This window comes from Furipterus horrens, unplaced genomic scaffold (genome assembly GCF_987537825.1).
Source record: "Furipterus horrens unplaced genomic scaffold, mFurHor1.1.pri manual_scaffold_4, whole genome shotgun sequence".
Taxonomy (NCBI): domain Eukaryota; kingdom Metazoa; phylum Chordata; class Mammalia; order Chiroptera; family Furipteridae; genus Furipterus; species Furipterus horrens.
In genome coordinates this window covers 148,765,325-148,909,503 of record NW_028327174.1, presented here as the reverse complement: position 1 = coordinate 148,909,503, position 144,179 = coordinate 148,765,325, and the positions used below count along the sequence as shown (strand labels likewise).

General features: G+C 37.4%; 1 protein-coding gene and 1 pseudogene across 2 annotated transcripts; both read left to right on the top strand.

The window, feature by feature from the left end:
* Positions 1-26,887: 26,887 nt before the first annotated feature.
* LOC150013025 (SUMO-conjugating enzyme UBC9 pseudogene) lies at positions 26,888-27,424 on the top strand (annotated as a pseudogene).
* A 27,681-nt stretch (positions 27,425-55,105) lies between these two features.
* On the top strand, positions 55,106-136,239 carry UHRF2 (ubiquitin like with PHD and ring finger domains 2). Of its 2 annotated transcripts, XM_090274109.1 has the most exons (16): positions 55,106-55,584; positions 60,179-60,412; positions 74,573-74,832; positions 93,577-93,795; positions 108,389-108,498; positions 110,798-110,984; positions 115,342-115,465; positions 115,770-115,877; positions 118,430-118,534; positions 122,349-122,455; positions 125,942-126,104; positions 126,789-126,929; positions 129,153-129,252; positions 129,572-129,729; positions 133,608-133,706; positions 135,209-136,239. In XM_090274109.1, the coding sequence occupies exons 1-16, from the start codon at positions 55,432-55,434 to the stop codon at positions 135,353-135,355; spliced, it is 2,415 nt and encodes an 804-aa protein (XP_090130235.1). In that variant the 5' UTR covers positions 55,106-55,431; the 3' UTR covers positions 135,356-136,239. The 2 variants fall into 2 exon arrangements, with proteins under 2 accessions (XP_090130235.1, XP_090130236.1); XM_090274110.1 differs by lacking the exons at positions 108,389-108,498; positions 110,798-110,984.
* Positions 136,240-144,179: the final 7,940 nt, after the last annotated feature.

Sequence of the window (144,179 nt, the reverse complement as noted above, 5' to 3'; positions counted from 1 at the left end):
TTATCAACCAAAATGGTTTTCTATGCTAAAGAACTAGAGACAAATTTGTAGCATGCAGAAAGCCAAAATAATCTAACAGGCAAAGGCCTTGACCCCATATTGCAGAATACCTTGTGTTTGAGAAAAATCTCAGACTGACACCATGGGTCAAACCCAGAACAATTATTTTATTTAGTAATTCAAACAAAGTAACAGTTTCTCCCAATAAATCCTCAACTCATTGAGAGCAGTAAAGAACATACATATTTTTGTTCATCGTTGTATTCGCATACTTGGCTTAGGGTTGATGTTCAATAAATACTTGTTGAATTAATGAATCAATATCACATACTTCAGATATCAGATCTTTGATCCAAGAGATTATCAATAGCATGAACTGGTTGACAAGTTCCTCAAGCTTTTGAACAAAGCACTTGCTTCCCTATTCAAAGACAATTTGAGACCCTACTACATGTCAGACACTGTGCCAGGCTATGAAGGGACAGAAATTAATTAGACATGATGTATGCTCTCTAGAAACAGATTTTCAAATTGTTACAATTCACTTAAGTGGTTGCTAAAATAGAGGAAGTGTGTGAAAATAGTGTTCATCTCTGCCTTGATAGGTCCGGAAAAAGTTCATAGAGACACAGAAAGTCTTAGAGGACTAGTAGAAATTTGCCAGACAGATAAAAGTAGAATGTTCCAGACAATAGCCAGAGAAACTAAGTCATGAATGAATGTAATAAAATATCATGTTTTAAGTAATACCTAAATAAACCATTGTGGTTAGAAAGAAAAGCACAAGTGGTGAGAGATAAGGATGGAGAAATAAGCAAGATCACAAATAGCCTTATATGCTAAATTGAACATTAGTATTAATCCTGTAGGAAATTGGGAGGAATTGAAGGTACTTAAATAAAATTTGTGTTTTTGATAGATCACTCTGGTCACTATAAAAGTAGATTCAGACATATTTAAGAGGTAGAATTTCTAAGACTTAGTTAGAAAACAACTGCATGGGCAAGAGGTATGGATAGATTTGTGAACTGATAAGGCTGTAGAATTGAAAAAAACGATACTAACAATGCTGGAGCTGCAGATTCATTTTGTCTTGGCACTTTTACTGGATTCCGGCATACCTGCAACAATAGCCATGGACACCAAATAAATGCCTCCATGAGCAGGTGGACTCTGAATTAAAGGTTTCCTCCAGATCCCCTTTCTTTCACTTGCATCTGCCTTTACGATGCATTGCTTACTCTCATTCTGTAGCCTGTCTACTTTCATACTTAGATCACCTCTCTCATCTAGCCGTATTTACATTTTGTAGCCTAGCTTCAGTCTACTTAACTTGAACTTGGCCACATCAGGAAAAAATTTCCAATAGTTCTTGGAATATGTGAACCCCTCAAAGATGCTTCATACTCAGGTCTGGCTCAGCCCCTGAGAACCACTAGTTGGGAGGAATATTGGGACAAAATTCCCTGAAGCTCCAAATTTTCTTGGTCTTCCACTGCCCAAGGAGTAGGGATGGAAGGTAGAGATAAGAGTTGAAAGTTCTACTTCCCACAGATGACACACCGCAGGCAGCTGACAAGGAAAAGAGCAGAGTAGCAAGCCCTTGTTTATTAGCATCATAACATACCCTGGCATGTTGCTATCATCACACCCAGAGAAATTCACCAGCAACTTCTGGAGACTGCCTTACTTCTAAGCTCCAGATTTGAGAGAAACTATATCACATAACTGCTTGCATGGACTGAAGGGAGATAAGCAGTGATGGAGATCCAGAACTATATAAGTCTTCTTATAGTGCTAGACAATGTGCTTGATAGCCTTACCCACAAAGGGGACAATGATGTCATTTGTTGATACTGTTAGGAAATGAGGTCAGTTACACCTGTACCATGTAATTTTAGTTCTTGCCCATAAACTCCAATGTAAGAAAAATGGATAAGTGTCACTTTATCAAAACTATGGGGCCTCAATACAGACATCATCTGAGACCATGTCCCACTCATACTGACCAGATCTATTGATGCAGTACTCAGTGATGGCACAACTTCCAATGCCTAGAACCTCATTCACATAAGGCAAGTGACAAATGGAAGAATACCTTCCAGATGAAGCACCTTGGATAGCCAGTATGAACACATTATTATACCAATTAGTCATCTCTCAGAAATTTTACTAAGCAAGTTGCTAAGAAAGTAAAAAATGTCTCATAATTCCTGAGAGTTCACCAGGTAGTTTAAAAGTTCATTCCCTGTTTATCTTTACTACCACTCAAATAATTGACCACCTCAGGAGGGAAAGAGGGTTCTTCTGTAAGTTGAAGGTTTAGGTAACTTCAATGCAACTCATGGTACCTGCCTTCACACCCATGACATCAAAACTGATGCATCCAACATGGCGCCACATCTCCAAGGAGACCTTTCTCTTCTCTCTCTCCTACTCCCAATAACTTGCAGCTAATTGGGGAAGAAATGGTTATCTAACTTAGAGGAACAATTTGTACACTTGACTGAGGCAAGTTTTCTTTCTAGAACAAGAACTAAGAGATAAAAAGGATCAGATGGACACTGGCTTGTACAGTCATATAGATGTGGGGATTTTTGTTGTTGTTGTTGCTGTTTTTGGAACATAATCAAGCACAGAAGGCAATCTACTGAAAGGAGACCAAGCAGACATGCAGAGCTGCCATGTGACCACCTAGACTCACCCCCTAGCCAGGGCTGAGAGCAGGATACAATTTCAAAGAAGTGAAGGTGAGCTGGAGTGTTCATACCAAATCTTAACCACCATATAAATTCTCTCTGATACTCCTCAAGTCTCATATCCATGCCATAAAAAAGAAGAATCACCTTGGTTTTTAAGGTGACAGAAATCACTTATTCCTACTAGTAAAGTTATGGGTCAGAGGGGCAGTCTAGGGTAACACTAGGCAAACTAAGGAATCACTGGAACCCTAGCCAGGGAAGAAAAGGAAATTCTATTCCTAAAATATTGTTGCTCTTTCTTCTTATGAAAGAGTTCATTTGCTTATTCAACAAATATTGAGCACCTACTATATGCCAGGCACATTTTAGATGCTTAGGTTCAGCAGAGAACAAAATGGACAAAAAATCCTTGCCTTCATGGAGCTTAATTCAAAATTAAATTAAAATATAACAAACACTCATGCATTCACCACACAACTTAAGACCCAGCATAGCTATTTACCAGAGACTACTAACACTATAAAAATTCCTTGTGAAACTGATTTCTTCCTAATTATAATAGTTTGACTTCACATCATACTTAGCTTCTCCTTTTTGTCACATTTCACTTGGTGGTGTGGCTTCAAATATCCTCATACTGACTTAGAAAACTGTTGTAACCCAGGCTGCCATACTTCTGACCAACTGGCTACAAATATTTGAGGGTTCTTACCACCATTTCAGAATCCATACTTCACTGGAATGGCTCACAAAACTCAGGAGAGTACTATACTTACGATTGTAGTTTTATTATAAAGTATACAAATCAAGACTAGCCAAATGAAGAGACACATAGAATGAAACCTGGGAGAAAACCTGAAGTTCCCATGTCCTCAGGACACATTACTATCCCAGCACATCAATATATGATTATCAACCTAGGAAATTCACTCAAGCTTCAGGTGTGCAGAGTTTCTATTGGAGTTTCATTAAATAGGTATGACTGATCAAATTATTGGCCCATAATTGCCTCTCTAGAGGTTTGGAGGTGAGGTTGATATTATGTGACTCCTACCTCCAAACCTCTAATCATATAGTTGGATCTTTCTAGCATGGTGAGTTCTCACCCTGAAACTATCCAGGAACCCACCATGAATAACAAAGAAACTCCTATTAATCAGGATATTCCAAGGATTTAGAGGCTTCTTCCAAGGAACCAAGATGAAGACCAGCCAAATTCTTTATTATACAACAAAACCAGACAATAGAAAGCTGCTCTACAAAGTGGTCCCCCAAGCTGCACAAACAAGCAAAGGGTACTGTGCCTGTAAGCCGCCCATTAAATACTCCTCTTAACTTAGCTGGTCAACATACCTTACTGCCACAAAAATATCATGTAATAATTCACTGCATTGCTCTACCTCCCAAAGTATACTATTCTATGGCTCTTATAGCTTCCAGGCCATTATTAATCCCAAATTCCCAAAATATATAGTAATCATTAGTAACACCCTAGTTGCTGGCACTCAAAAAAAGTCATAGACTACAAATGGAGAGGTATAAAATAACTTCAGATGCACCAATGATCGTTGGGTTGAGACAGCATTGGAGATAGAACATCTGCTCCACTCAGCCCTGCACAAAACTGGAAAATCTCTTCCTTAGCATATTCAAAATATTATTTTTATTTTATTGTGTTAAATTACAGTTGTTCCAATTTTTCCCTCTTCACTCTCCCCAGCTCTGCCCCTTTCCTCCATTCCCATAGTCAATCCCCACCCTGTTGTCTGTATTAAAAATCTTTATCTACCCTATGGAAGCTCACATCTAATTATTTCAATCCTTGCACATTCATTCTGCCTTCCATTGATCCTTGCTAAGCCTGGTCCATCTAGGCTTAATCTACCTTCATGTATTATCTTCCAGCCTCAAAACCTGGGCTGGGAAGCCAGAGCACACAGAAGAATTAAACTCCTGCTGGTTGATACCTTAGCTGCTTGGAGAAGTTATGGAGTCAGAAAAATTATGGCAGATGGCCATAAAAAGGAAGAAAGTTTTACCCTTTGTGGAAGTATGAATGGACCTAGAGAACATTATGCTAAGCAAAATAAACGAGTCAGAAAAAGACAAGTACCATTATTTCACTCATATGTGGAATCTAATGAACAAACTGAACTAACAAGCAAAATAGTGAAAGACTCATAGATTGAGAGCAAGAAGGATGACAGCTCTGGAGGGGTGTTAGGAAGTAGAGGGATTGAGCAAAAAGGAAAAAGGACTCAAAGACATAGACAAGAGTGTGATGATTGGGGGTGGGGGAAAGTGAGTATAAGGGGACTAAATGGTAATGAGAAAAAACACAATAACAAAATAAAATAAAATAATAATAATAATTTAATTAAATTTAAAAAATAAAATAAAATAAAGAAAAAAATGGTGGTGGAAATCAACTTCCCATGGAGCTCTCCTGATGGGGTTGGGTGGGGACTTAAGGAAAGTGGGATGAACCTTTGCATCAGCCATCCTGGACACTCTCTAATTTATTCCTGGCCTATTGTTTCTCAGATCTCTCCTTCCTCTGAACTCCAAATCTTTAACTCTCTATACCCCAAATTCAGAGGCTTATCTCTGGTTCTGTGGATCTGGTATTTAAATTAAGTCTTCCCATAAAATGGCCCTTGTCTTTTCCTACTGGACTTCTTAAAATTTAGGTTTAGTCTTGACCTTGGACTCTATTGCTATCTATGAAAGCTTGATAAACTCATCTGAACCTTATAGGAGAGGAGATGGGCAACCCACACATTTGACGTCACCAAAGATTGACTAATTTCCAATGTGTATTGTTGCCAAAAAGGGAAACATTTATAGTAACAAGGGCTAACATTTAGATGTCACTTACTATCAACCAGAAACTATTCTAATGCATTTTGTACTTTAACTCATTTGATCTTCACTACAGCTCTTCAATGTAGGGTCTTTATTATTCCGGTTTTATAGATTAGGAAACAAAGATTCAAAGAGGTAAAGTAACTTTCCCCAAAATACACAGCTAGGAAGTGGCAGAGTCAACTACAAGCCAGGAAGAGAAATTTTACCAGAAACTAACTTTACCAGCACCTTGATCTTGGGCACCCAACCTCCAGAACCATGAGAAAATAAATGTCTGCTGTCTGAGCCACTCAATCTGTGGTAACTTTTTATTAAATTTACTTCAAATTTTTACTCAAAAGTCACCCCTTTTAATGACATTATGTACAATTTTAACCACCATATCCCCATTTTTGGCTTTAGCACTATATATCAGGGATTATATTTTTGCTATTTACCTTTCTCATTGTCTGCCTCTTCTACTAGAAATGTAAACTCCATGGAGGCAGAAATGTTTGGGTCACATTTGTTCACTATTTTATCCCCAGCTTCTAATGCAGTGCCTGGCAAATAGTAAGGGTTCAGTAAATACATGACATGAGGAAGGAAGTTCAGGAACTAACTGGGTCCTCCTCATATCTCGTCAAACTCGATAGGACAAGAAGGAGGCAGAGCAAAGCCAGTAAGTGAAACCTGTTTGTACTTAAAATGGGATCGGCATAATGACAAATATCAGCTTGAACCAAAAGATCAGAGTAGCCAGAGTCAGAAAGGCAAATTAAGTGCAAACCAAGGAGATATCAGAAGTCACTAAAAACTTAAGGGCATTTAGGCAGCCAATGACTAACTCTACCACATACCTGGTTGGTAAGCCTTGGGACTTTTATTTCTGCTTGATTTAGCAACTCAGATGTCTGTCGCGGGAAGGGCTTCTCACTCGTATTTTGGCACTCTTGTCCTTAGCCCAGGGAGGATGGATTGGTGACCTTAGGAATGATAAGCGAGTCTACTCAGTCGCTTCCAAAATTGCTTTCCCTCCCTAGAGCTTAAGAAACCTAGAAAAGGAAATAGTTAAAGCACTCCATCAGGTAGCACCTGATAGTTTCTCCAGGGTCCCCCTGGGAATCTCTTGCTTTAGCCTAGCTTCCCCCACTGTCTACTTGTAGCCTGCCGCTTGGATTTCACCTCTTTCCCTGGATCCTTTTAATGGCATAATAATGTGCTTTAATTCCTGGATGCAATCTCTCGGATTACCTTTAGCACTTCGAAGTCTCTGAGCAGCCAAACCCAGCATCTGAGGACCCTGCTCCTGTAGGAGTGGTTTAGAGCAAACGAATAGAGAGGAACTGTTCCACATCATTTCTCACAGCCATCTCCTTCCATTCACAGCTTCTCCTCAACACCAGGGGATACTACTCAGAGTCATTTTAGCCCCAACGTCTTGTTCTTCACCCCTAAACCTCTACTATCCATATGATTTGATAAAGTGTTTATCATTAAAACCTAAATCTATAATGGTTGTTCCTTAACCATTAATGAGGATTTTGACCTTAACTTGTAGAACCTACTTGCAATACTGATTTCTTTGTTTGTTTGTTTGTTAACTCCATAGAGTATCTGACAAGGTCCATGTATTTGATTCAGGACCAGACAAGTAGAGAAAACTCCTGTTCTGATCCAAAATAAGAAAAGACAGATCCTTATTTGAAGGAAGAAATTATTTCTGGCAGTGGAGGGAGAAGGAAGAAGATAAATTATTAGCGTCAATGGGTAAAAAGAAAGGAAATGTACCAGGAACTGCTCTAAAGCTAAGCAAGAAAGAATTTTCAGCTTCTCACAACACATCATTCCCTAGTTCTCACACTCTGAAAGCCTCCATCTCCACATCTTATTACCCTCCTCCAAATCACCTCATAGGGAGATTCCCTGCTCTAATTGACAGAGGCTTAGAAGTGGGGGGTAGGGAGGAAGGGAAAAGCACCCATTCCTGGCATCCTTAATTGGACCCCTTAATCCACACTTCCTTGTAAAAATATTGTTTATCTAGTGGCCAAGTCCAGTAGTTCTGTTAGAATTCTCTTTTATTACATAAACTGAAAGTAAAGGGATATAAAAAAATATTACAATCAAACGGACCTGAAAAAAAAAAAAGCTGGGGTAGCAGTCCTCATATCAGACAAAACGGATTTCAAAGCAAGGGCAATAAAAAGAGACAAAGAACGACATTTCATAATACTTAAAGGAACAATCCATCAAGAAGATATAACACTGGTAAACATATATTCACCGAACACAGGAGCACCCAAATACATAAAGCAAATACTAGAAGACCACAAGAAGGACATTAACAACAACACACTCATAGTAGGGGACTTCAACACTCCATTATCAACAATAGACAGATCATCAAAGCAAAGAAACACCAAGGATATACAGGCACTAAACAACACACTAAACCACATGGACTTAACTGATATATATAGAACTTTTCACCCCAAAGAAGCAAAATATACATTCTTTTCAAAGGCACCTGGGACATTTTCAAAGATAGACCACATGGTAGGACACAAAACAAGCCTCAACAAATTCAAGAAAATTGAAATCATATCAAGCATCTTTTCAGACCACAATGCCTTGAAACTAGAAATCAACCTCAGAGAAAAAAATCAAAGACTCCCAAACTCATGGAGAATGAATAGCATGCTATGAAATAATGACTGGGTTAACAATGACATCAAAGAAGAAATCAAGAAATTTCTAGAAACTAATGACAATGAACACACAACAGTCCAAAACCTATGGGACACAGCAAAAGCAGTCCTAAGAGGGAAGTTCATAGCAATACAGGCATATCTGAAAAGGATAGAAGAATCTCAAATAAAAAATCTAACCCTAAAGTTACAAGAACTAGAACAACAACAACAAACAAAGCCTAGGGCAAAAAGAAGGAAGGAAATCATCAAGATCAGAGCAGAATTAAATGACATAGAGACTAAACAAACAATCCAAAAAATCAACAAAACTAGGAGCTGATTTTTCGAAAAAATAAACAAAATCAACAAGTCTCTAGCCAGGCACATCAAGAAAAAAAGAGAGAAGACCCAAATAAACAAAAGCAGAAGTGAAAGAGGAGAAATCACGACTGATACCACAGAAATACAAACAATTGTAAGAAATTACTACAAACAACTGTATGGCAAGAAATTTGACAACCTAGAAGAAATGGACAAATTTCTAGAAACATATAACCTTCCAAAACTGAATCAAGAAGAAGTAGAAAGTCTCAACAGACCAATAACAAAGAAGGAAATTGAAACAGTAATCAAAAATTTCCCTGCACACAAAAGCCCTGAACTGGATGGCTTCACAGGAGAATTTTACAAAACATTTAGGGAAGAACTAACTCCTACCCTCCTCAAACTATTCCAAAAAATTCAAGAAGAGGGAAAAATCCCAAACTCTTTCTATGAAGCCAGTATTACCCTAATCCCAAAACCAGGTCAAGACACAACAAAGAAAGAAAACTACAGGCCAATATCACTGATGAACATAGATGCTAACATCCTCAGTAAAATATTGGCAAACAGGATCCAGCAATACATCAAAAAGATCATACACCACGATCAAGTGGGATTCATCCCAGGGATGCAAAGATGGTTTAATATTCACAAATCAATAAATATAATACGTCACCTAAACAAAATGAAAGACAAAAATCACATGATCATATCAATACATGAAGAAAAAGCATTTGATAAAGTACAACACCCACTTATGATAAAAACACTCAGCAAAATGGGAATAGAGGGAGCATACCTTAACATCATCAAGGCTATCTATGAGAAGCCTGAAGCGAACATCATACTCAACGGATAAAAACTGAAAGCATTCCCCCTGAAATGAGGAACTAGAAAAGGCTGTCCACTCTCTCCACTCCTATTCAACATAGTGTTGGAAGTCCTAGCCACAGCAATCAGACAAGAAAAGGCGTCCAAATTGGGAAAGAAGAAATAAAACTATCATTATATGCAGATGACATGATAGCATACCTAGAAAACCCTATAAATTCCACTAAAACACTACTCGATATAATAAGTGAATTTGGCAAAATAGCAGGGTACAAAATAAATATACAGAAACCTAAGGCATTTCTGTACACCAACAATAAAATATCGAAGACAGAGACAAAAAAGAAAATTCCATTTACTATAGCAACAAGAAAAAGAAAGTACCTAGGAATAAACTTAACCAAAGAGATAAAAGACCTGTACTCTGAAAATTATGCAACATTGAAGAAAGAAATTAAGGAAGATACAAATAAATGGAAGCAAATACCATGTTCTTGGATGGCAAGAATCAACATCATCAATATGGCCATACATCCCAAAGCAATTTACAGATTCAATGCAATCCCTATTAAAATACCAATGACATATTTCACAAACCTAGAACAAATACTCCAAAAAATCATATGGAACCAAAAAAGACCCCGAACAGCAAAAGCAATCTTGAGACAGAATCACACAGCAGGAGGAATCACGATACCAGACATCAAACAATACTACAAGCCACTGTGATCAAAACAGTCTGGTACTGGCATAAGAACAGACATATAGATCAGTAGAATAGAATAGAGAGCCCAGAAATAAACCCAGGTCTCTATGGTCAACTAATCTTTGATAAAGGAGGAAGGAACATAAAATGGAGTGAGAAGAGCCTCTTTAACCATATGGGAAAACATAGTTGCCAATGATATCACAGACAGGGGACTGATTTCCAAAATATATAAAGAGCTTATACGACTCAACATCAAGAAAACAAACAACCCAATTAAAAAATGGGCAAAGGACCTGAATAAACACTTCTCCGAAGAAGACATACAGGAGGCCCATAGGCACATGAAAAAATGTTCAACATCACTAGCCATCAGAGAGATGCAAGTAAAAACCACAATGAGATACCACTTTACACCTGTCAGAGTGGCCATCATCAACAGATCAACAAACAACAAATGCTGGCAAGGATGTGGAGAAACAGGAACCCTACTGCACTGTTGGTGGGAATGCAGACTGGTGCAGCCACTATGGAGAACAGTATGGAATTACCTCAAAAAACTAAAAATGGAACTGCCTTTTGAACCAGCGATTCCACTGCTAGGATTATACCTGAAAAATCCTAAAACCCTAATTCAAAAAAACCTATGCACCCCTATGTTCATAGCAGCCCTGTTTACAATAGGTAAGTACTGGAAGCAGTCTAAGTGCCCATCTGTAGATGAGTGGATGAAAAAATTGTGGTACATCTACACAATGGAATACTATGCAGCAGAGAGAAAGAAGGAACTCCTGCTATTTGCAACAACATGGACGGAACTAGAGAGAATTATGCTTAGTGAAATAAGCCAGGCAAAGAAGGCAAAACACCATATGATATCACCTAATACAGGAAACTAAAGAACAACACAAACAAACAAACTAAATAGGACAAAGAGCAGAGTAGCAGTCAATAGGGGGGAGGGGGGAGGGAGAGAAGGGGTATAAATAAGGGAAGGGTCTAGTCAAGGAACATGTATAAATGACTCATGGACATGGACAACAGGGAGGGATATGATTGGGGAGAAGGGGTGGGCTGGGTGGGGGGGAGCAATGGAGGAAAAATGGGACAACTGTAATTGAAAAAAGAAAAAAAAGAGAAAAAAAAGAATTCTCTTTTAGAGCATTATGGGTTAAACATAGCTAATCACTATGCATAATGTGATTTCTATGGAGAACGCATTCTAATTTCCACACAACTCACTTCTACAAATGAACCACTAGAATTCTGACATTCTGATGTGGGGACTGCCTATGCAACTCTCTTTTCTCTTTTCCTTTTTAAATTTAATTTGAGAGAGAGAGAAATATCAACTTGTTGTTCCACAATTTATGATTCATTGGTTGATTTCTTTTAAGTATATTTTATTGGTTGTTGTTACAGTACCAGAATTTTTTCCCCTTTGCTCCCCTCTGCCCAGTACCTCCCTTCCTTTCAGCAATCCCACCCCCCTTAGTTCATATCCATGGGTCATGCATATAAGTTCCTTAGCTTCACCCTTTCTTATATTACTCATAACTTCCCTATGTCTATTTTGAACCAACCAATTATGCTTCTTAATCCCTGAACCATTTCCCCATTTTTATCCCTTCCCTCTCCCAGCTGATAACCCTCCAAATGATCCCCATACCTATCATTCTGTTCCTATTCTGGTTTGCTTAGTTGGATTTTGTTTTTATTTTTTAGATTCAGTTGTTGATACTTGTGAGTTTATTATCATTTTAATGTTTATAGTTTTGATCTTTTTCTTACCTAAGTCCCTTTGATATTTCATATAATAATAGTTTGGTGATGATGAGTTCCTTAAGCTTTACCTTGTCTGGGAAGCACTTTATCTGCCCTTCCATTCTGAATGATAAGCTTTGCTGGATAGAGTAATCTTGGTTGTAAGATCTTGCTTTTCATCGTCTTGAATACTTCTTGTCAGTCCCTTCTGGCCTGCTAACTCTCTTTTGAGAAATCAGCTGATAGTCTTATAGGCACCCATTTGTAGGCAACTCTCTGCTTTTCTCTTGCTGCTTTCAAGATTCTCTCTTTATCTTTAACCTTTGGCATTTTATTTATGATGTGTCTTGCTGTGGTCCTTTTTGGGTCTAGCTTGTTTGGAACTCTCTGTGCTTTCTGAACTTGTATGTCTATTTCCTTCACCAAATTTGGGGAGTTTTCCTTCATTATTTTCTCACATAAGCTTTCAATTTCTTGCTCTTCTTCTTCTCCTTCTGGCACCCCTATGATTCAGATGTTGGCATATTTAAAATTGTCCCAGAGGTTCCTAAGCCGCTCCTCAGTTTTTTCAATTCTTGTTTCTTCATTCTGTACTGGTTGACTGTTTTTTTCTTCCTTACATTCCAGATCATTGATTTGAACCCTGGTTTCCTTCCCTTCACCACTGGTTTTGTGTGGATTTTCCTTTGTTTCATTTAGCATAGCTTTGTACGTCTTCCCTTATGTGTTTGCCATACTTAAGCATATCTGTCAAATCTATGAGCATCTTTATCACCAGTGTTTTGAACACTTCATCTGTTACGTTGGCTATCTCCTCGTTTGTTAGGATGGCTATCTCCTTGTAGCTTAGTTCTCCCACTGGAACCTTGATCTGTTCCCTCATTTGGGCCATACTTCTCTGTCTCCTCCTCTTGACAGGCTCCTGTGTTTGTTTTTCTCTGTGTCTTAGGTAGAGCTTTTGCACCTGTTACATTGTAAGTGGCAGAGCCTTAGGTATTCATCAGTACAGGGAGAACTTTTTCACCATGTTGTAGCGCTGTATGTGGGGGAGGGGTCTGAGAGGGAACGATGCCGCTTGCTAAGCACTTGTCCCTTTTCCAGGCACTTGTCCCACTTTTGTATGGGACTGGCGCCTCTCTAACTGTTGCCCTGGCCATCATTCCCAGAGTGGGTGGGTCTCCAGACGTTCTAGGGCTTTGGGGGCCCTTTAAACAAATGGACTCTGCTGAGAGACCAGCAGTTTCTTCCTCCACCCTTACCCCCACTGGTTTGAACATTCAGAAGCAATGATGCTTTATTTTCCCCAGCTCTGGGACCATGAACTGTGCAGTCTGGTCTGATGCTAGGAGGGCTCTCCAGGTGTCCCTCACGACTTTTCAAAATGTGTGACTGTGCTTTCAGCTGTCCTGCTGCTGCTGCTGCTGCTGCTGGCACCACACTGTGGCCTCTCCACCCCAGCTCTGCCTCTCCTGCCTGTCTGGATGAGTGTCTCTTCTTTATATCTTCATTTGTTGGACCCCCATGCAGCTCGATTTTCTGGAATTTCTGCTTGTGTCTAGTTTTGAGGTGCTTGTATTCCTTCTTAGTTGTGGAGGGAGATGCAGCGTGTCTATCTAAGCCACCATCTTGACCGGAATTCCCATTGATTGATTCTTGTATATGCCCTGACTAGGGATTGAACCCACAACCTTGGCATATTGGGATGATGCTCTATCCAACTGAGCTACCTGGCCAGAGTTGCCTGAGTGACTCTCAGATAAAAGGAAGATATATTGATGTCTTTCAGTACTGTTAGATTCATTGGAGAAGAAAAGATTATGTGTTCTTTTTGCTTGAGAGCTTTCATATATTGCCTTTTGATCATTACAAAGATAAAGAAACATGTTCCCTTCCTTCTGCCTAGGTCTCAAAGGATTCTGAGGTCACTGACCCAAAATTCCATTGATTCCTATAGAGTCAAAGCAAAAGTATTGTGTCTCACTTTCTTAGAAATGTAAGAGAAAAAGTAAAAGTAAGAAGGAAGTCTAATTTTAGCTTCTTTTTGGCATTTTGATCATGAAATATACTGAAGCATGTTGGATAAAAGTACACTTCTTTCCCAAAGCTCAGAGATTTTATCTAAATTCAGATTATTAAACTGTATTTTAGCCATGGGGTTGGGGTGGGGGGGATGCCTCCTGCATTCTCCCCAGTGAAGCTGAAAGTCTAGTTACTAAGTGAGCTATAGTTTATTGTTTATATGCAAGCTAGCCACCAAATCATATTTATCCCTTTTGGGACCCTTAGCAAAACAATGCACTTAACTTTTAATACATGGAAGTATTTCTGAGGGGAAAAATACACATGATTTGAAAATAGCAAGTGGTGAAAGAGGCTTTTTCATATGATGCTTGGGTAATCAACATTTTTACATATGATAAATATCCTGCAAGTATTTAAAGAGCATTAATAAGCATGAGGACAGTGACCAAGTCCGATAAACCTTGATAGCATGGATTTGAGGACATGCTATGTGCTAAGGACTTTACATCTATTAATTTCTATAATCCTCACTAAAGCTCTTTGGGGAAGAAATGAACGCTCCCGTTTCACAAATGAGGACATTACAGCAGAAAGATTAGGGAATTTGCCCAGGTCTTTGCAGTTTGCAAATGGCAGAGTAGACATCTGAATCCAGGTGCATCTGACTCAGAGCCAGGCTCTCAGCTAAGATGCTGCCTTTCAAATGGCAAAGGTGCTGCTGCCACTATTAAACATTAGCTACTATTGCCAAGGATTGCCCAGGGGCATCTTTACAGTTCAGGCATAATGTGCAATACACTCCGAAAGGTTTTCTCTGTAGGAAAAAGGGCACTTGCAAGAGAAAGGTGATCTTGAATATTATTGCCAATAACAAATCCTTAAAATTAATCTATTCTTTTGTGCAATAGATGGTCTTTAAGCAAGTATCTTTTAGATGTAGAATATGAATAATGCAGTATGCATAAAAACAGGCATATCACTGACTAGTGTGGCTCAGTGGATTGGGCATCATACTGCAAACTAAAATATTGCCAGTTCTTCCCCATCAGGGCACATGCCTGGGTTGTGAGCCAGGTCCATGGTTGGGGGCATGTGAAAGGCAACTGATTGATATTTCTCTCCCTCTCTCTCTCCTTCCCATCCCATCTCTCCAAAGATAAATAAATAAGATCTTTTTTAAGAAGAAAGTTGTAATGCATTATAGGAATATAAGTGCCCTGCTTGGGGGAGCTGGCAAACAAAGGGGCATAGACACGCACATAGCACATGTGCCCCTACACATTCATGCAACTTGGGGAGTGGCCTTGCTGCCACGCAATAGAGAGAGAGAGGCAATGAGTGTGTGTGCTTGTCCCATCTCTAGCTTTATTCAGAGGCTTGTTAATATTGGGAGGCTCAAGCCTGGTGACCTGAGCTTTCTCACTGAATAATCCTCTCTTGAGGCTATGGCTAAACTGTGGTGGAACTTTGGATCACTGGTCCTCATTTTCCCAGGATAGCCCATAAATCTGTAGAGGTATCAGTCCTTCCTCCTGGCAGATAAGCTGTGTCTATCAGTTCTTGTGGGTAGACCTTCGTTGCTCTCCACTTCAACATGGCTGTTGGGCTTCAGAAGCAGAGCTGTAACCCTCCATGGCTCCTAAAATTCAGTATGTTAGAAATGCAGTCAATTTGTACCAACCAGAACCTCACTCACTCCAATCTTCAACCAAAGCTCAGGATATTCATGAATCATTATAACTGCTTAATTTCAGAAGTTCTGTTGAATTGCCTCTACATTTCTCTGGATGGGTGAATAGCGGTGGGTTTAACTGCCCAGAGCAGCTGCTAGGCCAGGTATCTGTGAAAGCAGGGTTTGTATCTGCATCCCAACCTCCACTGACTGGATGGCCCCAGCAAGAACTTGTCCTAAGAGCTTTGAATTTTCTTTCTAGTGTCATATTCCCCAGGCCCAGGGACTATAGAAAAGCAGAGCCATTGCCTTGTTGCTAGAGTAATCAAGCAGGTGCTCTGAATCCAGTGGTTCATAATACAGGGGGACAATTTTTAACATAATTCCTGTTGAGTTCGATTTTTCAGCTGTTTTAGACTTAAACAGGCATGCTGATTTCAAAACTGCAGTTAGTTTTCTTCTATAACACCAAGTTTTTTTCTCTACAGCTTATCTTAATGTGACCACTCTAGGCTGGATCAAGCCTGGATCAAAGGAAGCACTAGTGCTCTCTTATTGGCTGAGAGCAAACCTCGCTCAAGTGAGGAGGGGTGGGAGATGACCTTGGAGACCAGTTACAGGTTCATACTTGTCTAGACTAATCAGTTACACATGAGACAGTGTGGTGAGAGGTTGGGTACCACTCTACATAGTGAATTGTATTCTGAAGTGTAGTCCGAGTTCTTGTCTGTATACAAGGAGTTGGCAGAATTTATTTTTTCATTTACATACGTACTTATTTCCTTTCCTTCAGATCATGTCTGCCTCTGCTATTTCTTGTCATGAGTACCTAAACAACCCTGATTAGTTTTGTTATATCTGTGGCAGTTTCACCATTTCCAGTCAAAGAGCAAACAGTGCATTTATCAGGCAAGCCTATTTTGCATATTTTAAAGTAAAACTTGGTGATCAAGATAAGTCTTGGGCCCCTCACAAGGTGTGCAAGCAGTGTGTCGAGAGCTTACAGGTGTGGATGAAGGGAACACATGATCAATTGCCATTTGGTATACCTATGGTTTGGCGAGAGCCCAGAGATCATTCAAGTGACTATTACTTTTGTATAATGAAAACATCAGGATAGAACAAGAAAAATAAATGTAAAATAGAGTATCCTAGTCTACCATCAGCTATATGCCCAGTGCCTCATTCAGCTGAAATCCCAGTGCCAGTTTTCATTGAACTACCCTCTTTCAAAAAACAGGAGTATGCTGAAGAACTAAGTGACAGCAATGATGAAGATTTTGAAGTTGAAGATGACTCAGTTCGCAAGGGATTTCATCAGCATGAGTTGAATGATTTGGCATGAAATTTGGGACTATCCAAAAAGGCTTTAGAACTCTGAGCATCAAGACTGCATGAGAAAAACTTGCTTGAAAAAGGAGCAAAGGTGTCCTATTTTTGATTAAGAGAAAGTGCTTCTCTGCAGTACTTTTGAAGTGACAGTGGCTTTGTGTATTGCCATAACATACATGGTTTAATGGAGGAGTTGGGAATTCCAATCTATAACACAATTGAATGGTGACTGTTCATCGATAGCTCAAAGCGGAGCTTGAAGTGTGTCCTCCTCCACAATGGCAATTTATTTGGTGCAGTCCCAATTGGCCATTCAGTTTGTTTTTATGAAGAATATGAAGACATAAAGAGAGTCATTGATCTGTTGCAATTATCACAAGTACAATTGGATCATCTGTGTTGACCTTAAAATGATCTGCTTCCTTTTTGGTCTGCAGCACAGATATACCAAGTATCCCTGTTTTCTGTGTATGTGGAACAGCAGAGCTCATGAGAAGCATTGTGTGGAGTCAAATTGGCCTCCAAGATCTGACCTCAAACTTGGTGATCCAAACATTCTACATGAGTCAGTTGTTGACAGAAAGAACATTATATTCCCACCTCTGCACATAAAAATGGTCTCATGAAGCAATTTGTTAAAGCTTTGCCAACTGAAGGAGACTATTTCAAGTAACTCATTTTGACATTTACTAGCCTGTCATTTGAAAAGATAAAGGCCGACGTGTTTGACGGTCCACAAATTTGGCAGCTCATTAAAGATAATCATTTCATCGGGACAGTGTCAGAACTCCAAAAGAATGCTCGGTTGTCATTCAAAAATTTTGTCAAGGACTTTCTTGGAAATACATGAGCACAGAATTACACTGAAATTGTCCAGAAACTCTTGGAGAGCTTCAAAATGCTATAAGCATAAATTTTTACCTTAATATGTATGTCTGGCAGCAGAACTTTAATACTTGTACACAATTTGACTTACAGTAACAATATATAGTCTTTATATGAATAAAATAACTCTAAATAAACAGTATATTCAGGTAATTTTTTTCTTTATTTTCCTTTGCATGTACACTTTGAATGATTTTGGGGACAAAGGGAGAGTATCTTGTACCTTAAAAAGTTGACATAATAGAGAAAAAGTGGGGTCATTTTTGGATTCAGATGCCAAAAGTTAGTAAAAAACAGTACCAGATCTAACTCAGCAAAAATTGTGTTCCCCAGTGTAATAAAACACTCAATTGCTCCTGACTGGGCATGGATAGGTTGTTCTAGCTAGGGTAGAAGTTAGATTCCAAGTGGTCAGAAGTGGAACAATGTTTGCCATGTGGCATCAGGAGGTCAGCTAAATCAGCTTACATTGGGGAGCTGGTAAGACAAAGAGTTAATATGTAACCCAAAGGCCGGAGGTTGGGATTATAGAATCAGAACTTGAGAATCAGGAAAACTGGAGTTCAGTTTACAAAAAGGTAAGGAGCAAAGAAAAGTGTCCAAGGGCACAGCTGTAAAGAACCTCAGAGTGCTCATAAGTGAAACAAAAACACCATGAAACATAAAACGATACACAGGTAGATTTGTTAGCTTCACAACAAAATATGCAGTCTTCTACTTCCTGCCCAGTTTGGAGGTTAGTTGTAACAGGTCCTGTCTCCATCCATTTCTAGGCCCAGGGGTGTAAATCAGTGAATCATAGTACAGAAAAGCTCCTTCCTCAGAGCTGTGATAGCACCTTGGCTGCAGTCTGGTGACTTTGGTCTGCCTTGATTCCTGCCTGACCACAGATTAGCTGAAATCTCAAGCCCCATCTTTCAGAAGGTCTCCTGTCCCAAAACTTTCAAATAAGCCTCAGACAAGTTCCTGCCAACTTAAGTACAGTCTGACAAGCAAATAAGCATACCAACAAAACAAAAATCTAAATGTCTTGTCATGGTCTTTAAGGCTTACCTCATCAATTTCATCTTATTGTTACAGCCTCTCATACTTACCTCATCCCAGCTTCACCAGTCTTTTTGGTCCTTGACCATGCCAAATGCCCACACCATCCCTAGACCCAGGACCTGCCCTAAATCCTGCACATTATGTCCCATCTAGTCTTCCTTCATCCATGCCCCTCCCTAAGGTGAGATCCACAGAAAAAAGACAAACACCCAGTACCTCTCACCCTTCTAGATCACATTTGGGATCCCTGGGACCACAAAAGGCTCTGTCCAAACAGCCTCAAACATGATCCGAGAGCCTGCAGGTCCATCTTCCTGACGGGACCATTCCCATTAGTATGTACATCTCTAGACTTTGTGATGCATATCATAGGATACAGAGACATAGAAAATAATTATTGAACAAATAAACAAAATTACTCATTACATTAGTTTAGGTCTGCCCAGAAAGAAAAAAGAGGGGGTTGAATTAAAAACAGTGCCTTCATGGCCGAGATGGAGGCCTAGACAGACACACTGCATCTCCCTCCACAACTAAGAAGGAATACAACTACCTCAAAACTAGAGACAACCAAAAGTTCTAGAAGATCAAGCTGCATGAAAGTCTAACAAACAAAGAAATTTTTTAAAAAAATACTCATCCACACAGGTAGGAGGGGCGGAATCAGGGCAGAGAGGACATGGTGTGGTGGTGGCAGCAGCAGCAGCAGCAGGCTGGCAGAAAGCACAGTCACACATTTTAAAAAGTAGGGAGGAAAAAAAAAAAAGTAGGGAGGGACACCTGAGGAGCGCTCCCAGCACTAGACCAGACCACACAGCTCATGGTTCCAGCACCAGGGAAAATAAAGCCTCATTGCTTTTGCTTGTGCAAACCTGTGGGGGTTGGGGTGGAGGAAAAAACTGGCAGTCTCTCAATAGAGCCTGCTTGTTTAAAGGATCCCCACAGTCTTAGAACATCTGCAGACGCACCCACTCTGGGATCGCTGGCCAGGGCAACAGCTAGAGAGGGGCCAGTCCCATACAAAAGTGGGAGAAGGGCCTGGAAAAGGGGAGAGTTCTAAGCAAGCGGCATTGTCCTCTCTCAGACCCCTCCCCAACATACAGCTCCACAACATGGTGAAATGGGTCGCCCATAGAAGTGAATACCTAAGGCTCCGCCCCTTACAATGAAAAAGATGCAACATGTCTACCTAAGACACAGAGTCAAACAAACACAGGAACCTGTCAAGATGAGGAGACAGCACCCTAACAGATGAGGAGATAGACAACCTAACAGACATAAGAGTTCTAAACACTGGTTATAAAATAGCTCACAGCCTTGACAGATATGCTTAAGTATGGCAAACGCATAAAGGAAGAAGTGAAGGCTATGCTAAATGAAACAAAAGAAAATCTACACAAAACCAATGGTAAAGGGAAGAAAACCTGGATTCAAATAAGTGATTTGGAACATAAGGAAGAAGAAAACAATCAACCAGTACAGAATGAGGAAATAAGAACTGAAAAAAAAATGAGAGGCTTAGGAATCTCTGGGACAACTTTAAATGTGCCAACATATGAATCATAGGGATGCCAAAAGAAGAAGAGGAAGAGCAAGAAATTGAAAGCTTATGTGAAAAAATCATGAAGAAAAACTTCCCAAGTTTGGTGAAGGAACTAGACATACAAGTCCAGGAAACACAGAGATCCCAAACAAGCTAGACCCAAAGAGGACCACACCAAGGCACATCATAATTAAAATGCCAAAGGTTAAAGATAAAGAGAGAATATTAAAAGTAGCAAGAGAAAAGCAGAGTTACCTACAAAGGAGTTTTCATAAGACTATTAGTGGATTTCTCAAAAGAAACCTTGCAGGCAAGAAGGGACTGGCAAGAAGTATTCAAAGTGATGAAAAGCAAGGACCTACAACCTAGATTACTCTATCCAGCAAAGCTATCATTTATAATGGTAGGGCAGATAAAGTTCTTCCCAGACAAGATAAAGCTAAAGGAGTTCATCATCACCAAGCCATTATTACATGAAATATCAAAGGGACTTAGGTAAGAAAAAATGATAAAAAATGACAAGAAGATCACAAGTATCAACAACTGAATCTAAAAAATAAAAACAAAATCCAACTAAGCACATCAGAAAAGAAACAGAATCATAGGTGTGGGGATCATTTGGAGGGTTATCAGCTAGGAGGTGGAATGGGGAGAAATGGGGAAATGGTGCAGGGACTAAGAAGCATAATTGGTTGGTACAAAATAAACAGGGGGAAGTTAAGAATAATATAGGAAAGGGTGAAGCCAAAGAACTTATATGCACAAACCCATGGACATGAACTAAGGGGGGTGGGGTTGCTAGAGGGAAACAGGGTACTAGGTGGAAGTGAGCAAAGGGAAAAAAAATGGGACTACTATAACAACATAATCAATAAAATATACTTTAAAAAAATAAGAGTGCCTTCCGATGTGCCCTGAAGATCAACTCGTTAAGGCTTTGTTAAACCTGAAAGCCAGGGAACCTCAGAGTTGAAGTTTCCCCCAAGACATGTTTAGTTCTTGCCTCTTTTGATGAAAATCCAGGAAATTACTCCTTGTCTTCCAATGTACTCAGTGCCTCAGAGGTTTGTTGACTAAATCCAGCACTTCACAAGTCCACTGATAAACTAGTGCTGCAATACAAACTTTATCACTGATGGGCAAGACTGTCTCCTTAAAATATTTTCCAAAACAGAATGTCAATTATATTTGGATTCTGGTACAGAGATTAGAATATATAGCAGTTGCAATCTTGAAAGAGTTGCTCATGGACATTGGCTTTCTGACACAAAGGAAATGATAAGTATAAATTAAAATGACCAGATGATATATGGCTATTCCAAAGATCTATAGCTCTAAGCAATATTTACTTTATTAAGGGATACTAAGTTAATTTACAGTTTAAGATAGCTGGCTGGTTATTACAGAGGTAAACAGAACTTAGATTTCTGTTGCACAAATATTTTTAAATGCAATCTGTAGTTATCTTTCAAAGGCAATTATTTAACTTTTACTTCATCTTCTCCATTAACGTTCATAGAAATAGTAAAGAGCAGCCATCTTCCAAAACTTACATCTGCTTACCTACATATTTGTTTCCCTTTCTAAATTCAACCACCTGTAATTGGGTATAACAGAATACAGAAGGCTATTTTCTCAGCTCAGATTTCTTAGAAAACAACATGAAGCAAAACTCTGTGCTAATTCTTTATTGGAGAATCAGTCCCAGGGAGGCAAAAGTCTGGAGGAGGGGGGAGCAAGTGAGGCAAAAAAGGAGAAAGATGTAATACAATCTTTTGCATATTTGCTGACCTGTCTATACCTTTAAAAGTTGTTTGGTAATGAGGGATATCTCCAGAAAGAAATTTTGGAATTATCACATCTTGGACTCTTTGAAGGGCAAGCAATTTATCTTTCAGGTTTTTTCCATCTCCTCTTTCCCATTGGTAAAAATTTGCTACATAGGACATAACTCCATGATGTTTCTGCCATGTAAAGGCAAACATATTTTGATTCTCCCTGGAATAAAAGCATTCATTAAGCTGATACCTGCATGGCAAATGCCACAGGATAAATTATGCACTTCTTTAAAGATAACCATATCCTACCCACCAGCCATGATTAAGACTGTCACCATCATCCATCTGGTTTTCAGATAATGGAGAGGTAAATTGAAAGCGAATACGATTGGGACCACCCTGCCCACAGACATAGCCTTCAAGTCCAATACTGGCACAAATTGCTGCAATCCCTTCTGGGGCGAGGGATTTTTTCTAATTTACATTCTTGATGGGAGTTAAGGGGTCAGTTTCTGCCACTTCTTTCTGAAAATAATGGCTTTTAATCCACATAGTGAAGGAAACCCATATAAAAGTTCTGATATCTACTCCAAGTAATACCTATTCCTCTCATATTCAAGGAGGAAGGAAATAACTATAGGGCAGGCCCACTGACTTGTTGATTCTGTGTGAATAGGACTTGGGCTAATATCCATTTATCATCTGGTACCATAATTCTCATTCTAACCAAAGCCCAAGATGGCATTTGGGGTGTCCTAATACCAGTGCCAGTGCCAGCTCAGATCTCACATCTAACTGATTTGAAAATCCTAAATATTGTCCTTTCCCCTGACACAGTTACTCTGGTAAATGACTAAAGGTTCCCTTAGGAAAGGATCAGGAAAATATTTATTAGATATACTATGGTAGCATGTCCAGGTTTTTCCTCAGGAGGACCTGATCTCCCCTTCAGTCAATGAACTCTGGGTCTATATACCAAATTAGTTCTAGAGACAGGGTGACTTTTTCATTGCAGCACTGATGTCAGCTAGCCAGCTTTCAATTTTTTATCACACAAATCAAACAACATCCTGGTCAGATGTTCATATACTTTGCCCCTAAAATCACCAAAGATCCATGTAGGCCGATGCACTTTAATTGCTACTCAAATTTTGATGCCCTTTACAATAATTATGTCCATTTTGCCTCTGAGAGTTAAGACCTGCCATTGGCCTTTCATTCTGCAATCCCATCATCCTCATTGATATTAGGTAGCCTATTTTCCATATCACATCTGCAGGCATGGCCTGCAGAGAACAGGCATCACTGAGCTTCCTAAAGAAACTTATATACCCAGCACTACCATATTTTCTATTGTCTCAGAGATGGGCATGAGCTCTGGGTCTTTCCAGGGAAGGTAATCAGTGATAGATTCTCAGGTTGTACATAGTAAATCCATTCCAACATTTCTGCTTCCCTGATCTATGTCTTCTATTTGCTCAATAAAATGCCAAGATGACTGCCAACTTTACCTCACATCTTCCAGGCCATTGTCATGAATAAGTTTCAAGGAGCCAAATTAACAGTGTGTTTAGACCAGCTCTAGGTCCTCAGACATTGAATCCTGAGTCATGGGAGAATACCCCAATACCAGTGAATTCTTCCAGCCTTATATTCCCCTGAGATCTATCTTCAAAATCCACTCTTACACATATTCCATTGCCTGATAGTATGTAATAGCCAGATCCTGCCATTTGTGTGATAGGTAGTCTATTTCTTCTCTAAGCAGAGACTGTTCCTTCCCTCTCAGGCTGTGCCAAAACATGATCCTGGTTACTGGCTTGGAGGCAATGAGGAATAGTGAAGGCAGCTTTTGAGGAGAATAAGCATCATCTTGTTAGACACCTGTTTCAGGTGAGGCCATTGCACAGCCTCTAGGAAAAAGGAGGCTGATTTCCTTTGGCAAAGGAAGCAGGTGGATTCCACTGGCCCAGGAGCATTCCAGGGAATTTTCTAGTTCAGGGTTCTTAGATTGGTCCACTCAAATAGCTGCATCACACATCTTTGTGCCATCTTCCCCATCTAGGTCTTGGTTTTAATATAGTATATTTATGGAAGCTACACATTTAATTTCCTTTACATCTCTACTGTCTTATAATTAGAATCTAGATCTGATTTTCAACCCATTCTATCTTAAGGTCAGGCTGCCATTGACAACTCTGGTTTTCAGAGGATCCCTTAAGTTAGCAATTAGCTACCCTGCATCTATCATTTTCCTTTTATGACTTCCACTGCCACCAAAAGCAGCAACATGCCTTATAATTATCACTTTCTACATAATGATCTTGTATTGCCTTGCATTCTGCCTTGCATTTCCTCCCACCTAACCACAGGCAAGACTTTGTTACTATGATCCCACTCTAAGAGGTTATTATTGCTCCACTTACCACCAACAATGTGGTCTCTATTGCCTATAGTCAAGTAGGCAATAAAACTCAAAAATTCCATCCTGAGAGTCTGCTTTTTAGGGATTATTCTGGAATCCACGTTTATAGCCTCGGTTCCCTAAAAAGGCAGAGCCTGAGGCAAAGCTTTTGTGCTTATATTTTATTGGGGAGTGTAATCCCAGGGAAATAACAGTGAGGATAAAAAGAAGTCAGTCAGGGAGTAAGAGAAAGCAAATACTAAGCTGGCCATAGCTTTGTAGGCACATAATGAATTAATTGCTCAGTGTCATGGGATTTCTCTGGAAAGACTGTGTTTTGAAATCATATGTTAGGGAGAAGAAGGGTGGGTAATTCATCTGCTGATTCCTTCTTGATTCTTATCTTTCTTTGTTCAAGTTTGTCTCATACAGCATTGATGCCCCTGTACTTCCACATTCCCTCTAACCATCCACTGGTTCCAGATAGAATAGACAAGGCACTAGAAGTACTATGATAAACAGCTAAGAACCATGGAACCTCTGGGGTTGAATGGATCTGAGAAAGCACAGAAGCTAGGTCTGGTATAGCCATAGCACAAATGGGGTGGGTTCGGGTAGGGGAGATCTCACAATTAGAACCATTCAAACTTAATATGAAAACTGTCAAAAAGAGCTGACACTGTTCAGATTTATGGCTGGACACTTGTTAAGGCAATAAAGACAGATTTACTCAGTAGCTTGTGCAGCAGAGAAGAGTCCAGTGTAAAACAAGCTCAACATTGATTCATATAGAAGTGACTGTGTGTCTTGAAAGGGGACTGAGGAAGTAGGAAGAGAGAATACATAGTTCAACAGAATTAAGGCAGTGAGAAACTACAAAAAGCAGGTAGGGAGGTTGGTCAATGTGATTAAGCCATTTGAGTTTTTCAACTGGTATTTATTGAAGTCAGGCTCCTGCCCTCAAGGGAGACTGAGAGACAAGTGTTAACTGAAACAAATAGTAAATTCTTTTGGCAGACATGAGATTTGCCAGGCAAGAATTTAGAGGGTGCTTGATCATCCCAGGTATATGGACTTGAGCTGTTAGAAACAGGAGGAGGAGGTGGGAGTGTAATGAAACTTTTTGTGCTGAGACCCTGCAGGCTTTTAGGCCAAGGTTGAGGCATAGGGGAAAAACAGGCTCAGAGGAGCTTGCATTTGGTCAAGAAAAGGGTCTTTGTGAGTACATCCATGAACTAAGGACTATGACACCTGATACATGTCACTATCTGACATCAACCAATTCTCTCATCTAGAACATCTCATACTATCGATGCAAAAGCAAGCTTTATAAAACTGTTGCATTTTACTGCAACCCTTTTAATTGTTTGGGGGATGATGATCATGTTAAATGGGAAGATGTATTGAAGTATATAGGAAAGCATTCAATAAATATTAGTTTTCTTACCTGTTAAACTTTACTAAAATACCATCTAATACCAGCTCTTTTTTCCCACTCTTTTGGTGATCCCTCAACAAATGTACTCTTCACTGGAGCCCTGGACTTTCAGAGAAATGCTCATTTCTCTGATAAGGCTGGGGCCTTTAACAGTTTCTGCCTTACTCGCAAATGGAAGCCTCAGGCACCTTCAAATGAGACCACTGCAATTTTACACTGACCTCTGGGCATTCTCTTCCTAACATCCATTAACTTTAGCAAGCCAGACCTTCCTCTCCACTCTAATTCAGTGTCCTAGTGTCCTACGTTGGCAAGGAAAGTTCAGAAACATTCACCCTAGTAAGAAAATCATCTTCCTCTGCAGCTGATTACCATTTCCTCAACACTGACAAAATAATAAAAAAACCTGATATATATCCCCTCAACCTCACTCTTCTCTGCAAGACCCTGGGTAGCTATACTACTGTTTAATCAAGATTAATTAAATTCTTAAACCTTTACAGGTATTAGTAAATTAACTCTGATTTTCTATTGTGCAAAAGAAATGAGTATTTTGCTACTACTGCTGTTGCTGTTATTATTGCTGTTGGTGTTCTTTGGGGGATAATGAGCATTATCTCCTCCTCACTAAAAATTCAGGTTTTAGAGCGTCGCACAGGGTGCAGCGGCCAGCGCCAATGGGAACACAAGGCTGTGGCAGCATCCCGAGGAACAGGCCTGTGGCTGACAGCCTCTGCAGGCCCCGCCCAGCACCTCACCGGGGTAATCGGAGCGCTGGGGCTGCGCACAAAGCAGGCTCGGGAGGGTAGTCCTGAGACAAAGGAGGTTCAACACCGCCTTAGTGGCCACAGCCTCGTCCACCTTGCTCGCTGGGCCTCGGACGCCCTAGGATTTTGAATATGTTGGGGATCGCCCTCAGCAGACTTGCCCAGGAGAGGAAAGCTTGGAGAAAAGACCACCCATTTGGTATTGTGGCTATCCCAACAAAAAAATCCCGATGGCACGATGAACCTCATGTACTGGGAGTGCGCCACTCCAGGAAAGAAAGGGACCCCTTGGGAAGGAGGCTTGTATAAACTACGGATGCTCTTCAAAGATGACTGTCCATGCTCACCTCTGAAATGCAAATTTGAACCACTGTAATTTCATTCCAACATGTACCCTTCAAGCACTGCGTGCCTATCTATCCTCGAGAAAGATAAGGACTGGAGGCCACCCATCACTATTAAGCAGATCTTATGAGGAGGAATACAGGAACTTCTAACTGAACCAAATAGCCAAGATCCAGCTCAAGCAGAGGCCTACACAATTTACTGCCAAAACAGAGTGGAATATGAGAGAAGGGTTCGAGCACAAGCCAAGAGGTTTGCACCCTCATAAGCAGCGACCTGCGGCAACATCAAAAAGAAGGAATTGGTTTGGCAAGAACTTGTTTACAACATTTGCAGATCTAGCATTGCTCTATACAATTACTAGTCACTTAGGGGAGGCAGGTGGGCGCCATTTTCCATTTCCACCACTGGTACACAGATCTCCACTTGCTGAATTGCCCGGTTTTTCATACAGGGTCTCTTCCTATAGCTTTTGTATTTTTTATTGTTATGTAAAACTTGCTTTTATTTTAATATTGATGTCGGTATTTCAACTGCTGTAAAATTATAAACTTTTATACTTCTAAGAGTCCCTGAGGAGCTAGTTCCCTTTGCTAATGGGTGCAGGCTTGCTTCCCTCTCTCAGAGCTACACTAGCCTCCAGCTGGCTGTATGAAAAAGACATCAGCCTGTCCCCTGCCCTCGCGCCTCTGTCCTTTCTGCAGAACCTGGGTTGTGTTGCTATGAGCCTCAGAGCCAAAGTCAGCCAGCCTCTTGTTTCCACATCACTTCCTTTGGATTTATATGGTGTTTTGTCTGTGTTGCTGTTTAGAATAAACTGTTTATATAAAGAAAAAAAAAATCAGGTTTTAGTATTGTTGACTTATTAGAGACATGATTTCTAGAGAACAAATTTCTTCACTTACCTGTCTGTGAGTTTATTTAAATTCAACTTAATAGCAAAGTGCTTGTGTAAAAACTAAGGAAAAGTTATCCCTCGGAAATGAATACAGTGCATAGTGAAGAATCTGACTTACCTATGAATCCTAATCCAACTCTGTGAAAAACCTATGTGGTGTGCTTCTTAGGATCAACCCCCTATTGCTAAGATATATTAGGACTTTTAAAAACAGTTAGCTTCATTTTTAAAAAGAAATTTATTAGGTTGTCAAAATCTCTATCATAGAAAAGCTGGACCAAGAGAGTTCTGAGAGAGAGAGAGAGAGAGAGAGAGAGAGAGAGAGAGAGAGAGAAAACTGTTTCCCTAGAGTCGTTTTTCTAAAAATAATACATTGGATCAAAGGGAAAAAATGACCTATATGGGTTATTGTTATCTTAACCAAATTTTGTTAGAAGACTGTGGACAAATGAGAATCATAGAACCTCATCCTTGAGTTAAATATTCTGAATGAACTCTGCTTAAGAAATGCTTGGTTAACAGTCTGTGGGTTCTTTGGACATGTTCCAGATGAGAATCTATTAGAACGGTGTGTCAAGAATCTGCATTTTGTAATTATGGGGGGAGGCGGATCCAAGGAGTAAGTGGAAGCTACACTAACCTCCTCCCAGGACCAATTTGAAATTACAACTTAATTGTGTAGAAATCATCCAGAACAACCAACTGAACACTAGCTAGTGAGAAGCCTTATAACCATGGACAGACAAAAGAAACTGTTTCATCGCAATGTGACTAGTACAGAGTGCAGAGAAGACACAAGAGGGCTGGGTGGGCCCCACGGGTAGCAGAGGAAGGTGTGGAGAAATAGTTCAGTGCCTCGAAGATTCCATCAGAGAAGTGAAGGGTCTAAACCCCAAGCTGGGCTCCCCAGCCTACAGCATCAGAGCCCGGAATAAACCAGATAGCATCCAGCTGTAAAAAGCGAAAAGCTACAGGGTTTTTGTTTCTTTTCTTTATTTTATTTATTTATTTATTTATTTATTTATTTATTTATTTATTTATTTTTGCTGGCCTGAGAGGGATGGCTAGAGGCACAGAGGGATTCTTAAAGGGGCAATGCACAGAATTTCATTGGCACCCACTTACCCTGGGCTCCACCAGAGGGAGGGCAGAATGGACTAGAGATGCTTGAGGAGAGTTTGAGGCAGTGGCTTTGGGGAGAGAACTGAGGGAACAGCTGAAGGGACTCCAGTGCTGACTCATCCCCTATATGCAGGAGCCATCTTGCTCTGGCAGAGCATTCTCCTCCAAGTAGCATCAGCCTGAGGGGAAGCAATAGCTCTGCTTGCAGGAATAACTCTGCCCCAACAAGCGGTGCTTAAGCCTGACTGGTGATTACAGAGTGACTAGATTAACAACTGAAGGAGACAGCCAAAGGTGGTAGATTGCTGATAGCCTGGAACAGGTTGCATAAGAACAGACATATAGAACAATGGAACAGATTAGAGACCCCACAAATAAACCCAGGTCTATATGGTCAACTAATATTTGACAACGGAGGAAGGAACATAAAATGGAGTGAAAATAGCCTCTTAACAAATGGTGCTGGAAGAGCTAGACAGACACATGCAAAAAAATAAAACTAGACCACCAACTTACACCATACACCAGAATAAACTCCAGATGGATCAAAGACTTAAATGTAAGCCATGACACCATACAAGTCCTAGACAAAAACATAAGCAGGAAAATCTGATTTCCCATGTAACAATAGTTTTGCCAATACATTTCTTAGAGCAAAGGGAATAAAGGAAAGAATAAACAAATGGGACTACATGAAACTAGAGAGTTTCTGCTCAGCAAAAGAAAACATCAGCAAGATGAAAAGGGAACCAACAGTATGGGAAAACATATTTGCCAGTGATATGTCAGATAAGGGGTAATCTCCAAAATATGTACAGAGTGCATAGAACTCATATGCATGTCATATAACTTATAACTTAACACCAAGAAGACAGACAATCCAATTAAAAAATGGGCAAAAGACCTGAACAAACACCTCTCCAAAGAGGACATACAGAGGGTCCAAAGGCATATGAAAGAATGCTCAACATCATTAGCCATCAGAGAGATGCAAATTAAAGCCACAATGAGATACCACCTCACGCTGGTAAGAATGGCCATTGTCAACAAATCGACCAACAACAAGTGCTGGCAAGGATGTGGAGAATAGAGAACCCTAGTGAACTGTTGGTGAGAATGCAGACTGGTGCAGCCACTATGAAAAACAGTATGGAATTTCTTCAAAAAACTAAAAATGGAGCTGCCTTTTGATCCAGCAATTCCATTGCTAGGATCATACCATAAATCCTGAAATACCAAGTCAAAAGAACCTATGTACCTCAATGTTCACAACAGCACTATTCACAATAGTCAAGTACTGGAAACAGCCTAAGTGCCCATCTGTAGATGAGTGGATGAAAAAACTGTGGTACATTTATATGATGGAATACTATGCAGCAGAAAAAAAGAAGGAACTCCTACCATTTGCGACAACATGGATGGAACTGGAAAGTATTATGCTTAGCAAAATGAGCCAGGCAGTGAAAGACAAATACCATATGATATCACCTAACACAGGGCACTACTGAACAACACAAACAAATGAACAAGATAGAACCCACTACTGAACAACACAAACAAATGAACAAGATAGAACCAGAGGCAAGTTAACAAGGAGCAGAATGAAAGTAACCAGGGGGTAGTAGGGAGGGGAGAAGGGGGTAAAGAAGGGAAAGGGTTTAGTCAAGGAATTAGTATAAATGACCCATGGACATGGACACCGGGGAGTGGGTTGACTATAGGAGAAGGGTTGGGCAGTGTGGGAGAGAGCAATGAAGGAAACAGGACAACTATAACAGAACAATAACAAAATATAAACTTAAGAAAAAGAATCTGCATCTTTGCCAAAGGTTAAAGATAAAGAGAGAATCATAAAAGCAGCAAGAGAAAAACAGAGAGTTACCTACAAAAGAGTTACTGTAAGACTATCAGCTGATTTCTCAAAAGAAACTTTGCAGGCAGGAAGGGACTGACAAGAAGTATTCAAGATGATGAAAAGCAAGGACCTACAACCTAGATTACTCTATCCAGCAAAGCTATCATTTAGAATGAAAGGACAGATAGTGTGCTTCCCATACAAGAAAAAGCTTAAAAAGTTTATCATCACTAAATCAGCATTACGAGAAATGTTAAAGGGTCTTATTTAAGAAGAAAAAGGGGGGAGGATAAAAATATGAATAATAAAATGGCAATAAATACATATCTATCAATAATTACTTTAAATGCAAATGGATTAAGTATTCCAGTAAAAAGACACAGGGTGGCTCAATGGGAGAGAAAATAATACCCATACATATGCTGTCTACAAAAGACTCACTTCAGATCAAAAGACATACACAGACTAAAAGCAAAGTAATAGAAAAGATATTTCATGAAAATAGAAATTTTTTTTAAAAAAGGACAATTTAGGGTAGCACTACTTATACCAGATAAAATAAACTTTAAAATAAAGGCTATAACAAGAGACAAAGAAGAACCCAGAAATTCCACTTCTGATATTATCCAAAGAAACCCAAAACACAACTTCATAAAGACATATGCATCCATATCTTATTGCAGCATTATTTACAATAGCCAAGGCATGGAAGCAACATAAGTGCCCACCAATAGATCAATAGATAAATGGATAAGAAGATGTGATTTATATATATATATTACCCTGGCTGGTTTGGCTCAGTGGATTGAGCGTCGGCCTGCGAGCTAAGTGTCGCTGGTTCGATCTTCCAGTCAGGGCACATCAGAGAAGGAAAACTCTGATTCCAAAAAACCTCCACTGCCTTGCGGCATACCTCTTCAGGGGAAAGGCTAAGGGAGTAAACCCCGACAGAAAATCCGGAGCCGGAGTCCCTAAGGCGGTTTGACGTTGTAGTCAACACCGGCAACTCCTGCGGCGCACCTGAAGCCAAGCTGTATTGACTCCGTCTTTCCCTTGGGTCCTTCAGCTGCGAAGAGAGGGGGGGTCTGCTGCATGGGCAACAGCAGACCCTCCATATCACCCTGCCCAGGCTCTGTAGCTTCATCACAAGATGTCGATTCAACACGGGAGGAGACAGATACCGTGTCACTCTCGAGTCGGACTGCACAGCCATTCTCGGCGGTGCAGATAGACTCTTAAGAAGCTACACCATCGTCTCTCGAGACGGACGGCTGCCGACGATATATATATATACATATATATATATGATAGAATATTACTCAGCCATAAAAAAGAATGAAATCTTGCCATCTGTGACAACATGGATGGACCTAGAGGGTAATGTGCTGAGTGAAATAAGTCACAAGAAGAGAAATACCATATGGTTTCACTCATATGCAGAATCTAAAGAATAAAATAAATGGACAAACAAAACAGAAGTAGACTCATAGACACAGAGAACATTTTGACAGTTGCCAAAGGGGATGGGATTTGGAGGTCTGGGTGAAAAAAGTAAAGGGAATAAGAAGCACTATTTGATAATCATAAAATAGCTACAGGAATGTAAGGTATAGCATAGAATATGTAGTCAATAATATTGTAATAATGATGTATGGTGTCAGATAGGTACTAGATTTACCAAGGTGATCCCTTAGTAAGTTATATAAATGTCTTTTCACTGGGTTGTAAACCTAAAATTAATATAATATTGTACAATATGTCAACAGTAATTAAAAACAAAATATATTTTAAAAACTTTTGTACCAATTGCACTTGTTTTGTAATTATGTTATTTAACCTATATTATGTAAAAGAAACGTTGTTTCAAGAAAAATTAATTTAAATGCTTTTGATAGATTCTAAAGGCATCTCACACACATAAAAAAATTGTCAAAGTGTTTTCAGTTATTGCTTTCCCTTAAAAAAAGGAAAACTAAAAACCTTAAACAATTCATTATGGATGTCATTTATTTAAGAAAGATTACATACAAATTTTATCAAGGGTTCCATTGTCAACAACAAAATCCTTAGTTCTAAAAAGAAATTTTAAAATGTTATCTAGGACTTCCAGCCAAGATGGAGGTGTAGACAGACATGCAGCATCTCCCTCCACAACTAAGAAGGAATACAACTACCTCAGAACTAGAAACAACCATAAGTTCCAGAAAATCAAAGTGCATGGAAGTCCAACAAACAAGGATATAAAAAAGAAATACTCATCCAGACAGGGAGGAGGGGCGGAGAGGACAAGGCGTGGTGGTGGCAGCAGTGGCAACAGCAGCAAGCCAGCAGAAAGTGCAGTTACACGTTTTAAAAAGTCAGGAGAGACACCTGGGGAGCACTCCCAGCTCCTCACCAGAGCAGCTCACTGTCACAGCTCCAGGGAAAATCAAGCCTCATTGCTTTTGAGTGTGCAAACCAGTTGGGGTTCAGACGGAGGCAGAAACTGCGGGTCTCAGCACAGTCCACTTGTTTAAAGGGCCCCCATGGCCCTAGAACGTCCGCAGACTGACCCGCTATGGGAACGATGTCCGGGACAGCAGCTGGAGGGGCACCAGTCTGGTTTAGAAGTGGGAGAGGTGCCTGGGAAAGGGGCGAGTGCTGGGCAGGCGGCATTATTCCTTCTCAGACCCCTCCCCTGCATACAGCGCCACAACGTGGTGAAACAGGTTGCCTGTTACTGACGAATACCTAAGGCTCCACCCCTTACAATGTAGTAGGAGTGACAGCTCTGCCTGGGACACCAAAGCAAACACAGGAGACTTCCAGCCAAGATGGAGACCTAGCCTGACACGCTCCATCTCCCTCCACAACTAAGAAGGACTACAACTACCACAAAACCAGCAATAACCAGAAGTTCCAGAAAATAAATGGAAGTCGAATGTATGAAGTTATAAAGAACTGGTGCTTATCCGGACAGATAGGAGGGGCAAAGCCAGGGAGGAGAGGTCAAGCTGTGTTGTCTGAGGCAGCAGCAGTAATGGAGGCAGGACAGTGGTAAGCACAGACACCCGTATTTAAGGGGAAACAAGAAGCGCCTGGGGAGCACCCCTGGCTGCAGACCAGACCCATCAGCTTGCGATTCCAGAGCCAGGGAAGGCAGAGCCTCATTGCCTTGGACTGTGAGGCCCGGTGGGGTTGGGGATGGAGGAGGAGGCTCCCAGACTCTCAGCAGAGATTCAACGGCAGGAATCCATCTTGGACGCCCACCCCCGCAGAAAATGCCTGGTTGTGATGAGTGCACAGGACTCCACCCCCTATAGCATAAGAGGTATGACAGCCCTGCCCAAGAAGCAAAGGTAAACACAAAACTGTTCAGGATGGCACAGATCATGTTAGAGATCCCAGTGACCCAGCTGACCAGACGGCAAACTTCTATTCTAAAGAAACAGCAGATAAGAAATCTTTCTGAGGCACAGTTCAGAGCTTTGCTTATAAAAGTGCTTACAGACCTAACAGCAGGTCTTAAACAAGACAGGGAAGGAATGAAGGCTAGTCCTGCTGAAATGAACAAAAACACGTATGAAACTAGTAGTGAAGGCAAGAAAAACAGGGACCAAATCAAGAAATCAGAACATAGGGAAGGAACAAACAGTCAATCAGTGCAGAAAGAGGAAACAAAAAGTGAGGAAAATGAGGAGAGGCTCAGAAATCTATGGGACAGCTATAAGAGGGCCAACATCCAAATTACAGGGTTGCCAGAAGGTGAAGAAGAAGAAATAAAAATGGAAAAATTATGTGAAACAATAATGAAGCAGAACTTCTCTAACTTGGGGAAGGAAATAGACTTACAGGTCCAGGAAACACAGAGAGTTCCAAAAAAACTGGACCCAGGGAGAACCATGCCAAGACACATTATAATCAAAATGTCAAAAATTAAGGATAAGGAGAGAATCTTAAAAGCAGCCAAAGAGAAGAAGATAATTACTTACAAAGGGGTCCCAATAAGACTATCAGCTGATTTCTCAAAAGGAACTCTGCAGGCAAGAAGGGACTGGCAAGAAATATTCAAAGTAATGAAAAGCAAAAAACTACAACCACGATTACTCTATACAGTGAAGCTGTCATTCAGAATAGAAGGGCAGAGAAAGTGCTTCCAGGACAAAGTAAAACTTAAGGAGTTCATCAGATCCAAACCACTGTTATATGAAGTGTTAAAGGGACTTGTTTAGGAGAAAGAGGATCAAAACTATGAACATTAAAATGAAAGCTGTATCACAACAACCAACAACAGAAGCTAGGGGACTGAAACAAAGGCAAACTAAGTAGGCAACGAGAGTGGGAAAAGAATTATAGGTATGGGGAACATTATGGGGGAAGGTTTGCGGGGAGGGGGAAGGGAGGAAAGGGAGGGAGATGGTACAGGAATTAAGAAGCATAGTAGGAGCGAGTGGAGTAGATAGGAAGATGTTTAGAGGAACTATATGCACAACCAATGGGCATGGACTAAGGTGGGGCGGACAACTGGAGGGAGGGATGTCACTGGGTGGAGAGGAACAAAGGGAAAAGAAATTGGGACAACTGTAATAGCATAATCAATAAAGCATATTAAAAATAAATAAAAATAAAAATTTTATCTAAATTAGTCCATAAATAAGCATTAAAAAATTTAAGTCAAAATAGAATGCTTAATATATGTGTATATGTGTGTTTATATATAATAAAATACTTTTGTGATTCCCCTCTTTAGCTATTTTGATTAATAAGCACTTTACCAGTTCTTGTCTATTTGGTTAAGAGGGTTCCTATATGTCAAAATATGCATGTTCTTTAATCCAGAAATTATTTTTATAGTTCTCTAAGTTTTATTTTTTAATTTTTTTCAAGAGCTTACTCTAAGGAAATAATCATGTTTGTGTGTAAAGACAGATATGTACAGATATACAGATATAGATGTATGTGTGTTCATTTTAGCATTGGTTATAGCAGCAAAACTAGAAGCTTCTCAAATGTCCATCAATGTGAGTTTATTAACTCTTATCCATTCAATTAAATATTATGCACAATCATCAAAAATATCAAAATAGACCTATACATAGTGACAAGGGAACATTTTCAGGTTATTATGTTCAGTGTTAAGTAAAAGTTACATCAATATAGAAAAATGTATATATGTATTTACACTAAAAAATTTACAGTGCTTTTCTCTAGAACAGCAGTTCCCAACCTTTATGGCACCAGGGACCAGTTTCATGAAAGTCTATTTTTCCTGGGACTGGGGGTAAGGGAATGGTTTTGGGATGATTCAAGTGTCTTACATTCAAGCTCACCTCCTGCTATGTGGCCCATTTCCTAACAGGCCCAGGTCTATACTGGTCTGAGGCCCGGAAGCTGAGGATCCCTGCTCCAGAAGATGGTAGAAATTCAAGTGATTTTTCCCATTCTGTTTATCTCTGTTTTCTATAATGAATATATATTGCCTAAGTACTAAAAATAAAAATAAAAATAAAATGAGAAAAGTTTTGGGTTCAGAAAGACATTTTTTGTGGTTTTAGAATTTACTAATTCTGATTTCTGGACTACCTAAAAACATATTTACCTTTGTGGAACTCAATGAAAATTACCACATTGTTCTCTAAATTTTATCCGAAAAGCAAAGTACTAAATTCTTTTGAAGGCAACTTCTCATTATAATGGGGCTTCTGTGGATATTGCAATAAATTTTTGTTATTGCTTTATACACTTTTGAAATGCACTTATTTACCAGAGTCGGGGGGCGTGGGGAGACGTTCTCTTCTGATTTGCATAAACCATTCTAGAACCTATTTAAGTGAGACATACAGATATATAAAAATTTGTTTTCTCTCAGAAAACATCATTAAGCAGCAACAAAAAGAAAAAATTAAGATATTTACAGCGGATAAAACCTGTGGTTATGGTTGCTGGAGAAGAAAAACAGATTATGGCCTTGGTCAGTGTGGCTCAGTTGGTTGGTGTATCATCCTGTAGACTGACAAGTTGTGAGTTTGATTCCTGGTTGGGCACATAACCAGACTGCAGTCCAGTCCTCAGTTGGGGCACAAATGAGAACAACCAATCAATGTTTCTCTCTTTCTCTCTCTCTAAAAGCAATGAAAAATGTCCTTGGGTGAGAATAAATAAATAAATAAATAACAGATTGCAAACTTTTCTAAAATTACTTTGGAAAGTAATTTCAAAATGTCTTTTATACCTGTACTATATGAACATAATATCATATTTTAAGCCCTAATGAAGATTTTGAACTTTCACAACACTGAGACTTTCTCTGAGATAAGCACACCACACTTTGCCTGCCCTCAAAGCCATTCCAGACTTGCAGAAAAGCCAACAAAGCAACCACAGACTTCTTCTCTTGCATCCTTGTCATGTTTATTTAAAAAGTAGGAAAGGGACTTATGGTCAAGATGATGACACAGGTAAACACAGCTCACCTCCTTGCACAACCACTTTAAAATTACAACTAAATTATAAAACAACCATCTCTCAGAACCATCAGAAATTGAATGGCAGTCTGACAACTACAGAATTAAAGAAACCACATCCAACCAGACTGGTGGGAGGGATGGAGATGGAGAACAGGCTGGTCCCACATCCATGTGTGGTGGATAAAAATTTGGGAGGGCTATCTTGGGACCAAGTAGTCCCAGGCCCACACTAGGCCCCCAGCCCAGTGTCCCAGTGCCAGGAAGATAAGTCCCCATAACTCTGGCTGCAAAAACCACTAGGGATTGAGTTGGTGGAAGAAACCTCTGGAGTCTCAAGTGGTTCTTAAAGAATCCATACATGGACTTACTCAGACTCACTCCGTTTGAGCTCCAGCACTGGGGTAGCAGCTTGAAAGGCACCAATGGCATACAGGGAGGAACTGAACTGTCTGAAATCAAAGCAAGAGTTGGGTGACAGCTATCACCCAGATAGAAAGATAAACAGATGTCATTGTTCCTTTTCTGAACCCTGCCCCCACAGAGCCACAGAGCCACAGAGCCACAGAGCCACAGAGCCACAGAGTTGGCAGGTGGGTCCCATATCTGAGACTTCATCAACCTAGCTAACACTGTTTACTCTTCCCTAGAGATCCCCTGAGACTCCATCCCACCCAACCTACCGGCCCACACCAGTGACCTTTCCACTTGAATAGCTGGTTTTGGCTCATGCTTTACAACTTCCTAAATCCTCTCAAACAAGCAATAGTTGGCCTCAGTTAACCCCCAGCCCCCATACCTCTTGCTAAGTGGTCCCAGGACTGGCACTAGCAGAAGCCAACCTAGATTCACAGCTTGGCTTTGCCTAGGAATATCCAAGCCCAGCACAGCCATCTCCCATTGCTTTATAGCTCATGCAGAGTGGCTCTGGGCAGAACACAGGTAGGGGCTGACCTCAACTTGTACCATCTGGGAAACCCCAAGGCCAGCACAACCAGTAGACAGCTACAGACCACATAAGAGTACCACTGCCCTGTCCCTTGCACAGTTGATCCTTCACAGAGTACAGAGGGTGGTGGTCAGGGGTCACAGCCAGTCCCTGAAGCTGACTGGCCTGGCTAAGTCCTTCCCATTCACCTGCTAACAGCAACCAAGGCTCAATTACAAGAGGAGGATGTACTCAGTTCACAGGAAGAGTGCACTTCAAGTACCTAGATAGGGTGATAGAGGAGGCTGTGGCACTGGACCCTATAGGACACCTACTATATTAGACCACACTAACAAGACAGGGAGTCATAGCAGCTCTATCTAATACATAGAAACAAACACAGGGAGGCTGCCAAAATGAGCAGACAAAGAAACATGGCCCAAATGAAAGAACAGATCGAAACTCAAGAAAAAGAGCTAAACAAAATGGAGATAAGCAATCTATCAGATGCAGAGTTCAAAACACTGGGTATAATGTTGCTCAAGGAATTTAGTAAGGACCTCAATAGCATAAAAATGTCCAGCCAGTAATGAAGGATACACTAACTGAAATAAAGAACAATTTACAGGGAAACAACAGTAGAGTGGATGAAGCCAAGAATCAAATCAATGATATGGAACATAAGGAAGCAAAAAACAACCAATCAGAACATTAAGAAGGAAAAAGACTCCAAAAGAATGAGGTAATGTAAGCAGCCTTTGGGACAACTTCAAGCATTTCAACATTTGCATCACAGGGGTGCCAGAAGGAAAAGAGAAAAAGCAAGAAATTGGAAATCTATTTGAAAAAATAACAACAGAAAACTTCCCTAATTTAGTGAAGGAAATAGACATGCAAGTCCAAGAAGCACAGTGAGTCCCAGACAAGATGGACCCAAAAAAGACCACACCAAAGCACATCGTAATGAAAATACCAAAGGTTAAAGATAAAGAGAGAATATTAAAAGCAACAAGAGACAAGAAGTTAGTTACCTAAAAGGGGGTTTCCATAAGACTGTCAGCTGATTTCTCAAAAGAAGCTTTGCAGGCTAGATGGCATTGACGAGAAATATTCACAGTCATGGAAAGCCGGGACCTATAGCCAAGACTGCTCTACCCAGCAAAGATATCACTTAGAATCAGAGGGCAGATAAATAGCTTCCCAGATAAGAAAATATTAAAGGAGTTCATCATCACCAAACCATTATTATATGAAATGTTAAAGATACTTATTTAAGAAAAAGAATGTCAAAACTATGAACAATAAAATATTAATAAATACATATTTATCAGCAATTGAATCTAAAAAGCAAACTAAGCAAACAAGAACAGAGACAGAATCATGGATACAGAGAACATATTGATGGTTCCCATATGGGGGGTGAGGGAATGGGTGAAGAGGTGAGGGGATTAAGAAGTACAAATAGTTACAAAATAGCTATGGTGCTGTAAAGTACAGTATAGGAAATGAAATAGCCCCAAAACTTATACATATGACACATGGTGTAGGGATTGTTTGAGGGAGTGGGAGGGTGCAGGGTGGAGGGGGGCAAAGTGGGAAAAATTGGGACAACAGTAATAGCATAATCAGTAAAATATAATTAAAGAAAAACTAGAAGAAAAATAAAATAAAATAAAATAAAAAATAGGAGAGCCAAATCAGAATCAGAATCATCTTTCAAAATGATTTATCTCAGTACACTCTTCCCTCTTTTTCTAAACTTAATAGTAATCTTTAAAATTTTTTCAATTATGGTTTACATTCAATATGATTTGTATTAGTTTCATGTGCAGCATGGTGGTTAGACAATCATATACTTTACAAAGTGGTCCTCCTGATTTTTCAAGTACTCACCTGGCACCATACAGAGTTATGAATAGCTATTCTTAAGAAAAATGTACACATAGTTTCTACCTTGTTGGGTTATATATATAAAGCTCCTTCTTTTCTCACTACACATTTGTAGACCTTACTAATTTGAATTATTGAGTTCTTTGTTTTTTTCAAGCAAAGCATTTCATCTTAATTATCTAAGTTTAGAAAGTAAAATTCTTTACTTTGGCTATTTTAAGATTAATATGTTCCATTAATGGTAAAAAGAGTTCTTAGATTTTTTTTTATTTGCAAACTAAAAAAGGTCAGTTCATTGTATTCTTTCTCACAGTGTCATTTTTTCTATGCAGTTGATTTGTTTTTGTTGTTGTTTACTTGCCAGTGACTAACATTTTAGATAATTGAATTTGTAAGACTAAATTTTGACATGTGGTTATAATTTATTCAGTTCTTAGCAATCTGAGGTTATACCTGGCTGAAGTAAATTTTAAATTTCTAAATTATTTACAGGGGATTTTCTTTTTTTTCTTTCTTTCTTTTTTTTTTTTTAAACATCTCTTCGTGGTTGCCTCTCACTCGTGTCCCCAGCTGGGGACCTGACGTGCAACCTAGTAATGTGTCCTAGCTGGGAATCGAACCAGCGACAATTGGCTCGCAGGCCGACACTCAATCCACTGAGCCACCGCAGTCAGGGCTTTACAGGGGATTTTCTGATAGTAATTTATCCTTTACTTAAGGTATTTTGCTGTTTATAATTAGTAATAAGTTGTAATCTTAAAGGGAAAGGGGGTAATGAGAGGATTTCAAGTTCATGAGTGTAGCAATATCCTGTGGACTGAATTGTGTTTCTCTCTTCCCAGAATTCATATGTTGAAGTCTGAGATAATAAGAGAACTCAACCAACATTGGAGTTGTGATGGTCAGAAGGCCTTATGGGCTGTCTCAAACAAAAAGAGAGGTTCCTTGCATCTCTGCAAAAGGAAAATATTTTCTACTCTACTACCCCAGCAGTAGGAAAAGTTTTCTTCTCCACTGGAACCACCACCAGCCAATGAAAAGTCACTGCATCCCAAACTCCCTGTTTCTGCTAACTCTTTGTTTTTAACAGCCCCTCCCAACTTCCCCTTTCTTCAATAAAAGAATGTACCTCTCATTTGTTCTCTAGACTGGTCTATGGTTTTGTCCCAAATGACAGTTCTCTGCTATTCCTGAACAAACTGTTTAATTTTTTAGGTCAAGAAGTCCTACCCCACAATGTCACTGTATTTGGACATAGGGCCTTTAAAGAGGGAATTAAGGTCAAGTAGGTCATAAGGGTGAAACTCTGATCCAACATGACTGATATTCTTGTAAGAAGAGGGAGAGACCCAGAGATGCACACATACAGGCAGGAAAGATCATGTGAGGACACAGCAAAAAAGCAGCCATCTGCAAGCCAAGGAGATGGGCATCAAGAGATTCCAAACCTACCAATACTTTGATCTTAGATCCCTAGCCTCCAAACTGTGAGAAAATAAATTTTTCTTCTTTAAGCTACCCAGTTTATATTTTGTTATGGCAACCCTAGCAAACTAATACACTGTCCAAAGCATTTAAATCACCAAGTATTTTTAAGCCACAGATAAATAAATGTCTACCAATGAGAATAGAAACTAACTTCACGAATCTTGCAAATAATTCACTAGAAAATGATCAACTGGTTCTAAACATAGTAGCAAATAAATAGGATGACCATGTAGTCTAGATGCTTTAATAACTACATCTTGGTTGATGTGAATGCTCCCAAACTGGCCTCCATTCAGAGTTGCCATCTTAATCACTAAATATGGATTAGGACAAAGCTCAGAAAAGATACAGGGAAATCATACTTTCTCTGTTTACTACACTAGCTCCAATATTGGTCTGATTGGACTGTTTACATCCAAAGAGACATTCAGGGGCATCTATTCTATTTCTACCTAAAATCCAAGAGTGCAGGACATATAAAAAATCTTCTAGCAATATTATGAGAGTTGCTTTGCTGAAGTTATTGAATATAAAATCTGACAACAGAATGCCCCTGACTCAATTACATTCACTCTACTTGAGTTTCTTTTGACCTTTTTGACAATTAAAGTTAATTTAGCATATTTTCTGACTTTAAATGAAGTTGTTGAAGATGTGCACCTATTTTAACCACATTAATTTCTAATCTATGATTTTTCCCCGTTAATTTATGAATAATTCAGAATAATTGAAATCCTCAAAGGAATATATTTTGAGTATAATGGCACTTTTTTATTTGTATCTTGCTTCAATTTGCCTCCATAATTTCATGATATCAAGAAACTAAATGCAAATGTATTTTAGCTCTTTATTTTGGCTTTTAAAAAATTATACACATGAAATATTTCAACAAATGAAAACAATCCCATAGGTCTCATTCCTTCCTATCTTCTCATTCACACTTCATTCCAGTCTCCTTATCAAAGATACTAAACCACACTATGAGCCAAGTGTCTGCTTACTCTCCCCCCACCCTTTTCCACCCTTGCCAGACTTCAGGGGTTGGTATGCCATACCTTCCTGCATTTGTCCATGTTACAGCAGCTTCTCCGTTGTCACTCAGCTCCTAACCACCCCACCAGAGTGGGGTTGGGTTCATCTCACTCCTGATGGCCTTGGGAATTCTAGGATCACCATCCTCCCCTTCTCTAGACACTGTGGTTCCAGTTACATTGGCTTCAGGGAAAAGTAAGGTGGTAAGGCTGCTCTTTTGTTTACTGCTTTTTCTCTTAATTCCCTGCCCATTGATCCCACAACACCACTAATATAAAGCTTCAAAATGGCTACTATGTTTTTCTAAAGAATTAGGGGAGACATCGCATGAATTACAATGTAGGAAAAAATATAGAACTGGATGTTAAAGGTCCAAAGGACCTTCCACCACCCTCCTTCAAAGTTCACTTTGCCCCAGAGAGCCCCTTCTTTTCCTTTCACAGTTAGATTCTAACCCTACTTTAGAAATATCCTACTCCCTAACACAGGAGTATTGTACTAGTCCTAGGCTCTGTGCTCCACCTAAAGCAATTCATCTGAAACTGAACATTTCCCCACATCTGCATTTGTATCTACAACAAAAGCACTCAGGATCATGAGCAAAATTTTGAGACTCAAAGCAATATACCCTTTCATAAAACTTTTGTTAATTTAGAGGAAAGCTGTACCTTCTTGCTCCTCCTATGGAAATCTTGTAGAAAATGCACATGCACACATATTATCAAAACATGTTCTCATAGAGCATATGCACTTACATAGCCACACACATGCATACATATTCACACACATGCATGTGCATGTACACACACTACCATACCTTTCAAAAAAAAAACCACCCACCAATACCTTATCAATATCTTTAACAGAAAAACCTGCAGAAGCTTTTAAGTTATACTTTAAATTCATAATGGGATTTTTTCCTAATTAATCTCTGGAAGAGGAGGAAGAGCAGAGAGCTTTTTATTTCTCTATGCAGATCAACTCTGAGGCCAGTAATAGGATTTATGTTTTTATTTATGTCATTAATACATAGATATTAAAAGTCTACTTTTGAGACTTCCAGTCAAGATGGAGGCATAGACAGACATGCTGCATCTCCCTGCACAACTAAGAAGGAATACAGCTACCTCAAAACTGGAGACAAGAAAACCCAGAAAATCGAGCTGCATGTAAGTCCAACAAACAAAGATATAAAGTAGAAATACTCATCCAGACAGGTAGGAGGGCCTGAGCCAGGGTGGAGAGGACATGGTGTAGAGGCAGCAGCGGTGGCTGCAACAATGGTTGTGGCTGGCTGATGGAAAGCGCAGTCGCACATTAAAAAAGTAGAGACAGACACCTGGGGAGTACACTCAGCACCAGACCGTGCAGCTCACAGTTCCAGCGCTGGAGAAAACAAAGCTGCATTGCTTCTGACTATGAAAACCAGTGGGTGTTGGGGTGGAGGAAGAAACTGCCAATCTCACAGAAGTCAGTTTTCTTAGAGGGCTCCCATGGTCATAAAACATACCCAGATGCACCCACTCTGGGAACCACAACCAGGGCAACAGCTAGAGGGGCACCAATCCCATACAGAAAGTGGGAGAAGTGCCTGGAAAAGTGACAAGTGCTGAGCAAGCAGCATTGCTTCCTCTCAGACCCCTACCCCACATATAGTACCACAACATAGTAAAACATGTCACCCTGTACTGACAAATACATAAGGCTCCACCCATTACAATGTAACAGGTGCGACAGCTCTACCTAAGACACAGAGGCAAACACAGGAAACTGTCAGTTGAGAAGACAGAGAAATATGGCCCAAATGAGGGAGCAGATCAAGGTTCCAGTGGGAGAACTACGTGATGAGGAGATAGCCAACCTAACAGACAAGGAAATAGCCAATCTAACAGATGCAGAGTTCAAAACACTGGTGATAAAGATGCTCACAGGCTTGACAGATATGCTTGAGTATGGCAAATGCATAAGGGAAGAAGTGAAGGCTATGCTAAGTGAAACAAAGGAAAACCCACATGAAAGCGATGGTGAAGGGAAAGAAAACAGGGTTCAAATAAATGATTTGTAACATAAGAAAGAAATGGTACAGAAAAAAAAAAAACAAGAATTGGAAAAAAAAAAAGAGAGCTTAGAAACTTCTGGGACAACAGTAAAAGTGCCAACTTCTGAATCATAGGGGTGTCAGCAGGAGAAGATGAAGAGCAAGAAATTGAAAGCTTATGTGAAAAAATAATGAAGGAAAAGTTCCCAAATTTGGTGAAGGAAATAGACATATAAGACCAGGAAGCACAGAGAGTCCCAAACAAGGTATACTCAAAGAGGACCACACCAAGACACATCATCATTAAAATGCCAAAAGTGAAAGATAAAGAGAGAATCTTAAAAGCAGCAAGAGAAAAGCAGAGAGTTACCTACAAAATGGCTCCAATAAGGCTATTAGATGCTTTCTCAAAAGAAACTGCAGGCAAAGAGGGACTGACAAGAAGTATTCAAAGTGATGAAAAGCAAAGACCTACAACCAAGATTACTCTATCCAGCAAATCTATCATTTAGAATGGAAGGGCAGATAAAGTACTTCCCAGACGAAGTAAAGCTAAAGGAATTCATAATCCCCAAGCCCTTATTTTATGAAATGTTAAAGGGACTTATTTAAGAGAAAGAGGATCAAAACTATGAACATTAAAATGACAACAAACTCACAACTATCAACAACATAACCTATAAAAATAAAAATAAAAGCAAACTAAGCAAACAACCAGAATAGGAACAGAATCATAGCTATGGGGATCATTTGGAGGGTTATCAGCTGGGAGGGGGAAGGGGGAGAAATAGGGAAATGATGCAGGGATTAAGAGGCATAACTGATAGATACAAAATAGACAGGGGGAAATTAAGAATAATATAGGAAAGGGTGAAGTCAAAGAATTTACATGCATGACCCATGGACATGAACTAACGGGGTGGGATTGCTGGAGGGAAGGGGGGCACTGGGTGGAGAGAAGCAAAGAGAAAAGTAATTGGGACTACTGTAATAGCATAATCAATAAAATATACTTAAAAAAAAACTAGGTTCGTAAAAGATTGTATTTTAGATTGATTACAAAAATGGCGACAATTATTACCTGTGTACCTCTTTGCAGTGAGTCTTTGCAGCTCCTCTGGTTAAAAACCAAAGCTGACTGTGGCTGGTGTGGCTCAGTTGGTTGGGTGTCATTTGGCAAATGAAAAGGTTGCTGGTTTGATTGTCAGTCAGGGCACATGCCTGGGCTATGGGTTTGGTCCCCAGCTGGGGCACATACAAGAGGCAACTGATTGAGGTTTCTCTCTCACATCAATGTTTTCCTCCCTCACTTTCTCCCTCCGTTTCCCTCTCTCTCAAATCAATAAAAGAAAAAAATTTTTTTAAAGAAGGGGAGATGATTTTCTCTTCTTGAATTTGGGCTAGACTTGTAACTGAACTGACACTGCCAACTCCAAGCCTAGGTCGCAGAAGCCTTTTAGTCTCCACTGGCTCTCTTAGAACCCTGCACACCCACCGTGTGAACAAGTCTAGGCTAGACCCATATGAAACAGTGACAGATCATCTCAGGTAAGACCACTCTAGACCATCCAGTTATCAACTGAGACCTGAAGAACTGCTCATTGGAACCCAGCCCAAATTATTAACATATGATATAATGAGATAAATAAATGGTTGTTGTTTTAAGCCTCTAAGTTTTGAGGTGACTTGTTATGTGGCAAAAACTAACACATACAAGAAGTATAGCACAAGTACTTGAAGGAGACAGAATTTTAAATTTTTTTAATGAAAAACTCACACATAAATTGCTTCTGAGTCCTGCCAATAGCTGCTGGTGATAATGTCAGTCAATATTCACTAAATGGTATATTAAGTAATTACATGTGATATCTCATTAATTCTGACAACAAATCTATTAGATACCTAATAGATTACAGGTGAGGAATTAAAGTTTGCTTCACACATTTGACTCCAAAGCTAACTCCAAAGCTTAAGTACTCAATCACTGTATCACCAGTTATAGAGCTAATGTTTACTCTAATCCAATACAGACATTCCTCATTTTATTGCACTTTGCTGTATTGTGCTTCACAGAAGTTCTATTATTTTTTTACAAATTGAAGGCAAGACCCTCCATAAGCAAAATGATTACAACTCGCTTTATTGCTATACTTGCTTTATTGCAGTAATCTAGAACTGATCTTGTAATATCCCTGAGATATACCTGTCCTACCTTCCTGCTCATCTCTATTTGCAGATAGACGATAGCCAAGCAAAGCTACAATTTGCCCAAAGCAGTCCCTTCTAATTCTCAGTCTAATGTAAATGTTTGCTAAAATTCTTTCTAGTTTATAAACTACCTTAATCGTCGTCGTCGGCAGCCGTCCGTCTCGAGAGACGATGGTGTAGCTTCTTAAGAGTCTATCTGCACCGCCGAGAATGGCTGTGCAGTCCGACTCGGGAGTGACACGGTATCTGTCTCCTCCCGTGTTGAATCGACATCTTGCGATGACGCTGGAGTGTCCTCTCCAGTGAAGCTGAAGCTCCAGAGCCTGGGCAGGGTGATATGGAGGGTCTGCTGTTGCCCATGCAGCAGACCCCCCCTCTCTTCGCAGCTGAAGGGTCCAAGGGAAAGACGGAGTCAATACAGCTTGGCTTCAGGTGCGCCGCAGGAGTTGCCGGTGTTGACTACAACGTCAAACCGCCTTAGGGACTCCGGCTCCGAATTTTCTGTCGAGGTTTACTCCCTTAGCCTTTCCCCTGAAGAGGTATGCCGCAAGGCAGCGGAGGTTTTTTGGAGTCAGAGTTTTCCTTCTCTGATGTGCCCTGACTGGAAGATCGAACCAGCGACACTTAGCTCGCAGGCCGACGCTCAATCCACTGAGCCAAACCAGCCAAGGGCCAAAACTACCTTAATACTCATGATAAAAATCTCCAAGGCAGTTTGTAATTCTAATTGGAGTAGGGAGGGCCTGTAAGGGGATCTCTCATGCCCTAACTCTCACAGTCAATTACCCTAAACAGAAAGAGAGACATTCCATTTCCAACAGAAATATGTTTTTCCTACTCTACTACTAAATATTCTAGAAAAATTCTCTTTCAACAGCCTAGAAGGGATAACAAAATTTCCTCACTGTATGGAAACCTTATAAAATGCAACTTTAATGTATAGTTTTGGAAGGAGTGCATTAGATGAATTTATTCATTTGCATTGTATAAATTTCATCTCAGGTAACAGAGAAAATGAGACTATGTTATACATATTTTTTTGCCATTGGACTGTGATTATTATTATTTTTCATTTTACAAAGTTGTTTTAGGTTTTAAATTTGGGGTCTGGGAATGGGCAGAGAGAAAGCAGACAGATCTTTTTGAGTTTTAGAAATCCTCTGGGATTTCATAAGAAGATAGAAAGCTGCTTGAAGTGCCTTAAAAATATTATGATTTGCCTATTGAACTAATAAAACACCAAAATAATTTAGATATGTCAGTTTTTCAAGCAAGTTAGCACTTGATAAGTTATCTCCATCTTGAGCTGAGCTGATTGGACCCTATAAAAAAGAGCTTTCTCAAACTCATAAACCCAAAGCCATAAGAAGCTTTTTTTTAAAAAATGACAACAATGCTTCCCATTTCAAATTCTTTATTGTCTTAAATCACCAACAGAAAATCAGAATAAGTTCTATTGATTGAATGCACTAAGATATTGTAACAAAAATGGAGGAAAGTAAGCATTATTGAGTGCCTGTGCAGTGAGACTTTGTCTCATTTGATTCTTGCGGCACTATGAGAGGTATTATCATACCCATTTCAGATATAGACATCAAGGCTCAGAGAAATTAAATAAGTTGCCCAACGACATAATGCTGGCAATTAGTAGATCTGACTTAATTTAGGTCTGTCTGACTCTAACTCCCATATTCTTTCCATCATGCTACACACCTTTATTAAATCTTCAATAAACAAATGAATTATTAAATGGATATAGATAAGTTATATAGGATTTCTTGCTCATGCAAACCAGCGAAATAACGTCAACATGGGTTTTCAACTGGAAAACTCGGAAAAAATACCTTTCTATAGAATGTATTTTAATATTAATATCTTTCATCTTCATAGGCAATAATCTTAATAGCAAACCAAATATTATACTGGTGAGACTGGAAGATTAATTAAACAGAAACCTGATTTTAATTGGAGTTGGGAGGACCTGTAGAGGGATCTCTCATGCCCTACCACTCACTGTCAATCACCCTAAACAGGAAGAGACAGACTTTCCACTTCCAAAACGAAGATGTTTTTCTACTCTATTATTCCAGCGAGAAGAATGAGGATCCTCTCCTCCCCGCCCCCCCAACCCCACCACCGCTTTTAACCAATGGAAGACTGTTACAATTCAGCCAATGAAAAGCTACTACTCTTCAAACTCTGTTTCCTCCAATGGACACTTTGTTTACAACAGCCCCACTGAACTTCCCCTTTCATCTATAAAAGAATGTTCCTTTCCTTTGTTCTTTGGATTTGTGCATAGTTCCCCACTAGACCACATGCCCTGATTGCAATTCTTTGTTGTTCCTGAATAAACCCATTATGTTGGAGAAATATCTATTAGTTTAAAGTTAACAGAGTGAAACATTGTATGACTGATGTACTTCATAATTTAAAAACTCTTTGGTCATACAAAAAAATTAAACAGAAAAAGTTAGATGGAGGAGTTGTGCTGCAGATTCTATTTCCTAAAAAATGGTTACAACAATATCTTCCATTCCACATGCTCTTCTTACATTGTGACTTTGAAACCCCTCCAGTTGAGGTATGAGGTCACCATTCCTCCCCCTGAAACTGTGTGGGCTTTTGTGAAAGTTTTGGTCAAAATAATATGGTAGAAGTAATACTATATGACTTTCAAACTAGGCCATAAAAGAGGATACAGCTTACACTTTGTTCACTGGAATTCTCACCCTGAAGCCTTCAATCACTGTGTAGGCAGCCATGCTGTGAGAAAGCCCAAACTAGTCCACAGAGAGAGACCATGTACAGAATCTAGTCCTGAGACTTCTTGGGGAGAAATGCCTGGCTAGTTCCCAACTGCTGTCGTCCACATTCTTCCAGTTTTAGCTGCATCCTTCCGCAATGGGTTGACAAATTCTGTGCCAAACTCAGGCTTTCCACACTGAGCCATTTCAGAATTCCTGTCCCACTATGAATGAAATGGTGAGAAATAGGAACGTGATGGTTGTTATTTTAAACCTCTAAACTTTGTTTTGCAGAGAAATTTTAACTGTAAATTGAACCCAAAGTTGACCTCATCATCATAAGTTAAATCTTAATTTCCTTCATGGGAAATATGAGCTAAATTGATTCAAAGACCCTCAGAAATGTTCAGCAATAGGAAGGGCCAATCTCAGAAGGCAGAAAAAGGCATGTGACTGAAAACAGAAATAAATAGCAAGTCTTTTTAAAATTTAAATTATAATTTATTATTGTTTATGCTATTAAAGTTGTTCTAGTTTTCCCGCCTTTGTCCCCCTCCACCCATACCACCACCCCTCCCCCCAACTCCCTCAGGTAATCCCTGCACTGTTGTCCAAGTCCTTGGGTCATCTATATATATTCTTTGGTTATATTCCTTATGATGTACTTTGCATCCCCATGACTATTCTGTAACTACCAATTTGTATTTCTTAATCCCTTTACTCTTTTTGTCCATCCCCTCCATCCCCTTCTCATCTGGCAACCATTAAAACATTCTATATCTGTGATTCTGTTTCTGTTCTGCTTGTTTATTTTGTTTTTTAGATTCAATTATTGATAGAGATATATTTATTGCCATTTTATTGTTCATATTTTTTATCTTCTTAATAAAAAATACTCTTTAACATTTTATATTATACTGGTTTGGTGATGATGAACTCCTTTAGCTTTTTCTTCTCTGGGAAGCTCTTTTTCCTTCCATTCTAAATGACAGCTTTGCTGGGTAATTTTAGTGGTATGTCCTTGCTTTTCATCACTTTGAATATTTCTTGCCAATCCCTTCTAACTGCAAAGTTTCTTTTGAGATATCTCATGGGAGCTCCCTTGTAGGTAACTAACTGCTTTTCTCTTGCTGCTTTTAAGAGTCTCTCTTTGTCTTAAACCTTTGACATTTCAGTTATGATGTGTCTTGGTATGGGCCTCTTTGTGTTCATCTTGTTTGGGACTCTGTGTGCTTCCTGGACTTGTATGTCTGTTTACTTCACCACGTTAGGGAAGAGTCCTTACACTATCCTCATTTTAAAAAAATTCTTATTTCTTCTTGCTGTTCCAATTGGGTGGTTTTTGCTTCCTTATAAGGAATAAATTGCAAGTCTTCATTGAGAATTCCAGGTCCCCAGTCCTACCTCAGCCATCAGGTATTCCAAAGAACCAGGGGCACTCACCACAGGAAGGATGAGGATTATTCTCTGGATGGAGTGAATGAGGAAGCCTCCAGAGAAACAAAAGAGCAACAGCTGAAGGGTAAAAAAACACTGGCTAGAGAGGAAGGACTGGGGATTTAAGCTCTTACACTGTCACTTATTAATTGTGTGTCTTTGTCGAATTATTTTCTCATTTAAAGAGAAGGTCAGACCAGAATAATTTCTAAAGTAGATGTCCACACTAAAAATCTGTGATTCTATTAAGAAGAAAGAGCACAAACTTGAAAATATGGCTAGTTTAACTAATGAGACACAATATGAAGTGCTTTTTTGTTTATGGAAATTCTAATTTGCCACTTATAACATGTAGTTCTGAAAAATAGCATTAGAGATTATAACAGAAAACTTCCAGTTAAGGTACTTTAATGTTCTTCCCTCCCCCAAGGGGTATGGTTCAAATTATGGGGAACTGATGGAAGATGCATGAATCTAGGAATATAAAGCTGTTCCAGTGCCTAGACCCAAAGCAACAAGAGGAGGGAGAGGTTTCCAGAACATGAAATAGTGAGTCATGTAAAGCAGGTCACTTTAAGAAGAGTGAGTAGTGACTTCCCAGGAAGGCAACAGACAACGGGAGATAACCTTTCAGGGAGAAAGCCAGGGGGATAACTATACTGATGTCATTCTCTTCTCATCCTGTATTTCCTGTCTGTGCTTCCTCTCCACTAGCCAAACTCAGTTGGAAGCCTTGCCCTTGGACTCCAGGACAGAGAGCAGGTTGAGAGTGGCCCTGGAGGAGCAAAAGGAAGGCAATGAGGTGACTTGAGATATTCTGAAGTGTGAGAAGATTCTACAATAATAAGTCCTACAATCAATCTTTTACCTTTTTGTTTTGCCTGTCTTGATTTGAACAAATATTGGATCATAACTGGTGCCATAAACTTTAGTATTTGCTCTGCATCCATGTAAATAATTTATTTTTTATTTCTCTGTTCACATGCAAGTTGTTTCAGCTACACATCTGGTAATAAGGCATAGCATATCTAACTGGTCTGAATTGTGGTTTTTGTCAGAAAACTTCTATCTTGCTTTTACAATTGGGAAGCTTGCTAAGCAGACAACAGCATTGGAGGGAAGGAGAGAAAAACGTTGGTTTGTCTTGCTTAGTTATAATATGTACTGTGTGGAGAAACAGAATGATGTATTTTGTTACATATAGATTCACTATTTGCAGTTACTTATTTATACCTTAATTACTATACACAATGAGCTTATGTTTTCAGATGTAATTAATTTGGTTTACACAGGGTAAATATGGCTTTTCTGAGTTTCACATCACTAAGCTCTGGCCTGTCAGTCCTTTGAGATCTATATTGACTGGATTAACACAGATCCTATACAGTCCAAGTAGATACCTAATTTTGACAGTAGTCTTCCCTGCCCCTACAAAGTGTTCGCATTAAAGCCCTCCACATTAGAAAGAAGAAATTGCCCCATGGAAGTGACTACAGGAGGTCTTGGCTAGTTCTTTTTTTCAGAACTTTTCAACTTCCTTTTAAAACTTCGGACTTACATTTTCATTGAGATATATTTTGAATGCATTTCAAATGCAATACAGCTGAAACGGAAATCACTATATTTTCCCCAACTTGCTTCCTCTTCTAGTTAAGAGCATAACCATCTACCCAAGCCATTGATTTAAGTCTCCCAAACTAGAAATTTGGGAATTATTCTCAGCATTCCATTTTCCTCATTCCTAATATCCACACATTCTACAAGTCTGATAGGCTTGATTTTCTAGAACACTCTGAAATCTACCCTTTCTTCTTTTACCTACTACCACAAATTTCTCTAAAACTGACACAGTTTTTTCTTCTCTAAGCTTTTTGACATCTCCCCTGCCTCTCCTTCCCTTAGTTTTCCCCTAAGGCATCCTTCCACATTCTTCTGCTGTCTTCCCAAATGAATATTTAATCACATCAGTGGACTCCTTTAAAAACCTTGGTTTCTCCCTGGGACCCACAGAATATTCTGCTTTGAATGCTAATCTTCACATTCTGCCCTTTTCTATTTAGTCAACCTTTCTTGGATATGAAATCTCTTCTGATCTGCACACTTTTGTCTTTGCTTAAGCACTCTTCTCTTTGGACATTCTCTGTTAAATCCTTTCCATCATAATAGCATGAAAATAATTTGTGTCTACCAAGGGATAAGCATTATGCTAAACACTTGACATTCATTATATAAGTACCATTTTACATTGAGGCAACTGAAGCAAATAATTTGCCTAATATCACAGTTTAATTAAATAGTGAAACTGGGATTACAAACTCAGGTCCATCTCAGTCCATGAACTGAACATTTAAATGCTGCCCCATTATAATATACCTTCTAACTCAATTCCTTAAAACTCCTAAATCATTCTAGTCCCCTTTTCTCATCTCTAATTGCTGTTTTAACCAATAGTATACTGTTTAGCACCAAATTATTCTTTAATATTTTAATTTTTCTAAATCTTTGAATTGTTAATTCTTAGATTATAAATTCATTGTGAACAGGGAATTAAAATGAATTCTTAATATGCCTCCCCAAGGGTATAGCATATCCTTTAATGGCAAATAGTTATCTCCTATCTGGGCAGGTGAAAAGCATGCTTTACATATATCTATAATCGCATTTACACATGTAATAAATACTCAATATCTGCTTTACTTAAACCAGGAACAGACAAGAATTATATTTAGAGAACATAAGAGAATGCAAAATTTTTGGCAAGGGCAGAGACCCAAAATATATATAGACACACACACACACACACACACACACACACATGCTTTTTTTCCCCCGCCCTTCCCGTGTCAGGCCACCTTTTTTTATGCTACACTGGACTTCTCTGTACTTACTTTAATTGGCTATTACAAAAATGTCGCTCTACCCTTATGGTAATAATTAGCACAGGTCTCAATATTCAAGTTATATAAAGTCCCAGTATGTATATATCTATGTATGTGTATTTCTACTTTCATATGCTCTCTTCCTTCTTCTGAAGATATATTTTCATTTTAATAAGCTCACTGTCAGGTAATGTTGCGATGGGCCTATTTCTGAGAATTTATTGCTAGTAGGGTCTTTGGAGGTCTTTCTTTGGAGGTGTGTAGTTCTGCATCCTTGAAAAGTGTTTTCCATGACCCTGCGACTCGTAGGCCAAAAGCACACTAACACATAAGTTCCACAAACGGGAAACGTCCACTTCTGAGGAGTGGTCCTCCGACTGGCGGCACTCGCACCACCCGGGCCAGAGGTCTGGGTGTGAACGCAGAGGGCCAAGCAGGGCGATCGCAGCAGGACCCACGGCCTGTAAGTCTGGAGCCACTGTCTCGGCCCAGTGGAGGGGAACTCTCGGAAACGGTTTCCGAAAGAAGGTAGCTTTTGGGCCTGGTGGTAAACGAGTTACCGAAGCAGAAGGGTCCCCGGGGCCTTTCCAGGGCGGCCTACCGCGCCAGGCCGCGTGGCGGACAGTGTCCCTGTGAGCGTGATAGAGCAAGCTCATTTCCTTATGTGCTTTCTCAGAAATTTAGGCGGCGGCCGCCCGCACCCCCGTCTTCTTGATCAAAGAAGTGCACGTCAGTTTCTTATTTTTGGTGTGTTTCTGAAACCTCAGAACAGCAGTCGCTCACCCGCAGGGTGCCGAAACAAAGACCAAAACAGCAACCACTGTGGGGCCTCGTAACCACTCAAAACCCGAAGGCGAGAGGGCGTGTCAAAAACCCAGGTGCAAGCGAAGGAGCAAGTAACGGCTCTGGGCAGCACCGCCCCTCTGCCCCGCCCACCCGCACCCGCCCATTTAGTTCCCTTCGGTCTACGGTCACTTCCCTGGCCGCTTCCTCTTTAAGGCGGAGCCCCGTGTGGATCTCGCGAGATCCGGGTTGGCGCCGTGACCTCCATGTGGGAGCTGGAGCTCTATAAGTAAACACTCCGCGCGGCGCAGACAAGGTTTCTTCCTATTTGTGAGGCGGTGGCTGTAGCAGCGGTGCCTCAGACTAGTTCCGGTTTCCTTTCGTTCTGAGCTCCGTTGGGCTGGTGTGCGGTCTACGAGTCGCGGCCGCCTGTCGGGCCCGGCGTCTGGTCGGTCGTCTTCGCTTGTGCACGCGCTCGCCCGCCACCAGCGGAGAGCGGGGAAGCGGCGCGGGCCAGGCGGGGCGCGGCGCCCTAAGCGCAGGGGGAGACAAAGCAGAGCCGGCCCCCTTTCCCAGCGCCAAGATGTGGATTCAGGTTCGCACCATCGACGGCTCTCAGACGCGCACCATTGAGGACTTGTCTCGCAAAGCCACAATTGAGGAGCTGCGCGAGCGGGTGTGGGCGCTGTTCGACGTGCGGCCCGAGTGCCAGCGCCTCTTTTACCGGGGCAAGCAGGTGAGGCGTGCCCACCGTAGCCCACGAGAAGCCCGGGGCGAGGGCAGCGGAGCGCCCCCAGGACGCGTGGGCTAGGCGGGCCGGACGGCTTGGTGCGCAGCGCGCGCAAAGCGCACCTCGCTCCGTTCGGAGTGGGCAATCCGCGAGCCTCAAAGTGCGGGCCTGGGCTCGCTGAGGGGGCGCAGCGGGGTCCTGGCCAGCCCAGAGTGCAGGTGCGCCCCTCGGGGTCGTTGGCGGGGGCGCCTAGAACCCTGAGACCTCGCCGCCCTTTTACAGCGGGGCACAAGCCGCAGGCACAGCCAGCCAGAGCGCGTGGGTTCTTTAGCTTCCCGCGCTCATCGGGGTCAGGGGCCCCTGGAGGGCGGGGAGGGCAGCGGGCTGTGGCGGCCATGCCACAGTGCAGGTGGGGAGGGCTGGCGGCTCCGGCTAACGGCTCTCCTCGCTTCCGTGGCGCTTCCGCGCTCCATCTCTCGAATAGGAGAGGAGGAAACTTACATACTGGGCACAAAAAACCCTAGCTCGGTGTCCTCACTGTGGAAGGGATTTGTAAACACCGAAGGATTCTCAGGATTTCCAGAACTTTGGACTCCTGTCTCTCAGTCTCTCGCACAGAATTGAAATCTCGGGGAAGATTAGAGACCTGGGCTGAAGGAGCTATTGATGTAACTCAGGACCATGTTTAAACTGCCCACTGTAGGCCCTAGGGGTTATTCTCAGAAGGGAAGGGAACATAAAGGACTGTTTTGCTCCTCATACTAATAGTCTCTTCACCAGAGGTTTTAAGACGGCAACGGAGCATAGCCAGCGGTACTGATTTGAAGGCTGAAAGTGTTTTTGGCCGTGAAGGTATCTGCGGTTGTCTCTGGTAGTTGTATGGTATGGCCCATTGAAAATTTTTCCTATCCCACAAGTCTCGGTCTGTACCCGCAGACCCAGACCCATCTTATTTTTCTTGTCTTTTTTAAAAAATGTAATCCACGAAAAAAGTTGGCATCCTCCCATTGATTGACCACAGTTTGGCTCCGATCCTGTGGTTTGAAATAAATGTAGCTCTCTTGGATTTGATGGTAGCCGTTTTCCTACAACCACAAAGGATTTGGAAGAACTATTTTTCTACCCTTAATATGCTTACCCTTCTAAAACTGCCCAGACATTTCAGAATAACAAGATTACACTGAGAATAAAATGAGCCATGAGATGTTTTAATGTGTTTTTAAATAAATGTTATAGTATCTTTGATATGTTGTTGCAGCCAGTTTATATTAATCTTTTAGTGTTTGACTTGTAGTAAAAACAGGTGTTCAAATTTAGTTGTAAACTTAGCTTTTGAAATAATTGTATAAAACACTATGTAGATATAGATTGCTGTGCTGCCAATGGCTGATACTTTTTATATTTTGGTCAAAGGTGAAAAGCATGTAACCAGTCTTCTGAATTTTATTTTCTAGCTAGGGACAGTAGTACATCAATGCGTGGGGTACTTGGGTGACTTCAGCACCAGTAATAGAAATGAAGCATGAGAATGTATTCCTAGGCAACACCCCTGAAGTCTTATTATCTTTGGTGTGTATCAGAATCACATGTGAATATCTTATTATAGATGCTCAGTTCACCCCAAGATGGCAAACAGTTGAATTTAACAAGACCTCATGGGAGATTCTGATGAACACCAGAGTTTGAAAATGGAAGTGGAAGGATAGTCAGTTTCCTACTAGTTTACTATTCAAAGTATGGTCCCTGGATTAGTAGGTCCAGAAGCATTAATTTCACCTGGGAGCCTCACACCAGACCTGCTGAACTAGAATCCATGTTAACAAGGACCCCACGTGATCTGTATGCAAATTAAATTTGAGAAGCTATGTAATTGACTCCACTTCTGAGGGTCAAAATGGAGAGTAGCAATTCAGGGTTGTTAAGTTCTGGTTAGAGTAGGGGAACCTCATTTGGATATGCTTTTTCTTGGGGGTTGAGTTTGAAGCACCCTGGGGATTGTTTTTGTTGTATTTTAAAGAAGTTGTATTGGTGGATCTCTAAATCTTGAGAATCCAGAGCTTTTCCTGCTTTGAAAAGGTTCTTTCCCCCATGCCACTTAGAGATTACCTTAGAATAGATGGTAGATATGGGACGTGAACCAAAGCTGAAGAAAAACTGAGTAGTTACCTTTGCCTATGGACTTTTCCTTTTTACACAGAACACAAAGTAAAAGTGTTTGCCTATGTATTTTTAAGTTTTTATTTATTGATTTAGAGAGAGAAACATGGGTATGTTGTTCCACTTAGTTATGCATTCACTGGTTGATTCTTGTATGGGCCCTGACCAGGGATTGGACCTTCAGCCTTGGTATATGGGGACAATGCTCTAATCATCTGTGTTACCCAGCCAGGGCAAAGTATTTGCCTATTCAAAGGTGTGTGTGTATATATGTGTATGTATTGTGTATTCTTTATATTATATGTGAAAGATACATGAAAGTTGCTAACTTAATGCTCTCCATCTGCATGCCTGTCATTAGCCTCTCGTTAATGACTTCCCTGCTGCCTTCTCAGTCACTGCCACTTGGTGTTTGCTTCCTAGTTTTCCCTTGCATCACTCTTAATGATCCTTTCTGTTCATGTCATTTCTTCCTTCAACCCAGTAAAAATTTAAGAGTGCAATCTGTCAAAACAAGAGTTCTGGGGCCATTCCTGCCTCTAGAATTGTAAATGTTGTAGCCCCATCTCTAGGATGACAGTTCTCAAACATTTTCTGCTGTGAGACATGGATGAACTATAGTTTTATATGCCTGAAACTCATAGGTGTTTGTAATTTCTAAGTGACCCAATCCCTTTCTCCTCACTCAGAACATAATTTAAGTGACTGGTAATTTTTAGTCTGCACTTTAATTAAATTTGAGAGAACTTCAGTACTTTTCAAGGAACAAGTCATTCCAACTTTATTTACAGCTCTTCAGTGGCTTAGCTGTATCGAACTTGCTATGCAATGGATAGTAACTTTTAGGAACACTGAAAGGGTACCTGTGAATTGGAGATTTTTTATAGATCCATTTTTTTGGGGGGGGTCCCCCCCTTGTATTAACTTTGCCATCCTTATAAAGTCATATCTGTTCACTGACTTTTGGAGAACTCCTTAGGTTTATTTGGAATAAGAATATTAACTGACCTGTGAGATGGTGTATAATTCACCCACTGAGAAGTTTATGAATTTCTTGATTCCTTGTCTTATTTAACAATTGTGAACACCCAGAATGTAGAGGATTGTGCTAGGTGTGTTCTTGGACCACCATTCAAGGACAGACTTTGATTTTTGGACTTCTCAAACATGGTCTTACTGTGATAGAGAGTTGTAGATGGTGATAGATATTATACAAATAAGGAAAAATGACCAATTATATTGGTGATGTTTCTGGGGAAGTGATAGTTCTAATCTTGAAGAAGTTTAATTTTCTTATTGTATCATAGTGAAATAGCCAACTGAATTTTATAAAGAAACAAAAAAGAGACAAGTTCCCTAGGGCTTCCGTAACAAAGTACCAAAACCTAGGAGGCTTTAAAACCACAGAAATTTTTGTCTCGGGGTTGTGGAGGCTATATGAGTCTGAAGTGAAGGTATCAGCAGGGCCCTGCTCTCTCTGATAGCTACTTCCTTATTTCCTTTAGTTTTTGTGTTTGCTAGCAATCTTTGGTGTTTTTGTGTTTGCTAGCAACCTTTGTGTTCTTGACTTGTAAATGCATCATTCCAGTCACATAGCTGTTTCCTCCCTGTGTGCCTTTGCATCCTTCCCTCTGTTGGTCCAAATTTCAATTTTTTATTAGCGTACCAATCACAATAGATTAGGGCCCACCCTTATGACCTAGTTTTAACTTGGTTACCTTTGAAAAAACCTATTTACAAATGCCACATTCTGAGATACCATCAAATATTTGGGCAGAGCAGGAAGGGATGGACACAATTCAGTGTATTATAGAGACCTTGCCAAAATATGGGTAAGTTGCAGGATAATTTATTCAATTTTCATCCTAGAAGACTTTCATGATACAACTAATAACCTTTAGAAATGGATGGAATTAGAGAACTTTAGGCAAGTGGAATAGCATGAGCAAGAATTGTAATTGTTCCTGCTTGAATGATTTTTTCCTAGTTTATTTTTATTTTTTAATTACTGACAATCTTTAGAACGGTAAAATGTTTAACTTAATGTCTTTATGAATACAATGTCATAAACCAACTCATTTCCAAAATTCACCTTTTGTTTCTTGCAGTGGATTCAGGCACTGTTCATTGAAATAAAACGTGAGAAATTTAGTTTTTCTGCTCAGGTGGTGAGGTAACAACAGCAATTATATGTTGTTTTTTTAATTTTTATTTCAATGGCTCTCAGTGTGTCCTGTAGCTAATGTGGAAAGATTCTTAATTTATTGACGTTTTGAGAAGGTACTGACATCAGAGACCATAAAGTAATAGAAATGGTTTCAGGATCACTAATTGCAATGCTGTGAATTTTATTTTAATATTTTGGCTAGGGCCTTGGGTGACTAAAGATATAGAAAGATCAAGTTTTGAGAGAAGCATTTTAATCGTTTTCTTTTACTTCTAGTTGGAAAATGGATATACGTTATTTGACTATGATGTTGGACTGAATGATATAATTCAACTACTAGTTCGCCCAGACCCTGATCTTCCTAGCACATCTAAACAAACTGATGTACAGGCCAAACCCTCTTCTAATACTCCACCTAAAGTGAAGAAAGCACCAAGGGCGGGATCTTCCAGTCAGCCATCTACATCAACTCGTGATTTTCTCATTGATCCTGGCTTCGGATTATATAAGGTATGCTGTCTTCTTCAGAATTTTTGTTAGTTGTGAGAATACAGATGTCTGTTCTCTCCGGATGTTGTGAATAAGTATATTGATTGCCATTTGAAAGTAAACATTGGGCTGTTGATACTTTTAAAAGTTTTAAAAAACTGTCAGACATATAGATGAATGTGTAAAAGGTATATGTATACTTTAAAGCATAATATACCTGTGTAATTCCACCATGGTTAAGAACTAGAATGATGCCAGTTCCTTTTTAAAGCCTCCTGTGTGCCTCCATAAGAATACATCTCCCTCTCTCCCGGAACAGGGTAAACTCCTTGTACTTTTATGGTTGTTTTCTTGGTTTTTTTGTAGTGTTACTAATATACGTATCTCTAAACAATGTTTTGTTTTGCCTGTATTTGGGTTTTATATAATGGAATTCTACTTTTTCTCAACTTTGAGAGATTCTCATGCATAAAACTTTATTTTATTTTTCACTTTTATGTTATTTCATTTTAACATGTCACAATATATTTAATCTCTGATTATTAGCTATTTGAACTATTCCATTTTCAGCTGTTACACAGTTCTGCTTTGAACATTCTATGTATATCTTGGTGCGCGTGTTCAAGAATTTCTCTAGGAATTCTTATCTATAAATGGAAGTGCTGGTTGTTTAGTCATAGGACAAACTGCTCTTGACTCCATGGTCTATTTGCCTATCCCTGTGGCCATACTGTTCTAAGTACTGTAGCGCTGTTTTGTTTTCTCCATTTCCTTCATCTCCAAATTTAATTACTCTTGAAGGGTGTCCTGGTTTTTGGCTTTTAACACTTGCATGTGAATTTTAGAATTAGTTTGTCAAAACTCTACAGATAAATAGAGTGGTGGAATTCGATGGGGATTTTATATAGATCAGCTTAGAGAATTGACATCTTTACAATATTTAGTCCTTCATTCAGGAACATGATAGATGTCTCCATTAATCTAGATCTTTGACATCTTAGTTTTCTCTTTACATATCTTGTTTTGATTTATTTCTAATAGCTTTCTTTTTGATACTATTATAGTTAATCTTTTAATATTGTAATTTGTTTGTTGATGTATAGAAATGCAGTTATTTATTGACCTTTGTATTCAGCAGCTTTTTCAAATTCTGTTCTAATAACTGGTAGAAATAATTGAATGATAGTTCTGCTTCATTCTTTCCTATCCTTATAACTCTTTTTTCTTAATTCTTATCAATTAGGATAAATTGGGACTGAGACTCAATTTTTCAGAGAATTTTCAAGGTTAAAAATTTAAAATTGGTAGATGAAGTGAATTATTTAAGAAAATACAAATGAAGATGATTTTGGATCTATGAAAAAATGCAAACTGATCCATAAATATGGAAAGAATCGAGGAAACTGGCAAAGAGCTGTATCTCAAAAGTACCTGATTTAGGTGGGTACATTGATGAATTGCTTTAAACCTGTAAAGAATAGATAATTATAATGTTATCTAAATTGACCCACAACATAAAGAAATGGAACACCCCCCCCCTTTAGAAAAATTAATTTAGTATTAACACTGTCATATCAGGGTGACCATAGCCAGGATCCTCGCCTCCACACGCACGTATTTTCATGTTCCTAGGTCACCCTTATCTAAGATAATTCCTTCTGCGTAAGCATTACATAGCTGAGATTGGCTATGTGCCACTTTTGTTAACTTCATATATATATACGTGCCCCTGCTGTTAAGGCGGCACGGATGGTTTTGGCTCCCATGACTCTCCATGTCCTTGCCTGCCGCCGTGGGACAAGATTGAAGGCGGATGTTCCTTTGGTCCCTGTTCTCGCTCACCCCCATGAGAATTGTAAGGCAGATCTGGTTGCTGTTCTCGCTGCCTACCGCAAGAAGGAACTTGGTATGAATTCCCTCTCCAGTGGCTCAACTGTCATCTTTCTCGCCGAATCCAGAGTAAACCTTGCTGCGCCGAATCCAGAGTAAACCTTGCTGGAGTTGAACTCCTGCCCTACAAACTCTTGATACCAAAACGTAACAAAAAGCACACTAGTATTGCTGCATGTTGATGTAAAGGCTAAGTTATATTTAGCAAATAAAACTGTGGCAGTATATTAAAAGAACATAATACCTTGATTGTGAATGGTTTGTCAAAGCAGGATAGTTTATTATTAGAAAGTATTTTAATATAATTCATCATATTAATAAACCAAAGAAAACAAATGATCTCATCTGAAATGTTTTCTAAAAATATCTAAATACAAATTTGAATCCATTTCTGATTTTTTAAATCTTTGGTAAGAGGAACAGATGGAATAAATGAATATTTTAAACCACATCCAGCATTATGTTAATGGTGGGGAAAAGCCAGAAGCATTTCCATTAAATATGAGAACCAGACAAGGAAGCCAGTAAATGCTGCTGCTGTTTAACATCTTTCTAGAAGTATTAAGATAATACAGACATGCAGGAAAACAACAAAGGGTAAATACAGAGAAGGCAAAGTTACTACTTATGGATACCTGGAAAAGCTGAGAAAAGTCAACATTGGAGCATTATGAGCAGTCAATAAGGTTGCAATATAAATACCAGTAGCTGTCCTTGCTACAATCATTTAGTAAAAGAAAAAAATTGCAATAACAAAACAAAGTTTGGTAATAAGCTTCCATGATATGGTCAAGGCATATAAATTAAAACAACGCTTTATGTAGCTCTCACAAAAATCAGGAATTGTTAATATTGAAAGCCTACTTGCCATATTGTTGTCTATATCACCCATTAATTTCGTCCCTCTTCAGTTCTCAATACTTTCTACATTGATATTTTTTCACATTGTTGCTTTCAAATAAACTTGTTATTTTAGAAAAATTTAGATTTATAGCATAGTTGGAAAGATATTACAGTTTCCATGTTTTCTATACCCAGTTTGCCCTGTTACTAACATCTTATATTAATATGGTACATTTGTTATAATTAATGAACCATATCTCCTTAGCTTTTACCTGATGTCCTTTTTCTGTTCCAGAATTCCATCTAGGACACCACATTACATTTACATTAGTGTTATACGAAATAGTTGTCACATATCCTTAGGCTCCTCTTTACTGTGGCAGTTTCTCAGACATTCTTTGTTTTTGATGACATTGACAGTTTTGAGAAGTACTGGTCAGGTATTTTGTAAAATGTCCTTCGTTATGATTTGTCTTGTTTTCCTCATCATTAGAATGTATTTTAAGTATTTTTGGGAGGAGAACCACAGAGATTCAGTGATATTTTCATCTTATCATATCTAGGGGTACATACTATGGAACTATTCTATTTGCTAATTATAACTTAAATTTTATGTCAATAGTAACTTATCACTGTGTGAACTTTAGTCACCTGGCTAAGGTAGTGTTTGTCAGGTTTCTTCATTGTGAAGTTAATCTCCTACCACCAACCTCTGTACCCATTTTCATACTGTATGGAACCTTTGAGATGAAGTCACTATTTGTAGCCCACAAAGGGCCAGATTATCTATAAAAAATGATTGGGAATTCTTCCACATGGGAGAGTTGTCTCTTCCGCTTCATTTATTTATTCAGTCAGTCATTTATTTACATTAGTATAGATCTTTTTTTTCTTCTTCAGTGTCCCTTTGATAAACCATCATTATTGTGCGTTTTTTGTTTGTTTGTTTATTTGTTAAAGCACTTTCTTTCTTGTGCTTGAAGGACCACTGGGCTCCTTTTGTATATTTCTTGCTCCAGTCTTGGAATCAGTCATTTCTCTAAGAAGCCTTGGTTCCTTTAATTGGAGAACTGTATTAGAAACCAAGCCAGACTCTAGGGTATGCTCCTTGCTACTGGAGAGTCATTACTTACAGGGCACCCAGCTGACAGAGCAAGGAAATACATGTATGTATAGTAACTCCTGTATAGCCATATGTCAATAAATATTTATGTAACCATCTGTGTTTATATTAATCTTACATTATTTTTAACTTTGGTTAAGGGCAGCAGTTTAGAAGCTGCTACTTTTGACTTGATTTGTTTTGGGCAGTGAAGGTATGAATTTGTTCGCACAGGAAGGCCAGCTTATGTATCTACAGATCTGAGATTAATCAAGGTTAAGCAGTTCTGGTCAACTTAAGTTCTTTCTGTTTAACACACTTCTCAATACCCTGCCATGTCCCCTCCAAATATAATTTAGAAGTGCATCATGGAAACTACTTCCCTACCACATCTTTGCTCTTTATTTTCAGTGTTAGTGCTTTGGCCACCAATTACTTCTGGTGCCTAACTTTTCTTTTAAACATCTCTTATATTTTGTATTAATAAGCAGCAAAGATGTTAAGGACTTAAGCTTTGTCATTAGACTTGGTTTCAAATTCCAGTGAAGCCGCTGAGTTTTATAAACTGGTCAGTAAATTTTACATCGTCTCTCTTCATTTAAAAACACATTCGTGGAACCTGGCACTTAAATTCTCAAAAGTCTACACTGTTTTGTGAAGTAGCATGTAGATAGAGGGATAAGCAAATGATATTGCTCCCTGCCTTCATGGAATTTTATTAGATATTAACTTCTTTTTAGCTAATCTGAAAATGTTGAAAAGCTGCTACCTTAAAAAAAAAAAAATGTTTTTAGCGAGAATGGAATTGCAGAGGGGTTGAGAGAGAGAGAGATACATCGATTTGTTCCAATTATTTATGCATTCATTGGTTGATTCTTGTATATGCCCTGACTGGAGATCAAACCTGCAACCTTGGCACATGTGGATAATGCTTTAACCGAATGAGTTACCCAGCCAGGGTGAGCTGCTACTTTTTAATTGATTTATTTTGAATTTGCTTTGAATTTTGTGTGTTATCCTTAGGGTAGGTTTCTGAATAGTAAATATATTAACATTTCATTAAGTTGTTTCTAGATCACTTAAAATTTGGGAGAATCCCCCCCCCCCCTTATCTTGAATTCATGTGTATGTCACTTGCTTTGTAAAGATTTTCCTTTTATAGACATAGAGCTTCTGTCACTCAAAATTTTTTATGGATGAGCAAACAAATTTGGGGGCTTTTCCTTCCTTTTGCATACAATTTTCTTTGGACCTCATGATAGGAAGGTACAAAAACAATTTCCAAATCAGCATTACTCAAAACTGGCATAGGTAAATACTAAACTATACGTTAAAATGGAATTTTAATTTGAAGTTATAATCCAATATTATTCTTTTGCTGTTTGGTAACTTACAGAAACATTTGGTCAGTTTCAGGTATTTTTTCATATGTAGTAAGGAATTAAATATCACTTCACATTTCGAGAGGCTGTGGAAGATTGTGCAAGGCTGGGTCCGTTTATTCCCATTGTATAACACAGATTGAATCACACTGACGTAAGAAAGTAATTTATTTTCTGAAACAAGGTAGACTTTTGAGATGTAAATTTACTTTTAATTTTGGCTTTGGATAGAGAGCTTTGTATGGCTCACATAAGATCCTGCCTTGAAATGACTATCATCATTGCCTAAATAATATCTACTTATACTGATGATAGTAAGCTTTTAGAGTGTAACTGTTTGTGGCACTGCTAAACGCCGAATGTTTTCTTATGCTCATTATGCAAAATAAAAAGGAAAATTACTAATAATTACCACTAAGTAAAAAATCATGGTATCTTAGTATTTACTGTCTTTTGTCTACAGAGCAACTCTGCTTCTTGATATTTAACTTTTTTTATTATGAAATTTAATAGACAATACAAAAAAGTAGAGCTTAATGAAATATGAACTCAGTGTCAAATTAAGGAAAAGAATAGCTGTTCCCAGGAACTTCACTTGTGCCTTCTCTTGATTATAAATTCTTCCTCCCTAGTTGTAACTACTATCTGAAGTCCTATAGTAATCATTTCTTTGCTTTTTATTAACTTTATCCTATTATTAAGCCTTTGTTTTTTTAAGTATATTTTATTGATTACGCTGTTACAGTTGTCCCGATTTATTTCCCTTTGCCCCCCTCTGCCCAGTACCCTCCTTCCCTTCAGCATTCCTCCCTGTCCCCATTAGTTCATGTCCATGGGTCTTGCATGTAAGTTCTTTAGCTTCACCCTTTCCTATACTATCTTAACATTACCTGTCTTGTTCCTACCAATTATGCTTCTTGATTCCTGCACAGTTTCCCCTTTCTCCCTCTTCCCCCTCCCAGCTGATAACCCTCCAAGTGACCCCCATACCTGTGATTCTGTTCCTGTTCTGGTTGTTTGCTTTGTTTTTACTTTTGTTTTTGTTTTTTAGATTCAGTTGTTGATAGTTGTGAGTTGTCATTTTATTAACCCTTTAAAAACTTAAGAACCTTTAACCTGCATATGCATCCTGATTTTTGTGTGTGTGTGTGTGAACTTCATTTAAAAGGGACTGTATTGCATTTTGATTTGTAACTCTGTGAAGAAATACGGTATATAATGAGAGAATCATGTTCAGTGTTCGAGAAACCTTTATCAGTTTAGCTCTCATTTTTACCTGTGTTATCTCCTGAGGGCAAATATATTTCACTTAAGAATCTCACTGGAAAATAAGAATGACTTTATATTGTAATTTTAAAGGAGGTAATATCCGTCGTCGGCAGCCGTCCGTCTCGAGAGACGATGGTGTAGCTTCTTAGGAGTCTATCTGCACCGCCGAGAATGGCTGTGCAGTCCAACTCGGGAGTGACACTGTATCTGTCTCCTCCCGTGTTGAATCGACATCTTACGATGACGCTGGAGTGTCCTCTCCAGTGAAGCTGAAGCTACAGAGCCTGGGCAGGGTGATATGGAGGGTCTGCTGTTGCCCATGCAGCAGACCCCCCCTCTCTTCGCAGCTGAAGGGTCCAAGGGAAAGACGGAGTCAATACAGCTTGGCTTCAGGTGCGCCGCAGGAGTTGCCCGTGTTGACTACAACGTCAAACCGCCTTAGGGACTCCGGCTCCGGATTTTCTGTCGGGGTTTACTCCCTTAGCCTTTCCCCTGAAGAGGTATGCCGCAAGGCAGCGGAGGTTTTTTGGAGTCAGAATTTTCCTTCTCTGATGTGCCCTGACTGGAAGATCGAACCAGCGACACTTAGCTCGCAGGCCGATGCTCAATCCACTGAGCCAAACCAGCCAGGGCAAAGGAGGTAATATACATAACAGTAAACTGCTAATATGTTTACTAAGCAGAGTATGGCAATGAGACTATACTGAGTTTTAATGAGTCTTAGCATTGAACATATTGATACTTTGTGGAAGGAGGCAGTTGTTTCATTTGTGTCTACTCTGTGCTGCTAAATTGGCACATCATTTGCATTTTGTCACCTAATAATAATACACTGCTAAATACGTTATTTTATAAAGGAAGCTGAGGTTAAGACAGCTTAAGTAAGTTGTTCAAGGTTATACCCAGTAGGTGATAGACAAGGATTTAAACCTAGGTGTATCTGCAGAGTTGGTGTGTTTTCCACAGAATATATAAAGTGCTTAGAAGTATTAGCTGGCTCCCACCCAAAAAAAGTATACCCAGCTTATAAACATCCTAAATATTTGCTGTTCTTGATCTTAACTCTTATATACCAACCAATATTTCTATACTCTAATCACCCAGGGTCAGTTACCAGACAACTAGAGATCACCCCTATAGCCAAGAGCCTGCCAATGTTAATTCAGATTAGCCAATCATAAACACTATTCCCTGCCCTGACTTGCCTTTTACATGGAAAACGCAATATTCTCTGGGCCATGCTTTCCATGCTCCTTCTCACTTGTGACCAAACCTGGTGCTTTCCCTTTTTGGCCCTGCCCAGAGTGCTGCTTTCTCTTTGGAAATGCAAGTAGTTCTTCCAGGGCATTTGCCTCTCTAGGTTGTCAGTTACCTACACAAATTAAAGTCCATAGTTGCAATTGAGTAACTCCCCCCCAATCCCCCCAATACACACACACATTGTTTTCGTCTTTATCATTCTGCGTGCTTTTTTTATTGCTCTATTCTACCTAATTATCAGCTTTTTTCCTTTTTCTTCTTTAAAATAGACTACGTTTTAGAACATTTCTAGGTTTGCAGGAAAATCAATGAGAAGTACAGAGATTCCTCATATGCCCCCCCTACTGACACATGCAAGGCCTTCGTCATTATCAACATCCCTCACCCGAGCGGTACATTTGTTAGAATTGATGCACCTACATTGACACAGCATCACCGAAAGTCCATGGTTTACATTAGGGTTGACTCTTGGTGGTGTACATGCTGTGGCTTTGGACATACTTTTCAGTTCTTTTTTTAAATATATTTTATTGATTATGCTGTTACAATTGTCCCAGTATTTTTCCCTTTGCCCCACTCTGCCAGTACCCCCTTCCCTCTAGCATTCCCCCCTTAGTCCATGTCCATGGGTTGTGCATGTAAGTTCTTTGGCGTCTCCCTTTCCTGTACTATTCTTAATACCCCCTTGTCTGTTTTGTTCCTACCAATTATACTTCCTGATCCCTGCACCAGTTCTTTCTCCCCCTTCCCCCTCCCCTCTGATAACCCTCCAAGTGATCCCCATACCTGTGATTCTGTTCCTGTTCTGGTTGTTTGCTTTGTTTGTTTTTGTTTTTGTTTTTACTTTTTAGATTCAGTTATTGATAGTTGTGAGTTTGTTGTCATTTTACTGTTCCATAGTTTTGATCTTCTTCTTTTTCTTAAATAAGTCCCTTTAATGTTTCATATAATAATGGCTTGGTGATGACAAACTCCTTTAGCTTTAGCTAGTCTGGGAAGTACTTTATCTGCCCTTTCATTCTAAATGATAGCTTTGCTGGATAGAATAATCTTGGTTGTAAGTCCTTGCTTTTCATCACTTTGAACACTTCTTGCCAGCCCCTTCTTGCTTGCAAAATTTCTTTTGAGAAATCAGCTGATAGTCTTATGGGAACTCCTTTGTAGGTAACCCTGCTTTTCTCTTGCTGCTTTTAAGATTCTCTCTTTATCTTTAACCTTTGGCATTTTAATTATGATGTGTCTTGGTGTGGTCCTCTTTGAGTCCACCTTGTTTGGGACTCTCTGCTTCCTATGTTTGTATGTCTTATTTTCCTTCACCAAATCAGGGAAGTTTTCTTTCATTATTTTTTCAAATAAGTTTTCAATTTCTTGCTTTTCTTCTTCCCCTTCTGGCACCCGTATGATTCAAATGTTGGTACGTTTAAAGTTGTCCCAGAGGTTCTTAATCCTCTCCTTATTTTTTTCAGTTCTTGTTTCTTCTTTCTGTTCCAGGTGAATGCTTATTTCTTCCTTATGTGCCAAATCATTGATTTGAATCCCACGTTCCTTTCCATCAGTGTTGGTTCCTGAATATTTTTCTTTATTTCACTTTGTATAATCTTCACTTCTTCCTTAATTTTGTGGCTGTACTTAATCATTTCTCTGAGCATCCTGATTACTAGTGTTTTGAACTTTGCATCTGATAGGTTAATTATCTCCTGTTTGCTTAGTTCTTTTTCTGGAGTTCTGTTCTTTCATTTGGGCCCTATTTCTTTTCTTTTTTTTAATATGCTTTATTGATTATGCTGTTACAGTGTCCCAATTTCTTTTCCCTTTGTTCTCCTCCACCCAGTGACACCCCCCCTCCAGTCGCCCCTCCCTTAGTCCATGCCCATTGGTTGTGTATATAGTTCTTCTCAACATCTTCCTATCTCCTCCACTCCCTCCTACTATGCTTCTTAATTCCTGTACCATCTCCCTCCCTTTCCCCCTTTCCCCCTTCCCCCTCCCAGCTGATCTCCCCCCAATATGTTCCCCATACCTGTAATTCTTTTCCCATTCTCGCCTACTTAGTTTGCCTTTGTTTCAGTTCCCTAGCTTCTGTTGTTGGTTGTTGTGATACAGTTTTCATTTTAATGTTCATAGTTTTGATCCTCTTTCTCCTAAACATCCCTTAACATTTCATATAACAGTGGTTTGGATCTGATGAACTCCTTCAGTTTTACTTTGTCCTGGAAGCACTTTCTCTGCCCTTCTATTCTGAATGACAGCTTTGCTGGATAGAGTAATCGTGATTGTAGGTTTTTGCTTTTCATTACTTTGAATACAGTATTCCCTCACTTATCACGGGTATTACGTTCCAGATGCCCCGTGAAGTAGGAACCTTACATTTATTCTACACTCTTGAACCTGTGTAACTTTAACAACATATGTACATAGTACCACAAAATCTCGCGATATAGTGAAAAATCCGTGATAAATAATTAAATATAACATTTTTAAAAATCCTGCAATACAGTGAGGTCACGATGAGTGAACTGCGATATAGCGAGGGACTACTATATTTCTTGCCAGTCTCTTCTTGCCTGCAGAGTTTCTGATAGTCTTATTGGGATCCCTTTGTATGTAATTCTCCTTCTCTCTTGCTGCTTTTAAGATTCTTTCTTTATTCTTAATTTTTGACATTTTGATTATAATGTGTTTTGGTGTGGGTACAGTTTTTTGGAACTCTCTGTGCTTCCTGGTGGGCCCTACTTCTTTGCCTCCTCAATTTGGCAGCCTCCCTGTGTTTGTTTCTGTATATTGGGTAGAGCTGCTTTGACTCCATGTCTTGGTAGTGTGGTCTGATGTTATAGGTAGGGTCCAATGGCACTGCCTCCCCTGTCACTCAAGCCGAGTATTGGAGGTGCACCCTTTGGGTGAGCTGAGTACACCGTCCTCTTGGTTGCTGTTGGCAGCTCAGTGGAAGGGATTTACCCAGTCAGGTCAGCTGCAAGGACTGGCTATGACCATTGACCGTTCACCTCCACCCTCTGGAAGATCAGCTGTGCAGGGGCAGGGTTGTGGTACTTTGACATGGTCTGTAGCTAACCGCTGGATGCGCTGGCCCTGGGGTTTCCCAAGTGGTGCAGGTCAAAGTCAGCTCACATCTGTGTTTTTCCTGGGCACGCCTGTCTTAGCTATAAAACAATCTGAAAAGGCTGCTACTTGTGCTGGGCTTGGAGATTCCCAGGCAAAGTCAACCTGTGAAGCTAGGCTGGTTGCTGCTAGTGAGGGGCCTGAGTCTCACTGAGGCCAGCTGTTGTTTGTTTGATAGGATTTAGGAAGTTGTGAAGCAGGAGGCAGGGTCATCCATTCATATGGAAAAGTAGCTTGGGTGGGCCTGTAAATTGGGTGGGACATGGTCTCTGGGGATCTCCAAGGAGGGTCAGTCAAACTGTTAGCCAGGTTGATGGAGTCTCAGATATGGCACCAGCTTGCCAGCTCTATCTTGTTGGATGTGGTTTCTTAATTCCATAGTTGTCAGACTTCCGTTCAACTCGATTTCTGATGGTTCTGGCTGATGGTGGTTCTATATTTTAGTTGTAATTTTGATGTGGTTGTGCAAAGAGGCAAGCCATGTCTCCCTATGGCTCCATCTTGACCAGATCTTTCTTATTTACAGTTCTTAATTTCAGTTGGATACTAAGAAAGTTACCAGTATCCTGTTTTCATGTTAATCGTACAAGTTTAAGTATTCTCTTCTGAACCGTCTTCAAAACTCTGGCTTTGCAAGAGAACTTAAACCTCTTGTAGGCAGTTTGATCCATTCAGATTTGACCTAAGTATGTCTATGTAATGTGCAGAAACTTTACTTTTGAATTTAAAAGCATTTTTTCCCCACACAGTTTATGTGCATATCATGAGTGGTTATACTTAATAGGAGCATTTGTAGCTCTTGTTTTTAGTTATAAATCTAGGGTTACTCAAAAGAATGCCTTACCTTTATGAGCCAATAAGTTCTTTCTTTATGTGTGATATTTAAGCAGTAGAAGTATTTTCAGATTGACTTAGGTTCTTTAACTAATTGTATTGCCAAATGCTAAGATATCCAGACTAGATCTGCATGCCAGCTCCTCCCTCCCTCCCTCCCTTTTTCCTTTCTTATTCTTTCTTTCTCCCTCCCTCTCTTCCTCCTTCCCTCCCTTCCTTCCTTCTTAATTTATCAGTTTCAGAGAGAAACATTGATTTGTTATTCTGCCAGTCCATGCATTTATTAGTTGCTTCCTGTATGTGCCCTGATCAGGTTTGAACCTACAACCTTGGTGTGTCAGAAACGGTGCTCTAACCTTAACTGAGCCACCCAACCAGAGCAGCATGCTAGTTTCTTATTTTTGATATGCAGATTAAGTATTTCATTTTTACCTTATACTGTTCCCTAGTGAGGCTTATATTACTAATTGTATTTTTGCTGTGACTGTTTTCATATCAACTATATGTTCCTGTCTCTTCTAGAATAATGTGTAGTGCTATCTGAAACCTCTTACATTGTGCTATGAAAAAGTAGTAACCTCTGTTTATTCTCCCAAGTATGATAGACCTTATTAACATTGCTTATTTTTTGTTTTAGTCTGTGTTGCCTGTAAGAAATTAAAGTCTTTAAACTGGACAATGGCTGTTATAGAAAAGAGCCTGTGTCCATTTAATGCATGAGTTAATTAATGCAATGTATACCACATTCCATCTCTAATACTTGCTGTGTTAGCCTGGTTGGCCCTTAGGTCTTTTCCATTTCTCGTAAACCCTTCATTCTTTGTTACATTGAACTATGTCTTTTAAGATGTTTCATTACTACCATGTTCACTGCATTTAATTGTCTTTGGTCAAATGTAGTACCTCTTCTGTTAGTGACAGTTAATAATTTTTGATTTTGTCTGTATTCCCTCTATCTTCTATATTAGCTTGTGGTTTGAAACCTTTTTATATTTTTAATATCTTATTTCTTAGTTCATCACTTAACCTTTGAAGTTCTTATTTACCTGTTTTGTCATCTTATGGCAAAAAACATAAGCTTCAAGGTCAAGATGTTTTTAAATTATATATAACTTTACATTTCATTAGTTTTCACTGGAGCAAGTTAACTTGTAAGCCTTTGATTCTTTATCTTGTCAAATAGGAATTATTAATTATTAAGGTTGCTAGAGTTAGACAAGCCTAAATAAAGAAGCCTTGCATAATAGCTAGCATATGGGTATTTTTAGAATATACTGTCCCCTTACCCCTGCCTCATCTGTTGGAATTCTTTTGGATACTTCAAGTAGTCTCTTATACCCTCAGGAAGACCTAGCTTGATTAGGTGATGACCTAGTATTAATGAGGTCTTTTTTTTTTTTTTTCTTCTTCTTTTTTTCTTTTTAATAAGCTAAAAAAAAAGAAGAAGAAAGTTAAAGCGATGTCTTTTGGTTACTGCTTCTGAAAGGACCTTGCCTTTAGACCAATTTCCTCAGATTTTTTTACAAGAGAATTGTTTTTTTTAAACCAGCTTCCATATTGTAACTCTTAAATTCTGGTATACTGTTTATCCTCTTATCATGTTGCACAGTTTGGTTCTGGATCATCCACTAGACTTGACTACATCTGTTTTGCATCTTATATAGCTCTGTTCTTTTTATATTTTACCTTTGTTTTGGGGTGTACTAAATAATGCATTTGCTAGTGAGTTACTAGCTGGTAGAACTTAACCCATTTTGTATAAAGGGTTCACAAAATTCTTCCCTTTGTATGTGTGCACAGTTCCCTCATTTTTTAGTTTTATTTTCTGCTTAATACCTTACTGTTTTCTGGTTGGACTATATAAGTTAGCTTTAGGATTCTGAAGAAATTAATGGAACAAATTTATAATGCAATCATAACACTTTAAAGTCCTGGTTTTTTGTTAGTGACATTCTTATTGAATGACTTGCCAGAACACCCTTGGGTACATAAGAATTATATTTTTAGAAGTCAAATGTAGAACCGTGGGCAGCGGCTCAGTTGTTCGGCGCAACCTCCAGTGCATGAAAAGGTTATGAGTTTGATTCCCCATCAGGGTTCATACCTGGGTTATGGGTTTGATCCCCGGTTGGGGCATGTACAAGAGGCAACCAATCGATGTTTCTGTCTTAATCAGTGTTTCTCCCTCCTCTTCCTTTCTCTCTAAAGTCAATAAACATATCCTTGAGTGAGGATTTAAAAAACAAGTCAAATGTAGAATTGGGAGTAAAGAAAACAGCTATTTTATTGAGGAAAATTTGTAGTAAAATTAATTTTCATACTAGTAAATAACAGATTTACATACGAAAAGAATGGTTTTGATCTAATCTTTGAAATTAGTTTAAGCATGATAGCTGCAAATATTGTTAATTATGATAACTATAAAAATAACGAGTTATATTAAGGTTTTTGAAACATTAACTACTTTTTTAAAACTCTTTTTAGGTAAATGAACTGGTGGATGCCAGAGATGTCGGCCTTGGTGCTTGGTTCGAAGCACGCATACATAGTGTTACTAGAGCTTCTGATGGACATTCACGTGGCAAAACTCCACTGAAAAGTGGCAGTTCTTGTAAAAGGACTAAAGGAAATGTAAATCATAATTCCAAAGAGAACACAAATAAATTGGACAATGTGCCCTCTACATCTAATTCGGACTCTGTTGCTGCTGATGAAGATGTTATTTATCATATCGAGTATGATGAGTAAGTGCTCATGCTATTGAGGACTTCATTCATGTTTTTGTTTATAGAAACAAAGCCTTCCATTTCATGATTGTTTTCAAATAATAGTCTTTTTGAAGAAATCATTTAGGAGTCTGTTAAGTCTATTACTGTTTAGTTTTGTTTGTTTAGTGGTTGTAATATAATAATGGCTTCTTAATGCTGTTATCTCTGGCTCCTAAGTGGCTTGTATCCTAATACCTGGCTTAATGTAGTAAGTAAGGGTTTCTCTTTGTTTCTTCCTCTATAAACTTTTTTGATATATACTTTAATAATATTTTAGAAAGTATATAATAACAATATAATAGCTGTTAGAATAAGGTTGAAATATTTTTTTAAACAGCTTACTATTGAGATAATTTACAATTTGTTTAAAGGATATAGTTCATTTGTTTTTAGTGTATTCACAGGGTTGTGCATTATCACAAACTAATTTTAGAACATTATTATCTCCTCATTCTCTCTAAAGACATACTCATCAATAACTCCCCAGTCTCCCTCCCCCAGAGAAGTGTTTTTAAATATTCACATGAAAACAGTATTAAGAACTTACCTTGATTATAACACTGAATTATTTTCTTTACCAATTTTCAAAATCTTAGTATAAAAGTTACTGTTGTGACAGATTTAGTATTTATTCAACACACTAAACAGACTTAAGTCTTCACTCAAGTGACACCTTAATATGTATGCAAAATGTTATGCGATCAAATCCTTATTATGTATAAGAGTTCAAGATCCTAAAGTGGTTGTAATTTTTCCTTCCACAAAGTGGTATAGAAGACTTTAGTGTAAGGGGTCAAAAGTAGATAACTAATAATTACTTTTCTGATACTCCTTAAATGACTGTGGCTAACTTGACAGCAAGGCTTATTTCAAATGAGCTATCATCCTACTTTTTACTATAGTAGATGGTAGTAAAACTAACAACCAGATGACTGTTACAATCTGAGATTGGCCAGGACTGACAATATTGGTAAATTGAGAATGGAATAATTTGTGCGTTGTTAGTAATCAGTCTCTGGGTTACTGAATACCATAGTGAAGAGGTAAGAAACTATAGTGATGGGGGCCTTTTTAGCTACCTATATATTTGCTGTGAACAAGTAGAGTTCTTGATTTGCTTTGAGTTTTATTTCTTGAAGAATAGAATAAATGATTAGGAAGACTACTGCCTGGGGCCTGATTCTGATCAATAAAGAAATTATTGTTTGGCAAAAAGTATTATACAGAATGACACAGCATAGAAGTAGGGTAAGACTTTAAACACTAAATGAAGTAAGGTTTATTAAATTTTTACAGTTTCAGGGGCTCTTAGTTTTGGAGTAAGATCTTCCAAGGTATAGGCCTGAATTTAGTATAATAACAGAGCTCAAATCACAGTACCTTAGTGTTAATTTGGCTTTCTTTCTTTTTTTAATGAAAGAGAAACTTGTCTTGATTAGAATGAATGTTAGTAAAAGAAAGTCTAAGTCCAGCATGCATGAGAAGACTAAAATTATCTGTCCTAAATAATTTTTCATGATGGAATTGCAGTAAATGTTTCAGTGCTGGCAACTTGAAGATATGATGGTTGAACTTTCTTTGAGAAATAAAAGATAACAGAAACTTAGTGGTAGGTAAATGTCATTCTCATCTTTCAAAAGAGTAAAGGATGCTCTGGCTGGTGTGGCTCAGTGGATTAAACACCAGCCTGTGAACCAAAAGGTCACTGGTTTGATTCCTGGTCAGGGCACGAGCCTGGGTTGTCGGCCAGGTCCCCAGTTGGGGGCATGCAAGGGACAACCAATCGTCGTTTCTCTTACACATCAATGTTTCTCTCCCTCTTTCCTCCCTCCTTTCCCCTCTCTAAAAATAAATAAAGTCTTTAAAAAAATAAAAAGAGAAAGGGACTATAAAATCAAGGATAAGATAAATATAATAGATGAACTTCTAGATGAGAGTCAAATAAAGGCTGGTGTAAGCACCTAAAAAGGATCATGTGATAACAAATTCTTTTAGTTTCATTCTTCATGGTTATTAGAAAAGTAAGGTAGAAACTATTGTACATCTTTATTTCAACAAGTTATTAAACAGGTTCTTCCTTACATGGAGGATACATTGAAAAGAGCTTTTGGAGTGTATGGCTTAAGCAGTAGAATTGGAGATTTTCATCGAGTAGTAAGCTCCAAGTAAGTCAGTAGATTGTGGCTATCAAATACTTATATTGTAAGGATGTTTTATTGGAAGTAGGATATTTAGAATAATCCCAGTGATGTTACTGTTGTACAAGGCTAATTATTCCCTACTGGGAATGTTTTTGGTCTCCCGGGCTTTAAGAACAATATCAGCATGACATGGTACATCTTCTGAGGAGAACCCAAAATGTGAAAATGTAAAACCATCATGAAGAGTAGCTGAAGTATTTAGTTTGAAAAGATTTGGATCATGATAGATTTCCTATTTTAAAAGCTCTGTCTAGAAGGAAGTCCTATACAGCAAAGTAAGTTTCAGGATAACCTAAAATTATCCGTCCTACCAGTCAAATCTCTAAAGAGTAGAGAATGGTCTGTGCTGAGAAGTAGCCAATAAATATGCATTGGCTGTCTTCAACCATAGGCTGGGAGAATTAGTAGAGGTATTATACTTTACAGAGAACTTCTAAAGTTAGAGTGACTGGATTAGATGACCTCTAACTTCAGTATAACTTTTAGTTCCAAGGCAGTATTTCTCAGATAACTTTTTTGTACTTTAACTTAACGAATAGGCTTTAAGTACTTATAGGGTGTCATCTCATTCCATTTATGATAGTGATTAAGTACTCTTATTTCCCTCAGTGAACTAACTTCATTTTCTTCTTCCTAGTATAAGTTGAAAGTAATCTTTGAAAGTAAAGTAAGTTGAAAATTAACCTGCTTCATTAATAATCACATCTCTAAACTTCTGAGTGAGGTAATGCAGTTTAACAAGTTGCCATTTAACCAAGGCAGGGAGATATCAGACATGGGACCAGGGGAATTCGCCTCAAGAATTCTTTTAGGATATACAGTGTTTGTCAGTTTAAAATGGCATGGTTTAAAAGCTATTTTTATAGTGACCTACAGATCTAACATATTACCAAACCGGAGAATTCTCAATCTTTGAAATAAGCTTTATTGAAACAATTGCTGGCCCAGACAAAATAATTAGGTGCATATAATGTTGCATCTTCAATCCCCACTCTACATAGACCAGACAGAGTTAAAAACAAATACTTTTTAATCTCTGAGGAATCATAGGTATTACAGACTTATGATATATTACTTAATAGGTAGAGGGGTTTCAAAAACAACCTCTGAAAGGCCAAAATCTAGTGGATATTTTTCTAAAATATAAATGAAATAATTTTTTTTCTTTTTTTTCTTTTTTTCTTTTTTCTAAATTTATTTTATTTATCTGTCTTTAGAGAGAGGGGAAAGGAGACAGAGAGGGAGAGAAACGTCATCATGTGGTTGCCTCTCACTCACACCCCCAACTGGGGATCTGACGTGCAACCTACTCATGTGCCCTGACTTAGAATCGAACCAGTGACACTTGGTTCGCAGGCCAACGCTCAATCCACTGAGCCACAGCAGCCAGGGCAAAATATAAATGAAATAATTTATTTCATGATTTTTCTTAATTTTTTTCTCTCAATTATAAATACATTGTTAAGTTCACAAAAAGCAGTTTACATTGAGATTTGTTTGAAATGTTTTAAAATTGAGTTTTACTTTTTGAAGGGTCCCTTTTCTGTAGATTCCTTGATGAACATGGACTAAATTATTGAGTGCTTCTTGTGAAGATTTTGTAGTTTGTCACTCAAGGCCTAGATTAAGCTTGTCACCTTTGATTCACATCTTGATGTAAAAAGTACAAAGCAAACATGGAGTTAACATCAAAGTGCCTGGGATAAAGTAGATATTGGTGGGGTTTCCTTCCTAATTGCTATTCCATACCACTCATCTTTCGTCACCTTTGTCTTAGCAAAAGTATTGTGTTTTTAGAACCCAGCCAGCCAAGTAAGTACTTGGGGAGAAAGAGCTGGCAGTAGCGATGTGATATTTAGACTTTAGAGATTTAAATTCCAAGTGATTCTTAAATGCTCTTTAAGGTTTATAAAAGAACCCCATTAGAGGGCATACGCAACTTAGCTGTGAGGAGAGCTTTTTTTTTTCTTCCCAGAGTTGTCATTACAGGGGAGAGACTATGCTTGATTGAAACCTCTATTTTGGACAGAAACAAAGGAGAGGGAATTCAGAAATGGCAAATGTCGAGGTAATACGGGCATTTACCTCATTTCATAGTAAGCTTATACTGTATAGCTTTCTATCAGTTGCATTTATTCCTATCAATTATCCTCTCTATAGTTACAATACTTAAAGTTTAAAGGGTTTGAGGGCTCCAAATATCTAAATTCGCAAAGCTGTGACTGCAGTCATGTAGGAATAGAGAACTTGAAGCCATTGTGATGAAGAGATATGATGTTGACTTAAGGGAAGAAATAGAGTTGGAAAAAAGACAATGATTTCCTTCGTGTTCCTGGTAGGTTATACCTCCGTGGCATGGCTTATAGCAATTAGATTACATTAAATTTTGTATGCCAGACTCTGAGCTAACTTTTATATAGATGCTCATATAATCTTTAACATAAACATAATGTTAGTTACATTGATTCCTATATGAAGAGACTATGCTTAATTAAGTTTCCAAGGAACACATCTATTAAATGATCTGACTCCAGAGCCTGAGAGTTAACCAATATGCAAAATGGCCACTCAGCTTAAACATGATACATGTGATTGGTAGCAACCCACACTTACGTTGCCTTCTAAGGTCAACCATTTTGTATGACCTCTAAAGACTTGCCTTAGACTGTGTCTTGGAGTTAAAGAGGTCAACACACATACAACTTCTGTTGAGTTAAACCATAGTTTTGTAAGCAGGTAAGGCCACCCTATTGAATAATCCTTTTCCTGCTTTTCTACTAAGAAATATCTGTTCTTAATGGATTTAGATTCATTTGAATTAATTAGTGGTTCTCAATCCTGACTGTAAGTTAGTTTTCTAGGGAGCTTTAAAAAATATCAGTGCCTAGTACCTACCCTCAGAACTTCTGGCATGATTGATCCGAGGGACCTCCAGGGAATTGTTGAAAAGTCCCCCTGTGCTTCTAATGTGGAGCCATGATTGAGAACCAGTCTTTCTCAAATATCCTTGGCCAGGAGCATCAGTATCACTTATTGTAAATGCAAGTTCTTGGGCTTACTTCAGATATAATTAATCAATCTATGGGTGGCCAAGATAATCTGTGTTTTAGTAGGTCCTCTGGGTGATCATGATGCACACTCAAGTTTGAGAACCACTCACTGAGATTGCCTTTGGTCCAGCTTTATTAGGCATTTGCTACTAAAGAGCAAATAGTGGGGAAGGGGTTCATAGTGACAGTTTAACTAAATATAGTAAATACACTAAAGGCCAAAGATGATATGTAATACCTGACAAATCTGAGTGTTCATCCTTATTTTAGTACTTGCCTAGGTAGTTTATGGCTTGTTGATTTTTCCATTTTGTCTCCATATAGACAAAATTATTAGAATTAAGTCTTTTTCAAAAAAGAAATTATATTTCATTCAAGCTAAATAATCTATATGTGACTTTAAATGAGGGACCATTTTCCAATGTGCAGCCTTTATCTGTATTACTTTGCATAGAAAGCAATGTCCATAATGAGTTTACGGGGAATTTATTTATTTTAATGTGTTGGTATATTCTTGAGTGGGAGAAAATACTCTGTGATAGATGCATATTTGTTCTGAGATCTAGTCCTGGCTTTCCTCTTAAAATAGGCTCTTAAATATACCAGTTATTCTAGGATGAGCTCTGAATTTGACATGGTGTTGAACTAAAACCTTTCCTGACATTTTCATGCATCTAAGGATTCAACATGTATCGTTAGTTAGTCTTATAGGCTAGGTAAAAAGGTGTATTTGAGAATACTATTCTTGTTAGTCATTTGCTTTCTTCAATTTTATTAAATTTAGTGGTCTAATTTAGAGATCTTGATTTATAAATTTTAGCTGATATCTGTAAAGAAAATAAGTAGAAAACACTTAAGAGTCTGTACGAGGAAGTACATATTGAAAGGAGAAAATGCTTGTGAAAGTTTTTATATCTTAAGAATGAATAATTATTGTCTGTAGCTAAGCAAAGCTGAAATTTTTAAACATGAGTAAATAATTGCTAAGGGTTTTCATGTTATGAAAATTAATATATCTTCTGTGCTCCATAGTTTCACATTAAAATAGAATTGTCACTTTACCTCATAAACAAAGATTCTTTTTGTTTTGACTTCTTAGTAAATTATTCCAAAGTACTTTTTTAAAAGTGGAGTAGCCTAATTCAATGATTATTAAAAATAACACTATGTGCTGGGCACTGTACAAGGACAATACCTTACCTGAATTACCTCATGCAATTCTCATAAAAATTAAATGAAGTACCATAGATATATATTTTTTCTTGTTTTTTTAAAGTATATTTTATTGATTATGCTGTTACAGTTGTCCCTTTTTTTTCCCTTACTCCCCATCCACTCAGTAACCCCCTTCTGTCTAGCAGTTCCACACTCCTTAGTTCATTTTCATAAATTGTGCATGTAAGTTCTTGGCTTCTCCATTTCCTATACTATTCTTAACATCCCCCTGTTTATTTCGTACCTACCAATTATGTTTCTTAATCCCTGCACCATTTCCCCATTTCTCTCCGTTCCCCCAGCTGATAACCCTCCAAATGATCCCCATACCTCTGATTCTGTTCCTATTCTGGTTGTTTACTTTGTTTGTTTGTGTGTGTGTGTGTCAGTCTTTTTTGTATTTGTTTTTGTTTTTATTTTTTAGATTCTGTTGATAGTTGTGAGTTTATTGTCATTTTACTATTCATAGTTTTGATATTCTTAAATAAGTCCCTTTAACGTTTCATGTAATAAGGGGTTGGTGTTGATGAACTCCTTTAGCTTTACCTTGATGGGAAGCACTTTCTCTGCCCTTTCATTCTAAATGATAGCTTTGCTGGATAGAGTAATCTTGGTTGTAAGTCCTTGCTTTTCATCACTTTGAATACTTCTTGCCAGTCCCTTCTTGCTTGCAAAATTTCTTTTGAGAAATCAGCTGATAGTCTTATGAGAACTCCTTTATAGGTACTCTTTTCTCTTGCTGCTTTTAAGATTCTCTCTTTATCTTTAACCTTTGGCATTTTAATTATGATGTGTTTTGTTGTGGTCCTCTTTGAATCTAGCTTGTTTGGGACTCTCTTTGCTTCCTCAACTTGTATGTCTATTTCCTTCATCAAATTAGGAAAGTGTTCCTTCATTATTTTTTCACATAAGTTTTCAGTTTCTTGCTCCTCTTCTGGCACCCCTATGATTTGGATGTTGGCACATTTAAAGTTGTCCCAGTGGTTCCTTGTTTTTTTCTATTTTTATTTCTTCATTCTGTACTGGTTAACTGTTTATTTCTTCCTATTGTTGATTTGAACCCCATTTTCCTTCCCTTCACCATTGGTTTCATGTGGATTTTCCTTCATTTCCCTTAGCATAGCCTTCACGTCCTCTCTTATGTGTTTGTTGTACTTAACCTTGTCTGTCAAGTCTGTGAGCATTGTTATCAACAATGTTTTGATCTCTGCATCTGTTAGGTTGGCTATCTCCTTGTCGCTTTGTTCTCCCACTGGAACCTTGATCTGTTCCCTCTTTTGGGCCATACTTCTGTCTCCTCAACTTATAGGCTCCTGTGTTTGCCTCTGTGTCTTAGGCAGAGCACCAGTAATGTTGTAAGGGGCAGAGCCTTAGGTATTTGTCAGTACAGGGCAACCCGTTTCACCATGTTGTTGTGGCACTGTATGTGGGGGAGGGGTCTAAGAGGGGACAGTGCCACTTGCTCAGCACTCACCCCTTTTCCAGGTACTTTTCCCACTTCCTGTATGAGACTAGCGCCCCTCTAGCTGTTGCCCTGGTTGTGATTCCCAGAGTTTGTGGGTGTGCAAATGTTCTAGGACCATGGGGGCCCTCTAAACAAACAGACTCTGCTAAGAAACTGGCATTTTCTAATGCCACAGCAGACTCTACTGGTATTCACTGTCAGAATCAATGAGGCTTTATTTTCCCTGGCGCTGGAACCATGAGCTACATGGTCTGGTATGGTTCTGGGATCGCTTCTCAGGTGTCCCTTCATACTTTTTTAAATATGTGACTGCGCTTTCCTCCGGCCGGCTGCAGCCACTGTCTTGCTGCCACTGCTGTCTCCGCCACTGCCACACCACGTCCTCTCTCTCCTAGCTGTCCGGATGAGTATTGCTTCTTTATATCTTTGTTGGACTTTTATGCATTTCAGTTTTCTGTTAGTTCTGGTTGTTTTTAGTTTTGAGGTAGTTGTATTTCTTCTTATTGTAGATGGTGGGAAGCCTGTCTACCTATGCCTTCATCTCGGCTGGAAGCCCATAGATACTTTTTATGTGTATAGTAGGCATAACTGAAATTAGAGTGGTTATGTATTAACTTGCCCTGTGTTGGATAGGTAATAAGTGGTAGATGTGGATTCAGAAAAGCACATACTTGCAACCACTCTACTATAGTATCTCTCATTTTGAGAGAAGCAGTCTTACAAAATATTGTAAAATGTTTATATAGCATATAGGGTTGTTGATGTAATTTAGAAATTTTCTGTCAGTCTTTCCAGTTATGCTTTTGCAGAATAGATAACCTTAAACCAAAGTTTTTTTACTTGGCCATAAATGCCTGTGTGCCTTTTCCTGTGGGGAGAATCCATAGCTCATTAATATTAAAAGGATTTTTAAACCAAATAGGTGAAACTGCTTTTAAGTGTGTTGTGTCATAGGCGTGAAATCAAATGGAAATGTTATAGCAACACTTAGGAACTTGGAGGGTAACTTACGCTAGGTTATAACTAGAAGCTCATCTGGCAAATGTCTTAAGGTAATGTTGCCATTGCTCCCAGCATTCTTTAAGATTTTTCCAGCTATTCTTGGCCTGTGGTGCGTGCTTTTGAGTAGCTTTAATTATGGCTACTGCAAATAGAAGTCAGTGAGCCAATTCTGAATAAAATCAGGTGGTATTTTTAGATAAAAGTAGTTTTTCTATAAAAGTAACAAAACTGATTTTCTTGAATATATTGATATCGCAATCTATTTCTAAAGGAGTCCCAAAAGCATTCTGAGCAATGTCAAAATAATGACTTCTAGGTTTTGATTGGTGTTGGGGCAGAAATTAGTAGGAGATTTTCCTATAATTAAACCAGTGTTCCATTGATCTTGAGTACAGAGGCCTAGAAGTTGGGGTTTAGTTCCAGAATCCTGGTGCAGTGACCAGTTTGACCCCATTGTTTCTTGGTTGTCATTAATATATTTACCAAAGACCAAGAATATTTCCTCTAACTTTGCATGACTTGCAGCGTTCTCAATGGATGATAATCAAAAGGAGGAGTGAAGAAGTTAGACAAGTCTGTGACCTTAAACCATTGTTCTTCTGTTGTGTTATAAGATCACTCAGTGCTTAGAAAAATGTCTTTACAAATATCGGGGGTAGGGGTATGTTTTCAAATATACACATCACCCCTTTACATTAGTGTTTCTCAAAAAGGTGGTCATCAACACTGCAGATTCATCCAGGTAAGGTGTTTAAAATGCAGATTCCTGAGGAACACGAAACCTTACCCTCCCTGTATTGGATGGGTCTGGGGTAGAGGCCAAGGGCCCCGTTGAGTACACCGAGAGTTGGTTCTCTTACAGGCTGTATACAAGTAGTTCAGGCATTAGAATTAGAATTTGGTTTGACTTCTCTAGGTCTTTGGTTTACTGGTAATTTTTTATTTTGTTTGAACTCTTTCAGCTTTTAATGTTCTCATCTGTAAATATGTGACTTACATCCTTTTGTTTATGATAACCTTGAAATGTACCCAGTAACAATAGAATCAAATTTCTTGGTTTTCATTTATTTATTTGTAAAGCTAGGTTCTTTTGGTACTTTTTTAAAAAAGATTTTATTTATTTATTTTTAGAGTGAGGGGAAGGGAGCAAGCAAGAGGGAGAGAAACTCAATGTGCAAGAGAAACGATCAGTTGCCTCTTTCACACCCCCAACTGGGGACCCAGCCCACAACCCAGGCATGTGCCCTGACTGGGAATCGAACCTGCAACCTTTCAATTTGCAGGCCAGTGCTCAAGTCACTGAGCCACACCAGTCAGGGCTTATTTTGGTAAATATTCTTAATACGGATTTATCTTTGGTGTAGGTATTTTTAACCTAATTATGTTGTTTCCATTATCAAAACAGTTATCCAACATTGTTATTATGTTCTACAAATGAGATTTACTTCCAAGTAAAATGCTACTGTAAGAAGTTTTAAGTAAGTTATTCTTAATTATATGTAAGTTTTACATTTAAGGTGTGAAACTTAGTAATCTTATTTATTAGAACAAGAAAAACTTTCTTTTTATATGGGTATAACATTAAAGATTGGTAAACTAGAACATGCCTCCAGATGAATGATGTCTTTATTTAAACATATTAAAATCAGGAAGACATACTCTGAAGGAAGATTTCAGTGATGCTATTTATTAATACTTTGCTTAGTACAATTTGAGTTTACTAAAATTACTAGTTGGCTTAAAAGCCACCTAAGAAAATGTAGTTTTATTATTTTATAATAAACGTGTTTTTTAAAATACTGTTTAATCAGTTACCCTGAAAATTACCCCGACCTTACTCAATGATTATTTCTTTTGTCAATAATTTATCTTATACCTATATTAGAATAATACGTTGACTTCGTGTTCTGAGAACAAGAGATCATATAGTACAAGAGAAAGAAGAACACTACTTTCAACCTTCCATAGGTGTAGGGGAGGCCTACAGCTAAGTGTAGATAAAGTTGACCTTGATTCATTCCTACCTCTCTATGCCTCAGGTCTTTGGGGATATCTTGAGTCCTCTTTCAGAAGTTGTTCAAGCTTGTAACATACTTCCCAAAATGTTTCATACAGTCTCCTGCACAGTTTTACTCAGTGCGAATGCTGGAAGAAATTAGCTGCTTAGACTAGTTTGCACTGGTTATCTTCACCTATACATTAGACCTTCTGCCGGTGAGGGAGAATGCTGTGTTGTGGAATTGCCTATACCTAAAAAAAAACAAAAAACAAAAAAACTTATTCTTGGATATTGCTGTAGGTAGCAGTTGAGCTGATTACAGGCTTTTCATTTTTAAGAATACTAAATACGTAATTTTTAACAGGCCTTAGAAGCACTGCATAAAATTCTTGTTCTCATAGATCTGGAACTATATAGATCAATGCTTCTCAAAGAAGAATAGGAGACACAGCATTATCAAGCGGATGCTTTTTGTTTGTTTGTTTTTTAAGTTTTTTTTTTTATTATTATGCTATTACAGTTTTCCTGATTTACCCCCTTTGTCACCCTCCATCCAGCACTCCTGCTCCGTCTGGCAATACCCCCATCATTGTTCATGTCCATGGGTCATGCATATACATAATTTGGCTGCTCCATTTCCTATACTGTACTTTATATCCCCACAGCCATTCTGTAACTATCCATTGTTACTTCTTAATCCCCTTATCTCTTCACCCATTCCCCCACGCCCCCTTCCCATCTGGCAAACATCAGAACGCTCTCTGTATTCATGATCTGTCTCTGATCTTCTTGTTTGCTTTGTTTTTTAGATTCAATTGTTGATAGGTATGTATTTATTGCCATTTTATTCATAATTTTGATCTTTTTCCTAAATCCTTCAACATTTCATATAAGGGTTTGGTGATGATGAACTCCTTTACTTTTTTATGTTTGGAAAGCTCTTTATCTGCCCTTCAGTTTTAAATGTTATCTTTGCTGGGTACAGCAATCTTGGCTATAGGTCCCTGCTTTTCATCACTTTGAATACTTCTTGCCAACCCCTCCTTGCCTGCAAAGTTTTTTTTGAACTAACTGCTTTCTTCTTCCTACTTTTAAGATTCTCTATCTTTAGCCTTTGGCATTTTAATTATGATGTGTCTTGGAGAGGACCTCTTTGCATCCATCCTGTTTGGGACTCTGTGCTTCATGCACTTGCATGTCTATTTCCTTCACCAAATTAGGAAAGTATTATTTCATTATTTTTTCAGATAGATTTCCAGTTTCTTGCCTTTTCTCTTCTTCCCTATGATGTGAATGTTGGACCTCTTGAAGTTGTCCTAGAGGCTGCTTACCCTATTCCCTTTTTTGGGGGGGTGGGGGGGTTCTTTTTTCTTGTTCTGATTCGTGTTTTGCTTCCTTATATTTTATATCATTGATTTAATCCTTAGCTTCACCACTGTACTGTTGTATGCCACAGGTGCCTTTCAAGCTTACCCCAGTGCAGGAGCTGAGAGGGAGTGAGTCTTGAATAAGTCCATGCGTAAGTTCTTTTAAGAGAAACTACCTGGGACTCTAGTAATTTCTTCCACTGACTCAATCTCTACTGGTTTTTGCATCCAGAAGTTATGGTGACTTATCTTCCTAGCACTGGATCCTGGGCTGGGGGACCTGGTGTAGGGCTGGGACTCCTCACTCCCAAGATGTCCTTCCCAAATTTTTATCCAACATATGTGGGTGTGTGACCAGCCCATTCTGTGTCTCCACCCTCCTACCAGTCTGGATGGATGTGGCTTCTTTTATTCTGTAGTTGTCAGGACTTCCACTCAATTGGATTTCTGGTGGTTATGAGGGATGGTAGTTCTGTAATTTAGTTGTATGTAACATTGGTGTGGTTGTGCAAGGAGGCAGCTGTGTTTACCTATGCTGCCATCTTGTCCAGAAGTCCTGTAGGTTTTATTTATATTTTAGAGAGAGGGGAAAGGAGGAAAGAGAGGGAGAGAACCATCTCTTGATTGCCTCTCGCACGCCTTCAAGAAGGGACCTGGCCTGCAGCCCAGGCATGTATCCCAATTAGGAATGGAACCAGCAACCCCTCAAATTTGCAGCCTGGAACTCAGTCCACTGAGGCACGTTAGCCAGGGCTCATTTTTCTTTTTATAGGAACATAATTCTCAATTATGTAATTGTACGATGTTATTTTAAATAGTTTCCTATTGTGGAGATTAGCTTGCTTCTAATCCTATTACACGTAATGTAGCTATAAATAGCCTTGTCTGTGTGTCTTTACATAGCAATTTTTGTTATTTATATTTAGGGTGGATTCCTAGATGTGGAATTTCTGGATTTAAAAGATAAGTATATAGGCAATTTTTCTGGCTATGGCCAAATTCCCCTCTACAGTGAGACAGTACCACTTTGTATTCCCATCAGTAATGTATGAGAATACCTGTTTTCCCACAGCCTTTGAACATACTGTTACCAAACTTCACAAAATATTTTAAGTAGATCTATTATGGAATCTTTGGCAGAGGTATGATATGGACTCTTAAGATGTGATTCTAATGGCAGAGATATGTTGGGCCTTAACAATAGAATCAAGGAAATGCAGGTATTTACTATAGTTAAAGAATTGTTAAATATATAGTATAAGGAGGACCTAGTAACCGGATGGAGAAATTATGAGGAATTAGAAATAACTCCTATGTTTCTGGAAGTAGAAAAGATTTCCTCTGGAGCATACTGAGCATTAGCAGATCATAGGATATGAGAATTCTGTCTTCGATAACTTAAATTTCAGATGCTTCTGAGACATCTGTGTTGGAAATGTAGTTGGATATATGAATCTGAAGAGAAAAATTGGGGTTAGAGCAGAGCCTCCGAGTTATCACTGTATGTGGTGTTATACAGAGATGAAGATGCCCAGGAAAAGAACAATAGCAATATTTGAGCACTTGGATATTCTTGACTTTGATAAGAGTAGTGTATGTGCCCCTTCCATGTTTATTTTTTCACATAGAAATTAAGTTAACATCTCTTTTGTTAGATTTAGAAAAATATACTTCATTTTCATGAAATTATTTACAGACTTTGTGTGTGTGTGTGTGTGTGTGTGTGTGTGTGTACTGTACAATATAAATAGTACTGTTTAGTACTAAACATAAACATATACTGTTCTGAAATAGTACAAATTTAGTTCAGGGCAAACATAGCTTAAATTCTTGTGCTTTGAAATATGGAATAACTTATTTAACCTTAACATCTATAAACATTTTGTATACAGGTTTGAAACATTGTTCAAATTCTCTGCTCTGTTCAAAATATTTCTATTATCTAATTTTAAAAAATTTACTCATATAAATGGAGAATTATTTTTGCCATCACAGTGTTTTGTTTTCCCAGTATTAAACGTACAGAAATACATGATAATATGTCAAAATATAATTTTCACATTATAGCTGAGAAAAGTTTTCTGTCTTACATGGCCTTAAAAATATTGAGGCAGGAAACAAATTCACAACTTTAGACTTAGAAGGCCCCAGAAGATCTAGATTAACTTCTTTGTTTTATAGGTTGTGGAAGTATTGGTTATTTTTCTGACCAAACTAATGTGAGTATATAAACATGAGTATATAAACACCAAGTGTTAGACTACAGACCTCTAAATTTAACTTTTACCATTAGAAATGGAATTAAAATGGAAGGAGAGTAGAACCATAGACACTTCTGCTCGTCAGTTTTCTTTAGGATTATTTCTGTGTGACAGTGACAAAACGTTAATCAACATTTATTTACCCTGTCATATACTATTTTTAGCACTGTACAAGTTTTCTTATTCTAGTTCTTGAAACAATCATGAGTACAGTTAGTTACCATTAGGTACATTTTACGCGTAAGACACAGTCACAGAGAGGTTTACTAACTTTCCCAAGGACACACAGTAGTGGGAAGCTAAATTGGGACTTTAAACCCAGGCAAGTAGAAAATGAAATGTTCTGAGTGATGATAAAGGATTTAAAACTTTGTCATACAAGTAGAAGGAAATTCATTTAAAATGTTTTTATTTAGGAGAGAAGATTGAGGGTGGCAGGGACAGTTTGACTCTCAAGATGTAATGGTCTGTTATGGAGAGAGCATATAGATTTCTTATTTTATTTTATTCTATTTTCTTTTATTTTAAATTATATTTTATTGATTATGCTGTTACAGTTGTCCCAACTTTTTTCCCTTTCCTCCCCTCTGTCTATCAATCCCATCCTCCTTAGTTCATGTCCATGGGTCGTGTTTGTTTGTTCTTTGGCTTTTCCCTTTCCTATGCTGTTCTTAACATTCCCCTGTCTATTTTGTTCCTACCAATTATGCTTCTTAATCCCAGCACCATTTCCTCCCATTCTCTGCCTTCTCCCTCCCAGCTGATAACTCTCCAAATGATCTCCATATTTATGATTCTGTTCCTATTCTGGTAATTTGCTTAGTTTGTTTTTGTTTTTATGTTTTAGATTCAGTTGTTGATACTTGTGAGTTTGTTGTCATTTTAATGTTCATAGTTTTGATATTTTTCCTAAATAAGTTCCTTTAACATTTCATGTATATAATGGCTTGGTGATGATGAACTCCTTTAGCTTTACCTTGTCTGGGAAGAACTTTATCTGCCCTTCTATTCTAAAGGATAGCTTTGCTGGGTAGAGTAATCTTGGTTGTAGGTCCTTGCTTTTCATCACTTTGAATACTTATTGCCAGTCCATTCTTGCCTGCAAAGTTTCTTTTGAAGAAATCAGCTAAAATAGCCTTATAGGAACCCCTTTGTAGAGAACTCTTTTTTTTCTCTTAATGCTTTATAAGTCTCTCTTTAATCTCAAACCTTTGGCATTTTAATGGTGTGTTTTGGTGTGGTCTTTTTTGGGCCTAGCTTGTTTGGGACATTCTTTGCTTCCTGGACTTGTATGTCTTTTTTCCTTCACCACTTTGGAAGTTTTCCTTCATTATTTTTTTACATAAGTTTTCAATTTCTTGCTCTTCCTCTTCTCCTTCTGACACCCCTGTGATTTGGATGTGCACTTTAAAGTTGTCTCAGAGGTTCCTAAGCCTCCTTGTTGTTTTTTTTTTTTTCAATTTTTGTTTCTTCATTCTGTACTGGTTGACTGTTTATTTCTTCCTTATGTTCCAAATTGTTGATTTGAACCCTGGCTTTCCTCCCTTCACCATAGGTTTTGTGTGGATTTTTCTTCGTTTCATTTTGCTTAACTTTCACTTCTTATGCATTTGCCATACACAGGCATGTCTGTCAAGTCTGATCATCATTATCACAAGTGTTTTGAACTCTGTGTCTGTCGGGTTGGCTATCTCCTCGTCTCTCAGTTCTTCCACTGGAACCTTGATATGCTTCCTCTCTTGGGCCATACTTCTCTGTCTCAGCTTGACAGCCTCCTGTGTTTACCTCTGTCTTAGGAAGAGCTGTTGCACCTGTTACATTTTAAGGGGTGGAGCCTTAGGTATTCATCAATACAGGGAGACCCATTTTACCACATTGTGCTGCTGTATGTGGGGGAGGGGTCTGAGACGGAACAATACCACTTGCTCAGCACTTGCCCGTTTTTGAGGCACTTCTGCTTCCCGTATGAGACTGGCATACCTCTAGCTGTTGCCCTGGTTGTGGTTCCCAGAGTGGGTTGATTTGCAGATGTTTTAGGATCGTGGGTGCTCTCTAAACAAATGGACTCTGCTGAGAGACTGGCAGTTTCTTCCTCTACCCCAACTCCCCATGGTTTTCACATTTAGAAGCAATGAGGCTTTATTTTCCTTGACATTAGAACAGTGAGCTGCATAGTCTGGTCTGGGGCTGGAATCACTCCCTCTCGACTTTTGTTATGTGTGGCTGCTCTTTCCACTGGCCGGCCACAGCCACTGTATTGCTGCTGCTGCTGCCACACCATATCCTCTCAACCCCTTCTCCACTCCTCAGCCCAGCCAGATAAGTATTTCTTCTTTATAACTTTGTTTGTTGGACTTCCATATAGGTGATTTTTCTGGTAGTTCTGGTTGTTTTTAGTTTGAGGTAGTTGTATTTCTTCTTCTTATGGAGGGTGGTGGAATGTGTCTGTCTATGCCTCCATCTTGGCCCGAAGTGCTGTAGATTTCTCGTGGAACTTAGGTATACAGTGAGTGAGTTCCAAAGCTTATCTTTGGTCCAGTATCAATATCTTCTCTTTTCTGGGTTAAAACTGACACCTCATCACTTACTGTCTGAGCAAAGGTTGCGTGGTTATTTGGAAAGCTTATAGTAGAAGGAAATTTTGGCACAAAGAGGGTAAAATGGGGTCATTGTTAATCCTGAGATGATTATTTTTTCAATTAAGTATTGTAAAATTTGAAGAGACGTGATAAAATAGAGTAATTAACTAAAGGTCCCACCCAGGATTAATATCCATTTATTCTAAATGAATTATATAATACTGTGAGAGTCTTAGGCCTGCATATTACTTATTTGATTCAGAATAATCAAGGTTAGCTGCTACAGCAACTTTCAACTTCAGACCTACTTATATTTTGAACAGGCCGCTCGGTTAAGGGTTAATGGTCTCTTCTTAGTTTCTTCCTGTTAATGCTATCACACTAGTGTATGGTACTTAATTATTGTGTTCCTATGGCACAATAGGTTATCAAACTTGAGCATGCTTTAGAGGATTTGTGAACATAGTTTGCTGGACCTTATTTCCAGAGTTTCTGACTCAGTAGATCCAAAGCAGAGCGCAGAGTTTGTCTTTCTAACACGTGTCCAGATGATGCTTTATGCTGCTGGTCTGAGGACCACGCTTGGAGAACCACCACTACGGTAGGTTAGCCTGCCCCAACAGAACGTCCCAAGAGCACAAACCAGATGTTACTAATTTCTTTGTCGTCCTCCTGCCTACTACCAAACAATACATAACGGCTTCAGGTCTTAATTTTATAGAAACCATTGTGGACTGTTACATTGCTATCTTTGATCTGTTGAAACCAGAAATTAGGCCTAAAATTGAGTAACCTTCTAAGCTTTAAGTTCAGGTCAGCTTTAGTTTTATGTTAAGCTTACCTTTAGAAACACAAAAATCAAGATTCTGCTAGAATTCTTTCATGTGGTTGTACTTTATGATACATTTAAAAAATCTAGGTTTGTTTTTTTTGTTTTTGCCATTACTAGGGAGCTAGCTACATATAAGGCCTAGTATTTTATCTTTTTCCTGGAAAAATGGAGGCTATTAAAATGTACTGGGCTCACGTTCCTACTATGTCTAAAGCAAATGGCAGAACTGGAGTTGGTTCCAAATTCAGGAAGAGGTCAGCACCTATTCCTGTAAAAGTAATTCTTAAACTCTGATTAAGAAAATGTGGAGGAAGAAGAACTTGTGTTTTTTTTAACGCCCTTCCCCCACTCCCCCCAAGTTAGCAAAGAATGTCTCACTAAGATTTTAGCAAGAGTTATTTATTCTGGCAGTTAATATCATGAATAAATATCAGTTACCCTAAAGGCTATTAATAATATTAGGCCCATGTGGCTCAGTTGGTAGGGGTATCATCTTGTAAACTGAAATGCTGCAGGTTTGGTTCCTGGTAACCCCAGTCCAGGCACGTACAAGAGGCAGCTGTTCAATGTTTCTCTCTCACACATTGATGTTTCTCTCCATCTCTCTAAAATCAATAAGCAAGTCCTTGGGTGAGGTTAAAAAAAAAGGAATAATGTGATAAAGTTTTTATATATGATGCATACATTTTCATTCGTCTTTGGCAGTTATCAGAAGCAGTGTTCTATGATTCTTCTCTTTCTCTCTTCAGATACCCGGAAAGTGGTACTGTAGAAATAAATGTGAAGGATCTTCGACCACGAGCTAGAACCACTTTGAAATGGAATGAACTTAATATTGGTGATGTGGTGATGGTTAATTACAATGTAGAAAGTCCTAGTAATAGAGGATTTTGGTTTGATGCAGAAATTACTGCATTGAAGACCATCTCAAGGACCAAAAAAGAACTTCGTGTCAATATTTTCTTGGGGTAAGATTCTCTTCACTGATGTAATTTTTAGGTATTAAGCACATGTTACTTTTTTAATGGAATCTATGAAAGATGGAAATTTACATACTAAAGGAGACTTAAAAAATTTTTTTTGAAAATCTTTAAATTAAGAATGGTTCTTAAATCTCCATAGCTACCTTATTGTTGAAGATATTATTTGAAAGCATCTTAGAAATAAATGTTTTATTAGAGAAGCCCTTGCTTATCTCACAGAATTCTTATGGACCAACTAATATACAAGAGCATTTCAATAGCCATTGTTGGCTGTGCAGATAGATCTATGTTGATATAATAGCTATGACTATCTAACCAACTGCCTGCTTTTCTTGTAAGACTATCTGAAATTTTTCTTTATAGTAATTTTCTTAAACTTACAGGATTTTACAGGCTTAATGAAGAGAATTCAAAATACCAAATTACTCAGATGTTTTTATCATTAATTCTTTAAGAAATACTTTTAGGTATTTCCCTCAATTGATATGAGTACTATGTGTTGTTTCATTGCTTTTTATACTTAGGAAAGCATTATCACCATCTTTCTTAGTCCATTTCTTCTTAATAGAGCTTATTGGGTGAATAGTCACTAATTTACTTTAAAGGAAAAAAAAGGTTTGTTAAACTGTTTCTAGTTATTTATTATAAATGTTTAAGTAAGCAATCTTGTAAACACATATTTGTGCTTTTTTTTTTTTTCCCAAATGAGTCCTTAGAAGTACATTTGTTGTGTTAAGCATGGGGGATTCTAGGGTGACCCCCACAGTTTTCTTTTACATAAGAAAAACAGCCAAACTAATATTCTTGCCAAGTTCTAGTTAAATGGATTATTCCATATTTTTCTAATACATACAATGCATATATAATATAATGGAGTATATATTATATATAATGGATATATTATATCTGTGATAACACTGAGGTGACAAATCTGCATTCAAGCATCTGCTTATGGTTAATAACTTACGGTTAATAATGCAAAGCAGGGGTCCATAACCTATAGCCCACTGGCTGCCTGTTGTTATGAAAAGTTTTATTTGAACACAGCAATACCCATTCGTTTATTGTAATCTCTATGGCTGTTTTGGTACTCAACAGCATTGTTGAATAGTTGTAACTGAGACTATCTGGCTTGTAAAATCTAAACTACTTACTGTTACCCTTCATGGAAAAAGTTTGCTGACTCTTAAGATAAAGAAAAAGATTGTTATATGAGGTGCTGAAAATAGCTCATATTTTAGAAAACAGTTGCAGAATTTGATACAAACACAAGTTTGATTTTATTGCCAGAATAAGAATGTTAACTCAATTACAGACTTCCAAGCCACTTGAAATTCAGATAGGGATACAATAATGAAGAAAAAGAGAAAGCATCTATATAAATTGTTTACATAGGGAGCCTTATAAGGTACTTGAGAGCAGAAAGTACAAAAGAGCATCTGTGCACAGTAGGGGAAAACATTATATTACATTGAGCTAAAAAATAGGTAACTATTTAAAATATATATTTCCCTGAGTGAATCTGAGGTATAGTTGGAGTGGAGCACCCTGGCTTTAGTGGCTAGAATTAAGATTGATTGGGAATTTATAGATAGTCAAATACTGGCTCACTAGAGAGAAAAACTAGGTGATAGCTATCCCAACAGTAAAATACACTATCCTATAAAATATTATGTTCTTTGTCGTTTAAATTTCTACTAGACGTGCTAGGAACACAAATCCAAAAAGGAGCCAGTGTGACTTGTGGATTGGAATTTTTTCATGGTTAGAAATCTTTTCCCTTCACTAGAAATAGTGGGTAAATAATTTGAATGAAGCTATAGAGATATTCTGCTGTTAATAGACAATTTAGGACTTACAGACAGTGCTGCCATGACATTATATCTGTGTCCTGGTGCTTATGTGCATTAGCTTTTGTAGTGCACATCTTGTGTAGAAGTAGAATTGCTGAGTTATAAAACCTGTGCATCTTCAACTTTAACAGAGTGGTTGTACTGGATTTTACTTCCATAGCAGTATAAAAGTTCCCATTGCTCTGCATTCTCATTCACACTTTGCCTGACTTGAGTTTTTGCTAACCAGGGTGGGGGGGGGGGGGGGGGTATAATAAAATATTATATCATTGTGGCTTTAATTTTATTTTCTTGATTACTAATGAGATTGAGAAGCTTATGTTTATTGGCATTTTTTTGCAAGAACACTTTTCTACACATGGGTGTTTTGTTCTTCTTAATTAGGTAGTCTGTCATACTGGTTTTTAGGAGTTCTAATTGTGGAAACTTGATCATTTCAGTTACATGTGGAGAAAGTATTTTCTCCTATGGCTTATCTTTTCTCTGTATGTTTGAGTAGTGTTCTTAATTTAAAATAGTTGAGTTTGTCAAAATTTTTTCTTATATTTATGCTTTCTATGAGAAACCTTCTTGCTTAAGAGACTTTCCAGAGTTGGTATCTAAGGATGGGGGAATGAAAAGGGTGAAGATGGTCAAAAGGTACAAACTTCCAGTTATAAGATATATAAGTTCCAGGAATGAAGTGCAGCGTGGTGACTGTGTTAACTATACTAAATTGTATATTTGAAAGTTGCTAAGAGTAGATCATAAAAATTCTGAACACAAGAAAAAAAAATGTAACTGTGAGTCATGGGTGTTAACTAAACTTTTTGTGGTAATCATTTGTCAATATACACATATATCAGATCATTGTGTTATATACCTTAAACTTATACAATGATATGTCAATTGTATCTCAATAAAACATAGAAGGGGAAGGGAGAAACTTTTCCCTACCCAGAGAACGTAAAGATATTCTCCATTCTGACCTTTAAAAGCTTGTGTTTTTGCCTTTCTCTAGGTCTTTAATCCACTGAAGTAGGTTTTTATGTACAGTGTGAGGTAAGGGTTTAACTTACCTTAACATACAGATAATCATTTACCATTTATTGAAAGCTCACTTTTCCCTCATTGATATTAAATATCACCTCATAACAAGTATCTTTATATTTGATACATCCATCTGGTCACTATTCTATAACAATGGTTTGTTTTGTGTATCCTTATATCAGTTCCATACTTCTCATAATATGACAGAGCAGATCTTCCTACCTTGTTCTTTAATGCTGTTTTCTTAGTTCTTTGTACTTTCATTTGACTTTTTGAATCATCTTGGTAATTTTCACATAAAAACCATTGAGAATTTGATAGGTATTACATTGAATCTAATCCATAATATGATTTCTCTTCATTTACTTAGGTCTTTATGTTTTTCTCATGTTTTTGTTAGCTTGAACCATATGAAATATGCTTTTGTAGGTTGAAATGTTTAAATATTGGCATTTATATGGTTCAATCTGATATAATTCTCTCCCGAGGATCTGATTTTAAATATTGTCTGTTATTTTTATTTAACCTTAGGTACCACTTGCTATTATAAATTCTATTTTATTTCATTTTTCTCTGTTACTAGTATACAAGTAACTTTTAATCTTGGATCCAGTAGCCTTACTAGATTTTTTTTAACTGATTTTGATTTACATGTATATTGTTTTGAAATTTTTTTAATTATAATTATCTGTGAATTATGACATTTTTGTTTCGTCCCTTTGATTGCTTCCTCTTTATTCATCGGCTGCTCTTTAGTACATTGTTGAAAGGAGGTATGGATAGCTTGCATTTTTCCCCCCTGATCTTCATGAAAAAGCTTTCAAAATTTCATGAATAACTATGTTTGATACAGGTATATTGTAGGTATGCTTTCCTGGGTTTGTTTGACAATATTTTGTATAGGATTTTTGCATTTGTGTTAATGAGTAAAATTTGCATGTTAATTTTTCTATGTAGTGGTCCTTTATAAATTATGTTGGTTTTATAAAATAATTTGGTTGAATGATATTTTTCTGTTTTATAGAGAGTTTTGTGTCCTTTCCCTGAGTAGTTGGTAGAACTTCTCAATAAAGTCCTGGGGCTGAGTTTTCTTTGTGAAAAGATATTTTTATGATTCATTCCATTTCTGTAATGATCACAGGACTGTTCAGATTTTCTCTCTCTTCTTAAAGTAGAATTTAATTTTTTAGAAATTCATTTGTTTTATTTACCTTTTAATTAATTTTTTTTTTTTTTTTTTTTTTTAAGCAAAGCAAATCCACTTTGTTTACAATGATCAGTTGGTGACACATAGATCTTTGGGCTTTTTATGGTCTTGTTGACAGATACCTGGGCAGGGGCCCAATTGTCTGTCTGTCTTTCTTTTTCTTTCTTTCTTTTTTTGTAGTTTCATCTTTTAATGTGTACAGTCTTACTTATTCTTCAATTTAGTATGTGACTCTTTAATCTCACCAGAGGTTTATTCGTTTCATTAAACTTTTGCAAAGAACTAACTTTCAGCTTTGATCCTCTATTGTACTGAAGGTGCAAAGGAAGAAGCAAGTAGGGAATATATTTAATATGCCTTGGAGATTCGATGAGGGAACTTGGAGTTAAAGTTCATGATTTCTTTTTTGTTTTTAGTTTGTGAGTACCTAAAAGTAAATATGCTTAAACTATCTAATTCTAGTTATCAAATTCTATTTTACCTTTCATTTTGTTTCTATTTTAGCTTTAAAGAGAGTTCAAAACAGAAGTTTACAGTTTAAATTTAGTTTTGAAAACACTTCACTTACTATTATAATGTATGTTGTAGTTAATATCACATGAAGTCATACTAGTTTATATATCCATAAGTAAAATTTGAATCCTGTAGCAAGAAAATAATTTATTTAACCTTATACCGTGGGTGTCCTCATTTTCAGTGTCCTTTTTATAGTTTTTTAATTACTAAATTTTATCCATGTTTGCTTATCATGAAATCTCTTCAGTGATATTCTTATTGAATATACCATTCTTACAGGGCACAAAGTTGGTTTCTATATCAAGTTATAAATCAAAGTTCGCTATATTCCAACAATTTTGGCCTTCTTGTATTGCTTAATCATATAAACATGCCCCTGCTTCAGAGCCTTTGCATTTGCTGTTTCCTCTGCCTGGTTTTCCCCACACACATTCATTTGGCTTGCTCTGTCTCTTGTTTCAGTTCTTTGTTCAAATATCACTTGAAAAGAGGCTTTTCTTGATCACACTATGTAAAATCATATACACATACCCGGTATAAGGTTACTTGAATTTTCCCTTACTCTTGACTTATTTTTCTTTGTAGTATTGATTATCGTGACATTTATTTTTCTTGCCCTGCTTTGTGTTGGTTTGCTATTATTGCTGCAACAAATTACCACAAACCTGGTAACTTAAACAGTAACACATTTTATAAGTGTAGGTCAGAGTTTTATATGAGTTTAATTGGAATAAAATCAAAGAGTCAGCAGGGATGTGTTCCTTTTGGAGACTCTTAACAAGAATTCTTTTCCTTGCCTTATCCATATATTAGGGGCCTTCTAATTTCTTGGCCTATGGCCTGCTTCCTCCATTTTCAAAGCCAACAATGTTGTGTATCTCTCAGAGTATCTCTTCCTTCTTCTACTTTTAAGGTTAACCCCTATGATTACATTGGGCTTACCTGGACAATGCTATTTCAAGGTTATTAACTTATCATGTCTGCAAAGTCACTTTGTCATGTAAGGTAACATACTCATAGGTTCCTGGATTTAGGATATGTACATCTTTGAAGTCTATTATTCAGCCTGTCTTACCACTGGAATAGTTAATACCTGATTTTTGTTTGCTGCTGTGTGTCAGGCCTTGTTCTAGACACTAGTTTCAACAGGTATTCAGTAACTATAATATTAAATAGAATCTGAGATTAATGGTTTTTCATATTTTAGCATTTCTGAAAATTAGATGTATCTTAAAATTTCTATTGGACTAACTGAAATGGGGATCTTTCAGAGATTTGAATTTGTCTCTGCTAGTCATCGTGGAGTGCCATCTACTTGAAGTTAAATTCTCTGAGCTTTTATAGACCACACAGGTAGTGTGAATTCATATCTGCTAACATGCATGAATCATACCTTGTGGTTCAGTTCTCAGGGGACGCTTTCTCCTTATACTCAGTAGAAATATTGAAACAGGCATATTTATTTTCTGTTTTATAGTAAGGTAATAAGGTATAGTAAAGGTAATTTATTTCCCATTTATTTTTAACTGTGAGAGAAGCTGTTTGGTTTTCTAGCTTTATTTGAGGGTCCTTCATCTCAGGCTTGTTGCTTTTCTGGGATTTTATAAAATAATATAATATATCTCATAGTTGTTGTCTTCTGTTTTGTGTCCCATCTTTAGTTGAGGGTTCTTAGACTGCCCCTATTGCAGGCCAGTTTCTTTTTTGGTAGTACATAAAATAATGTTTTACAATTGTTGGTTTTTTAGATTCAGTGAAATACAGTATTTCTTGAAGGAATGAATTGACTGTTTACACATTTTGGTTATGATCCATGACTTTATCAATATTATGTAGAGGAAATGGCTAAGGTGAGCCTTCAACTAAAATAATAGATAAATGAGTAAAGAAGTGAGTTTAGTTTAAGAGCTTTCTTTTTTTGTGTGTGACATTTATTGAAGCACTTAAATACATGGAAGGTTTCTGTGGGTAGGATGAAATAGCTGGCAGTAGATCATCATTCTTATCTAAAATTACTAGATTAGCCAGATCAAATATACTTATCTGTTTGAAGGCAGCATAGAGGCAAGGAGAACTACTGGGACTGTAACTGAAGAATCTTAGAAGGCACTTGGCTTTTGTACTTGTTTTTTGCCCTGGGGACTCGCTAGTTATGGATGCAGTGCAATCCTAGTTTTGCATGGGGGCAGTGTAGAGACAGAAGTCAAAGCTTTTAGCAGATAATTTAGGTGCCTTGGTTAAAAACCAGATGTCTAAGGCAAACAAGTGGACCATAAGTCCTACGAAGACTATAAACCAGCCTTGCCTCACCATAGTTGCTGATCAAAATTTTAAACCACCACAGTACATATCTCTTCAGCAGAAGGAGAGTTGACCTTTTCTTTTTTTAAGAATATTTTGTTGATTATGCTATTGCAGTTGTCCCTTTTTTTCCCCTTTGCCCTCCTCCGCCCAATGACCCGCTTCCCTCCAGCAATCTGCCCTCCCCGCTTAGTTCATGTCCATGGGTCATGCATGTAAGATCTTTGACGTCTCCATTTCCTATGCTATTCTTAACTTCCCTCTGTCTATTTTAATCCTACCAATTATGCGTCTTAATCCCTGCACCATTTCCTCATTGTCCCCTTCCCCCTTCCAGCTAATAGCACTCCAAATGATCTCCATATCTATGATTCCATTCCTGTTCTGGTTGTTTGCTTTGTTCGTTTTTAGATTCAATTGTTGATAGTTGTGAGTTTGTTGACTTTTTAATGTTCATGGCTTTGATCTTTTTCTTAAGTAAAGTCCCTTTAACATTTCATATAATAATGAGTTGGTGATGATGAACTCCTTTAGTTTTACGTTGTCTGGGAAGCACTTTATCTGCCCTTCCATTCTAAATGATAGCTTTGCTGGATAGAGTAATCTTGGTTGTAGGTTTTTGCTTTTCATCACTTTGAATACTTCTTACCAGCCTCTTCTTGCCTGCAAAGTTTCTTTCGAGAAACCCACTAATAGTCTTATGGGAACTCCTTTGTAGGTAACTCTTCTTTTCTCTGGCTCCTTTTAAGATTCTCTGTCTTTATCCTTTGGCATTTTAATTATGGTGTACCTTGATGTGGTCCTCTTTAGGTCCAACTTGTTTGGGACTCTGTGCTTCGTGGACTTGTATGTCTATCTCCTTCACCAAATTAGGGCAGTTTTCTTTCATTATTTTTTCAAATACGTTTTCAATTTCTTGCTTTCCTCTTCTTCTGGTATCCATATGATTCAGATGTTGGCACGTTTGGAGGTACCCCGGAGGATCCTAAGCTTCTCCTTATTTTTTTGAATTATTGTTTCTTCTTTTCATTCTGGTTGAATGTTTATCTCTTCCTATGTTTCAAATCATTGGTTTGAATCCCAGCTTCCTTCCCTTCTCTGTTGGTTTCCTGTGGATTATTCTTTACTTCACTTAGTGTAACCTTCATTTCTACCTTTATTTTATTGCCATATCAAGTAGTTCTCTGAGCATCCTTATCACCAGAGTTTTGAACTCTGCATCTGATAGGATGGCTATCTCTGTTTCGATTAGTTCTTTTTCTGGGCTTTTGTTCTGTTCTTGATTTGGGCCATATTACTTTGTCTTCTCCATTTAGTGCCCCACCCACACCGCCTGTGTTTGTTTCTGTGTATTAGGTAGAGCTTCTTTTACTCCCTGTCTTAGTAGTGTGGCCTCTGTAGAAAAGGCACCTGTAAATTGTGTGGGGCGAAACCTTAGCTAATTGCCCGGGTGGGGCAACCTGCTTCACCTTTTTGTGGCTGTGTGAGGTGGGCTTGGAGAGGGGACAGTGCCACTGCCTGGCTTCTGGCGGTTAGCCCAGTACATGCCCTATTTCCAGTCACTTCACTCCCTTCCCGTTTGTGACTAGCACCCTTCCAGATGCTGCCCCAGTATTGAATCCCAGAGTGGGTAAGTTTGCCTACGTTCTAAGACCACACTGGCCCTTTAGGCAGCGAAAATCCAGCAGTTTCTTCCACCAGCCCAACCCCCCCCACTGGTTTTTCCAGCCAGAGGTAACAGTCTGTCTTCCCCGTACTGGAACCCTGTGCTGTGCAGTCTGGCCTGGGGCTGGGATTGCTCTTTCCCAAGGTATTCCTCTTGTCCATTCCACGACCGCTGCCTTTCCGCACCATACTACCTCTCCTCCCATCTCCGCGACTCCACTCCTATTTGTCTGGATGAATGTGTCTTCTTTAAAACCTTTGTTGTCAGACTTCCATACAGCGTGATTTTCTGACGGTTCTGAGTGTTACTAGTTTTGAGATCTGGTGGTAATTCTATGGTTATGTGAGGAGGCGAATCGTGTCTACCTACGCCTCCGTCTTGACCATAAGATCTGGACCTTCTTTATGGAAAGATGACATCTGAAGCCTCCAGTGTTTTATGTACACTTGTCTACCATGGAGCCAAAAATACTGTGCTATCAAAAGACAGGGCCATATAATCCAAAACCAGAGAAGAAAAAGCAACTATAGAAATAGACTTACAGATGATCTTGATAAATCAATTATCAGATAGGGACTTTAAAGTAATTGTGATTAAAGTGCTCAAGAAAATAGATGAAAAGATGGAGAATTTCAGCTGAGAATTGGAATCTGTAAAATAACCAAATGGAGATTCTAGAACTGAAATATATAGTATCTGAGACTAAGACTCATTAGATTGGCTTAAAGCAGATAAGATACAGCAGCAGATAGGATTAGTGAACTAAAAGGTAAGTTAGTGAAAAATATTCAATTTAAAACATGGAAAAACTATTGGAAAACAATGGGGAATAAACTTGGACATATGTAACTTGGTGAAAAGGTATGTATTACATTTATTTATAGATCCCAAAAAAGAGAGTAGGGTGAAAACAATACAGTTATGCCTTGGTACTTGTCAATTTCAGAACTCATCAAACCTGGTACTTGTCCCATTTTGATGAGAAAAAATGTTTCAGCACTTGGCACTTGCTTGCCACTCCTAGGAACAAATTAACGATGAGTACCAAAGTACCACTGTATTTGAAAATAGCTAAAATTTTCCAAAATTGAAAAAGATAATCTGCCCTTAGAAATATGTTTTTAATTAAAATATCCTACAATAATTAGCCAAAATACAGACATTATCAAACCAAACCTGAGAGAATTCAATGCTAACATACCTGCACAAAAAGAAATATGATACTTTAAAAGGACCTCTTTAAGGAGAAGATATCAGCTAGAAGCATGGGAATGCAGAAAGGAATTAAGAACGAAGGAAGGGTAATGATATGAGTGAAGTACAAATAAGACTATTCAAAACAATAATCGTGAAGTTTAAAATATGTGTAGAAGAAAATGCATGACAACCATACAAAAGATAGAGTTGGGTAAGTGAAACTGAGGTCCTGGCATGATACTGAAATAGTGAAAGTAAAACTTAAAATATTAGGTTGGCCAAAACGTTTGTTTTTTTCTGTAAGATGGCTCTAGTAGCGCTTAGCTGTCTTTAACTTCATTCGAAACAATTTTGTTAGATTGTATTGACAGCTGTCATGTCAATGTGCATTAAAAAAAAATTTATCAAAATTGGCGAATTTTTGTGTAGCCATTTTAATATTGCAGGTGGAAGAAAATAAGCAACATTTATGGCATATGCTTCTATTATTTCCAGAAAGGTAAAAACGCAGCTGAAATGCAAGTAAAGATTTGTGCAGTGTATGGAGAAGGTGCTGTGATGATCAAACATGTCAAAGTGGTTTGTGAAGTTTCATGCTGCAGATTTCTCAATGGATGATGCTCTACTGTTGAGACATTAATTGAGAACAATCAACATTAATACCACATGGGAGATAGGGGACATACTCAGAATACCAAATCACTAGTTACTGGTGAAAATGAAAAATGTATCTTTTTATTTTATGGAAAAAACCATATGACTTTTTGGCCAACCCAGTAGTTTGATTATCTGTCAGTTTTGCATGGTACAATCTTTAAGAACCACTAAAAATTAATAAAATGTTGGCAAATGAAGAGTCAAAAATGAATGATAAATATTAGAAAAATCCAAAAGAAGGCAGTTAAAAAAAGTAAAAGAAATGAAAAGGTAGATAAAATAGAAAACATATAGTCTAAAGGTAGAAAGGAACTCAAATATACCAGCCATTATATTAACTATATGAATTAAATATTATAATGAAAGACAAAAATCAGCAGACCACATTAAAACAAGAACAAAACCCATGTGCAGCTTGCAAGGAAGACTTTATGACATTAGAAGTTGAAAATAGAAGAAGGAGCAAATTCTAGGAAGATGACAACAGCAAGATTTTTAATTTCTCTAGATGTCCTTATGAAAACATAGAGCAACTAAAATATCTAATCCAAAAACTCATGGACAGCTGTTTTGGGTGATACAGCACTCAGCACAAACACCTAAATAGCTGGTGGGATAAACAGCTGAAAGCTGGAAGATCTGTGTCGTTTCAGGGGCTGTGTAAGAGGAAGGAGAGGCTAACTACAGGATTCATGATGGACCCAAGAACTCTAAAATAATAAATTAACTCAGCAAGCAATTTTAAGAATAGCAGCTTGGTGGCCACCTTTCAAAATGACCCCAATAATTCCTGCTTCCTGATACTCACACCTTGTATAGTTCCCTCTCACATTTTACTAGGGTTGCTTTGTGTGACCAACAGAATATGGCAGAAGTGATTGCATAAAACTTCTGTGATTGGGTTATAAAAACATTGAAGCTTCCATTTTGGGCTCTCAGATCACTTCCTCTGGGGAAGCCCGCTGCTGTGTTGTGAGAATTCAGACAGCCTGTCGGTCTTTCCCCAGTTGAGCCTTTAGATGAGACTGCAACCCTGGTCAACAGCTTGACTGAAACCTCATGAAAGATCTTGAACCAGACCTACCCAGCTAAGCTGCTTCCAAATTCCTGATCCACAGAAACTGTAAGGTAATTTTTGTTTTATGCTGCTAGTTTTAGGGTGATTTGTTATGCAACGATAGGTAACTAATACATCAGCTGAAGCTAGAAGGGGTAGGCTTCCCAGTTTGGGTGAGTATGCAGTTTGCAGTGAGGTCTAAAGGGATTCAAGCTCTATGAACTCTGAAAATTAGCTATAGCTCCATTCCAGGACAAAGCTCCATATTGAGAAGAAACTATTGTGAATACAATTCAAATTGGAACAGGACAGGGACAATACAGACCAAGTAAAAAAGGATCCATTTAAAAATAGGGGAGGGGAATAGAGCCAGGAGATTTCAGAAAGTAAACTTCTGTAATGTGTTTTAAGATAATTTTTGAGGCATAATTTACAGCATATTAAATGAATATTAACGTGTATATACCCATGCCACGACTGTAATCCAGATACAGAACATTTTGATCACCCCAAAAAGTTCCCGTGGGCTCCATCAAAGTCACCATTGCCACCTTTAGCCTTGTCCCCAGACAACTACTGATGTGATTTATGTCTAATTAGATTTTAACTGTCATAGTGTTGAATGCTTCTCCAAAAAGCAACAACAAAAATAGTGAGCTCTGTGGAACTCTAGCTGTGAACTAGCAAAGCTAAGTGAAATTATACCCTCTAAAGTTTCAAGAAAATAAGAGAAGAAAAGCATTGATGTCAAACACCATACAAAATTAGAAGAAAGGAAAAAAATAAGGAACTAGGATAACACCCTTACAAAGAAAGCATTCCAGGAAGACATGAATCAAGAAAACACAAGCCAAGGATTTTAAGTCTAGCCAAACTGGCTGTTGGTATAAAGACTGGAGACAACTTACTGACTTGTAAGAACTAGGGGAGGCATCATTTTCCTGAACCCTTCCTGGGGAATCTTCAGAGCATTGAGATGACTAAAGAGAACTTGAAGTAGTGGTTATAAACATTAAAATATTGCTACATTTAGAACTAGGGCTAAAGGAGATATGGAAAGGAGAAAATACAGTGTGTGTGTAAGAGTTATATGATATGACACTAAATATAACTAAGACATGGGGGAAATGTTCAGAGAAATTTTTTTTTAAGTTTTAAAAATTTATTTTTAGAGAGAGGGCAAAGGAAGGAGAAGGAGAGGGAGAGAAACATTGATGTGATAGGGAAGCATCAACTGGTTCCCTCGTACAAGCCCCAGCTGGGGATAGAACCAGTGACCTTTTGCTTTGTGGGATCATGCCCAACCAACTGAGCCATGCTGGTCAGGGCTGTACAGAAAAATTTTAAAGCATTCTCAGAAATCACAATGACAACTGATGAGAGAATGTCTTGTGTGTACTTTGGGATAAAGCAAATAAGTATTTGTAGCATTCTAGTTTAGGCATCACTGGTGTCTTTTCTGATTGATGAAAAAGTAGAAACAGATCATTGTTTTTTAATAAGTAAATTCACTCTTTAGTCCTAAATTTGAACAGAAAGTTTTTATGAACTCTTGAGGTATGTGTATGTGTAGTTCTGTGCACTGAAAAAACCTAGAAATAGTGATCATTCCAATTGCAGTAAGCTTTTCTAGTGCCTAAATTATCTTGAAATACCATGTCTACCTAAAAGAAACCAGGCTTCCTTGGAGATAAGAATTCAGGCTGGAGGCAGAAAGTGTACAAGATGAACTTGGAGCATCTTGTGTTACAGGAAACAAGGAAGCCCACGAAGACTGGGGGGTTTTATCAGAAAAATTTGGGAGTCAACTGGAAGATCCCATTGGCTAGAGATGAGACAATTTGAACATTGATTAGGAATATAGCTACAGTGAATTGAAACACTTCAAATATGTGATTCCTAGTAAATATAGAAACTCATTGGTCACCTAAATAGGATGTTAGAGGAACTATTTATTTTTAAAGCTGCAAATAGTTTTGCCAAGAAATGAACCTGGATATGATTACACATTTAAAGCCAGGTCTGGACTTTTCTTTTTTTTTAACTTTTTTTAAAGGCCCAGACAGTGAATAGTTTAACCTTTGGTGGCCAGATGGTCTCTGTCAAAACTACTCCACTCTGCCATTGTAGCAGGAAATGAGCCATAGAGAATACATAAATGAGCAGGCATAGCTGTTTCAATAGAATTTTAATTACAAAATAGGCAGTGGGCCAAGTTTTTGACCTCTGCTTCAGATCCAACTACCAATTTACTGAAAATACGAACAATATAAAAAACTAAACTACACTTTGGGAAAGCAAATATCAAAATCGAGACTGAGAAACTATAGGACAAATGATGGTGGTTCTTCAACATATTGCAAGGGAGAAAGATCATATGGGAATTTATAGAGTCTTGGAAACAGACAAAAACTGTACATTTGTCTATACAGTTTTCTGCATTTGTGCATATTGGACATTAACAATTTTAAAAGAAAAGGTGAAGGATGGAAAATGTCATTAAGCAGAGACACAGACATTTCATAAGAAGATTTAAGAATCTTAAATCTGTATACACCCAGTGACATAGCTTCGAAAATACAAAGCAAAACTTGACAGATTAAAAGGAGAAATGTACATATCCACAGTCATAGCAGGAAACTTTGAAGAAGCTTATGCAAACAGGTATAGATTGTATCTATGAAAAATATTGCTTAGTGTTTGAAAGACTTCTTTTAAATTGTCATCTTTTTACCTAGAAACTCATTGCATTTATTGGAAGTAGGTTTCAGTCTTTCATTTTAATTGACAGTATCATTTTATCTAGTCTTTAAATTAAATTTACAAGATAGCTATCTCCTTACCAGATAATCTAAATAAAGTCTCTAAATTTTTTCCTAATATTACACTTCAAAGTTACACTTAACTTTGAATATTAACTGTACTTACTATTGGACTTTTTCTGTTGAAAACAATAATCAGAGAAATTGGAATAACTGTAATCCCAATTTGTAAACAGACAAAGTTTAGTGAGTTTTCACATTGAATTTTAATTATTACTTGCATATGGTTAGATTTTGCTGGCAGAAATTAACCTTTCTTCCTTTTTTAAACAGGGGTTCCGAAGGAAAAATAAATGATTGCCAGATAAAATTTGTAAATGAAATCTTCAAGATCGAGAAACCTGGGGCCCATCCTCTTTCATTGGCAGACGGAAAATTTTTAAGTATGGATATTTTTATGGGCTTAGACTACATACATTGTACATGATTGCTGTTTAATTGGTCAGGGAATAGCTTTGAGAGAGTATAAAACTTAGCCCATACAATTTTACTTTCAAGACACCAGTTTTGATATGTTTCATTTTGGTCTAATGGATTTTTCTCATGATAAAATTTGTTATGAAATATTTTATCATAGTAGCATTTTATTGCCATTTTCTTGCTGTTTTCTCTACTATAGCTTCTGTCCAAATAAAAATCCTGTTTTAGTAATTTTATAGCCATCCAAGATTAATTTTTACTAATGAGACTTACTTTTATACTTAGTAGAGCCTAAGAATAATAGTGCTGATTGATCCTTGAATTTCTGGGAAATAATAAGTGAGGTTTATATATAGCCCTACCTCTTCATTTTATGTATTTTACTTGCTTAATATCCTACATCTAGTTGGTGACAGAATTATGACTAGATTCTATGTTTTTTCATTCATGATTCAGTTCCTATTTTTCCAAATAGTGTCTCACACTCCAAATTCTGAATTTTTTGTGGAGAGCAATCCATTAACTTTATGCCACATGTCAATGTCTAGTATATTCTGGAAAAGAACTATTCAAGACAAAAGGGATCCTGCCTAACCTATTCTTACCACAATTGTGCAAGATTATAAAACAAGAATTATAACATCAATAAACAGACTTTCCTGTTACCAGTCTAGGCCATTCTCATTTTTTGAGGCAGCAATGCTAATATATCTACATTTGAATTAAGACCCTCAAGGCATACATTGTATGACTACTTGTATGATTATATCTTAGGAATAATGGTAACTTGATGAGTAAACCTATTTAATGTGACTTAGTCTTTCTCAGTAAAATTCAGTAGAAAACCAAGAATAACTAGGTTTTCCTCATATCTTTCTGTTTTCTCCCATTCAATATATCTGCATATATTTTTCATTCTCTGTCTAATGCTAATCACATAGCTACAATTTTGAACTTGTATGTTAAAGAAACTATTTCAGAGCCACAGCCAGACTTCCACTCTCCAAACCAAAAATCTAAACATGACTTTTAGGTTTGTCATATTTCTATTATTTATATGTTGTCACAGCTACTTTAGTAGAAATGAACAACAAAATTATCATCTTCATTAGCAAGAATAAGCAGTGATCAGTCAGAAAGTACTAAAATCAGTAGCCTTTTCTCTTCCTTCCTCCATCTCATTTGTCAGGTTCTTTTTCCCATTTCCTTTATATGCTAGATTAATCCTGATATGGTAAATTTCCTCACAAATGTACTGTGTACAATTTGTAAGAAATTCGGAATGTAGAACTGTATAAATTCAAATAATAGAGGACTCCCAGGAGATAATCATCCTAACAGCATAAGTCATTGTAGACACCTTCCTTTATCTATATAATTTATCTTTGTGTATTTAAATAATTTTGTTTTTTAAAAAATTACCCTCCAGTTTCTTTTTTGAATTTAATATACCTTGCTTTCTCTGTATAAATAGCTTTTGTAAATTTACCTGCATTTTTCATAAAAATCTTTCCACTGTCCTTCTATTGATTGACATTACTATAAGACTTTTTGTATACCTATGTACATTTTAAAATTTCAAGGGAACACTTTGTCAAAGGTGTTTAGATTTAGATGAGGAGGAGGGCAATAAATTGTACTTGTTAACTTACAGAGTTCTGAACCAATTGACAAGTAAGATGAAAATGAACTGAATTAGAAATGCCACTTATATTACTAGTAAAGAGAATATTGGGGGCATCCCCTGTATGGGAACTAAAATGGGCTTGCTGACTCCTAACAACCCTCCCTCTCCCTCTCCTAGTTCAGCCCACCCAAAGAAAGTTTTGGATCTGCAGGACAGATGGTACTTAATAATTCCATTTATTAAGTAATTAGGTCCAAACCACTTTGTTTGACAAAGTATTGTATTTCCCTTGAAATTTTAAGGTATCTTACAGTGCCCCAATGAGTTTACCACATTGGTGCACATTTGAGGAACCATGAGTCTAGTCAATATGAACTTTAAAATCTTAAGACAAAAGTTCATTATCCTCATGGTTGAATGTAACTAGACTTATTACTGGCACATGCCTGGGCCCCATTCCTGAAATTTTGATTCATAAGCCTAGAATGAGCCTCAGGCACTTGAAGTTTCGTACTTGATGGTTTCTTTCTCTTCATTAAAAAAACTCTGTGATATTTTCATAGGTTTTTCTTTAGAAGATTTATAGATATAAAAATGATTTTAAGAGTAGGCTTGCTATATTTTGTTCTTAATAGGGAAAAATGACCCTGAATGTGACTTATGCAGTGGAGACCCAGACAAGAAATGTCAGTCTTGCTCCTGTCATATATGTGGTGGAAAACAGGACCCCAACATGCAGCTTCTGTGTGATGAATGTAACATGGCCTATCATATTTACTGTCTGAATCCACCTTTGGAAAAGGTCCCTGAAGAGGAATACTGGTATGATTATTAGGGTATTTTTGTTGTTGCTATGATAAAAATTGAATGTGAAATAGGTGTTTGAACCACCAAACATAGATTTCTAAAGATACATAATATATACTAGAGGACTTCACATTTTATAGTCCATGGTTATTTGACATTGATACCTTTATTCAGTTATTACCACAGCTTCTGACTTGGTCTCTAGCTCCATATTTAATCCCTCCTGTCTCTTCTCCAGTACAGAGTCTATGTCCTTTCAAAAATGCAAATCTGATTGTTACTCCTTTGCTTCAGAGGCTTTATGTTGCCTTACAGGGTCCTGCACAAATATATTTTAGTTGATTTCTCCAGCTGTATCTCTTACCACTTCCCCCTTCCATTCCCCCAAATATTCTGTGCTCTAGCCAGTTTATAATAGGGCTTTTTAATTTTTTATTTATTGATTTTAGAGAGCAAGGAAAGAGAAGAGAGACAGACATTGATTTGTGTTTACACTTATTTGTACATTCATCAGTTACTTCTTGTATGTTCCCTGACCATAGATTAAACCCACAACCTTGGCATATTGGGACGATGCTCTAACTAACTGACCTACCTGGCCAAGGTTACTCAAGCCAGATTAAATATCTTGTAGCTCTTTAAGTCATTTTCTTTCTCTCCTCTGGGCTTTTACATATGACAGGTTTTCTCCTTGGAAATATTTTCCTCTTTGCTACGTCAGGATGATACTCATTCTTCAAGTTTTTTACTTAAATATGACTTCATTTGGGGAGCCTCTGTGCATGGTTTCCCAATTATTTAGATGTATCTATCATGTTCTATAATAGTACTTAATAGTTATTAAGCACTTAAATGCTAGATACTAACAAAGTGCTTTATATGGATTATTGTATCAATATTTAATCCTATGAGGTTAATAAGTAGAACTAGGCACCAAGGTCAAATATACTTGACAAAATACTTCTTCTATTGAGTAAGTTACAAAAAGTAATAATTAGAAAGGAGACTGGGGAAAATGTGCCCAAAGTTATAATGAACTTTTTAATGTCATACTGTATTAAGTTTTTTCTTTTTAAACTATGGGCCATGTTGCTAGTCTGAAGGGTTTTTCACTTGGAAGGACGACATACCCAGAAATATTAACATCACAATGGGGTAGCTGGTATCATTGTAAAGAACAGATTGTTCTTCATCTCTTTGGTGCATGCCCCACTCTCCCCACCTTTAGAAAGGTTTTTATTGTATTATAACAGTGTGTAGCAGTGATAGAAGAAAGGTAGGGATGTAACTTCTTTTTTCACCCCTACTTTGCATGGTCATATCCTGAATTTTTTCATCACCGGTAACTATACAGTATTCCCTCACTTATCGTGGGTATTACATTCCAGACACCCCAGTGAAGTAGGAACCTTACATTTATTCTACACTCTTAAACCTACGTAACTTTAACAACATATGTATATAGTACTGCAAAATCCCACAATACAGTGAGGCCGCGATATAGAGAGGGACTGCTGTATTTCCTTTGAAGTCTCATATTTTTCATTTGTTTCCATGGGTGATATGTGCCTGCTTCTCTAAAATGCAAGGCCATCTACTTCTCTCACAATTCCATATTCTTTGCCTTTTCAGGGACTTTACTTCTACAGTGAATTCCTCTCCCTGATTGCCATTACTGGATTGTTCTCAATATCCTAGAATCTTGTTGAGTTTTCAAAATGGACAGACACACAACTCTCCCTTCATCCCATTCCTCCTACCAGCTACCTATTCCATTTCTCTGCTCTTTTCATGGTAAAGCTTCTCAAAAGCATTCTTCACCAATTAGGTTTTTTTTTCTCTCTTCCCATTCATACTTCAGCACTCCAACCTGACTTTTTTGCCCATCACTCCATTGGTCAGGCTCACACATTCCATTGCTACACTCAATGGTGACTCAGTCCTCTCCTTACTGTACTGCTCAGCTGCTGACTGTTTTTATGGATTGTATGATATTATATGATATAATTTTTCTCCTTCTTCAATTTCCTTCTTAATCTCTTGTTGTTCTTCTCTCACCTACCAGATTTCAGAGTTTCTGAAAGCACTGCTCTTTTTCTGTCTTCATGCTTGCTTCCTAGATGACCTCATCCAGTCTTGAGACTTTATATACCAACCTAATGGTTCTGAGCTTAATACATTCAAATCTAATCTCCCCTGAGCTTTATATTCCTACATTCAACTTGCCTGACATCACAAAATTAGTGAGTCCAAAATTAGTGAGGGAATCTTTGATTCTCTTTACCAGCCCCTGCTTGTACACTCTACATCCAATAATATATGAGTATATGTTGTCAGTTCTCTATACTCTTTCTTCTCACCCCCCAATTCAAACCATCATCTCTTCCCTGAACTGCATAATAAATGCCTAACTAGTCTCCTTGCTTTCACATTGCTAACCAGCTTCCTTTCCCACATAGCAGCAGGGTGAGCTTACAAATTTCTAAATCAAGTTACTCAGCTGTTAAAACCCCCTAATATCTTCCTTTTGCACTTAGAATAAAATCTAAGCCCTTACCATCTATGACCTAACCCCCCCTACCTACTCTTAACCTCATCACTTATCCATTGTATTTACTGAACTTAAGCTCTACCCACCGTAATGTTCTTTAAAGCATATCATTCCTTCCTTTCCTTTCCTCAGGACCTTTACACTTCATGTCTTTTTGCCTGAAATGCCTTTTCTGGCTTCTTATCACTGACTCCTGTGGTCTCAGCTGGAATACCACCCCAGAAGCTTTAACTATCTAAAGACACATAGCATTTCTCATCACTCTTAGCACACCCAGAACATTTTCTGAAATTGTTTCATTGTATGTACTAGTTTTCATAACTACTCTGTACAGGGATGTTAATCACAAATATTTATCCCCAGCATCAAAATAGTGCCTGGCATCAGGTCCTGAAGAAACCTGATGAAGGAATAGATCCCAGGGATGACTTTAGGATTATATAGTTAGAAGTCTGTCTTAGATTGCTCTATGGAATCCTCTACATTCATATCAAAGTTTTTCACTTCACCTGTAGTTCCTTAACCTAAATCTTTTCCACCTCTCCAAATCATGTTGTCTGGATATTTAACCTCTTAACTTATTTTCTTATCAGGCAGAGATGCCTGTTTTGACTATTAGGTCTTTGATAAAATTATCGTTATGAATGTTAGGTAAAATACTGTTTTAAATTGATTTTTGGAAGCTTTCCTCATTTCCTGAGTAGGGGAGATTTCACTAGATAAAATTATACTTAATTTTGCCTTGAGTTGGTGTTTGTATCTCACTGCCTAACTAATTCTCTCAGAATCAGGCACTAAATTGTTTACATTTTTCTTTTGTGTAGCACTAAACAAGGTATCATGTAATTAGGCTGTTAAAATTATCTAGTTGGGCATGGGTGTCTTCTTTGTTCTATAGGCCAAATGGAATGGATAATTATGAAATGGAAAGTATAGACAAAAATTTTAAATTAATGGGGGAAGTGGCCAGCCAATCTTTGTTAAGATAATCCATTCATTGGTGACACAGAATAGCCCATTTCATTCTGTAGCTACCACTTATACTTTGCTTTTTAGAAATGATTTAAGTCCACTTATAATGATATACAGGCATACCTCATTTTATTGTTCTTCACAGATGTTTTGTTTTTTACAAATTGAAGGCAAGACACTCTACCAGCAGACTATAACTTGCTTTATTACAATACTCACTTTATTGTGGTAGTCTGGAAACAGACCCACAGTATCTCCAAGGTATGCCTGTACAGGTTATAGCAGTGCAGCCAACTACAAAAAAGCTATAGGACAAACAAGTATAGGCAATTAAAATTGAGCTAGGGATAAGGCTAATATAAATAAACATCCTTAAGAACTTGTTATAATAGACTGTATTTCTCATTTTGAGAATTCTAATAACCACTTTCGATGAGATGTGCATGAGTTGCATAGTTCAGTGTTTAGTCTAGAATAATCTATTCTTGCTCCTTTTGTTTTAATGATATGAACATCAAATGATTAATTCTCATTTTCAGGGTTAGTGACAAGATTATGGTACCATTTGAATTAGACAGTTGTGTCTGGCTTTTGAACTAAATTTGAGAATTTATGATATTAAAATCTTGAGTTCTCTAAAAGAGTAACAACATTTTTTGTGTTATTATTTTGTTGTTTTGACCAGCCTAACCATGTAAATATTTTTAAAATTTTAATGCTTAAGTGCCACCTGAAGCTCTGTAGCATACATTAATTACAACATCTTAAAATTTGTTTTACCCTAGAAAGGTCATTATTCTGTTATTGGCTTTAATATGGTATTATCAGAATTTTTTTTTCCTTTTAAAGGTATTGTCCTTCCTGTAAAACTGATTCCAGTGAAGTTGTAAAGGCTGGTGAAAGACTTAAGATGAGTAAAAAGAAAGCAAAGATGCCATCAGCTAGTACTGAAAGCCGGAGAGACTGGGGCAGGGTAAAGAAAAAAGTCCCCTTTTCTTCCTAGTTATAATGTTTATAATAACTGTAATGCAAGTTACAATGTTTTAACGACAATAGTAATATGGTATAAATGCCACTTTAAGTATCAGAAATATTAACAAAATAACTGTTGTTTAATGCTATTGTTAATTTAAAATTGTTAAAATTGTTAACTGAATAATAAATTATTATATATTGTTCATCATATAAACAGGTTTCTTTTTTATTCACATATGGTATCTAAGGGCTTTAAGATGTAACATAATTGATTACATAACAGCTTGTTCTGTGACTTTTAGGGAATGGCCTGTGTTGGTCGCACTAGAGAATGTACTATTGTTCCTTCGAATCATTATGGACCTATTCCTGGGATTCCTGTTGGATCAACTTGGAGATTTAGAGTTCAGGTATTTTTTAAATTGGCTTAGTTGAAAGGGTAGAATTGGTTGTAGTTCATGTTTTCGCAAATATCAGTGTCTATTGATTATAAATGGACTAACCTAGATAGTGTCACATGGTATTCGTTTAGAATGAAAGATTTTCTGTTACAATGGGTTGGCTCTTCCCTGAAGCTTGACAGATAGAGGAACATGCATCATGAAATAGGCATCAGCTATGCCTTTTCACAATTTTGTTTTATTCTTTTGTTACTGTTACGGTAGTTAATATTATTGGTAAGCTTTCTAAAAAAATTTTTGGCAAGAATTTAATGTTTGCTATATATATATATATATATATATAGTCACATATGTGATAAATTCTCATCTAATGTCATTGAACTACAAGAAAGCATACTTCAGGTGTTTTCTTTGAGGCTTACACTTCTGAATGATTGTTAAGATGTTGGTCAGAGGAGCTGCCAGATAATCCTAGGATAAAATTACTTCTTTTTTTCCCCTTGAAGAAGGCTCTATTGTATTTATTCCCGATTTCTTCTTTAGAAAGGTAATTTTATCATTATGGAAAACTTAACGTGGGGGAGAAAATCTTAGGTAGAGCATTTTGCAATTAGAGGAGTTCGAACTTAAAGAGTAGAACGGTAACATTTTAAAATTAAAATAGTGTAATAGCTCAAAAAGTTAAATACTAGTATATGGCATATTTTAAAAACCCACCCTTTTTTGTCCACATCTTCTGTTCATCAGAGACAACCACTTGAACATTTTAGGTGTTTTCTTCCGCATTTACCTCCTTACTTCTAAATAATGTATTCATACTGCTTTTGTCTTCATATATTAGTTTTATAAACTTCCTTTTATAGAAGGTGAACAATTTAGTTTAACACACTCTGTACTCCCATTCTTGCAAAATAAAATAATTTTGGCTAAATCACTATTCACGGTTTTATGTTGTTATGACTTTGAATCTTTAAATACAGTAAAAATACTGTAAATAAATACAACATAATAAAATATAAATGCAGTAAAAAATACACTTGTATTTTAAACTGTCTCTTTTGTTTGCTTTATTTTTTTGTTTAGGTATCACTAATTCAGTCCCAAATTCGAAAAGTCCCAATAATGCAGTGTAAGATGATTTTGAGGTTGTTGACCTGAGCAACTGGAAAAATGGATTTGCCATTTAGGAAGTGGGGAAGATTTAAAATAGATTTATTTTTTTCAGGGTTGGTGAGGTTGGGAATCAAGTGGTCTTCTCTTCTGAAGTACCTGGTGTTTCCAAGGACTAAATCCATGTTCTGTTGCCCTTGCTAGCTTCTTATGGGCTTCCAATGTGCCTTCTTCCCTATCCCACTATTCAGACTTGGATTTTAGCTTCTTTTTCTCTGCTAAGAACAATTGTATGTTTTGGTTTCTGTTTTTCTTTTTTGTTTTTTTTTTAGTTTTTAAAAATTATTTATATTTAGAGGGGACGGGAGGGAGAAAGAGAGGGAGAAAAACATCTATTGGTTTCCTCTTGCACACGCCCTGGCTGGAAATGAACCCCCAGCCTAGGCATGTGCCATGTCTTGGAATCAAATCGGCGACCTTTTGCTTTATGAGATGATGTCCTACCAACTGAGCCACACCTGTCAGGGCTAACAGTTGTACATTAAGCAGATGAATTACAGTACTTAAGGAGTTTGAAGTACAAAAAAAAGTGACACTTGTTTCAATGAGCCAGATTTGAAGGTACATGGAAAAAATAATAGGCCATTGAAGGGAGTAAAATAGCATGAGTAAACTAAGAAAATGGGTAACATGTTTAACATTAAGTAGTTTTGGTTGAAACAGAGGCTCCATGAAGGAGAAGCTGGAGATAGGAGATAGGAGCCAGATTGAGAGAGGATAATGTGTAATACTTAGCTTGGGCTCTATAGAGTGAGTATCAGACCATTTAATATATTTTAAGCAGTTGAAAACTAAAAGCAGATTCCTTCTTTAAAGGATCATTCTGTTTGTAATGTAGAATGGGTTTGAAGGAACAAAATTGGAGGCGGTGAAAGAGAGTCTAGTTTAAGCATTAATGACTCAAACTAACATTATAGCAGTGGAAGGAGAAAAAGATGAATGTGGGAGATCGGGTCAGTAGTATTTGTGACCAAATAAATGGGTTTGGACAATAAAGGAGAAGAATGAGGCTAACATGACTCTTGCCTACCTGATGTGGCTAGGAACAGTGCCATCATCAAAGACGAGACATAACAAGGGAAGAGACCTGTAGCACTGATAGTAAATTCTTGTTTACCCAGATTGAGCTGTTATTAGCAATAGACATAAGATGATTATTTGTTATTTTGAAACGCAGAATTCTAAGCCTGAGCACTTTTTAAGAGTCATCAGCTTAGTATCTAATGGCTATGTAGTTGGGGAGAAGTAAGGTCAATGAACAAAAGATAGAACTCTGGGCAACATGTGGTTCTTAGTTGGAGGCTTTTAGGGTCCAATGGAATATGTGAAAGCATTTTATAAACATTACCTAACTGTTTAAACGTATTTTGAGACTCTCATTTATTTTATAGGTGAGCGAAGCTGGTGTACATAGGCCACATGTTGGTGGAATTCATGGTCGAAGTAATGATGGGGCTTATTCTCTTGTCCTGGCTGGTGGATTTGCAGATGAAGTAGTAAGTCATGATACAACTTTGTACTTTAGAACCTGTTTTGATTATTCAGTAAAATACAGAAGTTTTGTCTAGGGTATATCAAATCCTCTCTCTTTTTAGTGTAATGTTTATGTTGAAGTAGCCAGTTCTCTATAAGTTACAAGGTAAATCACTTGGCAATATTTAATCTTTGTGTGTATTGTTTTTGATTTACATATATGTGATAACTGATTATTGCAATGAAAATACATTTCTCTGTAGAGCTCATTTTTTGAAGTTAAACTTATAGTTAGGGGATAATTTTAGATTAACATGTAACATTAGAAACAGTACAGAGGTTTATGTGCCCTTTATTTGTCTTCCCTCAGTGGCACATTTTACAAAATTATAAAACAGTATCACAACCAGCATGTTGACATAATACATTCAGGACACTGAACACTTATTTTCCTTGCCACAGGAATCCCTCATGTTGCCCCTTTATAGCCACATATACTGTATCCACTCTCCCAACCCCTTCTTAACCCCTGACACCCACTAATCCATTCCCCATTTCTAGACATTTTGTCACTTCAAAAATCTTTATAAGTGGAATTATATAGTATATAACTTTCAGAAATTCTTTTTTTGCTCAGCATAATTCTCAGATCATGGGATATAACACTAAGTTCATTGCTTTTTATTGCTGAGTAGTCCATGGTATAGGTGTACTGCAGTTTGTTTAACTATTCACCTCTGGAAGAACATGGGTTATTTTCAATATTGTCTATTATGAATAAAACTGCAATAAACATTTGTATACAGGTTTTTTTTGTTTTTGTTTTTTTCCCTTGACAAAGGTCTTCAATTCTCTGGGATAAATCCCCAGAGTACAGTTGCTCGGTTGAATGGTGTTGATATGCACATTTCAAAGTTATATCTTTTAAGTATTTTTCAGAAATATAAAAATGTTATATGCCTTATTGAAATCAGCACTTTAAGTTTTTTTTTAAGGCTCTGTAAGAAAACATAGTAACTGAAGTGGAGTCTTTTAAACATGTTTTTAGCAACCAGACAATTGTATTTGATCTGAGCTATGACATTTGTGCTAAGACCTTGGCCAAATTATTTAATTCCACTAAACCTCTGTTTCCCCATGTGTAGAATAGAAAAAATAGTATCGTAATTTTGTATCAGAAAGTTACTGATTTTAAATGACATAACTTATGTAGTCCTGGACATATAGTAAGGATTCAGACAGTTCTACGGTCTGGATCAGAAGCTTATCTTAAATATATGAAACACATAAACATGTGATTGTAAAGCTAAAAACAAGTACCAAGTTGAAGTGAGGTGGGTGTTATTACTTCCTCTTTTCCGTCTTTTGAATATAGTTACTAGTCAGATGTTAAACATTTGTGGAGTAAAATGCTGATGAGGTGTCATAAGCTGTTAATTCTATTATATAATGTAAAGAATAATTTACGACTAAAATACTTAGGCTTAATTGCCAACTAAGATGTATCTGGAGATGTTCTATTTTGTAAGTATTTTTAATCTTTTGATCTTAGTCTTAGCTACAGAAATAGGTGGAGGAAGCCTAAATACAGTTTTCTCATTCAAGAAAAAGTTTTGTTCTAAAACTTTTAATTCAGTATAACATTCATGGACCCAGTGATTTTTTTTTTTTTTTCTGTTAAGATGAATGGACATGAAGCTGATAAAAGCTAACATTTTGGTCTAGTAACTTGAGAATTAATCAAATGCTAGCTTTGTGCCTTGATTTTGGTGACCTCACTTGAGAAATGAGGTCACCTCCCTCTTCACAGTTGTCCTGAGAAGTAGTTTACTAGTGATCAGGAACAGACTCTGGAACCATGCTGTTTGGTTTTGTGTTCTGGTGCCATCTCTTCTTATTAGCTGTGTGATCTTAGGCAAGTGAGTAGGTAAACTGCTCTGCCTCATCTATAAAATAGGGTTTATAAGACACACCTCATAGGGTTAATGTGAGGATTAAATGAATTAATCCTATGTGAAATGCTTAGCCTAACTTTCACAGATAGCGTTAGGTAGGTATTATCAGTAGTGGCAGTACCCAGCTTTACAGGCATGGAAGGGTTATTATGAGAGAGAAACTGGCAAAAATTGAGGCTGTATTCTAGACAGCCTTGAATTAAGGAATCATTAGAGGTGTCTGGGGAAAGTTTAATGATTTTAATTGTGCTATAGGATATTTATCTGATAGTCTTTGGGCAGGGTGGAGGTGAGAGTACTGAGATGACTGTCTTTTTACTTGATAAGAGTGATGGCAGGACTGGGAGCACCCAGCTTATTGTGTTAGGCAGCTGCTTTGTAGCTTGGAGAAGAGTGGAGATTGGAAAATCCTGGGAAATTTATTCACTCTGGGGCAGACTATATCCCCTGTGTAAATGATAGCTGCTTTATTTGAGCTTTTCCCAGGCAGCAATCTTGTTCAAGCTACTACCTCACAGGAGTACAGCTTCGTAGAGCATGGACTAGAAAACGCAACAAATTTAGGCTGATCATTTTTCATGGGGAAAATAGTCTGAAATAATAATGACAGTTCTGACAGTCTGGCAGTTTTTCCCCCACAATGATATTTAAAAGTTTTTGTTGGTACAAAGATTAAAGTATAGAAGAGTTAGTAATAGAATTTTCACTATTTGTACTTGATTATTAGCTGCTTAAAGAATATTCAGAAGTGCTTTTGTTCTTCTGTTTGAAACATTGTTTATCTTAGGTTGTCCCTCTTATGTGCTCCTAGTTACCACTGCTTTTTCCCTTATAGGACGACCACAATTACAATTTCAAAGTTGACAGGGTTATGAATATGGGCATTATGAAGTTAATCCAGATGTCATTTGGAAAACTTTCTAATCAATTTAAGAAGTATTCTGGACTGTAATAGATGTACTTACTATTAGAATTCCTTCCAATGGAATATACACTAAAGATGAAATTTCTTAATGCCTTATTCTTTAAAATATAGACCTTAATATTGGATCAACAAAAGGTGAATTCAGTGTATAATTGACCTTTATTACAAGTAAGAATTTAGAAGAGAAAACTTTATTAAGGTTATTCTGAACTAGTTAACTTAAATAATCTTGCATTAAAGAAGAATTAATATGCATATTTGTATTATTTTTCTCCATTTATTTTGGGTACTTAATCAGGTAGAGACTTAATATCTACATAAATTTGTAGCTACTACAGAAATATTTATGGAGCTAGTTAATGTATCATCCACTTCCTTTGGTCTTTTTTTCACATTTGGTAGACACTTCATAAAACTTAATGATAGGTAATTATTTTACTTTAATGTAATTTGAGTTAACTCATAGAGCCTGAGATGTGGGGAATTTACCGTGCTGTTAGGATTTTAAAGTTGAAATACAGCACCAAATTTGGGTATGGTGTAGATTGCTGCTGGGAAATCAGTTACAGTATATTTATTAAAATGGTACTCCATAAAGAACCTAGAAGCTAATATTGATAAGTTTATTTTAATAACACTGAATTAAGTGAAACAATATTCCCAACCCATAAGAGCTAATTTTGCAACATTCTATAGATTATTTGATTGTATATATAGCATGAGAATAGCAGTACTTGGAGGTATATAACTTTAAAATGAAATCTTTAGATCAAGTGATATAACTTGAAGGTATACTACACATAAGATTGCATTTGGATTGGACCTTATTTTGGTAGATACCTTGAAAGAACATGTCAGTGTACAACATCCTAAACAGATGTTCTGACTCTGAAACAAGAATTGATGAAGTTATACTTGGGTTTAGGTGTCTTAATGTTGAAAACTCTTCTCCTGCAGGACCGAGGTGATGAATTCACATACACTGGGAGTGGTGGTAAAAACCTTGCTGGCAATAAAAGAATTGGTGCACCATCGGCTGATCAGACATTAACAAACATGAACAGGTACTCTTTATTGTTTTAGTTTGTAAAGATTACTTAGAATATGGACTTTGTATAAATGTTTGGTTATAGGACCATAATTTTTAACTTGAACTGTAGAGGAGAATCTTAAATTGAAAGTTGAAGATCTAAAATTAAAATCCCATTACCTGATAATATAATTTTTGCAAGTATCTTATTTTTTTGAGTTATTATTTTTAAAATGACATAATTCCCAGTATTAATATATGTGCTTTGCATTTGAAAACATGTTGAAACCTTTGAAAGAAAGGAGACTATAATTTAAGTGAAATTGAGGACAAGGTGGCTTATCTACTACCTTATAGGTCAAAGTTTTGTTCTCCTCAACACAGATTTGTCTTTTAAAGTGACAGAGTTTTTTTTAGAAGAGATACACTAATATGGAACGGGGCTATGTCTGGGAGCCATGTTTATATGTATCAAATAACTAAATCAAAAATATGCTCAAGGTGTTTTTAAGATTTATAATAGATTATTTAAATGTTGTAAGAGAGAATGTTCAGTGACAAAAGTGAGCTTTTTTAACTAAATGCTTGTAAAGCATTACAAAAGAGCCACCTTGTGTTGACCTTAATTCTATAGAAGTATCGATGACATCCAGCTTCCATGGGAAAGAAAATTTAATAACTTCAAAATGTTTTATTTCATAAATGCATGCTAATATAAAAAAGTAACACAGACAAACCATCAGATACCACTGACTACATTATAACTTGTGATACTGATAATTTTATATAATTTCATAAAGCTTAATTTTTTTTGTATTCTAGTAATAAGGGTATTTTGTGGGTTATTGAGTAAAAGTGAGTGTTTTTCACTTTCTTGAGATTTAATCACTTGGTTTTAAGCAGTGTCCCCATAATTTCTGATTAACGTGTGAAATAAAGAATATACCAGTATGATTTCAAGACTTTGTTGCATACCAAGTTATATAGAATCTGTTTTCATGTCTTCCTTCTATATTATTTCTGACAGTAGGATTATTTTACTGAACCAGCAGAGGAGACAGGTCAGATTTGCTGGTGAAAACATTCCTGAGGCAGGATTCCAGTCACTGTCTAGTCTTTTTCTAGCAAGAGAGCAGCTCTTTAGAAGGAGTGATCTTAAAAGGAGTTAGAAATATTTTGATGTGTTTTTGGCAATGAAAATGTCTTGAATTTACAGAAGGCTTTTCTAGGTTGTCATATCTGGAAATTATATTTTTTCCTTTAATAATAATAGATTATTTTGCTTGAATGAAACTTCTTTCATAACAACCTACACTTGAAATGTACACAGTAGATCGACTCTTTTCAAGCTTTTGAAGACTCTTAATGAGTGTACCCTGTGTTATATTTTCATCACAAAATAATTGACAAAAGTAGTAAAAATGTTTTAATAGGAAGGTAGTGAAAATGGATATTAACTCAGAATACTTTAGGACTGATATATCATAGAGACTGACATCCATTTAGTTAATTTATACATTTAGCTGTGAGTGTGCCTTGTGATCGATGGTAAAGACCTCTTGAGCAAAGGTACCTATATGTTTTAGAAACATGAAAACTGAGGTGAAACGCCCTTAGCTCTGACCTACAATATACTCTTTCCTAAATAGTTTATGGTCTAATTCATTTTTGCTTCTCTACTAAGAGGTAGTTTGATACCTGCTTTTTGCTTTTGAGAAATGTGTTTCTATTTCTTCTCAGCTCTTCCATTTCATGAAACTGAAAAGGGCAGCACTAGGTAACCTGGCCATCCTTTGTCAGGGCAGTTAGAGGCAACTGATTGAGCTGTGGCTAGAGTAATGGAAGAGCCTTGTTGTTTTGGCTAGTTTCATCCTCTTGGACTCTTCTCACATACTTGAACAGCCTGAACACTTATGTGAAGCTAGAAGTGAGTTAATGCCAGTTAGTGCTGGCAGTCATTATGACTGACGGTACCAGTGAGCACCAAAGCATTCCACTCATTAACATGAAGATAGTATTTATCCTTATGTTAAGTCTTTAAGAAGATGAAGTATGTATTGAGATAGATATTCCTTAAATAAGATGTAATACTAGCTCTAGAGTTGATGGCTATATTTTCTTCTACCTCTTAGAGTTTTAATGCATCTCCCTTTGCGATAATAGATAAGTTAGTAAGCTTTAACTCTTTGGGCACATCTATAAATTTTTTTTTTTTTTTTTTAGAAACACTAAGTTAATTTACTAAAGAACAGTATAACTATGATCAAGATATTTTAGTGAATTAGTCACTTACTCTTAAGACTTATTTTTTGAGCCTGCAAAAAGAGAACTATACTTGGAACAAGTATTTTGTATCATGTCTCATTTCACCAGATTGTGTGTTGTCTATTTTTTTTAAGGTTTTATTTATTTACTTTTAGAGAAAGGGGAAGGGAGAGGGAAAGAGAGGAAGAAAAACATCAATATGTGATTGCCTCTCAAGTGCCCCCAACTGGGGACCTGGCCCACAACCCAGACATGTGCCCTGACTGGGAATCAAACTGGTGACCTTTCAGTTTGCAGGCCAGTGCTCAGTCCACTGAACCATGCCATCCAGGGTGTGTCTGCATTTTTGACCTCACGTGTTCTTAATGGTTTTTTTTCACCTAAGTTAGGAAGTAGGTATCAGAGAGGAAAAAATACGAATTTTAAATAGATTCTAGTTTGGTGGGATTTTTTTGAGTTTTGTTTTGTTTTTGACAGGACTAAATTCCCCAGGAAAGGTCTTCTAACATCTAATAACTTTACTGATGAATTATTACTGAGTACGCATACTAAGGAAGCTTTAGCTAAATCAAGTGTTGCTTCCAGCTCAGCGTTCCTCCTTGTTCATGTGTCATCAGTAAAATGCAGAGATCTTGAGCAGCCAGAATCTTTATTGTCATGATTTAGCACAGACATTTGAATGCTTCATTTTTATTTAAGCTTGTTTTTACCAGAGGTCTTTAAAGGGTATTCTCATATTGAACTTGTTCTTAATATCTTCTAGACTTTAAGGAATCTCTGTTGTCTGGAACATAGAAAGTAGACCTAGAGAGGTCATTCATACCTTGCTGAAATTCTGAATTTCTTTCTACATTATTCCAGCAATTTACCTCACTCCCTATCAAAAATAACTATTAGAACAATCAGTTGCTTTAGTTTTCCAACTTTTTCCCTTTCCTCAACAAACGTTATTTAAAGAAAATTCCATGTATTTCTAGTTGTTTTCTATTATACGTGGCACAGATGTTATTACTTTCAGAAGAACCCTACAGGCTATCTGAGAACCAATCCCCTGGCTTGGGGGTGACATCAGAAAACTGATTTGTCTTCTCTGCTGGTGGGGGAAAGCATAATCCTATTATCTGGAATAATATGGAAAGAATCATAGAATCTTAACCTTCAGGTAAGGCATAATTCACCTTTTAATTGAGCTAATGATGCGATTATATACTTGAAGAAAGATTACTTGGTATAAAGACTTTGCTTTATTTTTTAGGGCATTGGCCCTAAACTGTGATGCTCCATTGGATGATAAAATTGGAGCAGAATCTCGGAATTGGAGAGCTGGTAAGCCAGTCAGAGTGATACGCAGTTTTAAAGGGAGGAAGATCAGCAAATATGCTCCTGAAGAAGGCAACAGATATGATGGCATTTATAAGGTGCTCTATCTGGCATGACCTCTTGTTAGTCATTCTTCCTGGGCTTTCAGGACAGGGTTACTACCACAGGGAACTACTCTGCTGTGGGTGGGCTGGAGGGAACATTAACCATCCTAGTTGGTATTTCTACTTTTTCTGGAAATGTAACAGATGCACAAAGTGAGCTCTTAACTTTGGTACTTTTCTGTTAAGGCTAATTTCAAATCCATAAGGGCAGAGCAATATTTTGGGTTAAATTTTTTTATAAGTTTATTCTCTATGATAAAACCATTTTAATAACTTGGCCATTATAGATCTTAATTCTTATATATCTTTCAGAATAATTTTAAGTGCAATAGATTTTCAAGCAGAGCACATTATAATTTTAAAAATAGGTTGCATTGTTTGTTTAGAAAACAGAGGCATTTACTGCCGCCATTTCTATTTACTATTATATATAATTATATTAATTAAGCATAATCTTGTTAGTATTACAAATTTATAGTAATTGTACTTATATGGGAACCATCAATAAGAAATAAGGTCAAAATAATATTTTGGTAATATTCTTAATTCATTTCCTATTACAGCAAAACAAGTACCTTTGAAATTGAATTTAGTTTTGGCAAGTTTAAATCACTAATATGATGACATTATAAGTTTGAACTTTAAATCTCAAAGTACTACTGAAATATTATGATTTAGGTGGTGAAATACTGGCCAGAGATTTCATCAAGCCATGGGTTCCTGGTTTGGCGCTATCTTTTAAGAAGAGATGATGTTGAGCCTGCTCCTTGGACTTCAGAAGGAATAGAACGATCAAGGAGATTATGCCTACGTTTACAGGTTAGATTACATTTGTGTAGGCTACCATATATTCATAAAAATGTTACACCTCTACTATCAACCTGCTTTAATGCTGGATATAACCCACAGCAGTTGATCAGTGGATGGTAAGGGGTAAAATTGAGATCATGCAAGTATACAGGAGGAAAAGCAATAAAAAGGTAGCATCCTAGGTGTCAGACTGTCCTCAGACCAAGAACTGTGCTTAGGAAAAGTTGGGCTGGTCAATGAAAAGTATTTTCAATTCAATATGGAAATGACTTGAAGTATGAGGGAAAGGGATGCATAAAATTCAGGTGTAGGAGACCTTGAGAAGGGAATTTTATCCTAGATGGCACCGGGGGTGTGTCTCCAGTAGGGGAAGGGGGGAGGTGGCTTATAAGAGTGGTCTGCTTCCTACCCTTCTCACTTTTCCTCACCCCTTTTCTCTCTTCCCCCTCAAAGCTGCTACCCTGTCCTATCACCACCATTAGTGTTGTGCCTTTTTTTTCCCTTTGCCCATGCTCAGCTGTTAACCCATATAAGACTTTGTTGGTTTTGTGTGCATAGTGGATGGTACGGCTACATTCCCCCTCCACTGCCTATACACCATAGACTTTGTCTCTGACACTGACTTGCATGGTTTCAGTTCACCCTCCATCATTCCCCATTGTTATGCTTTCCGTAAAGACTACCAGCTTTGTCATTTTCCCTGGCTCTGCCCACACTGCATGTGTAGGGGCTGAACTATGGGCAAGTGTCTGACCACCCAGGCAGGTGAGTGTGTGTCTTCTAGTGCAAGTCTGTTTCTGTTTTTGTTTTCTTTTTAATTCATAGACTTTATTGTTTAAATGAGACCCATCAGCTGCTAAAATAATGAACTGCCAAAATACAGTTGACCCTTGGGCAACATGGGGGCTGGGGGAGTAAAACCTTGCACAGTCAAGAAGCCATATATAACTTTTGATTCTGCAAAAACTAATAACCTGCTGTTTTTCAGGAGCCTTTCTGATAACATAAACAGACTATTGACATATATTTTGTATATGTATTATATACTATGTTCTTACAATAAAGTAAGCTAAAGAAAAAATGTTAAGAAAAATCTAAGAAAATACATTTACAGTATTGTGCTGTATTTATAAATTCTGTAAGTTTATGTCATCATTTTGCAAGATTGTCAGTACCTATATCAATATTATCTTACATGATACAAAACAGTGTAGATATTATATGTTATAACAATAGATATGAAAAATGAAAAGGTAATGTGAAAAAGAAATATATATTTATAGGTATAGCAATTCATGTAATGAAATCTCCAAGAAAAATTTTTCAATATATTTATTGAAAAAAATTTACACATAAATGGGCGCACATATGTCAAAACTTTGTTGTTCAAGAGTCAACTGTAATTCTTTTTGTAACTGATATTTTAAAAAAATAAAACTTTTTGTTAAATTCATTTTTAAAAGACTTGTTCAGATCCATTGTTCATCAAAGAATGTTCTGGAAAGGTTAGACGTGAAACTGAGCAGAAGCGTATAAGCCCATCCACTATGATGAGTTAAGGTATCATTAATGAAGACTGAAACATATTGAGCTTTAAACATGAGTGTTATCACAAAGCATAGCCCAAAGGAAAAAAAGTAGACAGTGAAATACAAGGATAATAGGTAGAATTTATTCATCAAAATCTGACCTTTGGCTGATAAAGAATTCAGTAATTTAGTGGTGTTAGGTCTTATGCTTTTATTACCCCACACTCCAATTTTTAAGAGTAAGAAGTTTGGCCCTTAATGTTTTGGTGGGGTTTCTTTTGTTTTTTAGATTGGCCCCACAATTTAGTGTAATCCCATCGATATGAGTACCATCTGTTGTGCTCTGTGGTTGATCTTCACTTGCCTTCATATCAAGATTCTACTTTTCTTCCTCAGTTTTCAAGCCACCTAGTTACAACTCCTGTAAACTTCTTTCCTATCTTAGATCTGAAACTAAGATCATTGTATTATAAAATGGAATTTGTTAACAATCAAAACTACATGGTTTTACACTGAATTTGGGATTTTAATAGTCTTCTGTCCTTTGAATTTTGTTTTTTAAATGTCATTTCTTTATATAAAGTTGTTCAGTTAGGGAAAAAATGGATCCTGCTCTCTCCCCTTTCTAAATTTCTCACCAGGATCTAGAAACCCCCTTCTCTGTGAAGTTTAAGTCTACATTGTACTTTTCCCCTCCCATCAGTATCCAGTAGGTTACCCTTCAGATAAGGAAGGGAAGAAGACTAAAGGACAGTCAAAGAAGCAGGCCAGTGGAGCCTCAAAGAGGCCGACTCCGGATGATGGTAGGTAATGATTACAGGAAATAAATCCTAATGACCTAGTTTCTGATAAAGAGAAATATTAAGAGAGTAAATTGAGAAACTCATAAGAAATTAAAAGCAAAGTGAAGGGGTTTTGGTGTGGGGGTTACTTTTATTGTGTTTTAGTAGTGTCAGAATCACAACAGCAGCATATAGTGTCCTAAACCTCTGGGGAAATTAGATGCTGCTTTATGCAGGTTATGTTCATGCTAAACATAACTGGTGCCAGTTAACTCTTTTGTTTCATAGTTCTGCTTAGAACCACTTACAAGTCTTCTGATGTATTCTTAAATAAATCTAGATGAATGTCCAAGTGCCTCCAAAGTATTCAAAGCATCAGATTCAGCAGAAGCAGTTGAGGCTTTCCAACTAACCCCTCAACAACAACATCTAATCAGAGAAGATCATCAAAACCAGAAACTATGGGATGAAGTGCTTGCACATCTTGTGGAAGGACCAGTATGTAAAGATTTTTTTTCATATAATCACATGCCTTTACTTATTTTTAACTTTATGTTTAAGTGTAGTTGACATACAATACTATATTAGTGTCAGGTGAACAACATAGTGATTAGACATTTATATACCTGGTCACCATAAGTCTAGTAATCATCTGTCACCATACATAGTTATGATTTTTAAAATAATAATGTCCTGATATTAACAAATGGTGGAAAATAATTTCCCTATTAAGTATCATTTTCACAAGTCAGTCAAAACTTGATCCTTGAATCTTTTCATCCAGTGCCTCCAACTTTCAGAAACAATCTGAGGCAGTACTTACATGCTTCTGAATTTATTTTAGACCTCTTAGATATTGGTTTTGACCTCTCTGTGCCTGAACTTAATAATTTATGTTGAGGTACTATTCATGGGAAAATTTTTCAGTTGTGAAACATACTCAACTTAATCTAAAACTTACCAGGAGAGTTTTTGTTATATTTCAAAGTTCCTTGATAGTTTTAAGTCTTAAGGAGTTCAGCACAATTTTAATGCCTGCATGTTCCACCTAGAGGTAATAAACCAGCATTGATCTGTTTAAGTACTTCATATGTTTTAGATTTTTTTGGTAGTCATAAAATTTTTAAATGAGAAGGAATTTGAGTTAACTGATATGTGGATTTTGTATTAAGCCTTTTTGCAAACAAAGCTTTCTTATCAGATGCCCAAAGCTTAGAGGTTTCAAATATGAATTTTCTATTCATTCCTTGCTTGCTCACTTGCTTTTATTGTCTTAAATTTTGCTTATAAATTCAAATCTTCTATTTTGTTAGATTTTAACTTCTTGTCATGTGTAATACAGTTACTTTTCTGTTTTTTCTCCCAAGTATTGTGATGTGCAGCTATAGTATTCTCTTGAAATTCCAAATTATCTTGTGATCTTTTAGTGATTTCTTCTTTCCAAGTTTCTTTTTATTTCTCTCTGTATTAGAACGTCTCGTGTGTCTGAAATGGGGTTAATGAATATCTGTGTACTTTCTATCTGTATTTACAGGGAACTCTCAGAGTTTTTGTGTTGCATTTTATTTCAGAAACAGTCATCATTATTATATAAAGGAAGAACCTTCCTGATATAATTTTTAAACTTAAAAAATGGTTAAGGTTTATCAAATACCCTTTGGATTTATATTGCAATCATCATTTCCTTTGCCTAAAAATGTGCTATATTGGGTTATCCTTGGTAGTAGGAGACTTGTGTTTTTGGCAGACAGAAGTAAAGTGATTTAGCTCTGTGAGAAGTGTTACTTGATTTTTAGCCAAGAAACCCAGGCATAAGGAGAGCCTTACTTTGGTAGAATAAGAAAGATACAGCAAGCAGTTGTTGATCATGGTCTAATTACTCTCTGTTTAGAGAGGATACAACTAGTTGGTGATAACTCAGGTGAGTTCTAGCTGTGGGTGGGCAGGGGAAAAAGAGCAGATATCAGTGAAGGAAAGCCACCTGAGTGTACACAGAACTACTTCTGCACATCTGTTGTCCCGGTTGGACATGTGTATTGAGCTTCAGTGTGAAGTTTTTAATATTGTTATCAAAAAGAAAAATGGTTTAATCCTGTGAGACTTGGCAAGGATGCATAAAATCAAGTATACTTTTCAATCTCTTCTTTCAATGTAACTTCTATATGAAATCAAGTAATCAGTTGACAGTTCTCAAACAAAGAAGGGCCAAAAAAATGCTGCCTGCTTGTGGAAGGATCTTACATGCATGATTGTGACGTAGCTTCTAGTGATTACTCTGCACGTTTATGTACTATTTTTGATTGCTGTGGTCAGGTTTTATGCCCATTCTCTTCAGATAAGCCAGGAACACATTTATTAAGCCAGAAAAATAAGGTGTTGGCCATGGTGACTTTTAAATAAATGAACATATATATGATATATGTATTTATATCCAAACGCCTTCCTAAGGCCCTACGTGATCTGTCATTCCTACCTACCTCTGCAGTCTCCTCTTGCTAGTGTCTCAGGCCCAACTTGCTTTGGCTACAGTGATCTCTGTTTTTTTTTAACACATTCAGTCCATTCTGGCTGCTAGGCCTTTATACAGTGAAATTCTCCTCTACGTCTCCATGTGGCTCACTCCTTCAAATCCTGTAAATCTCTGTGGTAGTATTACACCCCTCAGAGAGGCCTTCGCTGACTGCTGTTTCTGAAGTAGCCACTCTCTACTCTGTTGCTTTAATTTGCTATTTTCTTACTTATTACTATCTGAAATTGAATTTTTTAGTTTGTTCTCCTAAAAGAATGTAAAGTTTCATGAGAGCAGAGACTTGGCCTTTTTATTACTGCTACATAGCATATTGTGGCAACTCAGAATACCTCTAGTACATATATTCATGTTATAGGCACTATGGAGATACCAGGGAAGTACCAGTTGTTAACAAAGGCATTTGTCAGGGAGAGGTACCTGGTACAAAATTTATTATTTTTCCACATCTCCCCTAACCGGGTATGTTCTTTTAATGTGTTGCATAATACTTTGTTGATAATTCACTTAACTTTCATAATCTATGTTTAATAATAAATTAGTATCAAGACATAACTTTGAAATGGGATCTTTGATTTTTCTTTGAGGAATGATTGACGTAAGACATTATATTAGTTTCATTGTACACAACAAAGTGATTTGACATTTGTATATATTGCAAAATGATCACTGCAATAAGTCTAGTTAACATCTGTCACCATACATAGTTACAGAAATTTTTTTCTTGTGATGAGAACTTTTAAGATTTAATTTCTTAGCAGCTTTCAGGTAGGCAATACAGTCTTATTAACTATAGTCACTATGCTGCACTTTACATCACCAGGAGTCATTTATTTTTATAACTGGAAGTTATGTACCTGTTGACTCTCTTCAACCATTTTACCTACCCCCCAACCCACCCCTGGCAACACCAATTTATTCTCCGTATCTATGAAGTTAGGTTTGTTTGTTTGTTTAGATTCCACATATAAGTGAGATCATATGGTATTTGTTTATACTTTGGGATCTTAGATTTTTTAAATTTTTACTTGAAATTTTAAATACTACCTTTTCTACTAACATAAAAAAACATTAAAATACACTCCCCTGCTACCAAAAATAACTGAATGGAGGATTAATTATCCTTGTGACTATTCAAAAAACTACTTATCCTTCTAGTTTAAAAGTAACAAACAACTTGGATAAAATGGAACTAGTAATGGTTTTGATGAATAAATAATATCCATTTGATCTTGTTTGTTTTCTATGGCTTTACCTTTTATAATTTAGTCCCAATTTTAGTAACTTTAACATCAGGAAAATATGGGATTTGGGTGTTGAGGCAAAATATCACAAGATAATCCTAGGAAAATAAATATATAGATTTTTTTGTGGTCTTAGATACTATAGAGTGTTATTGCCCAGTGGCTTTTTTTTTTTTTTTTAAGCTTAAATAAATATTTGAGTTTTATAACAAAAGATTGAATAAATAATGCATGTTCATGTACTGGAATACCATACAGCTTTTTGAAAAATGTATGTAATGACCTTGAGGTAAGTTGTTTGTGATTTCTTTTTAACAGTGAAAAAATAATCTCTGGAATGTGAGGTCTAGAAGGGGCATTTACATTTTAATGCTGTATATCTGCCTTTGCAACTTTTCCAGCCCAATCCTGAGATTTAAAACTAATGTATATATCTAATGAAATGGGTTTTTTTCCAGTTTCTATATTTGCTAGTCGTCATAATCATTACTTGACTTTTTTTGTAGAATACATATTAAATGTGATTAAGACACTTTTTGAATTTTATTAATATATTACGAAATGCTAACCTTTTTTTTTTTTCTTCCTTTTTGGGTACCACCTAGAATTTTCTTAAAAAATTGGAACAATCTTTTATGTGTGTCTGCTGCCAGGAGCTAGTTTACCAGCCTGTGACAACAGATTGCCTCCACAATGTCTGTAAAGTAAGCAGAATTTCTTTCTCATTTTCCCTTATTAGGCCAGAGGCACACTAAACTCCAAGCCTGTATTTAGCATATTAAGAAGCATTTTTCCATAAAACAGAGTAGTCATAGAACCTTGTCCACTGACAAGCATTTAATTACATATTGCTGGTAAATGCATGTTTTGACTAGATAGTAATAGTAATTCAGATATATAAAGTTGAAGTAGTCTATTATGTTTGGCATTGTGACAAAGGGTTGAAATAGAGAAGAGAAAGTGAGATGTCATCGCTGTTTTCTCTTGTAGTTTTTATATGTTTCATATAGCATAGTGCAAACTGAAGTAGTTCCATGTACTTAATGGAATCTTAAACGGATTCCATCTGGCAGCATGCCCAGGGGAGCTGACCATTGTGTGGTGTGAAAGGAAAATTTGAGTTATAGTAAAAATAAGGTGGGAATCTTGCTCTGCTTCTCGGTGGTTTTGTGCCCTGACCTAACTTCTGAACTTTAGTTCCTTTTGTAAAATGGAAACAACCCTTCCACATATGTGTTTGTGCCTGGCCTTGAGTTAGTTAACTGTGTAATATATTTAGTACTTTTTAAATATATTTTTGGGAGACACATTATATGTTAAATGATGTGATAAAATATATAACTTAGTTCTAAGCAGGGAAATCCTGAATTTTTTTCTTTATGTTCTATCAGAAAAGAACAGTATTAAAATCCAGCTTAGAAGATGAGGCTAGTGAGAACCATATCTTTAACGCCTTCATTCTATCCGATGAGGAGATTAAAGCATACAAAAGTTAAGTCATTTACCTGAAGTCTCACAGTGTGTTCTAGAACAGCAATTTTCAACTGGTGCACCACAAGAATTTTTAAAACATGCAATACCTGACTATTTAGTCAAGGCCACTGACTTCTTTTCCCTTAGATTGTCAAATAAAAAAACAACAGCAGTCAATACAATAATAGTCGTCTGGTGTGAACGCCTTGTCTTGAACCATAAATATATAGGTCATATAATAGAGTTGCATCTTATTGGTCACACATGTTGCATAATAAGATAGCATCTGGTTGGTTAAGTCTTGGTACCAGAAATTGTTATACAAGTGCAGACATCTGATTTTTTAAAAAGTCACTTTGGAGCAAAAAGGATAGATAATTTTTTTAATTTTTTTTTTTTTTGTAAATCAATCAAAATTATACCTCTTTTTTTACAGATAAGCAAAAATATATTTTTTGGTGTGTCGCAGAATTTTAGTAATCAGTTTAGGTGTGCCATGAAATGAAAAAGGTTGAAAATCGCTGTACAAGAAGTAGAACTAAAGCCATGTCTGTAGACTAGTGTTATAGATTCAGGCCTTTATAATTATTCACCTTTTATATATTCGTTGTTGTTGTTGCCAAACCGTCAATTTCTAGTGCCTATTTAAAAGCATAAGTTGTTGAGTAATTTCCTACATGCTTTACCCTCAGATGCAATTGGGTGTATTTTTTTGTTTTTTGTTTTGCCTTAGGATTGTTTACAGCGTTCCTTTAAGGCTCAAGTTTTCTCCTGCCCTGCTTGCCGGCATGATCTTGGCCAGAATTACATCATGATTCCCAATGAGACTCTGCAGACTCTACTTGACCTTTTCTTCCCTGGCTATAGCAAAGGACGATGATCTGTCTACTTCCACTGTTGCTCCTGGTGATTTTTTTTTGGACAGTAAAGAATCTAAAGTGGTTGGGGGTGGGTGGGGGTGGAAGCAATGGTGGACCATATCTCTCACATTCTGAAGCAGCTAGTCCTCTTTCCTACATAGCCATCATCTTGTGTGTGTAGTAAGAGGCCCATTTCTCAACTGTCTTTTAAATATCAAAAGGTAGTTCCTGTCAGTAACAACTAGGTGTAATGAGTAAAGGTCAAAGCCTCAGCTCTAGTTGATATCCAAGTTATGATTTATTTTGCAACTACCTCAGGACAGAAAAGATTTAAGGGTTTTTTTTAAATCATTGAATAATTAGTTAAATGAAATTTTAGCTACACACTGCCTCCCAAATATTAGTTGTGCCTGGTTCATATAATTTGATTTTACAGAAAATGAAATGACACTTGAGATTGTTTGAATGAACACAGCTTCTGTAGTGTGTGTAACAAGTTTAATATCTTCTTCCATTACAGTGTGTGTTTTGCAAGGGCAGGTTCATTTTTTAGCCCATTTTGTGAGCTCCATTGTGCTTTTTTTCTGGTGTTTTATGCAAGTTGACTACTAATAATTAATGAGAACAATATGAATGCATTGTTGCTACATATGTGTAATGTGGTGTGATTTTGCACTTAAAAGAGGTATTCGGATGCTCTAATTGTAAATGTTTATGAAAAACCTCTTCTGTACTAGTCAAACTGCTTTTAGTGAGTCTCACCGGTGGGTTTACAGCTGCAGAGCATTGAGGGCTGGGCTGACTTTTGAGAGGGCTGAAATTGCTTCATATTGTGATCCTAAATTTTATATTCACTATATTCCCTAAAGTATACCTTAATAAATATTTTATGACTAGCAAAATAGCTCATCTTGCTTCACTGTTTTACATTTGTCTGGCTTATAGTATGTACTTTAAAGAATAAATCATCTCCAGTACATTTTTATTGATACAGACATTTCACACAATTTTTTACTCATGATTTTTTGGCAATGAAATCTTCGGCACATTTAAGGACAGGTTTCATCCTAGGTAGTTTTTTGTTTTTTGTTTTTTTTTAAATTTTACTGCATGGGGAAAAAATTTCAATATAAGTACCTAGTCACTAATAACTTTAGGCTTATGTCAGTTTTAGCATAATCAGTGCTACTTCTTATTTCGCAGACACAAGAATATTCTAAAACATAGTTCTTGTCTCTATAGCTATATTGTTATGTTTTAATCGAATATTTAATTTGATTGAATCCATTTTCCTACCCCTGAATGAATTCAAAGCCATATATATAGCCAAAATTTACTAAAAATTTGCTTTGCACTAGTCACTTACATGTTTTTATGTGTATGCCCTGAATCCTCCTGACAACCCTAAGATAGGCAGGTTCTGTTATCCCCATCTTATGGATGAGTATCAAAGGTAAATAAATGTTAAGAAACTTGCCAAAGTTCATATGCCAAGGAAGTAGCAGAACTAACTGTACATTTAGCCACTCTGAGTCCAGGCCTGGCAGCCTTTACTTTTGGACTGTATAGGCTCTCACATTTCAGTTTAAGACAATCTAGTTTCCGTGCTTTTCCTGCATTCAGTTAAACTCAAAACCAGGTTCTGGTTTATAGTATAGTGATTGGAGCTGTTGTCACTTAGGACTAGTTATAAACATTGGAATCATTTTTATTTTGAAGAATCAAATTGAAAATGCATCATTAAATTGCATCATCTGGTGTTGTAATTACCTCCTGCATTGGCCACATCTCTGCATGAAGTGTGGGGAATGTCTCCCAGATTCAGCTGCTTGCGCTGGTTTGGTTCTACCACCTTTATTAGTAACATAAGTGATTCCCTCAGTTACACTATATATTGCCTTAACTCTGCTTATAACATGATAGAGTAGGAAACAAAGATGATTACAGTTTAACATGTTCAGAAGTGTCAAGTATGGCCCAAAGCTAAGCAATTTTACGTTGCTCTTAAACTTTTCTAAAGACTTTGCTTTTTACATAAATATTTCAATTTGTATCTGAAAGATACTTTTAGAAAGCGTAACCACAATACCATTGCCACACATAAAAAGATTAATGCTAATTATATAAAATATTTAGTTAAATGCTCAAATTTCCATTGTCTCAAATTTTATACATAGATATTTTAAGTTTGTTTGAATCAGGATCCAAATAAGGATTCTGCAATGTTATTTATTACTATATCTTAAGTGTCTTTAAATCTGTATATAGCCCCTCATTCTTTTTCTTTTACCTTTTAAAATTTGTGTGATGAAATTGTTCTGAACTCTTTCTGACAGAATAGATTTTTCTGATTATAACCATGTAAAATGGTTTAACCTGTTTCTCTTTATTTTCTGTAAATTGGTAGTAGAATTCAAGCATGACCAGATTCAGAATTTTTTTTTTTTTTTTTTTGCAGGACTTCATAAGTGGTGTGGTTGTCCTTCAGGCGGTCCATAGTATCTGGTTGTCTTTTTAGCTTAAGTCTGAAAGACTTTTTACTGAATTCTGTTACATTTAGTAGGTTACAATGATTATTATTATTAAGTACTCAGCCACTTTAATATGGGTAGGATTATTTTCATTAATTTTTTCTATTATAGACAGGGCCTCTAGTTTTAGATCTCATTTCTAAATAATATGGTTTATTCAACAAATAAGTGTATGCTAATAAGTTTAAGCATAGTTGGTAATCTTTCAGAAGCTGACAACCTAAAATACCCTTAGTTCTCTCACAACCCTGTTGTGACAATTTGGCTAACAGAAAGGTCCCTGTCTATAACCTAAAGCTTTGAGTTTTAACATAGATCCTACTTGTAGGAGCTGGATAGAGATGTGCCCTGACTTGCTTACTTTCTATTTCTTTCTCCGCCCTGTTGGGGGCCAAATCTTTCCCCATTCTTCTTCAGAACACCCTGGAAGACAGAGCTCCTAGTTGTGTGCCTAATTTGAGGAAATTGGGCGTGATGGCCCGCTTGCCACCAGCTCACATTGGGAAGAACTATTGTTGCTTGTTCACTGACTGCTGACTGGTCCCCATACCGGACCTTTAAGTCCCTGAAGGAACTGATATTTAGTAACCTGGATTAATCAGACACTACAAGGGGGAAAAAAAGATTAAAATACCAGTCACTGGACATAAGAAAATAAGAGCTAGCTAGGGAAACCAAACAACTACTATTGAAAAAATGAATGAAAGAATAAGAGTTTTACAGCTATATCCTTAAGTATGAAATTGCATTGCATTGATAGAAGAACAAGCTGCTGTGTGAAGAGTAATTTGAGATTAAAATTTTTAGAAATAAACATGATTTTGAAAAGAAATGTAACGGACAAAACAGACTGGATACTGCCAAAATGTGAACATATTGCTGAGTAATCCATTATATATGAATATCCCACAATATATTTTATCTATTCATCTGCTGATGGATATTCGGGTTGTTTCCAGAATTTTGCTATTATAAATAAAGCTGCTGTGAATCTTTGTGTGTAAGTCTTTGGGAAATAGTTTGATGGTTTCTTACAAAATTAAATATATGCTTACCAAGCATATCAATTTCATATCAAGAAAAATGAAGAGGTATTTCCAAAGTAGTTTATTATATCATTTTATATTCCTGCCAGTAGTGTATGTGCTCTGGTTGCCCCACATACTAACACTTCTTTTTGTCTTCTCACTAATCATTCCTAGAGGGTTTCTGTAGGAGTTGAAAGTAACCAGGTGAATGGTAGTAATTTGTACAGTTCACCAGCTATTTCTGGGTCTCAAGTGCACGTGTTAAGATTGCACATCTTAACCTCCTTGTGGTTTCCTAGGCCATCTGACCAGTTGGTCATTTGGTTGTGACAGAAATGCTCTGTGTCACTCTAAGGCAAGACATTTCATTCCCTCCTTAATTTTATTTCCTCTTCCATGGAGACCAATAGCATCCAAATAGAACTTTCATACCAGCCTGGGTTCCAGTGTGAAAATGATTCAGAGCCCTCAGCCAACTTGGAATGGTCATACAACGTGAGTGAAGTAGATCTTTTAAGACCCTAAGGTTTTTGAGTTGTTAACACAACATGACCTATCCTATCCTGATGGATTGAAGCATTCCTAAATTCCTCAGCCTACCAGTAGCCAAGGAATTGAATTTTTAAATTGGTCTTTTAATAATATAGCACTAGAACTAACACTATGGCTGCATTGGTTGATAGTGTTGCAGGCATCGTCTAAGATGGTCTCCAGTGATCTCTGCCCCCGGTTTTCATGCCCTGTTGTAATCTCCCTTTGAGTGTGGGCTGGGCTTAGTAATTCTCTTGTAGTAAGTAGATGCAGCAGAAGTCACTTCAAAAGTTAGGTTACAAAAAGACCATCGTCCACTTTGGACAACATCTCTTGCTCACTTTGAGAGAAGACAGCTGCCGTGTTTTGCACTACTTTATGGAGAAGCCTGTGTAGCAAGAAACATGTTTCTAGCCAACCACCACCATCGTCCTGAACCCACAGGAATGAGCATGGAAGTGGATTTCCACCCAGTCAAACCTTGAACTTCAGTTTCTAATAAATCTGTTACTCATATTACGTCCCCTTACAGTTAACGTGTTATTTTTCTCTGGCTTTTTCCAAGACATTTTTTATCTTTAATTTTCAGAAATTTGATGATGTGTTTGAGCATGGTTTCTTTGGGATCATCTTGTTTTGGGTTCACTTGGCTTCTTGAATCTAAAGTATATCTTCTGTCAAATTTGGAAACTTTCCAGTCATTATTTTTTTTAATATGATTCAGCCCTGCAGTCTTTCTTTTTTCCTGGAACTCCAATGAGATTAATATTAGCTCTTTATTATTGTCCCACAAAACCGATATTTGGTTCCTTTTTCTCCCATTTATATTCTCTATTCAGACTAGATAATTCTTAATGATGTATCTGCAGCTTTACTGACTGTTCTCTGTCATCTACAAGGGGGGACCAAAAGAAACGGAATTTATTAAAAATTACAGATTTATTTGTACATGTTTACATTTCAGCTACCTTCAAAGCACTATTTGATGCAATACTACACGTATTAAGACATTTTTTTCCACTGCTCAAAACAGTTTTTGAACTTGTTGATTTTTATGCCTTTTAGTGCTTCTGCTGTTTTTTTTGTTTCACTTCCTACACATCAGCAAAACATTTACCTTTGAGGACTTTTTTCACCTAGGAAAACAAAAATAAGTCCTAAGGGCCATGAATAGGGAAGGTGGGACATGGGAGTTATACCATTTTTGGTCAAAAACTGCTGAACACTCAGCATGCTGTGGACAGGTGCACTCAAATTACCCATCATAAAATGGGCAAATGCATTGAAAGAGTTCAAAAATTTTTCACTGAAGTTGAAAGCAGCCTCTCACAACAACACCAGGTCGTACACTGAAACACTCACCTCGTGGGGGAAGCCTATAACTACAGAGGACCCATCCACCAGAAGATAATTCTGGTTTTGGGGGGAGGGAGTCCACCCTCATACAGTTTGCTACTGAGTAGAATGTAGTAAAGCTTTTTCTGTTTTGGTTATTTTCCTGTTCTAAATTTTCCATTTTGGTCTTTTATATATCTCTTATTTGAGTTGAGATTTTTCTGGTTCTCAGTATGAATAATTTTGCATTGAATCCTGGACCTTTTGAGTATTATGAGAATCTTGTTTGTATTTAAACGTATTTTATAAGAAATTCTGTTCATTTTTATCCTTCAGTTCAGAATTCATGTTCTAGCCCAGTATTGTGGTTCAGTGTCAATTTAATTTTCAAAGTCTTTGCAGTGTTTTTCTGATCTGCCCCTAATTGGATGCTACCCAGAGACCAATCTGAAACCTGGGCAGTAGTACACTCAGTTCTTTTTGCTATTTTCATTATGGCCAGTTTTCCTGTATGGTATGCTTAAGGGTCTGTCTGTCCAGGACAACATACACAGATTTCCAGCTCTTCTCTCTGTAATCCTCCCTCCGTCTCTAGCTGGGACAGTTAAGGTACTGCCTCTGGAGCTTAGGGCAGGGATGGTTCACAGGGCTCCTCCAGTCTCCATGGCTAGCGGGGGTGGGTGTTCACTTGGAGTGGAGCAAATATAATCAAATAGTTTTTTTTCCTACAGGTCATCTTTTCCCCATTTCTTTGGCTTGTGAGAGCAGGTTTTTTTCTTTCTTTGGGCCCAATGATGTTTGGGGGCTGTAGGTTTCCCTTGCATCTATGCCAAAGGAAGGTAAAAAGAAGGCAGAAGAAAAGGCCCAGGAAACTTGCAGGTCATTCCTAAAGTTCTAAGTGCCTACCCAGGCCACCTTTTTTCACCTTTCAGTCTTGCTAGTTACTTTATGTGTTTAATCAAGGCTTTTTAGTTGTACAGTAGTCCCCCACCCCCTTATTCATGGTTTCACTTTGTGATTTGTTACCTGAGGCCAATTGCAGTTCAAAATATTAAATGAAAGATGTCAGATATAGTGCACAAGTTTTTAATTGTGTACATTCTGACTGGCTTAATGAAATCTCTTGCAGTCTGAGACTTGAATTGTCCCTTTGTCCAGCATATGCATGTTGTGTACCCTTCCTGTCCATTAGTCACTTAGTAGCCACCATCAGATCAACTGTCACGGTGTCACAGTGCTTATATTCAAGGAACAGTTATTTTACTTAACGGCCCCAAAGTGCAAGAGCAGCAGTGATGCTGGCAATTTGGATATAAGAGAAACCATAAAGTACTTCCCTTAAGTGAAAAAGTGTGTATGTTTAGTGAAAAAAACATAGTATATGTAGGTACTTTATGTAGTTTCAGGCATCCACTAGGGTCTTGGAACATGTACGCCATAGATAAGGGAGGATTATTGTATTTAGCAACAGGAATAGGGTGGGATGTATTTACTGCATCTTTTGGGGAACTCAAAGTCTCCCAAGTAGCCTTTCAAAAACAGGATGGGCAGTAAAGGAACTCTGTTTGACGGAAACGAGCATTTATTAAGCACTTAAGTGTCAGATGCTGTACTAAGTGATATTAAAACTTCCCAGCATTTCTCCATCAGGAAAGATGTTGGTGTTAAGGAGAGTATAACTACCATGTCTTCAGGGCTCTGACAGAACCTCAGGTGTGTGGGCCATTTGGCCAAGCGTCTGCGATTTCATACTGTTGGAGCCATCACTGAACTCCTGGGGCTCACAGCTTTCTGTAAGTTTGCTGTGGCTGAACCAAGAAAGAAGGCACATGCAGATTCCTACAAAAATTATGACTCCATGAAAGATTCTGAGGAGATGGGGAAGGCCGGTATCTTTCAGACTGCAGAGTGATCTTGGAATGTAAATTTCTTTGGGTAAAATTCCATGAAATTTTGTCACCTGTGTTCCTAAATTATGAGATATGACTGAGTTAAGAAATAGCTTCTTTTGATAAACAAGAAATACTATGGACAGTAAGTACGTCTTTGCTCAGTTTTTCTTCATGATAAGATTCTGAGCTCTTGCTTCAGAAGTGGTTAGGGATTTTAACTGTTTGTGAACCTTAAAAAGATAACTTAATTTCAGTATTAAACATTTCATTATTTTGGGGGGGGGGGTGTTCCGGCAATCCAACAAAGAAAAATCTCCCTTTTACTATAAAGAAAAGCAGGGAGAAGGAAAATAACATCTATATCATGCTCTATGTCTATTGGGGGTTTTTGTTTTTAAATGTGAAAAATCACAAACAGTAGTGAATACCTTACATACAAGCAGCATTGCTCATTGTTAACATTTGTTCTTAAAGGAACAAAAATATCAGGTTGGTGCAAAAGTAATGTCCGACTTTTTTAAAAGAAAGTTTTAGATAGTATTTATTAAATTTGTGCCACCGATCGTGGATCAGTCAAGGAGGAAGAAGAGTTCAACAACCAAGAGGAGGACTTCATCCCAAGAAGATCATGTTGAGTGTATGGTGGGATATGAAAGGAATTGTCCATTATGAACTGTTAGACAACAATCAGACAATTACTGCTAATTTTTACTGTGAACAACTTCGTTGTTTGAAAGCAGCTTTGAACCAAAAGTGACCCTCAGTCAACAGAAAGGGTGTAATCTTCCATCACTATAATTCTCGTCCTCACCCAGCTCGACTCACCATAAATTTCTTGAAAGAGCTTGGTTGGGAAATATTGCTTCATCCTCCATATTCTCCTGACCTTGCTCCTTCTGATTATCACTTGTTTCAGGGACTACAGAACCATTTTGATGGTCCTAGGTTGACATCAAGAGAAGAGGTTGAAAATGAGTTGGATTTATATTTTGCTTCAAAACCTAAAGAATTTTACAAGTGTGGCATTTATAAGCTAGTTGACAGATGGAATGAGGTTCTAGAAAGCAAAGGAGGTTATGTTAATGAGTAAATATTTTCATAATCATGGGCTTTTTCATTTTTAAAATAGACCTCGAAATCGGACATTATTTTTGTACCAACCTTATAATACAAACAAAGCTGACATGCTTTCATCACCTCCCCACCTAAGAAGCTATGAGCTTAATGATGCCTTTTCAGTTTATTTTTATAAATATGTGTTCATATATAGGTATTCATAAACAAAATATATTTTAAGGTTAAAATTTATACAATGATATTGTGCAACTTTTTTTCATTCAACTTTTATGTTTTGGCATATGAGAGCTAATTTTAGTCTCTTTACACTTATGTTACTGAGATATTTAGATATATTCCTATCATTGCATTTTGTTTTCTATTTATCTTTATAAAGGGGGCAGGGGTATTTTTTCTTGCTTGTTCTTGTATTTAAAGAGGATTAGATCCTCCCCTACCCTTGCATTGGAC

Coding starts and splice junctions, on each gene's coding strand:
- UHRF2 (XM_090274109.1), top strand. CDS start 55,432: ATGTGGATTCAGGTTCGCACCATCGACGGCTCTCAGACGCGCACCATT. Junction 110,985..115,341: donor GTCCCTGAAGAGGAATACTG/GTATGATTATTA, acceptor TTCCTTTTAAAG/GTATTGTCCTTCCTGTAAAA. Junction 129,730..133,607: donor CACATCTTGTGGAAGGACCA/GTATGTAAAGAT, acceptor GGTACCACCTAG/AATTTTCTTAAAAAATTGGA.